A 129,550-nucleotide genomic window follows, 5' to 3' on the forward strand; every position below is an offset into this window, starting at 1 on the left:
AATATATTTTAATCTTTGACAAGGATAATTTTTTTAACATGTCACCTTAAGCGCTTCTGCCAAGTTCCAAATAGATGTCCATAATTGATTAGTATTTCAAGGCCCTGATTCAAGCGCAAAAAAGATAGAAAAAAGTGTATAAAAATATTATTACTTGGCAGTGGAAAGAAAGGAAGGTAGAAGCTTGGTTCCTACTAGAGCGGAAGCTTGTCCGCGTAGGACGCATGTCCGCGTATACTATGACGCATAACCGCGTATATTAATTGCTTTATGCTACTTTAATATTATTGCACATTATATAATGGCTTTCTCTGCTTTCCGACCAGCTCACTCCGTCATTAATTTAATATCATAACATATTATACCTATCAGCTAGGAAGAGTTACCTCTCGATTACTGTGCATTCTTTGTTCATTTGAAAAATGTTCCCCTAAAAGTTGGCCTAAAAGCAAGGTGGCAATGTTTGGTAGTCGGCGGAAAGTACGTCACGAATAGTAACAGATTTTCATCACAAAGCTGTCTGATGACGCACTATAAATTACAATATCATAAAAATCTGACAACACAATGATTGTTAGATGTTATTTACATAAAGAGACATCAACGTTCTAAAAATAAATGAAGTATTTGCCTCTTTGGTTTCAAAGAAAGTGTCAAGTTTCATAAACATAACGATCACTTATTATCTGTAAAAGACTAGACACAATAAAAAAATGGATTAAAGTTGCAATAACAATAGCACATCAGTTTAAGAATAAAACGATAACCAACTAAAATTAACAATTAAAGAAAAAACTCTGAGAATCTACAAACAATAATTCATAAGTCAAAATAGCAAACATTTAATTATCTAAATTCGTGAGGGACAAATTTAAACGGTATTTTTCTTAATAATAGCCCTTGAAATATAATTTTTCGATTGTTTGTGTGTAGAATATGCCATTTTGAGGTCACATAGGGCCTAATAATTATTCACTTTGCCAACAAATTGGACTGAACAAATATTTACCTCAAACAGTCAAACTGTCTGTCAAATAGATTTTGTTGTAATATTAACCAGTGATTTTGTAGCTTTATAAGTGAAATATTATTTTTTACGGTTTTTTTTAAAGGAAGTAGGCCTAACTTGATTAGAACTGCAAAATAGTCTATTAAAAGTGTGATTATATTAATCTTCATTCATTTTCTTAAAGAACAATACATCTTTAACATTTAATTTGTTACCTATAAGTTGTCTGTGTATACTTTCCTTTAAAAATGTAATCGCTAACAGAATTCATTTCGAAATAAATTTAAGTAGATATGATACGTAGTTGATTGCCTAAAGCAATTGTGTCTTTAACCCTTACTGAAATGTATGAACCCATGTCAACATCATTGAAAGCTAACGTGATAGGGTTTCAGGAAACTAATGTTCTTGATATCAATATTCATTTCGGAATGTCACTCAGAATGTTAAGTAAAGTTTTTTAAAGTTTCATAAATTGTTTTAATAAAATTATGCATGGCAAAACAGATTGATGGATGTGGATCACATTTGTGGAACTATATATAATATTGTATGTATGTGTCTGGATTAGTTGTTGAAGAAGAATGAGAAGAAGAATGAGGAAGATTTCGTGTTTTTTAGAAAGAAAGTTTAAGCCCAATACAATGAATAGAAAGGTACAGTACGTCATGGACATTCATTGTGCGCATGCGGGGACATTGGAAGGTGCCTCACGGATTGGTCAATACAATTGAATACGAATGAATAATTAGATAATTTAAATATTAATATTTTGTTTGTTGGTGACAGAAATCCAGAGTGGGACCAATGGCGCTAAAGAAAACAAGCCCCAAATTTGGAAAAACTTTCTTAAAAAACGTTTAGACGTCTCCAATAGTGATGAAGTTGATTTAAACATTTAGCTTTAAAAAAAAAGAACTACGGTCGATTGCGAGAACATCCATTTTAGAAGGTTTTAGTTCTTCAAATTTAATGTCAGTTGACACCATAGGCTGGTTAAATTTCTATTATTTTACAGTGTTTATACATAGAAATTATTACCTAAATATAGATACTGTAATAATACGCTTGGTCGATGGAATTCATACTTAATGAATAATGTACATAGTTTACAATTTAAATGAATATATTTGAATGAATATTTAGCAAAACAATAACAATACCTAAGCACAACGAACGCATACACAATGCGATTGATTTAATTTGGAGGGTTGGTATATAACGGCTATTAACATAATATCAGACATGTACTATTTTCAGTATGATGTCATTACACTAAAAATAAATACATTTATCGATGAGTTATATATTTAACAATTTATGGTAAATTGATAATATTCCTTATATGCCTCATTTATGATATATTATTATAATGTTTAAATAACATTACTTATATAATAACATTATAACATTATAATGTCTAAGTATCTGTAATATGTCAACACTTTATTTTATAGTTTATGCCGAAGAGTATTATTAACCAAATATGTCAGTTTCGTTTAGTTTATTTTCTATTTATTTATATTATTTATTTTATTTCTAGGTGACCTCTTCAGTCAAAACCCTGATCTCCGCGAGGGCCCAGTACACAAAACACACCTCTTCAGTCAAAACCCTGATCTCCGCGAGGGCCCCGTACACAAAACACACCTCTTCAGTCAAAACCCTGATCTTCCCGAGGGCCCCGTACACAAAACACACTAACAATAAAATTACAAAACAATTTAAAACAACCAGCGACACAAATACAAAAACTATACAAAACAGGATAATATACCACCCCATTAGAACTGAACCTGGTAGAATAATTATGAACATAATGAGCTAAATTAAACTATTTTGGATATGAATATGATATTGACATTATGATGTTTAGAACCTGTATGTTAAATGAAAATTATAATGACATTATTATGATAGCTAATCAAAAATCACAGACTATCCGATGGTAGAGATAGAAGTAAAACATCACATAACCTTTATCAGGTGTAATTGTACTTTATGTTGAAGTTAAAGCTCTATCATCAAACTAGTTTAACAAAAAAAGTGTGATATGTCCAAATATGGTAGTGATATGTCCAAATATGGTAGTGATATGACATCATGTCCATATATGAGCACATCACATGTGTTTGTCGCATAAAGTTTGATAGTGTAGACAGAGCTTAAGAATATACTAGTCTGACCGCTTTCATCATCTGTTTGCTCTACTTGTTTTTGGTGGTTTTTGGTACACTACAGTACGGACGCTGCAGAAATCATACATAGACTTAATTCTCAAGTAACAGTGCCTATTATTTACATTACTCAGTATATGAACTTGTTCTATAGCTTTTTAAAGAAAAATTTCAAAATATTTAAATCACCTAATCAATACTGGTAAAGATAATACCATTATTTGTTTTAATGAAAACAGTACAGTATACGGTATGTACATGGAGGCTCCATGGTAGGTATAAATACTACTGAAATACAGTATAACGCTAAAACTGAAAACCAGATGTTAAATCATGCTAAAGAATAATTATTCATGTATATTGTACATACATTATTACGTTTTTGTTTGGTATTTCTATAGTTCATCATTAGGTACTGTGAACAACAAACGCACCATTGAACAGGCAAACATCATCAATTCTCAATCACACCCCGCCGCACAACCCTTGATTGCAGCGCTGCTATTAGCTAAGTAAATCCCTGGCATGTTATTCTCTCACAAATTACAAACAATGATCCAAGAATAAAAAGTAACAAACATTTAAAGCCTATAATACTTTCAATAGTAGTTCATATACATTTACCCTAATCTAAAAACAAAGATGATTTTTGTCATATTGACTTTATATAGCTCTGTCTACGCTATCAAACTATTTTGAAAAAAGAAGTGTAATGTGCCCAAATATGGTAGTGATATGACATATATGGGAACATCATATTTGTTGTCACATACAGTTTGATAGCGTAAACAGAGCTTAATAATTGTATAATTTTTTGTTTGAATGTTTGAATGGCGAATATAATTCATTCATATGATATTACATATTTCATACTGTACATGCAACAATATTATGCCTATATAAATAGACTGTATGAATCTGACAATAAGGGAAGGAAGGGTTTGGTGCGCGCGTACGTGATTTGATGTTTGTACGTACGCGCGACGTTTGTTCCCAAACCTCTCACATCTAAAATTCTGCTAGTGCCTTTGTATCTGTCAAATTTAGTACTGTCTGTACATTGTAAACCAGAAAGAATTGATGGCGCTGTTTGAATCTGTACACTATGCACTTTATTGTACACGCTTTAGATTCAAAGGAAACGAACCCAGAATACTAAATTAACGCCATCAATAAAATAATGCTGTCTCAAAATTTTCTGTTAAAAGACTCATTATCTCAACCATTCTACTCGTTGTCAGAAATGTAACGTTTTGCAAACTCTTTCTAATCTAGTCTTAGGCCTACTCTTCTACTTCTCTCATATTCACAAACCAAGCAAGCGACTAAAATCGACTGAATGAACGTTACATAGAAATATAGCCAATTATGTTACATATGCTAACATGACCATATTGTAAAGAATTATAAATGTATGTTTTGAATATAATAATATAATATAATACATTAATATAACTACAGATACCATACATGCGTATAGCTAATTTCAATTCACGTTCCCGGTGCTGCCTGTAAGTCAGGTACATTCTGCAAGTACCACGTGATAAAATGAGTTCCGTGCACCTGAACAATGTAAGCGAGGAAAACGAGTTAGTTTGCAACGAGTAGCCAATCGGAATGGACGCACGAGTGAATCGCTGCTGCCGTGGTACAATTTGAATGTTATACGACATGTAATAATTTGATATCATACAGTATTAAATACATATGCATTGTTGTCGTTAATGTACCAAATTTAAACAAGATAGAATAATACGCATTCCTAAATTTCGATGTATTTGTCTGCTGTGTTTGATTTTGGATTGATATGTAATCAACTCTACAACTTTTGTTATAATGTTAACCGACGTAGAGAATTTGTTCTTCGAAGCCGTAAAAACTGGGGAAGTGGATGGTATAAATTATGTACTCACAAGCTTCGGTGATTTTAACAAGAATTGTGTCGATGAAGATGAGAGAACAGCCATTGATGTTGCAATTGACTCTGGAAATAAAAGTAAGTATCGTCTGCTCACTTTTATAAAGGAAATGGATTGATAAGTGTCCACCATTTTCCCTGTCAAATAATACGAAAAACTATAATTCTATCCTACAGTATTTCATCACAGAGAACTATTCTACACCAGCAACAATTTAAACTGTTTTCCATTCCACCACAAAGAACTATTTATACCGCCCTATTAGGCAACCACTTAAACACTTTCCCATTCCACACCAGAAAACTATTCATCAACTCTTTTCCATTGCATTATGAGAACTAATTCACTCCACTAACTGGGAATTCATTTAAAACTCTTGTGATTGTAGAATATAATAATATCCTTACAAACGACATGTACCTTCAACACAAAATAGTCTTTAAAATTAAATTCCTTAACGAGATGATTGGTGGATTCGCCGTTAATAATAAGCCAATTTATCAAGCTATTTATTGCACTTTACCGGTCAACAATTACTCAATTATAATATTATTTCGTCCGACCTGTTTTTTCTTTCCTATAGGCCTACTCTTATTGCCAAATTAAGTGCAAACAAATTAGGTTTTAAGTAGTGCTGGTCACGTCTATTATTAATTATCGTAGTATATTGAATAAACAAGAAGTTAAGTGCACTATTTGAGCCTTGGAAAATGATCCATGGTGTTATATAACAAATATGAAATATTGTGTTATCTTCTCCTCCTTTTAATATTTTTTTGAAGGTTGTGTGATCGAAGTGCATAATAATTGTTATTTTATTATATCAATCATTAGGTATGTCATCCACATATGAATATAAACATATACCCCATCTTCTCTAAAGCTGTGTCTACACTTATCAAACAAGTTTGACAAAAAAAGTGTGATGTTCCCAAATATGGTAATGATATGCTCAAATATGGTAGTGATATGACATCATCATGTACATCTATGGGTACACCCAATTTTGTAGTCACATAAAGTTTGATAATGTAGACAAGGCTTTAAGCTTGGTTCCCACTATGACGCGACGCAAGAACGTACGCGCAACGCAGGCGAGTTGTCCAATCACAACGCGATGGATCATCGAACTGCCGCTTGCCATTGGTCATCATCATCAACTTTATTCTGGTATTCTATTATTCAAGATATTGTTTGACGTTCTCTCATAATTTTTACGTCGACTCTCCACCTTTAAGCTTGGTTCCCACTAGAACGTAACGCAAGGACGTAAACGCAAAGCAAGCATTTTAACCAATGACAAGCGAAGTTATAGACAGTTAGCAATCACAAGTGAATAAGCCATCGCTTGTGATTGGTCAATTCACTTGCGTTGCGTTACGTCCTTGCGTTGCGTCGCTAGTGAGAACCACGCTTTAGTTTCGTCGTTGTGCCCAAATATGGTAGTGATATGACATCATCATGTCCATATATGGGCACATCACATTTTCTTTGTGACATAAAGTTTGATAGTGTAGACAGAGCTTTAGTTAGTTCCAAACTTGTTTGTCAATCGACAACTACGAGTACAATCTTTAAGTTCTTCTACTTTTTATGTTATATTTCTATACGTGAGCATTAATTCGAAAATTCAATTATCAATTCTAATAATCGGAAAGGTGTCGGTTCTTTCCAACGTTACTAGTTACAACATCTAATCTGCAATTAACGACTGTTGTTATATGAAATTTAATTGGTATAAGGAAAAACGTGAAACAATACGAGTAAACTACACTATAAGGTTAATGGGTATTAGTATGCATGTACAGGTACTATTAATAGACGTTAATATTTAAAAATATCATATGAAGACATGATTATATTCAGACTTTTAACGTTTAATATCCTATTACCTATCATTGCCACACCGAATATCGTAAATGATCGAACGAAACGTAGGCCTACCGCATACCGATCATTGCACTCGATACGCAGTAGGTTCATGTCTCAGCCACAATAAACATGCATGCATCATTGTTTCTTTTTACAGCAATACTCATTCCATATGGGATACCATATACTATATTTTATATACAACACTCGGAGACCAGCATTAATTAGCAGGTCGAGACCCATCCGTTTTCATCAAAGCTAGCTAATTCCTCTGACAGGTTGTAGCATAAAACATAACTTGTGTGCAAACTTAAATTATTTAAATTTATATTTGCCCGTTCTTTAAAAACTTTATGATATCTAAACTTTTCTGCTAGCCAATTGCTCGGCGTATTTGTTAGTGTTTCAGCTTTCCAATCGGCAGTCCTTGGTTCGAATCCCAGCTATAAACCTGTTGCCTTAAGCAGATACAATGCTGCAGGAATGTTACTGTCGCTAGACGATAATCGGCAGATTATTTACGGTATGAGAATTGACAATTATAATGGAGTGAAATATATGAGCCTGATTTGTACATACTGTAAATTAAGTTAAAAGAAATGGACCGCAATTACGACATAAATATAAAGAATTTGTAAATGTTTTCAAATTATTTAATTGTAGATGTAAGTGCATTTCATGTTATACCTTATAATAACAATATACCTTCAAAATCAAGAATGACACATCCAGATTGTTTTCAAAAATCTAGCTCAGGTATCGTCAATATTGTCTTTGAAAATACAGATAACATACCGTATACAGTATATATATCATATAATATATATTAAATATGTTTTTCATAATTATCCAGTTATTACCCGTATCTAAATCTGTTTTATGAATAGTATGTTTTGATATTCATATAAATTATTGTAATTATTCGGCAATGAAATGATACCATTACCACCATATGCGGAAATACACACAGCTTAGTATTTACTAACAGCAGTTTTATTATCTCTTAACATTCAGGCCAACACGCTTAAGTGCATATGAACTAAGTATACTGTATATAAAATATGTAAATTTGCCTTGAAAGCTCAATCTATAGCATAATTATTGCGAAATAATGCATTTAAAACTATGAGTTCCTCACCATTCAACAAAATTACTTTTATTATTACAGTTTGTATATATGACAACATAATCATAAACATTTAAAATCCGCAGTATTTCCAATGTATATTTTCTCTTGTTACCTTTTTATTATTTTTATTAAAAAAAGTTTGGAGATAAGTCTCTCGAAAAAAGACCAGATAGCCACATAGGTCGTTAAAGCAAGGGGATAATTAAGCGACCTCCCTCTTAACTAATCTAATTAATGACAAAAAATCCACCAAATTTACTTAAGTTGCTTGAATATTGAAAAAAAATTTTTTAAATGTTAAAATAGTTTGTGAGTCAACAAAACATTGTGGTAAAGTGTTAGTAATAATACAGTTAACACAAAATATCAATAACAATATATGTTTTTCTACTTGGTATATTTTATTATGTTACATTTAAACAAAAACATACTTTTACGTATGTTAACTTGTATCAGTATAGCCATTATAATGTTATTTCATTCCAGATGAAAACCGACGGTTTTATTATATTTGTTACTTATTTACATTTATTTATTAGAATATCGTTATGTGTTTGATATGGACTTTGTTCTGAAATAAATAGGAATTGAATTGAATTGAATGATATTAAAAGCACTGCGGTACCGGTAGAGTAAATCAATAAAATAATAATAAAGAGATTGCGAAGACATTCTCCATCACTCGTCAATACTATACGTCTAGTTTTATCGATTTTTCTTTCATTTTCTAATTATTTCCAATTGTATTTCAATCCGATTTAAACCGATATATACAAACACGTACTTGACTTTGACTTCGTTTCTCTTATATCGCCATATTGGATACAATAATGCATGGTTTTAAAACAACTTTGTGCCCAAAAGATGTTAAAACCGCGTTATACCATGGAACTATAATATAAGATCCAATGGTTATACCCTGTCTACACTATCAAACTAGTTGATCAAAAAAGTGTGATGGGCCCAAATATGGTAATGATAATATGACCAAATATGGTACAGTGGTGATATGACAAAACCATGTCCATATAATGAGCACATCATCTTTTTTTGTCACAAATTGTTATAATGTAGACAAGGCTTTATGTATTAATATTGAAGAACATTTTCGCTTATATACTTTCTATATTAATCATCAATACCGTTTTATTACTGTGTGTTCACATACTGTTTTTATACGGTGTCTATCACTGAGAAAACGATAATCGATTTAAGAATCTCCTACACAAATAGCGCAACAAAGATTAATTGTTTCAATATATTGAATTCGACTGTTCATTTTATTAAACTCTGCAGTAAAGGGATGGCGGTGAATTTTGTCAAAATAATTTAAAAACAATTTTTACTGCTAATAGTATGCAAATAAGCGCCGTACCGCTACCAGTATTTTGGTCAATCTATGAATTATTTATCAGATAAATATTTTATAAAAGAACTTATTTTTATAATATAATTTGTTAAAATTTAAAAAATAATTAAGTCACGTGCTCGGTTACGGCACCCAATAACTAAAGTTTGTATTGTAAAAATAGTAAGTATGCCTAGTTACCGATTACCGGCTTTCTTTTGGCATCTGTAGTTCCACGCATTCAAAACAACGAAATATTTTGTCACTCACAATTTTACGCTGGAATCAGTTCACACTAACAATTCGAAGAGCATTTCCCCTTTTAGCTGGCCAAAGTAGGGAAGGGGGATCTCTAGCGATATTTTTCCGGCGGCACAATTCATTGAGGAAAGCTATAGATGCCTCGACGAATATGCAATCAAATACCTTATTAGATTAGTTCAAGTGGCGTACTCCATGTAGAATTAAAACAAATTATGATATCAAGTGACTTGAGATTAAGTACCATGTTGATACATTACCTAGGATCTAACTAATGTTTCTGGGGAAGTCATCCTTCTCGGCACAATTAGAATGCTACAGTAGTGCTATTGAAAATGATGTCACAGTTATTAAACGTCTATTTTCATTACGATCAGGGATATTTTATTTCTCCCAAATCTAGTGGTCCACTGACTAGTTTAAAATTAGAAGTATAAATAGATTTTAACTCGTCACCCCGGGACGAGTAATTCTCGTAAACGAAACGTGCATGATGATGAAAATTAGATCGGAAATTGGATGTATGCTTGGTCCAGGAAAGAGTAAAATGTAACTCTTTCCTGCTTGGTCTATTCTCTTTTGATGATAATGCATATATCGAAAAGAGGACGACATGAATATGGTTCATAGCCACATCATGCTGGTATACTATTATTCGTGTAATCAATTAGGCAAATCATTACCAATTAAAAACACCAGTAAAAATGGAAACACAGAATCAACTGGCATGGACAGATGGAAATCGCTTTGTATTACCGGAGATGATGATAAATACCATGCATTTAATTCGACAGAAGTGCAACTCAATGAGTGAAATTATACGTACACTTTTAAGGAGGATTTCGGGTAAATATGGCCATCAATAAGGGGCTATGTACATAGAAATTATGACATGCAATACTAATATAATAAACTATATTTCACAGCAAATAACGTATGAGTATAATCAGTCGAAGCACGCTAAACTACATGATTATGCAAATGTTATAACATGTTCTGCCTCTGGCTAAGAAGTTGCGTATAAAGATATATATCTAACCGTTCACAATTTTCATCTCTCTCGTCATAGCCTCGGGACCACAATCAATTCAATACAAATTGCCGACTCTTTTCATGGTAACCATTTTATTGCTATTATTGCTCTATTATACAGCAAACTAGAGATTGGCACTTAACACGTGGGTTATGTTAGCGAGTTCTTTGAATATATATGCATATATTTATTACATCATACATATAAATCAGCAATTGATTGGATTGTGCGGTTGAGAGGTTGCAGAAACAGATTCAGGACCTTTGTGTGGGTTTTCTCACACTCAATACTATACAAAAGAAGTCAAAGTTTGTGTGTACACCCTAAAGTAATATATAGATTTATAGATTTTCTTTATTTTGCACTTTTATGGTTAATGATCTGCAAACGGCTTACCCGGACATGAAAAAGCCTGTTATTTTTCTTAAACCACTGAAAGCAACAATAGAGTGGGCTAACAAATAAAAACTACTTTCGGATAACAGCAATAACCTTAATTGAAATATATTCAAATAATTGAGAAGTAATAAGCAAAACGTTGCTAAATCCCCAACAATAACTCAAAAGACAAATCAATCAATCAACTCATAGAAAAATACCGATTGAGGAACGAACCAACCAACTAACTAACGTAACAACCAGAACTAACCAACGTACCAACCTGAACCAACACTAACCTACCAACCAGAACCAACACTGACGTACCAACCAGAACTAACTAACTAACTAACGTACCAACCAGGACCAATTAAATAACGTACCAATCAACTAATGTACCAACTAACGTACCAACCAATAATCAACTACCAACGGATGGACCAAGGAAAGAAACTAATCAACCAATCTATAAAAAAAAATCAACACATTTACTGATAACCATCCAATCAACCAACAACCACAAACCAACACCAACCGACCCAATCACAAACCAACACCAACCGACCCAATCACAAACCAACACCAACCAACCCAACCACAAACCAACACCAACCAACCCAACCAACACCAACCAACCCAACCACAAACCAACACCAACCGACCCAACCACAAACCAATACACCAACCGACCCAACCACAAACCAACACCAACCGACCCAATCACAAACCAACACCAACCAACCCAACCACAAACCAACACCAACCAACCCAACCATAAACCAACACCAACCTGTAATTCCCATACGTTTTCTATGAAATGAAAATCTTTATATTTATATGACATGGTAAATCACTCACATGAATATAATGGACATTGACAAGATAATTTTCATTAGTAGAATGAATGCATGGAATGTAATGATATTTTACGAACACTTGTCAGGTGGCAATCATTGATACGGCTAAGAGACATCAATTTCAATACGCTCAATTATTACTAAAATATATCATGTTTCGTCGACAAATACTTATAAAAAGATAACATTTAATGGATGTGCGCCAAGTATAGTTTGGTTTAAAAAAAAGTTACAATTCGTATGAAATCAAAATGAAATAGATTACGCGCAATTAAAAAGAAAAAAAAAGATTAAATAGAAAGAGAAAATATTTACCTACTAACAAAACACTGAATACATTTTTTTGTGTCTATTTTACGAGTTCAAACATTCATATTTAATGATTTCGTTGCCTTTTTTTATTTGGCATTTTAAATGCAATGTTAAAATCAATTGGAATGTTCAATTCAGTTCAGAGTTCAAATTCCTCGATATTAAAAACAGCTTTTGTGGCTACGCAGATGTCGAGTCGAAAAGACATTCTGCACTGCACACATCAGCAAACACAGATGATGCAAATTTAAAAGAACACACTCGCTCCCACATGGATATCTATATATAAATGTATCTTACCAATTATCAAAATATTGAATTCTAATCTCTACGGATTAAAACAATTTTCCAGTTCTCATTAATATTAATTTTACATAGAACGTGAATGATGATTATGTAGAACGAAGTAGTATTCTATTCTACAGCAAACTCTATAAAAACACTGAAAGAAGGTAATTAGATATTAATGGCATATCGATTGTTGGAAGTTCCTGCAACAAATATCAGTGTCGTCGTCTTCTAAAATTCTAAAACTAACACTGTACACAAGTTAGTACTTTTAAACTTCTTCAAATGTCTCGCTTGGTTGACTACAGTTTAATGTTCTGCTCTTGTGCTTTACGAGTACATCTATTTTCCGCTTGAATTGTCAGTTGTTTATTTTGATAATTCTTCTATATCATATCATCTTATAAATCAATATTGTACTTTCAGTCCTGTTAATGAACTTGATTTCAACCAGATTGTATAATAAAACAGTGTAATTACGAGGAGATTATGGTAATTAAGTATGTATACGTTGTTGATTCAAGCATTTTACAAAAGTGATGCGGTTCGGGAGAAAAACAGTTTCGTAGTAGTTATTATTCATAACATTCAAAATGATGAATACTATACAGAGACCTAGAAGAACCTTTATACTAATAATAGTTATTGTATCAATAATAAATATTTGATTTATATTGCGATGTATACGTATATTTATTTTATATTACTGCCATGCGAACAGGAGGTATCCAAAACGGTTAATAGGCTACCACAAAGTGTTTTAATTGTCGTCTTATCTCAGATTTAAGCAAAATCTTAGAGCAAGATATTAACTTATTTCTTTTACTAATAATATTACTATTCTTTTCTCCTTACAACAATAGCAAATCCTACCATCGTTTACATTTTGCATTTTAACATATACCTAGTAAATTTAAAAGTAGAGGAACTAGTTGAGTCATAATACCAGACATCTTTGATTCAAAAACCAAACACTGAACGAACCTCTGATTGAAAAGACGAGTTTCTAAAAGGAATCATAAGCACAAGAGAAACGTGGAAATAAAGTATTCGATTTTATTCGATTGACAAGGCAAACATGAATGTATTATTTTATTATTTATTTGAACTACAAACAGCTAAAACATAACTTGATTGTAGATTGATTTGTCGTGGCAACTTGAAAAAATAAACATAATGTTCAATCGAATGGCCTTGAAGAGTAGCTTCAACATGACTCAAATGTGATTGTGAACAACATGATTGTAAAACCTATCTACCTATTACAGTTATAAACATGAGTGTTTTCCTGAGTCAGTAATTGAGCCTTTACCTAAAATTTTCTATCGAGAAATACAGTACAGCATTATAGCTTGTTATGGTTGTAAAGCTTGGTTCCCATAAAGCGTGGTTCCCACTAGCGACGCAACGCAAGTGAATTGACCAATCACAAGCGATGGCTTATTCGCTTGTGATTGCTAACTGTCTATAACTCCGCTTGTCATTGGTTAAAACGCTTGCGTGCGTTGCGTTGACGTCCTTGCGTTACGTTCTAGTGGGAACCAAGCTTTAGCACGCAACGCAGGTACTTAAGAAGGTCAATCACAAACGATGGAATATCCGAACTGCTGTCGAGGCTTGTCATTAGTCAATTCGGTTGAGTCGCCCCAACGTCCTTGCGTTGCGTTCTAGTGGGAACCAAGCTTAACTATGGATAGAACCAAAACAAACTACATCATGTTTCCCAGACCATTTTCAAGATTCCATGTAACTCATTCTTCAAAATTTACAAACCTCAATTCAATGAAACTATTAGAACTCACCACAAGTTATTATTTCTATTTTTACAGCGGGCCCTTGACCAGCTCAAGTGTTTGACACTCCATTTAGGCCAAATTGCTTTTCTTTTTATCAATATATTAAGCCAAATCGCCGCTAGACTAAAGTGGAACATGTATTTATTTGTTTTAATCTGTTGTAATTTTTCCTCACCATTTATTATCATATGATCATCACCATTATATCCTTTAATCAGAATGGTCTGATCCAAAAATATAATTTAAATCATTCACATAAATATCAACATTTTAATCAAATAAATGGTATAAAAATAATTATTACAGACCATGTTTATGAATATTCAAACAAAAATCCCGCTCTCAAATCCGACAACATTGTTTCTGAAATGACGTATTAGTCAAATTGATTGCCTATTTTTGCATTGTACTCATCGACCGTAATAACTGCTCGCTCGCCATCAAAGAGGCCATGCAATATACAACATGTGACAAAACCCTGTATCATTCTTCATGAAGCTATATTGTCGTTTAAACAGGTGACACGTGACAAATTGTTACGCTCAAATATTCTCATACTCATTTTTTTACTCTCTCTCATCACTTATCTAGCAAATGTCAGAAAAAAAACCAACTGATTTGAAGAACAGGTTATTCTAAAACGGTACCGATAAAGCATCAATTAAATGTGAACGCGCCGTCTATTAATAATGGTAAAAGTTATATGATTTGAATTGCATTTAAACGGGCATATGTGGGCTTGATCTTGCAACCTCTGAAGAAAATGATATACGTGCAGAATTAAACATGAACTTCAACGATCTGATGTGTTACAATTTGACTTAATGTTGCAACTAATAGAGCGGTTCCAAAACTAATTTATTTGCATAAAGTAACAAAAATATCTGATTCAGAGAAAATGTATTTTTATTTTTTACGAATGTGTAAATGTGTCAGAAACTATACACTGGTTTGTATTTTTGTATATTTTTGGAAATAAAGAGAATAAATTGAATATGTACATTTTCCTACTATTTTAACTTATTAACTAAACCTGTAATTCATCTTTAACTCCAACGAACAGATTGTAATTTTTCTTTCTGTTTGTAAAACCATTATAATATTTTCAGTATTAATAATTAAAGTATGCATAATATGTACAGGCATATTTTACAAGCCTTTACATCATGATGCATGATGTTTACGACAAGTTTTTTCTTCCATAATGGAGACTATTTTTAGGTCATTACACTGCTGGAATAATACGTATATTTGACACCGTTATGTTTCCGATGAGATAAGTTGTCGATGAATATTACATACTATATTTCAAGTCCCAGAAGGTTTCCCAACTAGATTAAAATTCAAAAGTTAAATGTATGTAGAGATGGAATGATCGATTTCCTAAGGACAAATATTGATACATCAACATATAACGGCGGCCTATCAATGTTCAATTTGATGTCTACCGCCGACACGTTAATTAACAATGCGTTTGCGTCAACCGACGTGATATTATAATAATGCCATGTGCGTCATTTTGATTAGTAAAACGCGTTTATCAGTTTGGTAACGCATTTCCATAAGGATCAAACGCATATCGAGTGTCACTTTGCTTATCTATAATATTGTATGTGAGTGAAGTTACACTCATCCCTGATTGTATTATAGTAAAAGTGAAAAAAAATTATCTTATTAATTATGATTGAATCTTAATCTGTAAACAAGTAGTAATACAGTTAAATTGTATAACACACGATTCTGATATTCACGGCTGCGATGAGTCTATTAAATATGAACTGACGTATGGGTATCTTAACACATCAATTATTCTATTACACTTTAATGATTGTGCTTTAGGCCGCATGCTGATAAAAATATCAGTTTGGTTTGTTTAAATAATGGCTTAATCTCATATACCGTGTATGTTGATTTTAAAAGATAAGGTACATTCGTGTATGTTATTTAAGTGGTAGAGTGTCACCCCCCTACTTCGACATTTAGACGTTAATTATGTCAGTGTGCTGAGTGGTATGTTGCACAATAATAATTTAATATCATTTTATTTTTGGTTAAATAATTTTACGAAATACCATACTCTGAGGACACCAAATGAATAAAAACTATTACAATGTAACCAATGTATTGTATTGAAATGCCTCATTAATTTTCATTTTATTTTTGTCAGTCCGTCAAAATGTTAATTTAATAATCAATTCATTTTTTGTTTGTTTCACTGTCAATATCAGTATAATAAAAACAAAAGAGCCCTTTTGTGGAGCAACATTTTAGCGGCCATGCGATCATTTTTTTGAAACAATCAAACCGGTTTTATCTTTTTTTAACATTATCAAACGTATATAAACATTACTTAGTGTTGCATATCAAGTATTTACACACATTGTTATTAACGTTCACATTTAGGATCTAAAGCAATTTATCCACTTTATTGAATTTTGAATTACAGGTTCCTTAGAACTATTGTTAGAAAATGGATTTGAAATAGGCGATGCTCTACTGCGATCAGTCGATGCAGAATTCCAATCTGGTATTAAACTTATCTGCGAATTTATAACGAAAACTGAACAGCTGGTGAGTAAATGGCATTTTAGTGTGTTTTTTTAGTAATGATACATTTTTTTTGGCGGGACGTGCGAGGATTATGCGCGTGATCTAAACATGAAAACATTACCAACATGTTCGTTGGTGCAGAACCATTTTAGGAAATTATCTGTCACGTTAGTATTTATTACCGAAACAGGTCCCTAGCATTTCTAAATGCATACGACTATTGTGTGTTTAATTACAATTGATGGTAGTAGGAGCATACGCATTTTAATTAACCACGTGATCATTGAGTTAATTGGATATTGGTTTTTATGCTACATTAAATATTATTATATGCAACTCAGAGATAAAACCAACAGCCCACATATAATGTTGTTGATATAATGAAATATTTAACATAAAAAACGAGAATTTATGACAAAACCAACAGTCGAACTCTGATCAATAATTTTAACCAATTTAACCTATTTATATTAAATGTGCCATTTGATTGGCTGATTACACATCATTAATGGTTCTAACACACGTTCAGCTTTTTGTAATAAGCCAGTGTCATATAATATAAAAATAATATACAAGTGTGTTATAAAATAAATAATAAATATGTTGTATTTGTCGAACAGAGATTATATTTCATTCGTTGAAAAATAGTTTTATTTAACTCGGCTTGATAGAACAATCAATCTGTCAACCCATGAAATATTTTCACCATCCAATAAACATTTATTATTGTATAATAATCTACCGTATAGGCCCAATGCACTAAAGGTCAATACTTTGGTAGCAGTGCACTTTGTTTAATTGTAAGTTGTTTAAATTTGCAATTTAGAATAATTGTTAGTGGATGATTTAATTAGTGGCTATCAAGCCTAGAAATATTTGAACACACACGCAATACCTGCCGATGTAGCGGTACATTGCTATGTTTTAGATGATCTATATTATAGTTCATTAAGAAATTAAACGCATATTAATTTTAATGGTCTTATCTACTTTATTGTGTTTTTTCAGGACTGTTTGAACTGTCACTCAAAGGACGGTAAATACCATCCAATAATAACACCGCTTGTTCTTGCTGCGCAGAGAGATCGCTATCACACCATCAAACTTTTACTAAAGTATGGAGCTACGATAAAAAATCCTACATCTATACTGGAAACGGAGGCCTACAATCTTGACAGTTCATTAGCAGTATTACATCTATATCGCGCCCGGGCCAACCCCGCGTACATATCACTGACATGCTCAGAGGGTGACCCTTTCTCAGTCGCTTTTCGCATGAGCAAGAGGCTGAGAAAGCTAAGCGTAGAAAGGGCGGAATTTGGTGACGCCTTTGAAAGTCTAGCAGAACAATGCGCAGACTATGCAGCTAGTATTTTGGATCACATACGAAGTGAAGAAGAACAAGTTATTATATTTAGCTACAATAAAAACGCTAAGGGTTCTGTTCCACAACAAGGATTATTACAATATCCACATCGAGTTCAAATGGCAATAAAATATGAACAAAAACAGGTACCAATTTTAATTACTACTGAATAAACGTTTGGTTCATAAACCTCAATAAAAAGAAAATCATTTGTAGAATAGAGTTAAGCTCTGTCTACACTATCCAACTTTATGTGATAAAAAAAGGTGCGATGTGCCCAAATATGGTAGTGATATGACATCATGTCCATATGGGCACATCATTTTTTGTCACATAAAGTTTGATAGTGTAGACAGAGCTTTATGTTATTAATTTATTTATGAAATACAGTCTAAAAAACATCTTATTAAGGCGATAAAATATACTTTCTTTCCAAAAATAATATTTATGAATACAGAGAAACATTGTTCATGGTGATAATAAGTTCTCATAAGTAAGGTACAGGTTTGGTAGATAAAGAAAAACACTCCTCATGATGCCGATTGAAGCATTCAGACGCGGGTGGTGTACGGAAACATATTATTAGATTTATGTTCGCTATACCAACTTTCAAACAAAACATAAAACATAATTATTTCATGTAATTTCATATCATACAATTTCCCCTTTTAATTTTGGAAAAAAAGAATACAGAGCACAACATTCTCCATAGCTCAACAACAAATTACAAGTGTCTACATTATTATAAATATAAAGAAAATACACTATTTATTTTGTTTTTCAGTTTGTTTCCCATCCACATTGTCAACAGTACCTTCAGCAGATGTGGTATCGAGGGTTAAATAAACAGACTTCTCAACTCAACTATTACCTATTCCTTGCTGGCATATTCTTTTTCTATCCTATAGTCTGCATTGCTTACAATTTTGCGCCAACCTCTAAAGTTGCTCAGATGTTACACATCCCGTACGTAAAATACCTCTGTACAATCGCTTCAGAACTAACGTTTCTAAGTATTTTGGTCCTCGATTCAATTTTCTGTCGACTGACTTTAACTAGAAATGCAGCTCTACTACTACTATCTAATGTCACTGTTGAGGAGGAAGATGAGGAAGAGGGTATTCCGAAGGTAGCAGACGATACTTTAATGAGACCTCTAGGATTAACAATGTTTCTTGTATTTTTATGGGTCTTAGGTGAGTATCCTCTTTTTTTTCTCACTATTCAAAATATAATTTTAGTTCATTTAAGATTCAAGAAATTGTATTGGTCCACTTTAAAGTAGAAATTCGTTTTTCTTGGCATAATTAAGAAAATAAAACAAGAAAAATAACTTAAAGCAAATTTCAATGTTAAAATACTATTTATTTTAAATACATTTTCGTCTATATTGAAATCAAATGGGCCAGCTTCTTTCATTTCCAAATGATATACTTCTTTACGAGTTCTTGTCATCTAGTTTTAATTGCTTATCCAAGTTCTACAACAAAACTATTTTTGTTCTTATATTGGTAATTTCATGAAAATAAAATAGGAATAAAACCTTATATAGTTTGCTTTTAAATATGTTTATAACAAACAAACAAACAAACAAACAAACAAAGTTATCTTGATGCAAAAGTCAAAGGTAAAGTAACCTACAATATTTATATTTATAAAATATTTTTCCTTATGAAATTACTTTATATATAATATATTTTTATTAAAAAATAATATTTGCTATATTTGTTAATATCAAACTATTTGTATGACGAATTTCACGTATTTTCTTTCTTATATCAGTAGTGTTCATGTCAAAATACATGATATACTAAGTTTCTAATTAGAAATACGATACAAATAGCATCTTTAAAAGAGACACATTGCTCAAAATTGAAATATATCATATCAACACATTTCTTTTTGCTATTTATTCAGATTTCACTTTATCGACATAGATATATGGACTCAATTTCATAAAAAATATATTAGAAACTTAGATATTATTATTTTTTTTAAACTTAACTTTAACAACTTTTTTTTTATGGTGGTTCGTCATATCACGCGTAACTTTTATATTATGCTCTGTCTACACTGTCAAACTAGTTTGATGTCCCCAAATATGGTATTGATATACCTAAATATGGTAGTGATATGACATCATCGTGTCCATATATAGGCACATAACATATTTTTTAAACTTTAGATTCTTTACTCATACGGTAGTACCAAAAACGGGTAAATAATTGGTACAAATTTGTATCCACTTAATGGAGTTAGAACATTATTGACAATTAAATAATGGGTTGAGGATAAATCATTTGCTTCAAAATGGTGCTTTCCATAAACTCTAAAGTATTTTGTCTATCCGACCGGCAGACAAAAGTTATAATTAAAGTCGCCCGTGTAACATCAAGTGGAGTTTCACCAGAGCATGCAGTAGGCCTATCCAACTCTGGATGGTGATCTCGACGTTGACACGTCAGTAGATAGGCCTAATAGGTAACATTTACTCAAGTTTGGTCAACTGTTTTAAAACTAGTTAATACTGATTTCCGTATCTACATTTAAGATGCATAAGAGAGTTTAAAATAGCATTAATTTTGAAAGCAGAAATATTCCATTCTTATTTATATTAGCACTATTCTAAACTACTAGATACACTTATTTTCAGGTTTTATGATACGATACGTCTACACCATTTGAATGAAGTTTAGCAATTTAAATAAAGAAAATCCGTAGCATATTTAAAAATATATATATAATCCATCTGCAGCTGTAAAAATGCAGTGAATTTAAATTGACCCGATTTTAAAAATTCATTTAAATATTTTACATAAAATTCCAATAGTGTGATTAAACAAGTATTTATATATGATTAACGTTGCAGCACAGTTAGGCATTTTTAATACAAACGTTTACCATCGCTTCATAATGTTCTTGATGTTCGGCTTTAAAAGATTGTCTGAATCACATTTGCTATTCATACGTATGAATCACTTTTGCTATTTATACGTATGAATCAATCTTTACGCCATGTCCTCATTAAAAAAAAAAAACTAGTTTAAAATGGAAGGTAAAGATACGCACTTTAAAAATGAAAATAATATTATCCGCAAGGGCAGAAATGAAACCTTCACGCACACGCTCGTGTACCAACGTTGAAGTTTCACCCGATTCTCAGTGCTGTCTCGCAACATACAACCTTTTTTCCCAAAGTATCAAAGGAATATTTGATAATACAGCATCTCATTTATATCACTACATGTGAAACACATGTGATGTTGTATTACCAAATATTCATATGATACTTCAGAAATAGATACAGTACGATCGACGATCGTGAATTGGCTGGAAGATTTGTGACGTTTTGTAATGACTTTTTATTTCATAGTTAAATATTCTAGATTCTTTATTGGTCCATAAACTGGAAATTCAACTTTCGTTTGCCAGTTATACCATAGAGAATTTAGTTACTTACATTATTTATCTATGGTTATACATACAAAATAATTTAAAACATCCAAAGACAAACAAATGATGTGATTAAAATAGATAACAGTTATTACATGCGTAAGTGGAGAAAATTTATATTTTTCATACATTTTAGTTGATTGATATTTTTATTAAATATATAAAATGTTTTTAATATTTGAGAATGAACTAACGGAATGAAATTGCTATTTCTTATTATTTTTAGGTCCATAATGAGATAAATTTTGTTGACCTTGTTAACACCTTCGGACGATAATATTTTGTGTTTTTTTTTTAATTAGGCCTATAGTGTTGATGTAATAGCGCGATCCGAGATTGACTTCCCACAAGGTAGCTCCGTGTGGTGTTTCTGTGCCTGGAATATAATAATATATATCTTTTGATATCATAGATGACACCGATAAAGGCGACGGAGATGATACCATATTGCACAATATTCACAGACATTTGAATTATTATCATACGTTCGTTACGTTACGCCTTTGAAGCTATTCTCAAGTCAAACAGGTTTACTTTATGATTAAATTCCAATTATAAATACTATCAGGTAATCAATTCAAACTAAAAAGAATTTTTTCTGCCCTTAGACCTAGATTTTTTTTTCTAAATCTATTGATATATAATAAACTGTCTAAGTGAATAATGGTTTGATTATGAAGTTTCCCTATGTTCAGTTTGAGTCGTAAATTACTACCGTCCTAGCTGGCTTGATACACGAGAGAGAAAAATGTTTTCTGCTAAATGTAAAGGATTTTCTTGGTAAATGTGAAAGCAATAAATTATTAACTGTCGATAAATTTAATAGAAAAATGATATTGAATATAATTATTCAACGCAAGTATTATTTTGAACTTAAATGTATAGGTTTTTCTATTTACTTTATTCTATTGAATCGCTTTTAGAACATTATATATTGCTTAGTTTATAATAGACTTGCTCCAAGTCTGTATTTATTGTCTTTTTAAGTTAGTAACTAAGTAAGTTAGTTTTTGTCTGGAAATACAGCTCTTGTAGTATACGAAAGAAACGACATATGTGCAAAAATATTTATCTTTTAACTAATATTAAGTCAAAACTCCCGTCTGGAACCCAGACAAAGCTTGTTATAGTACTGTACATGTTGCTTCATATTATTAATATACTTACTTTTGCAAAGTATTTTTATTTCTAAATTTATTACATTTACTTTACTATAATATTACTTATTATTTTATCATTATTATTATTTTTTGTTTATATTTTGCAATACTGTGAAGTTGGCATGCTGGATAGCTTACTGTATAATACAACTATTAACGGCAAGTAGGCCTACTAAGATTTGAAAGACAACAAAATAAATTGGTAAATCTGTGAAGACAATAAAAGCTAATCGGCTTAACAAATTGAGACTATAATTGAGTTTATAATCGTATTTTTCTGATAATTAGGCCTACTGTAAAACGAACATATTATTATTAGCTTCAACTTTATCAAAGTAACTCTATTTCATATTGCCATACTATAATACACTGCTATGTTGAACATTGTGCCATAAAGACATTTATTAGCGAATGGATTCAGTTCACACGTATTAGATATTGGATTGTGACGAAACCAAGTGTATATTTTTAAATTAATAACAATATTTTCCCGTTCAAGTATAGTTAAACGGGCCCTATATTATTTATTAGTTTTGTTGATTATATATGTTTACATTATAAATTAGGTCTAAACACTTTGTCATGCAGGCGTACAAACATTAATTTTCTTTTAAATGTGAAATGTCTTTTCCGTTTGATGACGTTTTTGGACGAGTTTAGTCTTCCCTATTGCAACAGCTCTACCGTAAATGTATTGCGTAATGATCGATACTCTCATAACTTTCAAGTGTCTGGGGTTCAATCTCGTTATATGTATTATTACTATATAAAATTTTTGTGAGCCATTGCGTCATTGTATGTTATGAATGTGGTTTTGATGGTGTATTAATTCAAGAATGTTTACTTCCGTAGCGTTGACGTGGCAAGAGATTACGTTGATGTCAAAACAAGGCGTACGTAAATACTTCAAAACGTCAATTTATAGCGTTATTGCAATTTCTCTTTATTGGTTGTTTCTTGGAATTCAAACAGACGCGTGGCTTAAGGTAAGAAAACAACTTTCTACCAATAACGATAGGTGATTAGTTTATTCTAATCACCTAATTATCAACTTTGTTGGGGCAGCAGAAAAGGTGCATGCATATAGGCCTATAATACGACCAATTTTCGTCCGTGAGAGGCGGGTGGGCGGCCTTCTACGCGCATACCGCGTCATTTCTTTTCGAGCTGTTGACGTTTTCCGACAAGCTTGACACAGAAAGCGTTTACATTAGGGAATTGTAGCTCGCTCAATTCATACGTCACACCTTATGGATATGACTAATGAATATTCATGTTTATTTTGTGCCGTTCCATGAGGGTCCCCAACTTATGTACGAAAAGAAATATCGCGCGCCCCGCCTCCTCCTATGCATACCTCGTCATTTCTTTTCGTTTTCGACAAGCTCAAGTTATCGAAGCTGTAAAATTATAAGACGATTTGAATATTGTATGTTTTTTTTGTCTTTTAATACTTTTAATATGTTATAGTAGGCCTATAAGGCTTTGTTTTGGACTTTTAATATGTTATAGTAGGCCTATTAAGGCTTTGTTTTGGACTTTTAATATGTTATAGTAGGCCTATAAGGCTTTGTTTTGGACTTTTAATATGTTATAGTAGGCCTATAAGGCTTTGTTTTGGACTTTTAATATGTTATAGTAGGCCTATAAGGCTTTGATTTGGACTTTTAATATGTTATAGTAGGCCTATAAGGCTTTGTTTTGGACTTTTAATATGTTATAGTAGGCCTATAAGGCTTTGTTTTGGAAATAAAATATTGGATTAAATTAATAAATATAAAAGTCAGTAGGAGTGTATGTAGTTGCGACGTTCGTATGCCATCAAAGATCTAGAAACGCTTTTGTTTTTTTACGTACCGTTAGCGCATCTGACACTGCAAAATAAGCGAGCACGTTTATCGAATAGTTTTTGTACCTATTTAAATAAAGTCTATACTACATGTTTTGCTCCCGAAATACCGACTATTTTATCATTAAATGATGGAGGGGTGATGGAGGGGTGATGGAGGGGTGATGGAGGGGTGATGGAGGGGTGATGGATATATATTTCAACAAGAAATAAGTTATCAACTATTAGTAATGTCAGTAGAGACATTTTTTAACGTAAGGTTATGGAATGTTTTTGACATCCATTAAATCAATACTAGTTAGTACTTGCGTTCCATTGACATGGTAACATAAATTGATCACTTAAACTTATCTTTATTAGTAAGAACATCGTATAAAGACACACAAATATCGGCCGAAAGAGTGGACCGGTTTATTAACACTATGAACATCGTATAAAGACATGAGACTAAACACACACACAAATATCGGCCGATATAGTGGACCGGTTTGTTAATAAACATCGTGTAAAGACAAGAGAGACTAAACACACACGCAAATATCGGCCGATATAGTGGACCGGTTTATTATTATGAACATCGTGTAAAGACATGAGACTAAACACACACGCAAATATCGGCCGAAAGAGTGGACCGGTTTATTACTATGAACATCGTATAAAGACATGAGACTAAACACACACGCAAATATCGGCCGATATAATGGACCGGTTTATTACCATGAACATCGTATAAAGACAAGAGAGACTAAACACACACGCAAAAGTATCGGCCGATATAATGGACAGACGGCGATTTATCCGATTATTTTTTGGGGTGTAATATAATGGTAACATGTATAATCACAGCACAGCAAAATATAGCACAATTGATATCGAGAAGTGATAAAATACAGTAAAAAATGTATCAGAACTATTTGAAAATTGTAGATCATGTCAATGAAAACTACAACATATTTAAATGTGTTGTAATACAATAATTGTGTATTATAATGCACGTGGCAGATAGTCTATTCGACAAGATAAAGAAAGGAGCCGGGGCGCTTATTTGAGGGGGACGTTTATTCAAAATGATGTTTTATGAGGGCCGGTTTAGGCCTATTCAAGGTAGGGAGGCGTTTATTCAAAGCGGGGCGTTTATTTTAATAAATACGGTATTACAGTAAGCTGGGGGTATTTTTCAAGGTAGGTAGACTTAAGGTTTATTCAAATAAATACGGTATTACAGTAAGCTGGGGGTATTTTTCAAGGTAGGTAGACTTAAGGTTTATTCAAATAAATACGGTATTACAGTAAGCTAATTGTATGAATGAATGAGTGATTAAATTAGGTTATGCTTAGAACATTATAAATCTTTTTTTCAGAACTGAAAGAGTTGTTCATTATTGAAATGAATAAAAATTGATTGATAGATTAATTTTGTATTTTGTAGTAGACACACTCACGCGCTAATTCAACTGCCTGCGCAGTATAATTACATTGCCTCATAAAATATCAGTAACAAATACGATAGTAACACAGTAGACAAAATGTGTACAGTGATTCATGATGCAGCAAAATTGCACCAATATGATATACTACCATTAATACGTACATTTTAAGGGCGGATTCAAGGGGGCTCAGCCGGCCCGGGGGCGATAAATTTCAAAATTGTAATAAATGCAAAAGATAGGAATTTATGTTTACTACTTCATTTCACTACGTTTAGGCCATGTCTCCTTCCCAATGTGTGTCACCCACTCCCTTTATTCCAAAATCATGGATCCGACACTGTATTGAAAACCATGTTACATAAAGATATGTTATAATAGAAGTGGAAACTCTACAAGGAGAATAGAGAGTTATCACGTGACTTATAACAGACACTAGTTAATACTAAAACAATCTTTTGAATTCATAAACTAATTACTGTAAAGAACAACAGTTTTGCGATTTTACATTTACAACTATTTCGCGACCTTTTATTTTCGCGATTTAATTTTTACAGTACATTTAATGAGGTTTTAATAGAAGTGCGTTTGATATATGATAATATAGGCCTAAGAGCAATATATAAAAATACAACAAAAAACCTACTAAAAACTACTTTTATTTCACTAGTGACTATTTAATTGTGAAAGTATAGGCCTATTGTATAGAGTGAATAGCCATTCGGTTAAAATATTAAAGCGTGTTTAATACACAGTATAACTAGCCAGGTAATGTATGTGCAAAATATCACACATCGAGTCGTTAATTCGCAGCGCAATCGATCGAAAGCATTACTTTTTACCGAGTGTAATATTTACGAACGCGAACGAACAAAGTGGTATTCACTTGAAGTTCGGTAGTGCATAACGGAACAAGTGGCTTCGTTGAATCAACTTTTAAATGGTATAAATTGTTGTTGGCTTATTCTTTATTGGCGGCCTATTCAAATCAGGTGATGCTCGTACAGTAGACCTATGATGTCTAGCGAAAATAAACATCCCACAATATCGTGTCTGCTGGCGGCAACTGGCCCATACCATCCTATAACTAAGTAGCTATTGATTGATCGGAAATCGATAATCATTTATCAGTCATTATCATATACCATACCATTTATTGTGTTTCATTAACCATAATAAAGCTCTGTCCACACTATCAAACTAGTTTGACCAAAAAAAAGTGTGATGTCCCCAAATATGGTAGTGATATACCTAAATATGGTAGTGATATGACATCATCATTTCCATGAGCAAATTACGTTTGTTTGTCACATAAAGTTTGATAGTGTAGACAGAGCTTAACATTGCTTTTGTTTTCACTATGTCAATGCATTATAAGTGTACTTATTATAATATATTGTCAATTTGTTGTTCTTGTCGTCAGGCTAACTCCGGTCCGCCTTTTACGTTTGGTCCCGTCAACAGTTCTGCAAATGAAACCGAAATAAGCAATAAAGCTTATTTTTTCGAACATGAATACGGAAACTGGTCTTTCCTTAAGAACCTAGAAAACATGATGGTGGAATTAAACAAGGAATGCTTCGCTGCCAGTGACACAGAAGAGGTCAGTACCAGCGATGCTGGCGGCGGTGGCGGGGTCACCAGTAGGAAAAGGAAGCCGGTTGGAGATACAAACGACAATGAGCTGGCTCAAGAGTGGTCCGAGGCTCTTCTTTTCGCCGAGTCTTGCTTTGCGTTTGCCAAACTCATGACGTTTATAAGAATGGTATATACAACAGTGACGTCACGTGATATCGGACCGAAGAAGATTTCAATTGGAAACATGGTTTACGATATTATGTATTTTTTGATCATATTTGCGTTTATTTGGTTCGCCTTTTCCATCGGAATGAATCAGCTGTATTGGTTCTACGATGGATATAACAAATCAGGGTTTATAACGTAAGTCATGTTAAGCTCAGCTCGTACTTAGCACTTAAACACAAGGACTTTAACACCAATAATGATTGGTTCCAACTTGAGGCGCAACACAAGGACGCAAACGCAACGCAAGCAACAGTTTAAAAAACATCACTTGTGATTGGTCAACTAACTAAAGATTTGTTCCCACTGGAGACAAAACACAAGGACGTAACGCAATGCAAGCGTGTTGACCAATGACAAGCGAAGTTCAAATAATCCTAAGCTTGTGATTGGCCAACTCACTTAAGTACATACTTGCGTTGCGTCCTAGTGGAAACCAAGCTTTATCAACAAAATGTCTGTTACGTTACGTCACATAACATTTATAATTCTACGTTATCTTTTTTAGACTTCATGGTAGTATTCGTTCTCTCTTCTGGGTTCTATTTGGGATAGTTGATGACGTCACATTAACCGGTAACGGCATTGATAGTTCCGTTATATCCATTGCTGGTTTTATCATGTATTCAGCGTATCACGTGATATCCATTATAGTTTTGCTGAATTTGTTAATCGCGATGATGAGTGACACGTATGCTAAAATAGAAGTGAGTAATTTTCAGTACACTTTAGTATTGTCATTACAGACAATATTAACCTAATTTAATAGAGAACAAGGCCGGCCATATACATGGCTATATATATATATACATATACATGGCTGTAGTGCTCAAGTTAGTGTTTACCGACCAACCGACCAACCAACCGACCGACATAGTGAGCTGTGGAGAGACTAAAAATGGCCAACATTCGTCTAAAATATATGATATAAAATCATTACAAACCGTTTGGGGCGCTAATTTCTCATGAATGTATATAGCACAAAGGTATATTATTTTGTTTGGCCTTTTTTACTCTTTCTAAATTCTAAATTTATAACCTCTTACATATTCAATAGTGACTTTATTATATTATGAAGAAGAAGAATGTAAATTGTGACATAAAAGTAAAGCTCTGTCTACAATATGAAATGTTATATGACAAAAAGTGTGATGTGCACATATATGGACATGTCATATCACTACCATATTTGGGCATATCACTACCATATTTGGGCATATTGCTAGCATATTCGAGCAGATCACTTTTTTTTCAAACTAGTGTAGACAGAGCTTAACTGATGGTGAATATCTTTCATAATATGCATTTTAACAGGCATATACAGTGACTAAACTCTAATAATGCAATGGATTATGTAAACACAACAAAATAAAAGAAAATAATAATAGAGTTTATGTTATGCTAAGATATTAGAATATTTGATAAAAAATGCTGGTAGACTCAATCATAAATGTTATTAATAATTAATCAAATTAAGTCTAGACTTTAAATTGATCTTGTATTCGTTGCTATAAGGAGTCATTAAACCATGTTTGCGATCAAATAAGTGGTGGTGGTGATTCATTACGTAAAGCCTTGTCTACACTATCAAACTAGTTTGACTAAAAAGTGTGATGTGCCCAAATATGGTAGTGATGTACACAGATACGGTAGTGGTATGACATCATCATGTCCATATTTGGGCACATCACATGTTTTGTCACATAAATTTTGATAGTGTAGACAAGACTTTACGTAATGAAGGCTTTTACAAATCGTCTGCTCATAGATTTTATTTTTATTTTTTTATCACCGGCCTTATTTTAACTGTAATTATCTATAGAATGATGCAGACATTGAATGGAAGTTTGCTCGCTCAAAGCTCTGGTTAGAATATTTTGATATGGATAAGGTTGTGCCGCCGCCATTTAACCTTCTTCCTCGTCCGCATAAAATTGCTCAGTTTTTGAAATCACGATTGTCATCGGAAGGTGAAAAGGTTAGTAAAATTAAATGCAACAAAATAATTCACATATTCACACACATTAGGCCTACTAACATTTTTTGAATTATACATATTTATTCTAATAAATATAATATACAATAAATTATTTATGTTAAGAGAAGAGTAAATTACATGTAATATTACTCTTTGTGTTCTCTGTCCATTAATTGTTTACAAGAAATGATGTTAATATACATTATATAAATTATATCACTGTGAATGTGACACGACATTAATAAAGAACAATATTTCCCTAATTATCCCACACCGTTTAAGTTTTCAACGCGTCCGAACGAAAAAAAAACTAAAATTAATGTCGATAGAAACCCCTTATTATTTTATTATAATGTTGTCGTGCTGAGAGACAAGATTATAGAACAATAATGGAATAGTGGCAATATAAACGTTCAAAATATACCTTTATTGCGGAACGTCTGTACTTATTTCGAGGTTTTTCGATGTATGCCTGGAGTTTACAAGCTGCGCTCAAGTACAATAGTATACGTATGAAACTCCATATGTGCCAAGATATCTATTTTTTTTACTAATATTAAGTCAAAACTCTGTCTGGAACCTAGTAAGTAAGTCGCAAATAATTATAAATGTTATCAAATCTACCTAATTGCAGAACGTCCGAACAGCTAGGATAAGTAACTAAACTTGCCCCAAGTCTGTAGTTATTTCGAGGCTTTTCAATGTTTGTCTGGAATTTGCAAGCTCAAAGTATACGTATGAAACGTCATATGTGTTAAAATATTTATCTTTTTACTAATATTAAGTCAAAATTTTTGCTTTGTGTCCGTCTATATCAGAATGAAGCATAATTTATAGATACTTTCAAATCAATATAAAATGCCACTAACAATCTGATTGCTGACGAATTACAGTTTGTTATTCTGTCTTTTGAAAAGATTTGAAATAAAAGAAGTTCAAAGATGAATTTTCTCCAATCAGTTACTTGTAACGTAACCTTTGAAGTAATTTTTAAAACTATTTTGATATAATGAGTTCTACATTTTTAAATCTTAAAATCATCTCGCTTTCAATCTAAAACTTTGCCGATATATAACATAATCTAAGGCTATTATGTTTATTTTCAACTATTATAATATAAGTGCTTATCTATTTTCTCAATTAGTAATATAATCTTTTCTTGTATTTTAATTTGTATCTCTTAGGATATGAATTTTGAAAAGAATCAGAAGCACAGTTTGCACTACGAGGTAGGTATCTTGTTCATAATAAACTAGGCCTATGACAGTAAAAGTCAATAATATAATACAGGTCACATTCGTTGACATGGAAAGACAAAACTATATGACTTTTATTAAAAGTTTAAAAATAGATTTTAGTTTAGTGATGATCAAATAAAAGGAAATGGAAATTATATATATATATAAATCCAAAGGCAAATTACTGAAAATAATGACAATTCTGTGGGTATCAGTGGCTGGATCTCAATGGAGATACAAAATGAAATAAAAAAAAAGCTAAATTAAAACGATGACGTAAAACAGCCAGACAAAGTAGCAGAGCTTTCGGGTAACACTAACCCTTCATCAGTGCAAGTGAGAGTACTTGGACAAAGTAGATAGTATATTAAGCAGACAAGCGGTGCCTGAGTGAACTGGGTGGAATAAATATAAATAAAGGAGGCACAGGCTGGTGAATAGAGGGTGGAGAAAGTAAGAGTAGAAATATATATAGGCCTATATATAGATTCTATTAAAGATTATATTATAAACGAAGACCCGATTTCGACTCTGTGTTCGGACACAGATGGTAACTTTGTCTGCAGTCGCTGGGACACAGACTGTAAACTCTAAACATTGATTAACAAAAATTGTGAATGTTAAAATGCAGCAAGCAACTTCCATCAGTGGTAAAGTCAACTTTACTAGTTCATCAGTATTAAATCCTATTGTATCACAATTCAACGGTCCTAGTTTTCTGTCTCGTAAATAAAACTCATGTCTACCAATTTTCTACTACAGTACTACACAACATTCAACAAACTATAGAATAGAGATAATCGAATAAATAGGCCTACTTATCAGGTTTCCTTTTCAGATTGTTAATCAATAAATTTATTAAATTTCAAAACCACAACAACTAAATATATATATATTCATCTAAGCTGGAGATTTTAGCTTTATGTTTTCAACTCGCTAAAATAATTTAGTGTTGAAAGTAGGCCTAGGATGACGACACATGATAGGCTGAATAAAAGCCTTTTAAAACGCTTTTTTCCCAGGATGGTTTTACGAGCAGATAACTGAGAGATGATTTATAACTTTTGTACAGTGAAGTCATTAATACATTGTGCGTATCTCCTCGACGTCTCCAACATTTGTATTTTATTCATATATCTTCATAACGTGTTTCTTTTAAAATAGTAATGATGAAACAATAATGTTGATATAAAGTTTGCGGTATATTAGTTCTGAATGCTTTGATCGTCCTCAGGAGTGAGAACAACAATAATGGTGAGGACAATTTGATGGTAAAGTTACTGATGTAAATAGTTATTTTTAATTGAAATATATTTGTTGTAAATTTCAGACAACTATTGCCGAACTTGTCAAGAGATATCACAGCGACCAGGAAGATGAGAAAGAAGACCCAGCTCAAGTTATAGCGAATACTGTCGCAGCTCTTAAAAAAGACATGTTTGGTGCGCTAAACCAAATCAATACAAGCGTTCACCAAGCTAAAAACAATGAAACAGACGCGGACAATAGCCTTCTTTCAAGTGAGATTGTAAAGAAAATGAAGACAGCCGTTGTGCTCAGAAACAGTGTAGATTCGTTACGCTCGGGATGTAGCCTGCCCTCTCCCACAATTGACAAAGAAATAAACAATTACGAAGTCACAAAGAGTGAACTGGATTTCGCAGTTGCTAACAGGAAGGTCATGAATTGCAACCATGTCGCTCCTCCCCCTATCCCAGAATACTTCGACATTACAGATTCTGAACGCATTCGTTATGTTGATGAAGTCGACAGTGACGTTGACAGTGAGCCCGGAGAAGCCGACAAAATAAAGTTATGATCGTGAATTGTCTTGAGAACAAAGTCTACCAACTTCGTGTGTGCTATTGTTTTCATCGAATGATTTTGTTTGAATACAGCAGTAATGATCATCAATACAGAATACATTTTTTTTATATTAAGAAAGATGGACACAAAACTTCTATGGAACGCCGCTGATTGATTTCAAATTGCTGTGCATCATTTTGTTTTTAGATAATAATATACGGTTTTTTTTACTTTACAACTTTTTAAAAACACACATCTAACAAAAACAGACGGTATTGCCATGCGATGAACCATTTGAAACCGTTAAAGCCTGACCAAAATCAATAACATGCAACGTCAATTCATTATTTATCAATATATGTGGTTAATGGAAACTTGTGACACAGCGATTTGATAGAATGTTGTTCAGCGTCTAGTCTAAAGTGGCCCATTATACTATTATTTATTCAAATGTTTATCATATACAATAACCTACAAATAACCCATAACGCCCAGTAGTTTACGGTGTATTTTAAACGACATCTGACTATAATTTAACAACATGGCGGTAAAATAGAGAGCTCGCTCTACTTTTGTAAACATTTGCTTACTTCAAAATATCTGCTTACTTCAAAATATCGTATAATTTAAGGACATGCGTACATATTGCTATTTTATTATCATGTGGTTTATTATTATTATATATCTTACTTCTAACATACATATTCTATTTTTCCATGGTATAAGAATCATTAATAGTTCTATTGTTCTATAGTCCCACTGTCCCATAGTCTCACTGTTCTACAGTCCCACTGTTAATCCTACTGTTAGTCCCACTGTACCATAGTCCCACTGTACCAATAGTCCTACTGTTATTCCCACTGCTCCATAGTCCTACTGTTATTCCCACTGTTCCATAGTCCCAACTGTTAATTCATTTGTTCCGTAGTCCCTCTGTTAGTCCCACTGTTACATAGCCCGGGTCATTTTTTAACACATAAATTTAAGAATTAAACTTCTTACCTTTATTGCTTTATTGATGTGGATAATATATTTCTGGTAATCCTATATATTCTAAATTTTCCATTTTACAGCCCTTGTTATTTGCAATCAGTTCAGTAAAATCCGTTCAAATTCAACATTGTTCCGAGCATTTCACCACGGTGCAGTAGATTTTCGGGAGTATATAGCTTTTAACATCCTACACGAGTTTAAAAAAGTAGCTAGATTTTCCCTGAGAAAGGATTACTTCTTAGTTATAATAGCTAATATTTCTGGTCGTTTGATGTATTTCTGGTGTTACTCTTTCTCTACCATATCTTATAATTCTCTATCTATCTGTAAAAGCATATAATGTTCATTTTAGTTAAATAATCCGTAACGGTCAGCGTTGTAATTCACGTCCATTGTCTTTCACCTTGCTCATTAAGCATACACATACCTAAGCTTGCAGACTATTGTTTAAATTGTGACGTTCTAAAACCTTCCTTCTGGTTGTGTAAGATGTATAAACTCCTTTAAAAACATATTTTTACTATTACGGCTTAAGCTCTGTCTACACTATCAAAGTAGTTTGACAAAAAAGTGTGATGTTCCCAAATAAGGTAGTGATGCCCAAATAATATGGAAGTGATATGAAATCTTCATGTCCATATATGGGTACATCACATATGTTGTCATATGTAGACAGAGCTTTTGCTTTGATCTACCAATTTACAAAACTAAAACCTCCAAACAATATTTTATTTGTTTGCGCGGACGTTGTCATTAATTATCAATAATACTGTTAATCGCAAAAAATGTCAACGTAGGCTACTCCACTTATATAAATGGTTTATATATTGCATGGGGTTAAGTAATTATTCTGTTCTCTACGTTCAAAGCTTCATATGCCTAAGGCTAGCCGGCTGCGGGTTCGAATTTTAATGACATTATAATGTGGGTGCACAAACTCATTTACATAACAACGCACGGCATACCAAACCGTTGTAGAACTACGACGCGATAAAAATTCTCTTCTAAACATGTTAATTATTTCCTTTTTTTTCCTGAAATTAAAATTGAGGGCGCCAAACATAAAATTTACGAGATCGAATAGAGGTTGAAAAAAAAATTAAGTAAAAAAAAAGATGTTAAATGTGCTCTCCCTGACTCAGCACTAAGGCCCTGCCACAGCCTTTTTGGGTCGTTTCCAGCACATCACCAGATGCATTGATGTTATAGCCTCATGATGTGTGGTGGAAAGGGGGACGTATGATCTGTGAACCTCAAACACAGTGGCCCGCATAGCCTTAACTCTATTCCACCTACCAGCGTGGGAATCGAACCTACGACAAACGTGTGTTAACACGACGCTCAATCGATTGAGCTACCGGTCATATTGGTTGAAAACAGGTTAATACAAGCTTTGTTCCTCTTGATGACTGTCATGAAAAAAGAAAGGAAGACAAAACGTTTCGCTGCGAGCAGGTTTCGAACCTGCGCGGGAAGATCCCATTGGATTTCAAGTCCAACGCCTTAACCACTCGGCCATCACAGCTTATGTGAAATAAATATCTTTTACAAAATTCACAGCAATAAAAAGGAAATATATTTTCTAAAATAAGAAAGGAAGACAAAACGTTTCGCTGCGAGCAGGATTCGAACCTGCGCGGGAAGATCCCATTGGATTTCAAGTCCAACGCCTTAACCACTCGGCCATCACAGCTTATATGAAATAAATATCTTTTACAAAATTCACAATAATAAAAAGAAAATATATTTTCTAAAATAAGAAAGGAAGACAAAACTATTCGCTGCGAGCAGGGTTCGAACCTGCGCGGGAAGATCCCATTGGATTTCGAGTCCAACGCCTTAACCACTCGGCCATCACAGCTTATGTGAAATAAATATCTTTTACAAAATTCGCAACAATAAAAAGAAAATATATTTTCTAAAATAAGAAAGGAAGACAAAACATTCCGCTGTGAGCAGGGTTCGAACCTGCGTGGGAAGATCCCATTGGATTTCAAGTCCAACGCCTTAACCACTCGGCCATCACAGCTTATGTGAAATAAATATCTTTTAAAAAATTCATAGCAATAAAAAGTAAATATATTTTCTAAAATAAGAAAGGAAGACAAAACTATTCGCTGCGAGCAGGATTCGAACCTGCGCGGGAAGATCCCATTGGATTTCAAGTCTAACGCCTTAACCACTCGGCCATCACAGCTTATGTGAAATAAATATCTTTTACAAAATTCACAACAATAAAAAGAAAATATATTTTCTAAAATAAGAACGGAAGACAAAACTATTCGCTGCGAGCAGGATTCGAACCTGCGCGGGAAGATCCCATTGGATTTCAAGTCCAACGCCTTAACCACTCGGCCATCACAGCTTATATGAAATAAATATCTTTTACAAAATTCACAACAATAAAAAGTAAATATATTTTCTAAAATAAGAAAGGAAGACAAAACTATTCGCTGTGAGCAGGGTTCGAACCTGCGCGGGAAGATCCCATTGGATTTCAAGTCCAACGCCTTAACCACTCGGCCATCACAGCTTATGTGAAATAAATATCTTTTACAAAATTCACAACAATAAAAAGGAAATATATTTTCTAAAATATGAAAGGAAGACAAAACGTTCCGCTGTGAGCAGGGTTCGAACCTGCGTGGGAAGATCCAATTGGATTTCAAGTCCAACGCCTTAACCACTCGGCCATCACAGCTTATGTGAAATAAATATCTTTTACAAAATTCACAGCAATAAAAAGGAAATATATTTTCTAAAATAAGAAAGGAAGACAAAACGTTTCGCTGCGAGCAGGATTCGAACCTGCGCGGGAAGCTCCCATTGGATTTCAAGTCTAACGCCTTAACCACTCGGCCATCACAGCTTATGTGAAATAAATATCTTTTACAAAATTCACAACAATAAAAAGAAAATATATTTTCTAAAATAAGAACGGAAGACAAAACTATTCGCTGCGAGCAGGATTCGAACCTGCGCGGAAAGATCCCATTGGATTTCAAGTCCAACGCCTTAACCACTCGGCCATCACAGCTTATATGAAATAAATATTTTTTACAAAATTCACAACAATAAAAAGAAAATATATTTTCTAAAATAAGAAAGGAAGACAAAACTATTCGCTGCGAGCAGGATTCGAACCTGCGCGGGAAGATCCCATTGGATTTCAAGTCCAACGCCTTAACCACTCGGCCATCACAGCTTATGTGAAATAAATATCTTTTACAAAATTCACAACAATAAAAAGAAAATATATTTTCTAAAATAAGACAAAACGTTCCGCTGTGAGCAGGGTTCGAACCTGCGTGGGAAGATCCCATTGGATTTCAAGTCCAACGCCTTAACCACTCGGCCATTACAGCTTATGTGAAATAAATATCTTTTACAAAATTCATAGCAATAAAAAGGAAATCTTTTTTCTAAAATAAGAAAGGAAGACAAAACGTTTCGCTGCGAGCAGGATTCGAACCTGCGCGGGAAGATCCCATTGGATTTCAAGTCTAACGCCTTAACCACTCGGCCATCACAGCTTATATGAAATAAATATCTTTTACAAAATTCACAACAATAAAAAGAAAATATATTTTCTAAAATAAGAAAGGAAGACAAAACTATTCGCTGCGAGCAGGGTTCGAACCTGCGCGGGAAGATCCCATTGGATTTCGAGTCCAACGCCTTAACCACTCGGCCATCACAGCTTATGTGAAATAAATATCTTTTACAAAATTCACAACAATAAAAAGGAAATATATTTTCTAAAATAAGAAAGGAAGACAAAACTATTCGCTGCGAGCAGGGTTCGAACCTGCGCGGGAATATCCCATTGGATTTCGAGTCCAACGCCTTAAACACTCGGCCATCACAGCTTATGTGAAATACATAAATTATACAAAAATTTCAACAATAAAAAGAAAATATATTTTCTAAAATAAGAAAGGAGGGTTTGAACCTGCACGGAAAGATCCCATTGGATTTCGAGAGAGCAGCAACCTTTCTTTGAAATGGACTTATTGATGGACTGACTGACCAACCGACAGACATAGTGACTGACGACGGACCTACAAAAGAACTTAACAACGACGACTTGCTGACGCATTAAGTTTACATTTATGTCTATACTATAATCCGATAATTTAGTAATCACTATAGGCTTCTACCCCCCCCCCCCTCGACCGTACCCATATATAGGCTTCTATCCCCCCCCTTCGACCGTACCCATATATAGGCTTCTATCCCTCCCCCTCGACCGTACCCATATATAGGCTTCTATCCCTCCCCCTCGACCGTACCCATATATAGGCTTCTACCCCCACCCCCACTCGACCGTACCCATATATAGGCTTCTATCCCTCCCCCTCGACCGTACCCATATATAGGCTTCTACCCCCCCCCCCCCCTCGACCGTACCCATATATAGGCCTATACCCCCCCCCCCACTCGACCGTACCCATATATAGGCTTCTATCCCTCCCCCTCGACCGTACCCATATCTAGGCTTCTATCCCTCCCCCTCGACCGTACTCATATATAGGCTTCTACCCCCCGCCCCCCCCCCCCTCGACCGTACCCATATATAGGCTTCTATCCCTCCCCCTTGACCGTACCCATATATAGGCTTCTATCCCTTCCCCTAGACCGTACCCATATATAGGCTTCTATCCCCCCCCCCCCTAGACCGTACCCATATATATCAAATGTATACTGTACGCATTTTACAAATAAATAAAATTCAGTGGGTATGAGAAGTAGACATAGGCATAATGTATTAATAACTACCATAACATTGAACCAATATGACACATAGAGTCCCAAACATTGTGTATATCGTACGGTAAATTAAATCCGGTACATGGTCATAACGTATGCGTATATAACGCACAGTGTAATAGCTTATATGTTCCTAACTCTATTTATACGACTTAATTATTTATAAAATATTCAAATTTTATTGTTATTCTTATACTTAATTCACTGCACTTATTCATGAAGAGGCTACAATCAGGTTTTAATAATCAAGCGGTATGATTTAAATATTAAAAAGTAATGTAGGCCTATGCTGTTTGATATGTTAAATGCCATTAGGCTACTTGTGTTGTGGATTGTAAAAATGTACATTGTGATGTAAAAGACATGCTCCCTTGACCTATGGTATTTTAGTATTTATACTAAACTTTGGCAAATATTAAACAATTATAGGCATATGTTGTATCTATAGTTCCGGTATATTAGGCAAAATAGTATTTTTATATCTCTTGATAACTACTTATGCAATCGTAGTTATAGACAAATAAATAAACCATTGACACTATAAAAACACTTTCAACAACTGTAGAGAAAAGCGTAGTACAGTATTATACAGTAGACATATGCATAGTCAATAAATTTAGTATATTTTGAATTTAATGTATCTCTCACACATCCACTATGGTTGGGCATATTTTACCATCTGCAGACACGTATCAATTAAGCGTACAGAATAATATTTTGCGCATATGCGTAACATTTTCAAATGCGAAGCATTACGACACATGAGCGTAGGCCTGTAATAACGAAAGAGTCAGTTAATGATATGTTTAATTTACCTGCATTTTGGAAAGTAGTAGACGAATTAATTTGAAAACTGTGAAAGCAAGTTATACAGATTAGGCTATTTACGTCGTAAATGCATCAGAAACAGTCAGTGATGTGTTTAACCAATTTTGTAAGCATCATTACACCCAACCTGATGTGAAATACCCAACTAAGCTCATATTAATTCATATACGTGTTTCTACGTTTGTGATGTTTTAACACAAACGTTATGGTATACGTTTGCGAATATTTACGGAAAGTGCTCCGTTATCGGACGAAATTGTGTATAAAAATAACGATCACATAATATTTATAATTGTTGTAACAATTTGTACATATCTGTATACATATAATGTGTGTGCGTTGTAATATTTAAGCTGTCATTTTCCATGGTCTAGTGTAGAACTATGGTTAATACAATTATTATATATCTTGTCTACTGGTTAAATTCATATACACTAGCAGTATCAATCGTATACTTCCTGTAGAGAAATAGTTTTAATGTGTTCAGGAAAAGCTCACACTGTGTGAAGTTACGCGCGCACGATGAGGCGTGATGTCACTGATCCATCACGACGTGATTTGTTGAATTGCTTGTGGTGCGCACGTCCTCGCGTTGTAACTGATTACTTCCTTGCCTGATTGAACGCGGGATGTTTAAAAATTGGGGAAATGGTGCGTGCTCACCACATAATTCCAACTAGTAAAGCTTGGTTCCCACTAGCACGCAACGTAAAGACGCGAATAATCCATCGCGTTGTGATTGGTCAAATTCCTTACGTTCTTTACGTCCTAGAATGGGAACCAAGCTTAAGCAGCGCAAGGATGTCAGCGCAAGGACGTAAGTGCAAGTGAATCCCGACTCTGGGATTTGCAAATTTAAAAAGTAGCGTGTTTGTGTAAACTAGGGCGGTGACTTTTTATGTTCCCAGAGTGAAAACATATGGTGTAATAGTACACAGCTGTGACGCCCATCAACATAGGTGTTTAAATTGTTAGGGCATATTAAACATAGAAAGTGTGAATCGAATGTTGAACAATAATGTCGTGCAGAAGCTTCCATTATTCTCGGGGAAGATAAACAATATGTTAATATATTTTATTAAGAGATAAAGTTGCTAATTTTGTTTTTCCGATATTTTAAGTTTATTTCAGTGATGTGTTTTTAATTTGCAATGTGTTGACGGTTTAAAAGACGCGATATCCATAGCAACCAGCGTCAATGAACGTGAATAGTTTCATTTGCAGTGTATGAAATAATGAATAATAATAATAATAATGAATAAACTTGTTTATATAGTAAATGTATTTGTCTATCCTTTAATCACAATCAATATAAGCAGTGGCAAGATTCGAGGCCCCTGGTATAGGAACCCTTAAGTGGCCCTCCAACGCTGGAGGCCTCGGGCGTTTTTAACTTTTTTGACATATTTTAAAGCATGTTGTTTCCCTGGGCACTGCTCATGACCCCCATAAGCTCCTGTGCCCCTGGGTTTAGCCAGTGAACGCTCCTAGCCGCTACGCCACTCAATATAAGCCAATACGCACATATTTAGTGTCTATGTATAATATGCTACATTCGGCAGGATTGAATTTAGTACGGGACTTCGACTTTTGAAATCGGAGAACAAGGGTCCTGATTAGTTATATCATGGAGCTATCTATGTTCTGTTCTGATTAATAAATTGTGTTTCACCTCCCAAAGATGAGCAACCGCAACCCTCCCCCCCCCCCACCCCACACCCTCTATGCCACTTGCTATACCTTATTAAAACGAAACTTAAACTACAGAAAATACGGTAACTTATTTCTCTCATTCAATCAATTTTGATTATAATGTTATACTTAATTCTGTCTATAAATAGGTTTATACAAATCGGATTGATGGCTAACAAAAAAAGCAAAATACATTATGTATGTACATTATTTATTTATTCAATCAGTAATAATATATACACATTTGATTATAACATTAAGTATGGCTGATTTGGAATTAACAACAATTTCATTTTTATGATGATTCATTGCAAAATGAGTCCAATATTTATATATATAAATAAGTCTTGGCACAAATAAGTTTACATGTTTACTGTCTTAAGCTCTGTCTACACTATCAAACTAGTGTGATGTACTTAGATATGGTAGTGATATGACATCATGTCCATATATGGGCATAACACCTAAAGTTTGATAGTGTAGACAGAGCTTAAGACAATAATCAAGTAAAATATAATTGACCTGCTTTTAAGCATACTAATAAAAAGTAAAATATAAATCAACAATTCGAAGTGTGTCCAATATTATAAGGCATAGCATAAATGAAAAGATGGCATAGTTTAAAAATAAATTGTACAAAATGTGAAATGTCCGCATCATGGAATAGTTCCATTGAATAGTGCCATTGAATAGTTCCATTGAATAGTTCCATTGAATAGTTCCATTGAATAGTTCCATTGAATAGTTCCATTGAATAGTTCCATTGAATAGTTCCATTGAATAGTTCCATTGAATAGTTCCATTGAATAGTTCCATTGAATAGTTCCATTGAATAGTTCCATTGAATAGTTCCATTGAATAGTTCCATTGAATAGTTCCATTGAATAGTTCCATTGAATAGTTCCATTGAATAGTTCCATTGAATAGTTCCATTGAATAGTTCCATTGAATAGTTCCATTGAATAGTTCCATTGAATAGTTCCATTGAATAGTTCCATTCATGTTATTGTTTATTACTGCATTTAAAATTAAAGCTTCTTTTAATCAAAATTTTTAAAAAACATCAGAAACTTGCATAAATAAATTAATGTTATATCTGCCTCAATAAACACAAATGCATTTCAGTTAAATTCTCATAAAATAATGTTATATCTCTGCTTCGATAAGCACACTCGTACATAAATTGTCCTAACTCAATTTAAATAAGTTCAAACTATGTTGTGACTTAATCAACAAACGCCACATAAATAGTCAATCAATCAATATATTCGATGTCTAAAAAATCATATATACACTATAAGATATTTAAAATAATATATGCATTAACAATTAAATATTTAAAATAAATTTCATTTCTGTACAACATACTAGATTTACTCATTTCCATAAAATAAAAATTTCCAATAAATTTATATAAATGTGAAAAAAAACAACTTTAAGTAGAATCAAATTCAAGAGAGTAATAATTACAGTATATATACATGTCTTCACCAGCCTAGATTTATCTGATTTATACTGTATTGACACATATTGCATTTTATGTCCAGTATCATAGGCAAATGCTGTAATACAGTGTCATATATTATCACATGTGGTGCCTGAATGTTATGGTTAGACATTTGCCTATTGTATGATACAGGTGTCACATGTGAAAAACATGTTGTTCTGTATCACAGAAATTGCCAATGATACTGTACAAATTATAGATACAGTACAGAGAATCAACTACTGGATTTCCCTGTTTTTTTTCAAAATCTGACTTATTAGAAATATTACAGTGTTTCATAAGCTCTGATCAAGTCCAGCTTAAGCTTTGTTCCTACTTGGACACAAAGATAACGATGTAGGTGTAACAATGAGTTCACCATCCGCACTGTGATTGGTCAATTTACTTATGGTGAACATACATCATTGTGTTACATCAGTCCTTGCTACAATATGTACTCAATAGGATTGACTGTCTATGTATAATTTCTTCTATTTCTAATTTTTTTTTTCATTTTTTTTAAAATTCATGTTTGTTGGCTTAAGATTGTTCACTCACGACTCTTAATTGTTGATTACACTTTTTGTGAATAAATAAAGATTTACTACTTCAACTCACAAGGAATGGATTATCCAATGCTTAACATTAATTGTGTTGTGTCCCACTTTTGAAACAAATCTTATTTAGATTGCCCTGTTTAAACAGCCAATGGCATAGCTACACGCTAAATTGTGCTGTTTAAACAGCCAATGACATACCTTTAAATTGTGACACGCTGAAAGAAATTGAGTTTAAACTTGAAGGAGCTCATCATCATCACTATCATCAGTATCATCCGAGTCAACCTCACCCTCAATGGATGACCTCCTGCTCTTAAAGATAGACACCACTAAACCAATAAGAACCATCTGCCAATAGTAATGGGAGAATAAAAAGAGTATTAATGATATCATAAAGATGTTGATAATGATATGTTGGTATTCTTATGTTCATATACTGACTACCAGGGGCAGATTCTGGACTTGAGCTGGGTTCATGACTTTAAAATTGTGAAAAAAAGTGCTGAAATCAACCTAATTTATTGATTTTTTTTAATAAGGGAGGGTATGCCACTAAGTAAGTACTAAGTACTAGGCACCATACCTGTGAACACCAATATCCAGCTACACTGTTTGTCTACAGTGTTCTTTTTTTACATAAAGTTAGAGAGAGGTGCTTTTATTTGTATGCAGTGATGAAGTACAAACCAAACCAAATGTATTTGATATCTGTATTTAGTCACTACTGGTGGTTAAAATACTTACAGCTAGAAAAGCCCAGTTAGCCCAGTAATAGAAGACGCCAAAGAACCACAATTTAAAAACAAAGGTGGTTAGAAGAGAAGCTGCTATGCTCATTATGCACTCTGAAAATATAAAGCAAATCAATTCCCAACATGTTTATTTTCTAGTCTCACAATAACATTGAAAACAAATTTTTAATATTGTATAATGCTTATTTCCAGCAACAATTTATATAACATAACATAATACTAATACAGTAAAGTATATATATTCTTTTTTTGAAGGAAAAGGAAGAAACAAGAAGTAACAACTTATTTCTCTACTAGACTCAAATCTTGTGCTAAATACATGAACATAGTTAGTTTAGTGAATCTGGTATTACATTCTTGTAATTAAATCCATGTGGGCAGTGGGGAATAAAGCTTTGTCTACACTATAAAAAAAAAAGTGCCCAAATATAGTAGTGATATGACATCATCATGTCCATATATGGGCACACCACACTTTGTTGTCACATAAAGTTTGGTAGTGTAGACAGAGCTTAATTAAAAACTGTGTAGAATAAGACAACATACCTTCTGGTTCATTTGTAGTACACTGTTCCGTACTGTTATTTTCAGTCTGTTGGTTAAAAAAAATAATTGTAAGTACACTTCTAAAAAACTATAATACTTTTATTTCATCTCTCTGCTAATCAATCCACCAATGAAACAACCCATTATTAGTGCTAAATACAAATTGTTCATAATACTGAACATTTAAAAATAATTAAATAATTAAAATTTTAATCAATATATCTATCTTTTTATGGTATACGATCTTTACTTACGACATATTTTTGATTTCCATACGTCATATACTCTGGAGCTAGTGTATACATCATGGTGTTAATGGCCAGAACTGTGAATATTAGAATCATACAGAGGAAGAGCAATGCTTGCGGCTTGGTACGGGTTGCACGTAACTTGTACATCTAAAGTTCAAAGTTCAAGTTCAAAGTCCAAGTTCAACAATGGCATATATATATACAGTATAATATATATTGTGTACATTATTTAAATGAAAACATGGTAATAAGCCATCATTTGGGGTCTTCTCTAGAAGAAATCAAGTTTCTTGTCTCGAGAAAGACCCCAGAAATAATACACATACATTTAAACTAATACAATTTACTACTTAAAATAATAAATAAAAACAAAAACGATGAAATAAAAATAGATACTTTCAGTGTACTACAATCATAATAATATTAAAATTAGCATAAAGAAATAAGATATTTTTAAAAATTTTTACGAAAAGTATAAACAGATTTAAAATGCTTTAGTTTGTCATCAAGATCATAAAATAACAATACACAGTCAATAAATGATTATGTATGTATATTGAGCATTATATGTAATGTGTATGGAGTTACTAAATAACGTTTTTAATTTTAGGTGAATATATCCACTTGAATGAAACATTCATAGAGATATAACTCTCTTCCACATACATAATGTATTAAAAATTGACGATATTCATAATTACCAAATTGGCATTTTTATGTTCCAAATATTGAATAATCCTGATTTACGATTTTTAAACCTTAAAAATTTTACTGATGGTAATGGTCATAAGTACAATACTAGAGGAAAATGTAAACTTCGACCTCCTCTTCGAAGACTAGTTTCTACAAGTCATAGTATTGCTGTTTCGGGTCCTCATGTCTGGAACAACTTAGATATGACTTTTAAAAATGCAAAATCCATCAATGTTTTTAAAAAATTGTATAAGTTGAATCTAATTAATAAGTACAAATCTTAATTTCTGCCGATGTCATTGTTTTTTTTATTTTTATATGTTAATATATTGTATATATCTTTTTATAGTTTTAGCTGTTAGTTTTTTTAGGTCTTCAACCTTGTACAAGCTTTTAGCTTTTGTTGTTGATCCTTTTCATCTTTTATGCATTTTATCTTTGACATGTTTTATGATTTTTATGTTTTTTTGATGAATAAAATGAATGAAATGAAATGAAAACAGAAAACCAGACATATTAGGCCAGCCCAAAGGTGTCTGGTATTGGGAGAGTTGACTGTAAATAATATAATTGGACTTACCTTAACACAACAGAACCAAATACCAATTCTTTCAATTCCAGTAATAGTGGTAAGAAATAGGAAGATGATAATAGAAGCAAATATGATGTAGTCAAGTGGAAAAATCTGAAAATCAATGAGAAATTACAATCAAGAAATAAAATACAACTTTGAAACTCAACTATTATTTATGCTTTGTTCCCCATTGAACAGGACGCAGTGATAGGCGCAACAGGAGTGAGTTGACCAATCACAAACGGCAGTTTGGATGTTCCATCGCATCATGATTTGTCAAATTACAGTGGGTTTACATCCATCAGGAACCTCAATGTTTTTTAAATTGACTGATCACAATAAAAATATTGAACCTCAAATGAGAATGTTTAAGTGTGGTTCATGCACAACAATATTATGGATGCTGATAAAAAGATAAAATATCGTACCTGTTGACTTAGGAGCAAGACCATATCAATAGGGTTAGGGTAGTGTCTCTCTGGTAGGATGTACCCTGTTTTAACACCAAGGGAGTGCATAGCACGGTCCAAGCTGTAAATGAAAACAATTAAAGGATTGTTAATTGTGGAAAAAAAAATAATTTACCTGAAAAAATGTAATATAAAGCAAAAAAAACTTAAATTGTCTGTCAGATAATGGTTTTTGGTTAAAATTAAACGTTTCTTTTGTCTTTTTAAAAGTGAAATATTAATATTTTCTTTTTACAGAAGTGAATAACTTTATAAAAACTGCAAAATGGCCTATTTAAAGTCTGATTTTATTAATCTTCATTTTTCATGTTTTTTGGGGACAATACATATTTAAACTTGTCAATAGAGAAATGTTAATATATGCATGTCAACAAACCTTGTAATAAACAGAGATACAAAGATGAGTAACGCGGCCAAACAACATAAAACACCAAATGTAATCTCAAAAGGTCGCCAGAGAAATGTGCATTTACTACAGCATCTTGCCTGCAGGGCCTCAAGGTGGCGCTCTTTACGTTTTAGTAGTTCTTCTTGGTCGTTGAGATTGTCTATCTTGCCTCGATCACGTGAGCTTATTCGCCGATTTGTATCCTTGTACTATCAACAACAATAAACGTATTAATACTTAAGGGTACAATTTGTATTTATACAATGTGTATCAGAGGTTGACAACTCTATTGCAGTTAAATAACACATTGGACACACCAAGAATTCTGCAGTTAAATAACACATTGGACACACCAAGAATTCTGCAGTTAAATAACATATTGACACAACAAGAACTCTGCAGTTAAATAACACATTGACACACCAGGAATTTTGTAGTTAAATAACACATTAGACACATCAAGAATTCTGCAGTTAAATAACACATTGGAGACATCAAGAATTCTGCAGTTAAATAACACATTGGACACACCAAGAATTCTGCAGTTAAATAACACATTGGACACACCAAGAATTCTGCAGTTAAATAACATATTGACACAACAAGAATTCTGCAGTTAAATAACACATTGACACACCAGGAATTTTGTAGTTAAATAACACATTGGACACATCAAGAATTCTGCAGTTAAATAACACATTGGACACATCAAGAATTCTGCAGTTAAATAACACATTGGACACACCAAGAATTCTGCAGTTAAATAACTAACACATTGGACACACCAAGAATTCTGCAGTTAAATAACACATTGGACACAACAAGAATTCTGCAGTTAAATAACACATTGGACACACCAAGAATTCTGCAGTTAAATAACACATTGACACAACAAGAATTCTGCAGTTAAATAACACATTGACACACCAGGAATTTTGTAGTTAAATAACACATTGGACACACCAAGAATTCTGCAGTTAAATAACACATTGACACAACAAGAATTCTGCAGTTAAATAACACATTGGACACACCAGGAATTTTGTAGTTAAATTACACATTGGACACACCAAGAATTCTGCAGTTAAATAACACATTGACACACCAGGAATTTTGTAGTTAAATAACACATTGGACACACCAAGAATTCTGCAGTTAAATAACACATTGACACACCAGGAATTTTGTAGTTAAATAACACATTGGACACAACAAGAATTCTGCAGTTAAATAACACATTAACACACCAGGAATTTTGTAGTTAAATAACACATTGGACACACCAAGAATTTTGTAGTTAAATTACACGATTTTCATGAAAATATACACAAACAAATATCATAGTAATTATTTGGAAAAAAATACAGTAGAAACCTGTATAACGAAGACAGCCTACAAATCCTTAAACAGAGGTTTGCTGCAATGTTAAAACATATAATGCCCTTTGTTTGTTTCACAGGTAAGTATCTCCTTAAACAGGGGTTTGCTGCAATGTTAAAACATATAATGCCCTTTGTTTGTTTCACAGGTAAGTATCTCCTTAAACAGGGGTTTGCTGCAATGTTAAAACATATAATGCCCTTTGTTTGTTTCACAGGTAAGTATCTCCTTAAACAGAGGTTTGCTGCAATGTTAAAACATATAATGCCCTTTGTTTGTTTCACAGGTAAGTATCTCCTTAAACAGAGGTTTGCTGCAATGTTAAAACATATAATGCCCTTTGTTTGTTTCACAGGTAAGTATCTCCTTAAACAGGGGTTTGCTGCAATGTTAAAACATATAATGCCCTTTGTTTGTTTCACAGGTATCTCCTTAAACAGGGGTTTGCTGCAATGTTAAAACATATAATGCATTTTGTTCGTTTCACAGGTAAGTATCTCCTTAATAAAAGGGTGTCCTCTTAATAGAAGGGTGTCTCCTTAATAAATGGGCCCGTGTCCCAAAACAGGTGTTGTATTGTAGTACCTTTCTCCTGATAGTTTTACGCCTTTGTCGACTGTCGTTTGCCTCATTCCTAACGCTGTCCAACTCAGTTGACACACTCTTTCTTCCTTTGATCATGTCAGCAGGAAGAGTCACTAATCCAAACCCCTATGAAAATAAAACGGTCATAAAAATACTCTTTTTTTGAAGATTTTTCTAATTTGTTTGTTTATCGAATTGTTCAGTTTATTTCATACAATATTATGCAAGTTAATTATAAATTAGTTGCTGAACAGCACAAAATAACAACACTTACTGTGTAGAACACAAGACAGACAAATCCAATGACTGTTAAAAATCCAATAGTAAAGTAAAGAGCTGTTTCACCCTCTAAAAATAGCAAATAAGATAACAAAATAAAACAATATAGGCTCATCATGAGAAGGAAAAACGAACAATATCATTCCTTATTATCATTTTTTTTTTATTTTAGGGTACCCATATGCAAATAAAATGATTGTATGAAATATTACTTACTAGTGTTACGTAACTCATTGGCGAGAAATGCCAGATCATTAGCTATTGTTGCATTGTTTGTGACTGGTGGTTTTTTGAGAGGAACAAAAGCTCTGTATAAAGATAAGATATATTTATTTATTTCACCTTATTTATAGAGGGTAACCCTAAACAGCGTATGCTGACAATCAAGGAGCCTCTTGATGAGTTATCTGTTTGTGATACTGGCTGTGTGTATATTAATATTAAGATGTAGTATATTGAGGTGCCATTATGCAAGATGATCACTATCCAAACAATTATTGAGAAGTATGTTTGGATCGCCAAGGCCCATATATCATACAATTTGTTATTAGTTTCTTATGCTATTTCAGATTCAAGGTTCTTTGAGATTATAGAAGGCGTCTCACATAATACACCATATAAATTTTTTACCCAATCATTAATAGTACAACAGCAGCAAATAAAAAGCAGGCCGAGTACTTCATAGCGCCACACATTCTCTGAATAAATAGAAGAAGAAATGAATCCTAAAAGTTATTACAAGAATTTACGTAGGAAACTTCTTGACAAAAACATGTAAAGCTTTGTCTACACTATCAAACTTTATATGACAAAAAAGTGTGATGTACCCAAATATGGTAGTGATATGCCCAAATATGGCAATGATATGACATCATCATATCTATATATGGGCACATAACATTTTACATCACTGTTAACAAAATATGAGCCATTTTACTCACACTTTTAATATTCGTGTTTTCATCTTCTTCTTCATAGTAGAAATAAACAAATGGAATGATGAGGAACACAAACAGTGTAAGGCAGCCATACATAGCTAAAGAGACATAAATCATTTAATCACTTAGAACTAAGAAGAACTTATTTAACGCCCATTTCTTGTTTTGTTTTTCTACTTGTTTATTTCAGTCATCATCATATTCATTGTTTTATCTGCAGGTTCAAAGCCATGATGGTAATAAATTTGATAAATGTATGTAGTGTAATAATTATGTTGTGTGAAATAAAACTGAAATAAAATAAGATAAATCATAGGTCATACTTTCACAGCATAATGATCCTCATGAACCGACCAATGTGTTCTCATTATAGGGGTGTTCCCTGAATAAAGGTGTTCTCTGAATAAAGGTGTTCCCTGAATAAAGGTGTTCTCTGAATAAAGGTGTTCTCTGAATAAGGGGTGTTCCCTGAATAAGGGTGTTTGTGAATAAAGGTGTTCTCTGAATAAAGGTGTTCTCTGAATAAGGGGTGTTCCCTGAATAAATGTGTTTGTGAATAAAGGTGTTCTCTGAATAAAGGTGTTCTCTGAATAAGGGGTGTTCCCTGAATAAATGTGTTTGTGAATAAAGGTGTTCTCTGAATAAGGGGTGTTCCCTGAATAAATGTGTTTGTGAATAAAGGTGTTCTCTGAATAAAAGTGTTCTCTGAATAAGGGTGTTCCCTGAATAAATGTGTTTGTGAATAAAGGATGTCCCTGAATAAAGGTGTTTGTGAATAAGGGGTGTCCCTGAATAAAGGTGTTCGCTGAATAAGGGGTGTCCCTGAATAAATGTGTTTGTGAATAAAGGATGTCCCTGAATAAAGGTGTTTGTGAATAAGGGGTGTCCCTGAATAAAGGTGTTTGCTGAATAAGGGGTATCCCTGAATAAAGGTGTTCTCTGAATAAGGGGTGTTCCCTGAATAAGGGTGTTCTCTGAATAAGGGGTGTCCCTGAATAAAGGTGTTCTCTGAATAAGGTGTTCTCTGAATAAGGGATGTTCCCTGAATAAAGGTGTTCGCTGAATAAGGGGTGTTCCCTGAATAAAGGTGTTCTCTGAATAAGGGGTGTCCCTGAATAGGGGGTGTCCCTGAATAAAGGTGTTCTCTGAATAAGGGGTGTCCCTGAATAAGGGGTGTCCCTGAATAAAGGTGTTCGCTGAATAAGGGGTGTTCCCTGAATAAAGGTGTTTGTGAATAAGGGGTGTTCCCTGAATAAAGGTGTTCGCTGAATAAGGGGTGTCCCTGAATAAAGGTGTTTGCTGAATAAGGGGTGTTCCCTGAATAAAGGTGTTTGTGAATAAGGGGTGTTCCCTGAATAAAGGTGTTCGCTGAATAAGGGGTGTCCCTGAATAAAGGTGTTTGCTGAATAAGGGGTGTCCCTGAATAAGGGGTGTTCCCTGAATAAAGGGTGTTCCCTGAATAAAGGTGTTCGCTGAATAAGGGGTGTCCTCTGAATAAAGGTGTTTGTGAATAAGGGGTGTCCCCTGAATAAAGGTGTTCGCTGAATAAGGGGTGTCCCCTGAATAAAGGTTTTCGCTGAATAAGGGGTGTCCCCTGAATAGAGGTGTCCCTGAATAAGGGGTGTCCCCTGAATAGAGGTTTCCCTGAATAAGGGGTGTCCCCTGAATAGAGGTTTCCTGAATAAGGGGTGTCCCCTGAATAGAGGTTTCCCTGAATAAGGGGTGTCCCCTGAAGAGAGGTGTCCCTGAATAAGGGGTGTCCCCTGAATAGAGGTTTCCCTGAATAAGGGGTGTCCCCTGAATAGAGGTTTCCCTGAATAGAGGTTTCCTGAATAAGGGGTGTCCCCTGAATAGAGGTTTCCCTGAATAGAGGTTTCCCTGAATAAGGGGTGTCAACTGAATAGAGGTTTCCCTGAATAGAGGTTTCCTGAATAAGGGGTGTCCCTGAATAGAGGTTTCCCTGAATAGAGGTTTCCCTGAATAAGGGGTGTCCCCTTAATAGAGGTTTCCCTGAATAAGGGGTGTCTCCTGAATAGAGATTTCCCTGAATAAGGGGTGTCTCCTGAATAGAGATTTCCCTGAATAAGGGGTGTCTCCTGAATAGAGATTTCCCTGAATAGGGCTTCGCTATATGTTAAACATACTGTATTGATTCTTTCATTCCACAGGAAAGTGCTCCTGAATAGGGTCATCCTAAAGTGATCTTGTAAATAATATATTTTATATACAATTACCATAGTAACAGTAAAGAACAGTCTCTTGTACTTGATGTCTTGTTACATTAGATTCAGCCCAATCCTAAAATGAATACAGTAGCTTAGTATATGATGAAAGAAGTGTATTATTATTGAACTTTAATTTAAAACACACCTAATTGTTTACTTGGCACCTAATTCTACACTTGGTTTCTCTTCAATTTTTTCCTTTTTATTTGTAGACTAACCAAGAAATATTGATTAAATCACAACTAGAACCTCTATGAAAACAAATTTACTGAAATTTCTGGCTTTTTTTAGGGGTGAAAACTAGAAATGTTCAAGTTTACAATACCAACATTCATTCATTCATTCATAATAACATTTATTTCTTATCATTTCAAAGTAAACAAATTAACAATTTAAATATAAATAATTAAGAGGCAACACCCAGAAAGTAATAACATTTGGAGGTTTCCCTCCAAAAAAACTTGTGACGGGTAGCCAGTTAAGAAATTGTAATCATATTGGAGTTTAAACAAACAGAAACAAAACAAGACAAACAAACATGTAAAGCAATACAACGACAAATTAATAATAATAAAATACTATGGAAGCACAGAAAACCCAGAATAAACATGTTGTTTTATTATTATTAGTTATTTATGGAGTAGAATTTGTTTAAGTTTAAAAGAAAATGTATTTTTTGAAGGTGACAATTTAATTTCGTCGGGGAGATCATTAAATAATTTGGTGCCACTATAATGGATATTATGTTGCATTAATGTTAATTTGGTAAGGGGAGGGTGGAGATTACAGGAGGATCTAGTTTTATGGGTATGAATGCTATTATTTTTTATAAAGTTGCAAGAAAGTTTGGTTGGAAGTACTGTAGACAGTTGACATGTTCATAGACAACACTGAGAATTGAAAAATAATTAATAAGAATCTGAAGGATGTGTTAGTAATAACAAAACACTTTGGAAGTCCAGGTAGGAGTTCATACCTTAAATTCACCATTATCATCCTTCATGAAAGACACTAGAAACACATCTACAGGCCCCATAATGACGGTAAGTAAACTCACAGACAGGCCTAGAATAGCTGTCAAGAATAAATGTATCATATTATTTGCATACATGACGCATACACAGAACAGGTTTGCAGAACACCATGAAATACCATATACAGCTAGATTTTGTTGGTACAGTAGGTCTCCCTTTTTTGGTTGGCAGGGGGGAGGGGGGGGGGGGAGTTGTGTGGAGGAGAAGTTTGTGTTTAGATGATATTATTTTTGTTTATTTACCAGTAAGTGTTGAGCTGCATTCACTGTGACGTTTGTATCTGTAGTATAGAACATACCATGTTGAAAACAGAAATGTTAACTATAAAAGAAAAACAAAATAATACAGTCAAAATTAAGCTAACTTGAACGGGCATGGTCCAACCACCCTCTTAAATTTGCGCCATATTCAAGAGTTGATGTAATTATCAAGAGGGGCTTATAGGCATAGCCTAGCCTCCACTCCGGACACAGCATTGCTGAGCTCCGGATACAAGTAAACAAGAAAGTAAACAAGTAAACTACAAAAAAAAATACAATTTTAATAATTCTTTGATTTTGAGCCTACCTGCCGCTTTTAAAGGAGGCCCCTAGAGCTAGGCATATACTAATATAGGAGTAGTAGTAGCTGGCTAGCTAGGCCTACCCTAAATCAGCTGGACTCGATAAATTGGATTAATTAATAAAATGGGGTTATTGATTAGTCTGCCCTACTATACTAACTTAAACTAGGCCTAGTCTAAGCCTACATTATTATTATGCTAGGCCTAGCTAGTTAGGCCTACTAATACGAGGCCTAGCTAGGCTAGGCTAGGCTGAGGCCTACTAGGCCTAGGCTAGGCTACTACTACGGGGGTCTAGCTAGGCCTACCTAGCCTAGTAGGGCATAGGCTAGGCCTATATACTATATAGGCCTCCTAGGCTAGAGTATATAGGCTAGACTACTACTAGCCTAGACCTACTAGCTAGCCCTATCTAGGGCCAGGCTTAGGCCTACTATTAGGCTAGGCTAGGCCTAGTTACTAATACTAGGTAGGCCTAAACTAAATAGGCCCTATACGCTAGCATGTTTAGCCATGTTTCGTCCTAGTAAAGATATATCGGTTCAAATAATAAGAAGAAATTAGTTTTTTATAATAATTTACCACAAATGCAACAGCAAAGGCAATCCAACTTCCAACTTGCATCGACACTGGGAAAGTAGCCATTTTATTTTTGTTTTGGTCACATGCGCCCTCAACAAATCACGAGACTTCATTAGATAAAAAGTCCCAGCAGACGTGACTTGGTCAGCTAAAGGTCGTGTTTCCGAAAGTTAGCAACAATAAAAAAAAACTATATTTTTCAATTTGCAAGAATAATAAGAAACTATATTTTCTTTAAAAAAGACAAATTCGCTGCGAGCAGGGTTCGAACCTGCGCTGTAAGATCGCATGGATCTCAGGTCAAACGCCTTAACCACTCGCCCATCACAGCTTATGTGAAATAGAAAAAGTTTACAAAATTCGCAACAATAAAAAGAAAATATATTTTCTAAAATAAGAAAGGAAGACAAAACGTTTCGCTGCGAGCAGGGTTCGAACCTGCGCGGGAAGATCCCATTGGATTTCGAGTCCAACGCCTTAACCACTCGGCCATCACAGCTTATGTGAAATAAATATCTTTTACAAAATTCACAAGAAAAAGAAATATATTTTCTAAAATAAGAAAGGAAGACAAAATAATTCGCTGCGAGGGTTCGAACCGGCGCGGGAAGATCCCATTGGATTTCAAGTCCAACGCCTTAACCACTCGGCCATCACAGCTTATATGAAATAAATATCTTTTACAAAATTCGCAACAATAAAAAGAAAATATATTTTCTAAAATAAGAAAGGAAGACAAAACGTTTCGCTGCGAGCAGGGTTCGAACCTGCGCGGGAAGATCCCATTGGATTTCAAGTCCAACGCCTTAACCACTCGGCCATCACAACTTATGTGAAATAAATATCTTTTACAAAATTCACAACAATAAAAAGAAAATATATTTTCTAAAATAAGAAAGGAAGACAAAATAACTCGCTGTGAGCAGGGTTCGAACCTGCGCGGGAAGTTCCCATTGGATTTCAAGTCCAACGCCTTAACCACTCGGCCATCACAGTTTATGTGAAATAAATACCTTTTACAAAATTCACAACAATAAAAAGAAAATATATTTTCTAAAATAAGAAAGGAAGACAAAATAATTCGCTGCGAGCAGGGTTCGAACCTGCGCGGGAAGATCCCATTGGATTTCAAGTCCAACGCCTTAACCACTCGGCCATCACAGCTTATGTGAAATAAATATCTTTTACAAAATTCACAACAATAAAAAGAAAATATATTTTCTAAAATAAGAAAGGAAGACAAAATAATTCACTCCGAGCAGGGTTCGAACCTGCGCGGGAAGATCCCATTGGATTTCAAGTCCAACGCCTTAACCACTCGGCCATCACAGCTTATGTGAAATAGAAAAAATTTACAAAATTCGTAACAATAAAAAGAAAATATATTGTCTAAAATAAGAAAGGAAGACAAAACGTTTCGCTGTGAGCAGGGTTCGAACCTGCGCGGGAAGACCCCATTGGATTTCAAGTCCAACGCCTTAACCACTCAGCTATCATAGCTTATGAGAAATACACACATTTTAAAAAATTCGGTACAATAAAAAGACACAATATTTCTAAAATAAGAAAGGGACAAAATAATTCGCTGCGAGCAGGGTTCGAACCTGCGCGGGAAGATCCCATTGGATTTCAAGTCCAACGCCTTAACCACTCGGCCATCACAGCTTATATCAAATAAATATCTTTTACAAAATTCGCAACAATAAAAAGAAAATATATTTTCTAAAATAAGAAAGGAAGACAAAACGTTTCGCTGCGAGCAGGGTTCGAATCTGCGCGGGAAGATCCCATTGGATTTCAAGTCCAACGCCTTAACCACTCGGCCATCACAGCGTATGTGAAATAGAAAAAGTTTACAAAATTCGCAACAATAAAAGGAAAATATACTTTCTAAAATAAGAAAGAAAGACGAAACGTTTCGCTGCGAGCAGGGTTCGAACCTGCGCGGGAAGATCCCATTGGATTTCAAGTCCAACGCCTTAACCACTCGGCCATCACAGCGTATGTGAAATAGAAAAAGTTTACAAAATTCGCAACAATAAAAGGAAAATATACTTTCTAAAATAAGAAAGGAAGACGAAACGTTTCGCTGCGAGCAGGGTTCGAACCTGCGCGGGAAGATCCCATTGGATTTCAAGTCCAACGCCTTAACCACTCGGCCATCACAGCTTATGTGAAATAAATATCTTTTACAAAATTCGAAACAATAAAAAGAATATATATTTTCTAAAATAAGAAAGGAAGACACAATAATTCGCTGTAAACAGGGTTCGAACCTGCGAGGGAAGATCCCATTGGATTTCAAGTCCAACGCCTTAACCACTCGGCCATCACAGCTTATGTGAAATAGAAAAAGTTGACAAAATTCGCAACAATAAAAAGAAAATATATTTTCTAAAATAAGAAAGGAAGACAAAACATTTCGCTGCGAGCAGGGTTCGAACCTGCGCGGGAAGATCCCATTGGATTTCGAGTCCAACGCCTTAACCACTCGGCCATCACAGCTTATGTGAAATAAATATCTTTTACAAAATTCACAACAATAAAAAGAAAATATATTTTCTAAAATAAGAAAGGAAGACAAAATAATTCGCTGCGAGCAGGGTTCGAACCTGCGCGGGAAGATCCCATTGGATTTCAAGTCCAACGCCTTAACCACTCGGCCATCACAGCTTATATGAAATAAATATCTTTTACAAAATTCGCAACAATAAAAAGAAAATATATTTTCTAAAATAAGAAAGGAAGACAAAACGTTTCGCTGTGAGCAGGGTTCGAACCTGCGCGGGAAGATCCCATTGGATTTCAAGTCCAACGCCTTAACCACTCGGCCATCACAGCTTATGAGAAATACACACATTTAAAAAAATTCGGTACAATAAAAAGACACAATATTTCTAAAATAAGAAAGGGACAAAATAATTCGCTGCGAGCAGGGTTCGAACCTGCGCGGGAAGATCCCATTGGATTTCAAGTCCAACGCCTTAACCACTCGGCCATCACAGCGTATGTGAAATAGAAAAAGTTTACAAAATTCGCAACAATAAAAGGAAAATATACTTTCTAAAATAAAAAAAGAAGACGAAACGTTTCGCTGCGAGCAGGGTTCGAACCTGCGCGGGAAGATCCCATTGAATTTCAAGTCCGACGCCTTAACCACTCGGCCATCACAGCTTATGTGAAATAGATATCTATTACAAAATTCACAATAAAAAGAAAATATATTTTCTAAAATAAGAAAGGTAGACAAAATAATTCGCTGCAAGCAGGGTTCGAACCTGCGCGGGAAGATCCAATTGGATTTCAAGTCCAACGCCTTAACCACTCGGCCATCACAGCGTATGTGAAATAGAAAACATTAAAAAAATTCGGTACAATAAAAAGACACAATATTTCTAAAATAAGAAAGGGACAAAACAATTCGCTGCGAGCAGGGTTCGAACCTGCGCGGGAAGATCCCATTGGATTTCAAGTCCAACGCCTTAACCACTCGGCCATCCCAGCTTATGTGAAATAGAAAAAATTTACAAAATTCGGTACAATAAAAAGACACAATATTTCTAAAATAAGAAAGGGACAAAACAATTCGCTGCGAGCAAGGTTCGAACCTGCGCGGGAAGATCCCATTGGATTTCAAGTCCAACGCCTTAACCACTCGGCCATCACAGGTTATGTGAAATACATAAATTATACAAAATTTTAAAAAATAAAAAGAAAATATATTTTCTTTAAAAAAGGAATGACAAAAGAGTCCGCTCCGAGCAAGGTGCGAACCTGCGCGGGAAGATCCCATTGGATTTCGAGTCCAACGACTTAACCACTCGGCCATCAAAGCTTATCTGAAATAGATACATTTTACAAAGTTCGCAAGAATAAATAGAAATAAATTTTCTAAAATAAGAAAGGAAGACAAAATAATTCGCTGCGAGCAGGGTTCGAACCTGCGCGGGAAGATCCCATTGGATTTCGAGTCCAACGACTTAACCACTCGGCCATCAAAGCTTATCTGAAATAGATACATTTTACAAAATTCGCAAGAATAAATAGAAATAAATTTTCTAAAATAAGAAAGGAAGACAAAACGTCTCGCTGCGAGCAGGGTTCGAACCTGCGCGGGAAGATCCCATTGGATTTCGAGTCCAACGCCTTAACCACTCGGCCATCACAGCTTATGTGAAATACATAAATTATACAAAATTGTCAAAAACAAAAAAAAAATATATTGTCTGAAATAAGAAAGGGACAAAACAAGTCGCTGCGAGCAGGGACCTGCGCGGGAAGATCCCATTGGATTTCAAGTCCAACGCCTTAACCACTCGGCCATCACAGCTTATGTGAAACACATAGATTATACAAAGTTCACAATATAAAAATCCATTTTATGTGCGATAACGGTTCGGACCTGAGCGGGGTCACAATAAAACTGCATTTTGAATCATAACGCATACCTGCGCGGAAATACTGTACTTTTAATGTTTTATACAAAATTAAAAATTGTTTTTGTTATTTGAATATTGCGTATGTTGCTGTGTATTTCATGTCCCCGGAGGTTTATACAGCCAAAGTGTGTCTGCTATCGCAATCATAGAACATTAATATTAACACAATACATTGTCTCTCTATGTACAAACTTTACTTACAGAATTTCAAGCTTCGACGATCTAAACTCCTAAGAATCACAAGATGTGCCTTGAGGGAGCTTTTGAATTTGCGAGGGTGCTATACCAAGGCAACCTAACAACAGGATGCTGAGCTCCGAAGATCAAATGATTTATCTGTGGCTGCGACACCGCGCGCGTACATAGTACAGTACTGTTGGTATTTGTTGCAGCCAAGATCAAATGATTTATCTGTGGCTGCGACACCGCGCGCGTACATAGTACAGTACTGTTGGTATTTGTCGCAGCCAAGATCAAATGATTTATCTGTGGCTGCGACACCGCGCGCGTACATAGTACAGTACTGTTGATATTTGTCGCAGCCAAGATCAAAGCAATGTTACGAGTTCCTATCTTTGTAAGGTGAGCTCTGTGTCCTGTTGTTAGACTCCCTTGCTTAATGTAGGTAAAATACACATTTATTGTATCATCAATAATTGAATTTTTCACCATTACTTTAATAACTTTGATGTTTTTTTACAGTTTAAATTACTGTATATACAAATAATGGATAAGAGGTCTAATGTATATTGTACAACAATAAATAATTATAAATTCATTTAAAATAACATCAAATTTAAATAAACTAAAACCTATTTTTTTTCTCTTAAGCTCTGTCTACACTATCAAAATAGTTCGAAAAAAATGTGTGTGATGTGTCCAAATATTGTAGTCATATGCCCAAATAAAGTAGTGATATAACATCATCATGTCCATACAGGGGGTATATGGAAATGAAGGTATTCCTTTAATTTAACAGAGGAATTTTTGTGGTTTGAATGTCGTGAATATGTGTTAAAAAACAATAACATTGTTATACACTAGGCAAATTATTTATAGTCCTTAATATTGAAAACCATTTTTTAAAAATACTGCATATAAAATACAAAGTATACTAAAAAAAGCCTATCAATTTTTTCCCCAAAATTTATTCAAAAAGCAGGTAAGATCTTTTCACAAAAAAGTCTAACAGAAAAGGTAATTTAGAGCTTATTATTATTATATTGAAATCTATTATATTAAAAAACACAACTACATTTTAAAGATATGGAAATGTTTTCTTTAAATCATGGTTCCAATTCTTTCATTTAATACGCCCTCTTCAATGCTAAATATAACGATTCCATTGTGGGTTATTTTGTGATAAACACAAGAAATGTACTGTATGTATGTACATTCCATTGTATGGAAATTGTCATTTTTATACCTCCAACTTGACTTCAGGGTTTCATTTGTAGTGTATGGTACTTATCACTCATCTCACTGGTGGGATAGAGTAGTTTAGTACTGTAGGTTATCAGCATCATCCTAAAAATAAAGAAAATGTAAATTTAAGAAATTAATAATTAATATTATTGGTAGATCAAGTTGAAAAGTATTATATATGTATGTTAAATCACTTTGAACAGTAATTATTAAAAATTATCATCCTATTCTCATCCTGTAAGTGGCTATTAAAATGTCATATATGACTTAACTTACCTGGTTTAATCTCATCCTGTAAGTGGCTATTAAAATTTCATATATGACTTAACTTACCTGGTTTAATCTCATCCTGTAAGTGGCTATTAAAATGTCATATATGACTTAACTTACCGGTTTAATCTCATCCTGTAAGTGGCTATTAAAATGTCATATATGACTTAACTTAATGTACCTGGTTTAATTTCCGAAACTCAACAACTTGAGCGAATATGTGCTCCAGAATATGTTTTGCATCTCTTGCGTCTGACGGCAACTTGCTAGAAACTCCCAAGATTTCACCGCATTCACGCACATAGTACTCAAGATCATCGTCGTTACCTAGATATTAACAGATTGTCATTTCAATGATACTGGTTTAGCTTTCAATTACGCTCTATTTACACTAGAAAACTTAATGTGAAAAAGTGATGTGCCCAAATATGGACATGATGATGTCATATCACTACCATATTTGGGTATATCACTATCACACTTTTTTTTGTCAAACTTGTTTGATAGTGTAGACAGAGTTTTAAAGTATTCCCATGTTCACTAAGATGCTAGCATAATATCTACTACTTCCTAGCCATCAGCGCAATGTCTGTGCTCTACAGGTATAAACACCAGGCTAGTGATCTGGAGGTCGTGGGTCTGAGTACCCCATCCCATGAGAATTGCTTGTAAATTATTTTCTAAATTGTTATGTAATTAGTTAGGCAAACACCTGATCAATTAAAAGAAGTTATTATATTACTCATCTATTTCTTGTTACTTACATTTATTTGTTATCTGCGCAAGTCTTGATTTCTCAGACGAGAACGCTTCATCAAGATCAAATAGATCAAGTGAAGGTTTCTGTAAACCTTTAAATTCTGGTGGAAAAACCTACAAACAAAATATTTAAATAATTACAGGTGGTGGACCATCTAATTACAGGTGGAGGACCATCTAATCACAGGTAGTGGACCATCTTATCACAGGTAGTGGACTATCTAATCACAGGTGGTGGACCATCTAATCACAGGTGGTGGACCATCTAATTACAGGTGGTGAACCATCTAATCACAGGTGGTGGATTATCTAATCACAGGTGGTGGACTATCTAATCACAGGTGGTGGACCATCTAATTACAGGTGGTGGACCATCTAATTACAGGTGGTGGACTATTTAAATACACTTTACAATTTAGAAAGTTGGAAACAGAAAACCAGTCAATCGGTTACACAAAATACAATCATTTGGGATGATTCACTATTTATATGGGAAAAAGAATGGTTTAAAGTATTTACCGCTGGTTGCATTGCTGGTAGTGGTACCTCAAAGTTAGGTTGTATCAAGGATAACTGACTATGCTTTACATGTAACTGGTCATATGCCCTAAAAAACATTAAGCATGGTATAAATAAAAGGAGTGTATTTCCTTCACTGCAAGAAACAATGTTCAAATCAAAATACGATAAAACATTATTGTCATGACCACAACAAGGCGAACATGAAATTTGTTTTCCTTGATGCTGATATTACACACAAAATACAGACAAATATAACACTTAATAGTAATAATAAACATCAGTGCAATATTTTAATATGTATAAAGACTAATATTAGAAAACGTACATGGTTACAAGAGGGATAAAAAACTTAACTACCTTTGAAATGTTATACAATTGTAATTACCGTTGTGATAAGAATTAAATCTAACTACATGAATAATAAATATCAAATAAATAATACTAATAATGATAGTACTTACTTGAGTACTTTAGGAACGACTGTTGTGTCTAGTTTAAAGAGGGTGTCATCAAAAAGAGCGTTCAGATCTCTAGGCGTTTCATCGTTTTCTTGTAGGCATGACCGTAGACGATCAGCTAACTTTGCCGTGTCAGGTAGCATGTTGTAATCGTTGATCTGAAATAATAAATTATAAGTACAATACAATTACTAATAATACTCATATAGAGAGGCCTATTAATAAAAATACAGTTAAATTTATAACAGTCTTGTGAGCTTGAAATTAAGTGGTGACTTTATAACGAATACGACATTTTGATACATGCAACCAATGCACTAGCCGGTCGGTGCACTTCAAATTGGAATGCAGTCAATGTGGGTTTTGTTTCTTTATTATTTCCGATTTAAAACTCATCTTAAACATACCTCCGGGTCCTCTGCATCTATAGCATTCAGCGTGATTTCATCGGTGGTGAGCCAGCGGAATATTACATCCATAATCTTGCTGTTTTCCTCTTTATCCAGATACTGATCTTGAAAAATATGAACCGAACCAATCACTGCAACTTTGCCTTTAGAAAACTGCAAGATTAAAGAAGTGTACATTGTTGTTATTAGATTGCATTTATTTAACACAGTGCAAGGCACAGTGCTACAAAGCTTATTCATATTATCAGCATAGGGGTGGGTGAGGGGGTGGGGGTACATCTCAGTCTTTTCGAAAGAATGGTTGAATTATCATTTTATCAGGCAAAAGATACATTTACAAAATATAACACAAATCAACAAATTAAACAAACACAAGGAGAAAATATAAAATCATAGTCACTAGCTGCCAGGAAAGCCCAAAAGCAGCCTAAGCCACTGTCACCAATTAGGTGTGTACCTCCTCAATAACATTATTTGTATGGCGGCAATAATAATTACCTTTGACGAGTGGAATGCACATGTTGGTCTGTTTAGAGGGAAGCAAACACTACCAGTAGAAAGAACAGCTGTTGCTGATTTGTCCACGTTAAGAGTTGCACCATAAGGATACAAATACGTCAGTGCTCTGAAAAAGACAAAAAGTTACATACGTTGAATCATTAAGGAAAGATACTGTTGTGGAAATCAAGTCTGGGTTTCGGAGAGTTTCCAGTTTTCAGAGAGTCAGGTATTGGGAGAGTCGGCGATATAACACATCACTCTCTTTATTATATTATTTGTCTTATTTTAAATTGCACAGTGATATAATGTACTGAATATTAATTGATTAATTTGAAATGATCGTCGTGAGGTGGTTTCCCGAATGATCGTAAAATCAAAACGGTACTGGGTATGACCAACTAGCGTTATTGTCACCGGCTAGTCATCCATTCATAGAAGTACTAATGTAGTATGTATGAGGAAATCGGTGAGAATGAGAAAAAGCCGTCTCCATCAATCATTACCATAAACACCAAGCGCTCAATTCCCACAATGCAATAATTTGTCCTGATTAAAGGGTAAAAATGATCAGATATTTGATTTGAATGAGATTATTATTGGAAAGTTTTGAATCAGTTTATCAAATAATTATCGGTTAATTTGCGGAAAGATTTCCTTCGTGCCTGAAACTTACTGGGCATGTGCAGAAGAATCTTCTTCGGACATATTTGGTAGTGTCTTTCCTGCCGCTACACTAAATGCACGATTTAACACTCCATTGGATATCAACGCTTCCTTAGGGTGAAAGTATTTGAAGTAAGATGTGCGAACTGTTGAGTCTAAAAGAAAACAATTCAAAATTGAAAAAATTAACAATAAAATGTGTATAAATTAAAATTGTGACACATTAATACACTGTGCAATTCTGTAGTGGTTTTGCAAACATACTTTGCAATCAATACATTCACAGGTTACAACTTCTGAATTAAGCCTTGTCTGCACTATCAAACTTTATGTGACAACAAAATGTGATGTGCCTATATACATGAGTGATGTCATATCACCTACCATTATTTGGGCATATCACTATCATATTTGGGCACATCACACTAGCTTGATAGTGTGGACAGTGTGGTGTGGAAATTACAATTCATACAATATCTATAATTTTATTCACAGTTTAATAATTAAATTAAATATTCTAATACTTTATAATCTTACATAGTGCCTCATGTAATTTATAAGAAAATTAGGAGTGAGGTTGGATTGGTATTATTATTCAATATTCATGGATTAATAAAAATATATTTTAATTTTGTACATTTACTAGTAGTAGTAGTAGTTTATTGTTATTTGTCTGTTATTTCTTATTTATTCCATTATTGTTTAAATCTTAAAAGGAAGTAAATAAATGTTACTTTGAATTTGAACTCACCATTATTGACCATAATTCCAAAGTATTCCAGTAAAAAGTTGATATTGGTGTCAAACTTGCTTTCTCCTCCTTCTCCCATCAATACTAGTAGGCTTCCTCCTTCTTCTACATACTTCTTTATTGCCTCAAACTAAAAAAAAAAATGGGAGAGGATAATGTTATGTGGAATCTACAAAATAATATTGAAATAATATACCGTATATCCTCGAGTATAAGCCCACTTTGGGTCTAATCCCACCCCCTACAGTACTTTTTGTCTGATTTTAACAAACATATCCCCAGATATAGTCCCTTATAATATAAATACAGAATTTATTAATAAGGAAGTTGCTTATCATTTTTTAGCAGACAACTTTTTTATTGAAATTATAATTTTTTAAATTATATGATTACTGTATTTATTTATTTATTTATTTTATTCAATTGAAACCAACAGCGATAATTACCGCCACTAACAGGTTTGATACAAACAAAGCCAGGACTGTTTCAAATAATAGCATGCATTAAATAACAATTCATTTAATTTGAGTCATTCCGCAGGACTAAGATGTTGAATAGATGTCTTGTTTGTTTTCATCTGTAGCTTTTTTCATCTTTTTAACGTTTACAAATTAATTTTTGTAGGGTGGTTTGGATTTTCTCCCTTCATTTTTTTAAATGTTAAGTGTATTGTACCTCTGGTCCAGTGAACTTTTCCCTCGGACCAGCAATTATAAAAACCTTTGAGTTGGCAAGTCTTTCTTCAGTTATTTCATCTTTTTGCCTGAAAATAAAATGAAAAAAAAAATGTTATTCTTATATTTTAAACATAAAATATTAACAATTGACTGACTAATGAACAATAATTGTTAATGTGCACATTCATGTGTCGGTAAATGTAATCACACAGTATAATGATTCTTTCTATATTTAACAAGAATATAGGTGATTTTATTGACAGTCATGTTTTTAATAGGGATCTTTTGATTTAAGAACACTGACAACCAAATTACGTCATGTTAGTTCATCGTGCGCATGCGTGAATATTTACTCCTCACATCTTTTCTAGCTCCAGACCTACTGTATCACATCGATTGATCTGACCCAGGTTGGTCCTCGGTTGTCGCAAATCAAAAGCTTCCCTTGCGACATCAGACAAGATTTTACTTTTAAATACTTACACAATTATCTTCCAATTTGATCGTAGCTTCTTGTTGAGACTTTTAAAGCCATTGTTGGGTGTGAATATCTCTTTCTTTGAAACGTTAAATACAACAGCTGTCCTTTGACTTTTATCATCCATGTTGTCCTGAATAAACAATCAAAATGTAATTTAATTTAAGAAATATTATTAAAGTTTTTATATGTATTTTTAACTTAAAATTACATGCATGGATATATAAACTGATAGCATACCTTACCATCCACAGTATGGTCTGCATTTAGATAAAAAAACTGTGGACATAATATGCCTAGGCTAATAATAATATGGCATAATTTAGCACACACAAGTTAACATTATTTGTATTAATATTAGAAAACAATTATTAATTTTATACAAATACAATGAAAAACAATCATTTAATTTAATTAAATTTAAATCCAATATTTTAATGCAAGTTTAATAAATGTATTATTTTAATATTGTCCTGTTGTTAATGTAGGCTCCTGCTACAGTAGCTTTACATACAAACTGAAAACGTAGTTTATACGACCCTAGCAAGGCTAGGCCATCACATAAAAGGCAAAGGTGTTCCAGCAGGGCACCTCATACCCTCTCTCTCCCCCCACACCACAGACAGTTGTTGCTGTCAGTGTCATTAAAATCCGTTGCTAGCGACGCCTGAACAGTACTTAGAATTTGTAGTGTAGCAGTTACCAAATTATACGTTTAGCCTACGTTAGAACATTTTAGTACACTCAATGTTCACCTTATTAATTATGAAACAAAGTGTTAAATACAATACATATATAGTCTAGACAAACAAACTCTTTACCTGTGAAATCGGAGCCATCGTTAATTTTGTAATCACAAATTATTTCTGCTGCTGGAATCTCTTGTGTAGACTTCACTTCCAGTCGCATTATATAGAAAACACACCACTACTACTGAAACGACTAATAGGTTTACGCGACTGGAAGTGGAGGCTAAGCACCACATTGCCTTTTTTTATTTTTAACTAGGCTATTCAGTTTTCACACATCGCTTGTTTTATAAACTACAAGTTACTCTCTATACAATTATACATTTCGCTTTTAATTATGCCAGTGAGTTGTAATAAATATTTATCAATTTCATTACAAAACCTTTAAGTAGACAGTCTACTACGGGCTATGAATTTTGTCATTAATCCTAGGCCTACCGAAACCATCATGGACGCATTTGACTTGTGTGATCACAGTGAACCACGGCCGAGCAGTAGAGGAATGAAAGAAAAGGCTAGGCCTAGAATTTCATCTATAAAAATTAACAGTATACACGTACTTAACTTAAGTTAGCGCTAAGAGATTATCTACTATTATAATTTTTGTTTTATTAAATGTAAAAGTATAATATTAATAAAATATTTTAAAAAAACAATCATTTCAATCAATGAATGAATGTTTGATATGACCAGCAGGGAGTTGTAAAATAATTATTTAACAACTCCCTGATATGACAAACAATTTAAAAATAAAATTGTATTTGGATATTTTTGACCATTTAGGCCTAAAGCTTTGTTCCCACTAGCTAGGACAGCAGTGTAAGGACGTAAGCCGCACTACTGACCAATAAAAAGTGATTGATTATTCAACTGTCACTTGTGATTGGTCAATTCGCTTGTGCGCACCTCCTTCTTGCATTGCATCCTAGTAAATGATTAATCTTTTTACTCCATTCTATATGGTTACTTGTTTTCATCCAGGGAAAGAAAAAGAAGAAGTTTATTGACAAAAACAAAGCAGTCAGTTTTCATTTGGTGCATCGTAGTCAGAAAGATCCACTGCAAGCTGATGAAGACATCAATAAATTTGTACTGCTTCAAACAGAAAATCCTAATGACAAAGTGAGTAAAAGCTGTCTACACTATTAAACTTTAAGTGACAAAAAAATGTGATGTGCCCATATATGGACATGATGGTGTCATATCACACTACCATATTTGAGCATATCACTACCATATTTAGGCACATCACTACCATATTTAGGCACATCACACTTTTTTGTCAAACTTTTTCGATAGTATAGACAGAGCTTAAAGCAATTGCAGTACGGAACAGACAAAAGGAAACAATATATATATATATATGATTGTTGTGCAAGATGTGTATATTCTTCCATTAACATTAATAACTACAGTTTTCATTATAATCAATCTTGTATAGTCAAAAGAAGATTTTAAGAATCGAAAAGAAGAGGAACGTAAATTTGGTGTGTTCTATGATGATGAATACAACTATTTGCAACATCTGAGAAAAACCAAACCTCAAGTGGAGTGGGCAGAGTTTCCCAAGTCAAATGAACAGGTTGAGGTAGTAAAACTTGTGACTTTATTGAGTTTTATCGAACCAAGGCAATCTAACAACACTGCGGAGAATATATATATAGTACAGTACTGTTGGAATTTATCGCAGATCAAAGGACCGTTACGGGTTCCTATCTTGACAAGGAGAGCTCAGTGTCCTGTTGTTAGATTGCCTTGCTCGAACTGATCCCTCTTTACTTAATACTCAAATCACGCTATTAAATCAGCCAGGATTCTTAACCCAACTTAAATCTATTAATTTAATTTCAGTCCATCCACTCCATTGTTATTTAAAATTTGCCATTCAATCTTTAATTACTTGTGAGGTTTTTCACAGTATTATTATTATTAGTATTATTGTTATTTTAAAGTTTGTTCCAAAACTACAATTACCACAATCAGTGTTCCCATCAAAAACTGAGGAAGATGTAGGATTATTAAATAAAGCAGCACCTATATATGGTAAGTTTAAAATGTATTTAGTAAGCAAAAAGAAAAAACATATAATGTGAGCATAACAGGCAAATGCAATAAAATAAAAATACATTTTGACAAAGGTTTTACAGTACTTATATTTGAACCAAAACAAAAATGTTATGTAAAGACAGAAATCCTAAACAGATTGAATTTTGTTCTGGATATGACTACAGGAAAAAAAAAAAAAGAAAAATAAAGAAGACATTGGTAAAGATTATGTTAATTTTTAATGCATCCTTTATTTGGTAATGATTGTTCAAATGATAAATTACCAACCAGTAACATAAGTGACATTTATATCATAGGTCCTCGTGTAGACTGGGATCCAGACATTGTGGCTGCTTTGGATGGTGACGCAGATTTTGAAAATCCTGACACCCAGCTTGACGATGACTTTATGCTTCAAGCCATGGCTGATGGGTAATTATTATAGTTACAATTAATAATGTATTATTTTACTAATATGGGTTTAACAAGTATTTCACTCTGGTTTCTAAATTCATGTTTTATTTTATCTTATTTCATATTCATACATCATCTAGTCAAATCATTCAATGTATTTTGTATATTTATTTTATTCAATCAAACCCAACAGCAATAATTACTGCCACTAACAGGTTTGATACAAATAATTTGTGTTTTAGAGCACCAGAAGAAGATGATGGTAGTGAAGAAGGCTACGACTCGGATGAATGCTATATGGATGATGAAGAGGGCGACAGATTTGATCCAGACGATATGTTGACATTTAGATCAGAAGAAACAAAATCACATTTTACAAATTACTCGATGACTTCATCAGTGATTCGACGAAATGAGGGTCTTACGTTTCTAGATGATAAATTTGAGCAGGTATTATTGATTAAGACAAGCGTTGTAGTAATGTTGCAAAGTACAAGTTTACACTATGACTGATTAAAATGTATTTTCTCGATAAATTGCTACTGATTTCTACCTTTGAATAAATTTAATAAACTAAAAGTTTTAATTATATTTTAATAGCACTCTTCTGTGTTTGCTTTAAGAAGATGATAATTATCTTTACTAATTATTCATGCTTGCTGTTGTAGATTTTTGAACAGTATAATGATATGGAGATTGGTGCGCTGGACCATGACGAGATGGAGGGCCATATCACAACAGATAGTGCAATTTTAAACCAAGTTTTAAGTGAATTTGAAAAATCTCGGAAAAAACAGTAAGCTACTTTTTGTATGTCTTGTCTTGAAACTGTCAGGAAAACTGATATTCAATTCAATTCACCTTCAAGAAATACCAAGTATAAAAAAAATGCTAAAGCATTGTAAAATACATGCCACCAAGCTCATTGCAACTTATTTATCTTGTAGCACAGCAACAGATCTAGATGATTCAAAAGATAAAGCAGATGCTAATATTGACTGTGATTCAGATTCTAATGATGAAGAACTTGAAAATGTTGTGGTTGAGCCACCAAAGGAAAAATGGGACTGTGAATCAATATTGAGTACATACTCAAACTTGTACAACCATCCAAAAACTATAAAAGAACCATCAAAAGTGAGTGATATTGTCTTAGTATCACAACTGTACCGATTGCTAGAACTTTACTAAGTACTTGTTTTGTATGTGTGTTTGTATTAAGCTCTGTCTACATTATCAAACTTTATGTGAAAAAAAATGTGATGTGTCCATATTTGAGCACATCACACTTTTGTTGCAAACTTGTTTGATTGTGTAGATAGACCTTTAGTTGGTTTACATAACAATAGTAGCAGGATTCTATATAGACTATATATTTTCTATTATCTATTGGTAGAAATCAAACAGGATAAAGCTATCACAGAAGACTGGTATGCCATTAGATGTTCTAGATAAGAAAGGAGCAACAAAGCAGCAAATGGAGCAGGACACTACAGAAGATGACGACCAGTTAGAACCTTCGGCAGAAATGCTGCAGGCGAGAAAAAAAGGACAAAAAGAATTAGCTGAGGATAAAAGGCAAAGAAAAGATGTGGTAAAAGCAGAAAGAAGAGTAAGTTTGCAATAGATATAAATACATTATTATCATTCATATTTTCTGTTTAAAATATGAGAGAATTGTTGAAGGCACAAGTCAAAGAACTGTTTGTACTTTAGGCAAGATGCTTTACATTCACTACCTCATCTTTTGGATGAAATGTTAAGTTGTTGTTCAGTTATCTAATGATTTTATCTTCTTTTTACAATTTTAGGAAAGAAGACTGGCGAAGAAAGCCAATAAAATAGCGTTTAAAGAGGAAGAAAAACGGCAAGAAAAAGTTATTATAAATCTACAACAAAATATGAAAGGCATAAAAATGACATGAAAACAAACAAAACATTTTTATATGATGTATTTTATCAATATAAGAAATGCCATGGTTGATTGCATCTCATGTGTTCCTGTATGATTAGCCTCGCGCATTTCAGTCGCTATCATTGCCCATCTAATCAAGATATCTTTGATTTGACTGTAGGCAGATTCAAAGCCAAATATGAATAGAATGAGAGAGCATCACAGAATGAAGTTGTTCACTAAACACTAACTGCAAAGTAGCAACTTAATTCAATATAATCACTATTTGTAGTTTTAAGGCTTTGGGAGAGGTTATTTACAGTGGCATATCCAAGGTTTAAAGTGATGAATCTTGACTGACCATGCCTACCTCGGCCATACCATGTTGACTGACCATGCTTACCTCGGCCATACCATGTTGACTGACCATGCTTACCTCGGCCATACCATGTTGACTGACCATGCTTACCTCGGCCATACCATGTTTGGGGCTAACAGTTTAACAGTTTTACTGCTGTCAAATGCCTGGGAAATGACACCCAAGCATCCTGTGAATATGCCATTGAATTACATTTAAATACCAATGTTGTTTGTCTGCATTACTTTTAAATGGAATACTTATGCCTCAATAGGGCTACAATTGTAGCTGCATTATTTTTAAATGGAATACTTATGCCTCGATGGGGCTACAATTGTAGCTTTTAAAAACAAAACTTTGCAATAATGTGTAGGATAAAATTTATTTAAGATTTTGTAAAATTACAAATTTTATCTGTGGCTTAACACATTTTGCAACCAAGATATAATTAAAATATATACTGGATATTTCAGATTTTCATAAATAAAACAATTACACTGATGTATTGATTTTTGCCATAATACAGTATATTTATTCAGCCACTGAATAAATATACTGTATTATTGTAAGAGTCATTCGTTTTGTGTAGAGGCCTGAAAGTCTGTCCTTTACCTTTCAATCAATGTATTTGCTTTTTCTTGAATTTATAAGACAATAAACAATAATATCCTATGCGACTCCAAATTTACCGTGCAGAATGCACTTATCTTTTCGCAAGATACTTTACTTACATTTGCCTCTCTCCACCCAGGTGTATAAATGGGTATCACAAACACACAACTTTGTGCTGATTACTAGCTGCATTATGGGAGTATACATACATGTTTGATCCAAAAACTGGCCAGGGTCATAATGTGCAGTGCATTGAGAGCTTGCTTATATGCACTATATGAAACAAACAAATACAACTAAACATTAGAATTTACAATTTTATTTTTATAATATGCTGTTTGCTTTTGTTTGATCAGTGACACAGGTCAACTTACATAGTTTACAATACAAGTAAATGGACATATAATTATACACATAAGCATTCATATTTCACAGAATATCTAAAACAAAAAAATTAAATTCAATATACTATATAATACAGCAAAAGTTGTAAGATTCAATGAACAAGAAAAATTCTCTGGTTAGGGACCCATAATGAAATGTCACAAAATAAATGCTAACGCAAACCCTTTTCCGTCAAGCCATCTGTGTACTCGTATGGATTAGGCTATGTCGATGTATGGGGTTCGAATCCCATGAGCAGCTTCTTTTTGTACTGAACTTATGTACGAAAAAAAAAATTGGCAGCCAGGCATTTTCACCTAGTAGTTTATATGTTAACAACAGACAATTAATTTCAATTTCATCATTAGTACCACCCAAATTCTCCGGAAATACAGACAGCCTGGTTCTCATCACCAAAATGTACTTGTTTAATTGTATGTGGTTCTTTCAAATGAATACATTGGTAAATTAACATTGCTTTATTACATTAATAATATTTTTTCTTTGTTTCGGTTTTTCATGACTACAAAATGTTCAAATTCAAAGGTATACTGCCAAGATCCCTTAATAAATTCTTGTGTAAATATTTACTAAACAATTGACTACCCTTACAAACAAAACCAAAAACCATTTCTATTTCGAGGCAGAATGTCTTTAAACATTTAATATTCACAAATATACTTGGTTTTACATCAAAAAGCCACTATTTAGTTGTAGAAAAAAAACACGAGGATGCAACCATAGCACAGTGAAAACCTATTTGTAGAAAATGTTTAAGACCGTACACGCTTGAATAGGCGACTGAGCCTGTAATATTGTGTAGGGCTCGATGGGCGATTATGGATCATAAGCATATACATTTGATAAATGGATATTATTTTTTTAATCCATTTTAAATTATTATTTAAGTGTAGGAATGAACGGTCTAAGCATTCGCCAGAGACACACTTATTCAAGCGAGTACAGTAACAATAAAATGAACATTTCAGAAGGTGAGAGTGGCTATATAGAGGGCCACGACCGGCCCACCAGCCTCTTACACCACTCATTTAGAGTGGTGTACAGTGAGCTACTTATTCAAAAGAAATGGAATTTGACAAGTCATAATCTTATACACTGACAAATAAAATCTACTTGGAATGCATCATCCAAAATAAGAATTACTTTTGTACAAGAATTATTAATTATATTTACAAATATTGTAATCACAGTTCATATTTCACATTTAGATAGGTAGAAGCCCTAAGACACCTTCAGGACCCAACAAATACTATATTGGCACTCAACAAGAAAGTATCCCCTAAATAGAGGTGTCCCAAAGAAGGCTTTTCTATTATCGTTCAACCTTTTAAAAAAATGCTTTTGTATTTTGATTAACTTTATTCAACACTATACCCCTTTCACATTGACTAGCAACATTCTTGAGTTTATACACACCATGATGCATGCCATAAAAACACAGGGTGCAGTGTGAAAGGGTGTTAATAAACACAAATCATTTAAACAGTGCTGTGTCCCTTTAACATGTATAAGTAATAACACCACCATTATTCACAGTTAAATGTCTGGCCCCAAAGCTGAATAACCAATGGTTAAATATAGTGATCATTATCATTTAAGTCACCTTCTTATATACTATATTTGACAATTCTATTTAACTATAGTGAGCTGCTAAAACTCATAAGTACTATTAAAGTTATAATTACAGGTTTTGGGAAACATTCAATTTTTCCCGAAAACCTGCAATTTCCAGCAAAAACACTGATAATTCAACACATAAAAAACCCAATAATTTGCGTGACTGGACAGAACAACTTGTACTCAAAGTACGAATAAAATGGCAAACAAAACTAAAACTGCTAATTAAAATTATACTTTTGGTAATTAATACACATATATCTCTTATTATCAAGAACAATACAATTACATAATTTAAATTACTTTTTTACATAAATTATGTATTTCTTATGATTTCTCATTTCATAGTTTAATTAAATTAAACTTGTATTATACCTATTCAAATTTTACCTAAATTTTGTAAGAAAAATTATATTCATAAAACTATCAATATTATATTTTTTAGCAAATTAAATGTTTTTTTTTGTTAACAAAATATATAATTTCAGGAATTTGTATTAAATATTTCGAGTTATTTGGGGCATCGAAGAAAAATAGAAACACAAGTGTACAAGTACAGTATAAGAATACCCATCTAATACACAGTTATATATACAGTGACGGTTCATGCTAGAAAATCTATTTTAAATCTTAGAGTGGATATTTTTGGAAATGGTGTACATAAAAACTCTACATATAGCAATATCAAGATGAGATTGTAGGCATAGCAAATAAAAATAGTATTAAAGACAACAGTAAGGTTACATGCATTAGGAAAGTGACAGCCACCTTTGGAAAACCTGTCATTTATGTTGTACAGTATAAAGCTCTGTCTACACTGTCAAACTTTATGTGACAAATATCCATATATGAACATGATGATGTCATATCACTACCCTATTTGGGAAAATCACACTAGTTTGATTGTCTAGACAGAGTTTAAGGTTAGTTGTAGTTGATAGACTTCCAAAATTTAACATACATAAAGTGGTTAATATATTAATCTGTAAATTGTATAAACAATAGGTCATATTTTGTGACATCATCATATGTGCATGTGTGATAGGAATACACACAAGTAATATATTGTATAAATCTTTATCATCTGGTATAATTTAAATGTTTGATGTGGTGATCAAGCACTCTCGCATTTCACGCCAATGTGTATAGGCCAAATCTGTTTAATATTATTTCCATAGATTTGTACTAAGTGTCTGGCCTTGTGTGTTCTGTGCCCACGTCTGACCCGAAGCAGCTGCAATGCCTGGCTGCTGTCCCCAACTGGCCTGTGCCTGGTTGTTTGTATTCAAACCCATATTCTGTATTTGTTGCTGTACCTGAAAAAAAACATGTTGACAATTTATAGTTAGATTGTACACTCTCTCATGACTGGTATATACACCAAGTAAAGTATACTGAATATAAATGTAACACACAGCATAAAATACACATAAAGTACTGTAATATATTTCATTTTAGCACACATCAGCAAATGCGCAACATTTTTTGCAGTTTGTTATGAGGTTCTCTAATGGAACTCCAAAAATGCATTCACACTTAGGCTAAAGATAAATTTAACATTAACAAATCTCCTAAACGTTTGCGAAACCATTTTTAGAACTCTCGATCTATTGGATCATCATCGATTCTCTTCTATAATATTAGGATCCAAATGAAATTATTTAAAGAAATAATTATTGAAATTGATTTAAGGGTTGCTACTGCAGAAAATGCCGGTATGTCGTTTGTCAGTCAGGAAACTGACATTCAAAAAATTAGAATAATTGTAAAATTATTGCCAATTTTGAATAAAATAAGACAAACCTGTTGCAGCTGTTGAAGTTGCTGAGCCTGCCTCATTTGCTGTGCTTGATAATTCTATAAAAAAAATGAAAAATTATAAATTTTATATTTTTATATTATTTGATATTTCTATTTATTATTGTATAGCTGAAGATAAATACTTTTTTGTGGAAACAAATATAATTAAATAATTGTGACAATTTTAACAAATTCATTTGAAAAGAAATAAATTATGTGAGCTGGCTGAATAATCCCATGAAAGTGTTTAAAATGATAATTTGTCATACTGCATAAAACAATATTATCTTGTTAGAATTTAACACAATACTATTATGAATGAAATATGACCTTGAGCAAAAATAATGAAAAAGTAAAAACACATTCATTACTAAATTCTACATCATGACATGCTTTGTGTTGCTTATTATGAGCATACCTATACACCATATACATGCATTATTATGAGCATACAACGTAACAATTATGATTTCATAGTGGTTATCTCTATGGCGTAACTCTATTTTATACTGCAACCCTGTTTTATTGTGCAACTCTCCTTATGAGGCTCCTCCCCTTTAATACTATAATATATGCTGTTAATTCATGAAACTGAAAACTACATCATCAATTATTACAGGTTACTGTAGTTGTTTTTTTTTATGGTCATATTCAAATGCCTCTGTTGTATTTCTGCATTGATATGACATAGTGCCTGTATTTTTCTTACGCTGTCTCCCTGCCATGCCTATACCTATGGGCTGCAATTGCTGCCATATGACATAGTGCCTGTATCTTTCTTACGCTGTCTCCCTGCCATGCCTATACCTATGGGCTGCAATTGCTGCCATATGACATAGTGCCTGTATCTTTCTTACGCTGTCTCCCTGCCATGCCTATACCTATGGGCTGCAATTGCTGCCATATGACATAGTGCCTGTATCTTTCTTACGCTGTCTCCCTGCCGGCGCCATGCCTATACCTATGGGTCGCAATTGCTGCCATATGTAAATAAGGTGAATGACATTCACCAATCAGACGTGTTTGTTGCTAGTATAAAAAAATTGTTTTACAAAAATATGATTGTAAGAATAGAAACATGAATGGTTACAATGTCCATTAAAGAAAAAGAAAGTATTTGGAATAAAAACAAAATAAACCCAAAATAAAACACCCAAAATTGTTTTGCTGCCCAAGCCTGAGTGATTTTCTATAATCCTCTGTATTTAAAGTTTATTTTGGTCCAGTAGTAGTTTTTGCTTAATACGATTACATAAAATCAGAAACAAAAATATCTGATGTGATGAACCTATTTTTCATGTGATGATTGATGTGTTTGGGAAGCATACACATTGTTTAAGGCCTAAAGATTGTCCAAAACCAAACAAAAGTAAAGCTAATTACTTAGTACTACTGTACTGTAGTAACGAAGACAAAAAATGGTTGAAAGAAGATATGAAAAGGCAGATTGCCTGAAGAAAAACACAAATTGCAAAAAAAACAAACATGCATTAGATAAGTACAGTAAGATTAATTTGAGATTTCATGTGGTGTTTTCATGTTCCAATAATGTGCTGATAACCCAGAATAAGATGGAGATGCATTGAATAATGATAATAGCTCCAAACTCAATTTCTACCTGAAGATATTCAAAGGACGATGGTACTATTGATGAAAATGGTATGTTTTTCTTTATGATGACGAGAAAGAAAAATATTTAAAAAAATAAATAAAACAAAATATAAATCATGCAAAAATGGGTAAAATAAATTAAAAATAGCAGTTTCTAAAAACAAACAATTGTAATTGTGGCTATTAGAATATTATAAAACATAAAATTTACTTTAATATTTTTGATCAATGCAAATCTAAATGTACCAATATAAGTATAATTTTCATAATTGCAAATGGAGGCTTAATTGGATTCTATGCGTATTGATTTTTAGATATTTATGAATTTAATAACGATAATGTATCATCCTATTTATATATTCATTTCTTAAATGAATCCATTTTTAGGGTTAAAATAAAATTTTTAAAATATTTAAAAGAATTGTGTTAAAAGAAAGATACCATTGTGCCGGCAGAGGTCTGCTTCTGTTGTTGCTGACTCAAATCTAAAAACTGTTGATGGAAATGTTGTGACATTTGTTGTTTTGTCATTTGTTGTTGTGACATTTGTTGTTGTGACATTTGTTGTTTTGTCATTTGTTGTTGTGACATTTGTGGATGTGTCATTTGTGGTTGTGTCATTTGTTGTTGTGACATTTGTTGTTGTGTCATTTGTGGATGTGTCATTTGTGGTTGTGTCATTTGTTGTTGTTGTGTGTTATGTGTTTGTTGTTGTTGTTGGAAATGCTGTAACTGCTGACTTGGTGTGTACTGCATGTTGAACTGTTGACCTGTCTGCATGTTAAACTGCTGCCCTGCATTTGTAGGATGTTGATGTTGTTGTTGATGATATTGTTTGTTTTGTTGTTGCTGAAACTGCTGGTCTGTTGGTTGCACCTGGTATTGCTGCAGTTGATAATAAAAGCAACATTTTGTACTTAGTAATTACTTTACATTAAAACAAGTAATACAATTACACAGTTAAAACAAATCAACACAGCAATGTCTATAAATATAGACACATGTAAAGTAAATCTGTAGATCAACTCCTTTCTCTAAAGCTCTGTCCACACTATCAAACTAGTGTGATGTGGCCAAATATGGTAGAGATATGGTAGTGATATGACATCATCATGTCCATATACTGTATGGGAACATTTGTGTGTCACATAACGTTTGATGGTGTAGACAGAGCTTTGTATAAGGATTACATTTTTAGTGCGATATATACAAAATATATGTGTAGTATGTTCTATCAATGCTTATGGCTTGGTTCTCCTTTATAGCACATATAATAACATCTAAAATCATTGTTAATGTACTTATAGATATTAATAGAAAAGTGCATAATATTAACAAGCAATAGATACAAAGGGATTATTACTCAGGTTATATTAGGTGACTATATGAATATTTCAGACACAATACATTACATTAACAGTATAAAAAAAAGAAAGATTTGACACAAAATTCATAGTATTGTAATTGTTGTTCTGTAATTTTTATTGCAAGCAATGGAATTTCCAAAAATGGATAAGAATAAAGTTTGAATCTTGGAAAACATTCAAGTATATTACATAGAGAATTTCCGAATGTCTGATATAACAACAATAATTTACTAAAGTCATTCTTGTGGATATACAGTAGTATACAAGTTTTCTCACTGGCCATTGATAGTTTTAACACAAATCTTGTTTTAAAGATTGATGTTATACAAACATCCTTCCTTCACTAAATGGGTATATATCTTTTAAATTAGGCCTATTTTGTATTTATATATGTTATAAATGTTATTTACTTTTAAACGATAACTGGACCATTTTGGAAAGCAGTACCGCGTTACTGAAAATGCAATCCAGTCAAAAGAAAGAATAAATAAAACTACCTCACCAAAATTTTTCTTATTGGGAGGTTTTACAGGCCTGTCACAGATTTTAATACACATTGGACCTTTACAAAGTCAAACTCTGAATGAATTTCTTTTGTTCCAGAATTGATGAAGTCTGTCGGCAAAAAGAGCGTTATCTAATATCTAATGTTTAACCAAGGCGGTATAAAAATATTTTTTATACCTCCATGGTTTAACATACATCTAATTTGTAATACATTGTCAGCAAGACTTCACTTCACTTCACTAATGCTGGGCTTATGATATTTTGAAATCTGATCCTCTTAAGATCACACCATTTGCCAGTATAATGTTATAATGTCTTACATAATTTATTGTGCCTGAAAAGATGATTAAATGTAAAATAACACTGCAGCACTATTCTTATGGAACACAAGTTTGAAAATAGAGTATAACACCTATGATGTCATAATACTACAGCATATTACAATACTGACTCTAACTAACGAGAGGCAAGCCATGATTCAACATTTCGATCTTTATTTGACAGTCATCAGGTCAATAATGATGAATTCTATAACTTGTATTCATTTCTATTGTTATTATTTGGGTGGCTGCATTTACTAATTTTTGAACCTAATAATGTCATAATTCATTTCTTACTAAAGCTTATTTTACTATCTTACCTGTTGTTGTAAATACATCTGTGGATTTTGTGGCTGCCCATACATTTGGTTCATCATTTGGTTTGGCATCATCATGTTCTGGTTGGGAACCATACCTGGCTTACCCATCATCTGCATGTTGTTCATCATTGGCTGCTGGGCATTCATCTGTTGTTGTCCAAACCCTGGCATCACTCCATTACCCATCATACCTTGCTGTGGCTGTTGTGTACCGTTAACCATAAACTGCTGAGGCTGCTGTTGTTGCTGTTGCTGTATGTATAATCCACCTATATGGAAACAAATAGTGATTTTCTGTACTGTAATAATATAGCATTATATATCCAATCCAGTACAGTGTCACATATTATCATATGACATTATTATGTTATGGTTAGGCCTATCACCTATGACACAGAAGTAATGGTATAGGAGTGGAGCTGTGGCTTGGTGGTTATGATGCTTGGCTACCAATCTAAGGGTCCTGGGTTCAAGTCCTGTCATATGTCAGGGTTTTTTTCTCATGACAATTTACAACTCCACTCCCAAAAACTTAATAATAAGTCTTTGTTTATGTAGAGCATCTTGTGTATATGTTTGTCTTGTGAAATTATTAAATAGTTTATCCATCCTGTAATTGGCAGGTTACTCGCTGTTGGATGAGTATGAAATAAAATAAAATAAAAAATATCATTTCCTATGATACGGTAACCATTATAGAAACAGCACCAAGAATTGGTTAATTGGAAGCACATACAGATCATGACAATTTATCAAACATGTATTGAGTCAAACACCTCTATGAAAATTGACGAAACATAATACCTGGAACATTGTAGAATGGCTGCTGAGCAGAGCCAGAGTCAAACAGAGCCATAATGGAGTCTTTAGTCTTTTGGTTAGATTTTCCAGAACTGACATCATCTCCAAACAGGTTCTCTTCATTGCTTGGTCCATTGGTGGTCTCCTGAGGAACAGGTTTTGGCTGTGGGTTGTCTGTTGACATGAAAACAGAATCTGTGAATTAATACTCTAGTTGTAATGATTACAGAGTGTAAACAAGTGCTATAATGGTTTAAATACTGTATCATAAAGTTAGTTTAAACATTATGAACAGTACACTGACTTAACTGGACAAATCACACATTTCTTGTCAAGCTAGTTTGATAGTGCTTAGACAGAGTTTAAGACAGATGACATGTCTATTCCTACATTAACCGCTGTAGTGCAATGCAAATCCAAAACCTGTCAATTGCACTGAATGAAAATAATGACTGAAAAAACTGAATAACCTTTTAAATTTATACAAACCTGAAATACCATTATCAAAATTCATTCAAAAGATAAAAAAAGAAGAAGCATATAGCCCTATATAATCCCATTATATGCAAAATATGTGAAAAAGATGATTTTAAAGTTTGTAAATTATGAAATTATAAGCCTGCAAATCCATCATGCATAGGTTCTATGTACCAAAGTTTTGTTTGAAAGTGTAACATTTTCACAATTTTAGTGTGTACACATAATATACTGATTTGATTAAACAAGTAAATAATGTTCTTAAGACTGTCTTTCTAAATTGCAGTCAATGAGGAGTGTTTTTTTAAAAATCAATAACATTCATAATGAATTGTTAAAGTGTAATGTCATTGAATAAAAAAGTGCGCCTTCCCAACATGCCATGGTGCAGAATTAATATGGAATATAAAATAATAATGTGTTACTGTTACATTAATTGTTATATATAAGTTGTACATTATTTAAACGATTGTACATTAAGATATTCATATACCATTTTGTAAAGATTAAACCTATAAAATGTTACGTGTGCGCCAATGATATCACAATACCATGCGATTCCCTCGCAGTTGTTTTTCTAATGGTTTAATAATCTGTGATGTATAATTATATATATAATTTTGTTGGGATAGCTATAAAAATAAATATCTTAAAATATATATATTTAGATGAGCCTTATAATAATATTTCAAAAATCAGATTAAAGGATTTCACATAGTATTTTAAGGTCACATTCTCAAATGTCAAAAGAAAATTGTCATCAGCAAAGGCTGCATGCAAACCCTAACAAAAGTTGATTAAAACATGCAGTTAGTAAGTTTGTTATTATTTGGAAGTAAACCGTGTGTTGATGTTTTTTTAACTCACCAGGAATGATGAGGGCGGTTGGTGGACTCGTTGAGGATTGAGGTTGTAGAGGTAATAATAAGGGGTCATCAGGGATGGGAGTAGCTATGAATACAAGGTGTCATTCATACAGTGTTATTTATTAAATAGCAGTAAAGAATATTTCACACATAATTAATAAGGTCCTATGTATAGTATGCCATTGGTCACTTAAGGCCAATTTACACAAACAAACAGTAACGGTATATAAATATAGAATCTATGTTATTCTATATTCATAAAGTTCAAATTCAAATTCAAAAAGACATTTATTTTCCTCCATAGCAATACAATACAAAATAATAAACAGAAATGGTAAGGTATATTAAAAATGAAATAGATGATTGTTGGATATACAAAAGAAAAGTGAATTTAAGAAAATTGGCTATGGAGGAAGGCATAATCCCGAGAAGATGAGGAAATCTTGTGCTGGGTATGCCTATGCAAATATACTATTTACACACAACGCGGAGCGGACGGGCGGTTTCTGCTGGATAGATAGATACGAATTCTACGTGGGACAAGCTACGTTATGTTACTGCTTGTCTATGTAAATTGGCCTTTAGAATTCGCCATAATTCAAGGTGCTTTAGCTTACACAGATAAGTTGCCTACATTTTATAAACTAGAGCCCAGTTTATACACAATTGCCTTATATTACAAGGTGCAATCTATTATCTGTGTGTGATTACCATTATCAGATACAATATATTTATTTAGATTTGCATGAGTAAATAAATGTGCCTTTCTCAAGAACAACTAGTGCTTTCAAATAAAAATTAATATAAATATTTTTACTAACTGCTTAGTGTATAATAAATCTAATATTAGTTAATAGGGAGCTATCAAGTCAATTGATGTGACATCAGCCATTGGCTGGAGCAAGGAAGCATGTTCAAACTTTCCTGCATGTTCACAATAAATTAACATGACGTTGGTCGCCGTATAGCGAAAGTTACCTAAAAGTTAGTATTTCGTATCGTTTTGTGAGTACTTTGTATAGCCTTAGATATATAACTAGTACTGCCAATTATTAATGTTAGTGTACCAGTATGCATTAAAAACTTACCCATGCCAAATAAATCAACGGCTTTAGAATTTTGGTCTTGAGCAGTGGGAGTTAGATCAGGTCCATTGGCTAGCAGAGATTACAAAGTTACACATTGTTTATTTTATTGTGTTTAAATTTAAACATAATGTTTTGATACTATTGTAAAATGTGACACAGATTGAATTGAAATTCAACCATTCATGATCACATTGAAACCCAATTTTAAATCAAAAATAAATGTGTACAGAAAAAAGAAATAAAATGTGTATAAGAGTTTTCCCAAGAGAATATTTAAAACAACCAACTAAATAACCAAGATCCTTGCTAATTGTATCTACAACCCACTGTCAGATCAAAGTAAACATTTTAATTAACTGTAGGCCTATTTTTTAATTATTTAATTTGGCTATACATGGAGGTATTATAATTTTATACTTCCATGGGCTATACAAAACTCTTGAAAAAATTTAATTGAAAAATAAAATCAAATGAAATGTTCAAACGAAAAAAGTAAAAATATAGAAATAGATCTGTAATAATTATTTCACATAACAATGAAAAGATATGATTATCGTAAACACATTTCGGCTTTAATTTAAATAATTATGGATTTATATCATGTTGTTAGCTCCTCCAAGTGTCACATCATGTCCTTGGCAGACGCCTATGTTTCATTGAACAGATTAAATTACTTAAAATTTAAATTCTCAAGGAAATCTAGTAGAATCCATTAATAGTTGCATTCGAAAACTATAAGCATAAAAAGAGAACTTTCTAGAACGTATAGAAATATAAAATTTGTAGACATTTTAAGATTTGACCAAAAACTTACCAACAAGATCTACTGCTAATGTGTTAGTAAGGTTAATGCTAGGAGGACATGAGGTATCAGGGTCAAAGGTTAAAGTGGAAGAATGAGCTGGAAATGGAGGAAGATCAAAAGGAAAATCTAATGATTAACAACATTGTTGTTAACATGGACAACAGACAAAGCATTAAAGTATCAAATACAGTTTAAAGAGAAAAAAAAAAATTAAATTTCTATTAAAATATAAATCACAAATATTTATTTCCTGCTTTGAATAAAAATTCACTAATATTTAACAATCGAAACAGGAAATTAACAAGTTCATAAAGAGAATGAAACACAGTTAAGCTCTGTCTACACTATTAAACTTTATATGACAAAAAAATATATGTGGACACATGACCTCATAACACTACCATATTTAGGGCATATCACTACCATATTTGGGCACATCAAATTGTTTTGTCACACTAGTTTGATAGTGTAGACAGAGCTTTAGATATCATGTCAAATTTTATTCTACTGCAGTTAATGCAGTAACTTTTTTACTTCAATAATGTATGATTTGTTTTGCAGTAGAAGTGTATGAGGCAGTTACTGCAATAAATAGTGTGTACTGTATGATAAAAAAAAAACATGCTAAATTCAATATGTTTAAACAGTTTAAAGAGTAAACCGGATTTAGTTACTGCAGTAAGAGAGGGAAGGTTTTTTAATTTTGATTATTTAATTAAGGGCTTCATCTACAGGTACAGTAGCACCCGTGTAAAGCACTAGGCTGCGCAAAATCTAAATATACTGCTTACCAAGGCCTAGAAGGTCCACAGCAGCACTGCTTGGCACAGCTGCTTGAACTGGTTTGGGTGCAGCAGGTTGAGCCACTGGTACAGAAGCTACAACTGGAGCAGGCTTAGCTGGTTGCTATCAAGACAAAATATTAAACAACTTTACAATACAGGGAAAAATTTCATTTTAAAATTTTGTTTAGCAATTATTGCTAATCAAACTAATTTTTAGGCGAGAAACATAGTTTTGTATTGTCTTTTTTGCTACACAATTTTAGAAATGTGTAGCAATAAGGTTGTTTTGTATAGCTTTTTGCTATGCTACACTGGCGAAATTAATATATAACACTATGTATGTATACCCTATATTTGATTGCAGGTTGAGTTTAGATCTCAATAAATATATTCCGTACATTTTACATTATACAATATTAATACAAATTGACATTAAAAATTCTTTTTTTTAACTAAGGATCAGAGACTGTAGAATAATCACATACAGCTTTTATAGCACCTAATCAATCATATAAATATTATTCAGATAATAAATGATACATATTCAAGCAGAAGAAGAAAAAAAAAACACATTAAACAAATTAAAAAATAAATACTTCAGGGGAAGATTCAGCCGGTTCGGCCCCTCTAAATTTCACAAATTGTAATTCAAAAGATAGGACATGGAATTAAGTTCAGCACTTCACAATTCAAAATCTTGGATCCATCAATGTAATATATACATTGTACATACGTGTCTAGGTTTGGCGACAGAATTGAGTTGCACCTGCGACTTGGCTTCTGTCTTCTTAGCAGCTCGTCTTCTTTCCTTTTCAGCATCTCGATCTTCTTTTTTCTAAAGGAAACAAAATTCAATGCAAAGCAATTAATTTAATTTAATTATCAATTTGAAATTTATTATCTAAGCTATGAATATAATAAATATAATTATATAATAGTTGTCCATCGCTTATTTTGTTTCCATATGCAATGGCTCAAAACATATTTCACTCTTTGCGTACCATACCTCACATTTACATTCGCCTAGCAAACTCAGGAGTTTCCATACTGTGGCAAACTCTATAAAAAACAATGTATTTGAGGAGGTGTTACTGTACGTAGCGGAAGATGTTACCGGTATATCATCTCTCGTACAAGGTTTAGCGGAAGATGTTACCGGTATACCATCTCTCGTACAAGGTTTAGCGGAAGATGTTACCGGTATATCATCTCTCGTACAAGGTTTAGCGGAAGATGTTACCGGTATATCATCTCTCGTACAAGGTTTAGCGGAAGATGTTACCGGTATATCATCTCTCGTACAAGGTTTAGCGGAAGATGTTACCGGTATATCATCTCTCGTACAAGGTTTAGCGGAAGATGTTACCGGTATATCATCTCTCGTACAAGGTTTAGCGGAAGATGTTACCGGTATACCATCTCTCGTACAAGGTTTAGCGGAAGATGTTACCGGTATATCATCTCTCGTACAAGGTTTAGCGGAAGATGTTACCGGTATATCATCTCTCGTACAAGGTTTAGCGGAAGATGTTACCGGTATATCATCTCTCGTACAAGGTTTAGCGGAAGATGTTACCGGTATATCATCTCTCGTACAAGGTTTTGTAACAGCTTTTGTCCAGCTTCCATTCGGGCATTGAATGCTTGTCAGTATACCGTACAACAGTGATGTGACACTTAGCAATTGTTTTCCATTTCTGTTTTTTATATCTCAGAGCAAACATAATTTCTATGTATATTTTATACGCAAGGAAGAAATTTTCCACTGATGAAAAAATGAAAATGCTGGTGCTTCAGAGTTTTGCTAGGAGATGTAAAAAGAGTCATTTATACATATCAAAGGGGTAGATATATTGATATATTGCTTAATTGCTGCTTAATAGTAATACCAAAGATAATAAAAGGAGAAGATACAACAGTTCCGTTGGCGGCGTAAACCACATCCGGGTTACTATTTGCCTACGCCTGAAGGTGGCGCACTTCTTTTTTGCTAGAAGAAGTGCGCCACCTTCAGGCGTGGGTAAGGTAAAACTATCTATAAAAATGCAAACGATGATTATTTATCAAAATGATTATCAAAATATTAATAATATCAAAATTAGTAGAGCACAGACGCGAGAACACATCAGATCATCACGATCCATCCAAACGTGGAATTAGACGGGAACCATATCTAGAGCCCGCCGTCGTTCGGCTGCTGGATTCTTACGCGTCCATAAGAGCACGTCCGCGTTTCCTATCCTTCTATATATAACAGCGCGTACTGTTGATTCTTTACCTATTTATATTCTTTGGTAATACCCACTAAAAATGTATGACATCACGTCACATGGTCAGATGTATGCAGTTTTATTATCCTACAAATGTAATTATAATTAGCAAGGCTTCAGTAATGGGATTCCTTTTTAAAACAATACCATATGGACTTTAAATACTGTACAAATGGAATTTGTTCCAAAACACAACAAATAATGAATACAGTGTATATACACCTCGTGCTCAAGAACACATTTCAACCGTACAGTAGTATTTAACTAATCCTTCATTGATCATTATTCATAATCAAAATAAATTAGTGTAAATTTCATGTAGGGCTCTATAACTATAATTACATTTAAATTTTAAAAAATAAATCTAGTTTGTAAGTTGAGAAATCAAAATGTCTACAGTAATGATTAAAAACAAAAATAATGTATTATTACTTCTAGGTACTGTAGTGTAGTTGATCAGCCATTTTAAAATGTGTCCAGGTGTAGTAATAAATTAATACAAATTATTTTAAATACATAATATATCACATGCAGTAATCTACTGTATATTCCTTTTCATTTCAAAGTAGTAGTAGTACAGTATTATTTATGGGGTATTGCAATAAAAAAACAAAAATTGCATGAAAGGGTAGATGCAGTATAATAATTTTAACATGGTGACTATAGGTGACATTTCTGGTAATATTTTGTTTCAAATTAACGTGCAATGAAATACAATAGAAACAACGATTAAACCAGATTACAGCACCACTACCACTACCACTACCAGTAACTATACACAACCACCACATGCACCTTTTTTTATTAACTACATCAAACTGTACTATTGGCATTATAGGAGATGATTTTAATCTGAATCAAAGAGGGGAAACAATTGACATAACATTTTCTGATAGAACACTTTCTAATGTAACATTCTATCTGGGATTGGGAAAGATTAACCCACACTTCCCCAACTTCACTCCTCCCCATGGCCCTCCACGTGTCCCACTCCTCCCATGTCCAACCCCCACCCTTTAAATCCCCCAGATGATTTTCAAATAAATTTGGATACTTTAACTAAAACTACATCTATAGTTGATAATTATTTTTACATTACAAACAATACTTACAACCAGATCAACAGTTCTCAAATCCTATGCAAGGCAATTGATTTTACAGGAAAAAACAAACATTTTCTTTTACATAAAAATTAAACTTAAATTATTACATTCTGTTCTCTACATTCCAAAACAACATTAGTTAGTAATGTCAATTCTTATATTTAAAATAATGCTGAAGATAACATACCTTGGTTTTAGTTACTGGAACCGATTTATCCATGTAGCGTTTTCGATCATATTTATCACGAATAAAATTCTCTAAAGCGCTGAGATACAATATTAAAGAAAGCCAACATTTTAAGTACATAATTCACAAACTTGTTAAACTAAATAGGCCTTTACTGGAAAGAAATTAATAACATGTAAACAAATTACGACAATCTTGTTGGCAGAAGAAATGGGATCAATGTGAAATAACCAGCTAAATACCGGAAATTAGCATTTTATAAATAGTTTAAAAAATTGAATATTGAACTGAAATTTGAATTTTTTTTTTAGTTGCAAGATACTAAATGTAGGTAGGTGTATCATTGCTTAATTTGTTCTGGTTTAAACCCATAACTAATGTGATAGAATAATATCAATCAACCTTAATTCATTCTACATAATGCACTTTTGATACACTGTATTTTACTTAAGGTCAGATAGTATAAATCTGTTAAAGCTGCAAACATTTTAAATAAAAATTAATGGTGATACCATATGACAAGTTGCATATCAATAAATCTGAGATTGTTCAACCCTACTATAAAGGCCCATCTATTGTACATTAATTGATAAGCACAAACAAAATACCATAAAGGATAAAGCTCTGTCTACACTATCAAACTTTTTATGTGATGTGCCCATAATAATGAACGTCATATCACTACCATATTTAGGCATATCACTACCATATTTAGGCATATCACTACCATATTTAGGCATATCACTACCATATTTAGGCATATCACTACCATATTTAGGCATATCACTACCATATTTAGGCACATCAAACTAGTTTAATAGTGTAGTTCTGTTAATACTGGTGGTATACAGTGATATTACAAATCAAATACCAGATTCAATCATTTTTAATTCAAAATAGTAAATCAATTCATAGTAAATCAAAGTCCTTAATAAAGGTACTCGATGGTGCATCAACATGCTAGAATACTTAAATATTAAACCTATTAAAGGGAAATTGTTGGGTTATAACTGACTTCCCAAGTTCATATTGACATTTTAAAATGGCATTCACAGCAGGAAGGTGTCAATTGGTTAGCAGCCTTCCTGTGATCCTATTCTTTAGGGCCCAATTGCAACATGTTTATATTAAATAATAAAAGCATAAGCAGGATAACACTATAGTACAGTATGTTATATTTTAGTGCTTTACCTCCTCAATATTGAACCTTTAGGAAGTCATGAAAGTCATAAAACTAATTTCAAAATATAAACAAATGGGACTATTTCCAGAAACACAATCGAATTTGAATCTTAATTCATCATATCAGTAATTATATAATAATTAAATACAACCCGAGTTTGTAATTGGTAACGCATAAAGATAATGAAACATACAGTCACTGTTAGACTAGGCCTAGAGTTTGTTACATAATAGCCACACTGTCGGAAGGGTAAAATATTTTAGTTACAATACAAATGCCTTTATCATTGTTAAGACAAGTTCACCACTTCTTCATTAGAATTTCATGTAACTGTCTAAACCCAACAGTTATTTACAGTAAAAAGCTGAGCATATCTCTTATACAGTGAATTATATCTAATAATATTTATTTAAAACTAGACCTTTAAATTATTGACAATGTCATGAAAAAAGGATACGAATCCGTCTGTGGTCTTCTAAATGTTGCCGGAAGATTGGCCTCATAAATCTGACGTCCAAGTGTGTTGCCAACATTTTCTACACTCTGAAAGAAACAATGTTATAATTTCAAAATTATATCGAACAGAACAAACCTTGGCTCTTTTTTTTTTAATTATTATTTTAATTTATAGGGACTGACGTGTTTCTATCCAATCGGGTAACTAAAAATGTAACTAACCGACTTTCAGTCAATGTCATTTGATGGGTAACTGATGAACTTAAAATGTTCATTTTTAGATAATTACATAATTTTGTGACAAAATAAATAAGATTCTTTAAGCTCTGTCCAACATTATCACATCAAGTTTGATAGTGTAGACAGAGCTTTAGAGATGGAAGTACAGTAATTGATTGCCACCAACGGATTTATTTAGCGGTTTAAACAAGTATATGAAAGATTATAATGACGACAGCACATACATCAATTTGCTCTTCTGTCCAAGTATCCAAGTTGATGGATTTAACCCTAGATATATGGACACCTAGGTTTCTATGTATGCCAGCACATCGGATACAAAGAAAAATGCCTAGATTCCATGATGCCCATCTTGGAGCTGCAAGACAAAAATAACGTCAGCCGTTTAATAAATAATTAAAATACTCAAAAGCTACAGTAATGATGAATTTTGCTTATATCATGGAGTAAAGAATTCTTTACTCCATGCTTATATCAAGAATGTTGACTGCTATCCTTGAATTTTGTCACGTGTTGAAACACAACATACACAGTTGATAATATATTTTTAAAATATCAATTGACAATGTCACTCATTATTTACGTTTAATTTTGTTTACTTTTTAAATTTTAGACCTATAGACCTAGCCTAGGCTAGGCCCTAGCTAGGCCTACTAGGCCTATATTCATTTATAATATTTAAAAAACTAAACTCTGTGCCTGCTATCCTTTTCAGTTGGCTAGGCCCTAGGCTAGCTAAAAACAGCCGTGACTGCGCAGTAGAGGCGACTGTCATGTTGTTTCTTCCGTCTCTATGGTGTAGCCTAGGCCTAGGTAGTAGAGAGGTTTTTATACACTAGTTTGGATGGTTGGTCTGGATGGTCTGTGACATACCTTTTGCATCACAGTCAACACAGTATTTATTATTTTCTTCTCGTAATAACGATGATAAAACCGCCTGAAATTTCTCTTGAGATTTTAAATCTTTGTCTTTCTTTAACCTTCCAGACATTATAGATATTTCTTAATTCAAAAACGATTAAATTCGCATGAAGTTACGTGTCCTGTTTCCGAAAAAAGATCGATTTTACAAAAATTACAATAACCTCTCAGTCGGCGTTCTATGACCCGGAAGTTCACAGGTCAAAGTGTATACAGGCCTACAGTGTTGTTCAATTCGTGGTTCAATTATTTAACATTTTCACTTCTTGGCAGTCAAAAACAATAATATTACTTGTATACTACCTTTCTTCTTGTTTAAATAACATACAGCAATACATTTCAACATCACACTATTTAATAGCTATGATGAAAACATACATATTATTTACTTTTTACCTGTTTGTATAATGGAGTATTTTCTAGTCACATGACTAAAGTGGGCGTATTACACACGTTACGTACGGCCGGACGGTACACCCACAATTAAAAACTTTCGGATATTATTCACTTAAAAAAGTGAACACTATCTAAATTACAGAAGAGTAGGCTGCTGTCTATGGAACGCCATCACTGCGATGGCGTTCCATAGCTGCTAGGATGGTGGAAACATTGTTAATGCGAACTATAAAATTGAAATATAATGAAATAATAATTAGTTTCCAGGAGGACCATCCCTACCAAGTGCTAGCGAGAGTGAGGCATGCAATAATTCAACAGAATATTATAATAATACCAAAACAAAATTACAATATAATCCCCTACGATAATTATGGTAATAAAATTTAACTGCTGTTGCGACTTCAAAGTTTTAGGTGGGGTTTTCTACTTAAAAAAAACTCGACTTCATTATGCCTATACGGCCGCACATTTGGTCCAATTTCGAAGTTGGTCTGGCATCGGCATCTTTACAAATGCTATTTGATCTCATCAGTCCCCAATAACCACATTCAAGAACGGAGACCAACTATGCATATTTATTCCGAGACGGACGTGCGCCAACTTATACCATAAACGTTTATTCATGACTATTACAATACAATATCTTTGCATGAAACGGATTTCAAAATACAGTATATAATGTGGTACGGTAAAATATGATCTTCTATTGTAAAAGATTAACAAAATCAAATTTTAACATCTTCGCTACACTACCTGCACAAACTCATTTGCATAAAAACACACGGTATACCAAACTGTTTAAAATAGAGCTGCAAGGTCCCCGGAAATGACATCTATATTTGAAACAAAATATATGAGGGTCTTCAGTACCCCACCCCCATTAAAGAACGGAGAAAAACTATATATTTTGAAACATAATATTTATTCTGGGATCGGGACGGTCATATACAACCATAAACTTTTATTCATAACACAATACAATATCTTTACATGAAACGGATATTTCAAAATCCAGTAGGAGGCCTACCGTATGTGGTACGGTAAAATGATAATCTTCTATCAAAAATCAAAATTTAGCGGTGGGTGGCGTGTTGACTGCAAATGACTAACAATACCATCTTTCCCACTACAACTGCACTACCATTTGTATCAAACGGCATACCCAACCGTATCGTACACCACCTGCGATGCAATATAAAATTCAATTTCTTTTAAAATTGAGGGCGCCAAACATAGAATTTACGAGATCGAATACAGGTTGAACAAAATTTAAATAAAAAAAAAAGATATTAAATGTGCTCTCCCTGCCTCAGCACTAAGGCCCTACCACAGCCTTTTGGGGTCGTTTCCAGCACATCACCAGATGCATTGATGTTGTCGTCTCATGATGTGTAGTGGAGGAAAGGGGGACGTATGATCTGTGAACCCCAAACACAGTGACTCGCATAGCCTTAACTCTATTCCACCGACCAGCGTGGGAATCGAACCCACGACATACGTGTGTTAACACGACGCAGGCGACTGAGCTAACTGATCATTTTGGTTGAAGCAAGGTTAATTTGATATTTATGACGTAATGATTTTCGTAATACACGTATAAATAGACTAGAGATTATCAGCTGTTAAGACATGTACGTCGTGGCGACGGTTGATGCTCAGGTTTGAGTGCTCTCAGCTCTGGATTGGGCCCTGTTCAAACCTCTACGGATACATTTTTTTTTAATGAAAAATTAATATTTTTTCTTTTATTTTGAAAAAGATATTTTGAGGGTTGTAAGGCCTTAACCAGTGGACCTTTTTTTAAAATCAGAAACAAAGTTGTATGGCATTCATTCAGTCTCCTGAGGTAACCGGCCATCTTGCTAACAAGGTTAATATGCATATTTATGACGTAATGTGAAGCACGTACTACTGTCAGCTGTTCATCAGTCATACGTGACGTAACGGCCGCCATTGCCTTGTTTCGCCTCTGAATTAATAATTTATTTTATTTCAAAATCACTTCTAAAACTTAACACACATATACATAACTCCGATACACAAAATGGTGTTAAATATATAAATAATCTTGTCACGGTAAATCCATGCGTCTAATTTTTATTTCCTCAAAGGAAATAAAACTATTCGATAATAAAATTTATATACAGCATTACATTATTGTTTTACTGACTTGTCTAGACCTGTGCAAATAATTTATTAATTGTTCGATTGTAATTTATTTGTAAATTGTAGGCTTATTACCTTTATGATAAAAATATTTTACTAATTTTGTGGTTGATTGGATTTTCCTGGATAGGTGTAAAAAATAATTAACATATTAATTAGAATATTAATATTATTTCTTTCTATTTTATTTGAAATATCGAAATTTCAAATACGTAGTGATAGTTTATTAATTTTAAGTTTTGGTATTCATGTTTTGGTGTGTGCCGCCATCATCGGTAAAAGTATCACGTGATATGTTTCATCACATGACAGCACAGAAACGCAAAAAGTGTACAACGAACAACAACATGATGGAGTTGCAAAAGGGAATTCTGTTTTTGTGTCTGTTTTACGTGTCCATTTGTGGATCTGTAAAGGTTTTTAAGACAACAGATAATGCAACATTACCTCTAGTAATGTGGCATGGGATGGGTTAGTGTCTCACGAGTGATATTATATTATTATTCCCAGCTAGGCCTATAGGGCCTAGCCAGGCTATAGTAGATAGCTGCTGCAGTCGGTCGTTGCTGCGCTGCTACATGATGCAGTCCAATGTTGAATGTAGTGAGTGGCGTTAACGTCTAGGTCCGCCCTATTTATTTTATAATTACGAGGCCCAGAGGCGCGCATAGCCTAGCCATAATATAATACTTGGTCAGGTGTTTACATATTAGTTTGAAGTATTTTTTTTAATATTTAATAATTATAATGCCGTGCATAAATAAGCAAACACATGTAGACCTAGCTGGTGTAATTTTTGTTTGGAAAAAATGATTTTTTTTAATATTTAGGTGATAGTTGCTGCAACCCGCTAAGTCTTGGTAATATTCAAAAGATGATAGAGAAAGAAGTTCCTGGTATTTATGTTCATTCATTGAGAATAGGAAACAACATTGAAGAGGTTTGTGTCAATTTCAGCAACAAAAAAAAGTCAATTGACATGAATTTTTCATTTTATTCTAAAGCTCTGTCTACACAAACTAGTTTGACAAAAAAAGTGTGGGTAATGATGACATCATCATGTCCATATGGGCACAACACATTTGTTGTCACATAATGTAGGATCGTGTAGACAGAGCTTTAGTCTACAAACTTTTTTTATTAATTAATATTCAAAAAAAGTTTGTTGTCTTTGAGTAGCACATTGATATACTATAGTTCAATGTGCTTCACTTGCACATTCACACCAGTCTTAAGTCTGTATTTAAACAAATGTGTTTTCTACTTTAGGATACTCTAAACGGCTTTTTGATGAACAGCAATGATCAGATTGATATGGCTTGTAATTTGATTGCTAAGGACCCAAAATTGGCAAATGGTTACAATTCCATTGGATTTTCCCAAGGTGGTCAGTTCTTGTAAGTCAGGGGTGAACCCATGATGTTGTGAATGGTCATTGAGGTGGACTGGTCATCTCTCAGTGAGAGATCCGGATTTAAAATAGGGGTCCCAATGCTTAAGAATGATAAAATAGTACTGTCTTTTCCATTATAAAGTTACCTCAATTATCCGCCTATGCGTTTTGTTCTTTCTTTCAAAATGCTGCATTTTAAGGTTACCGTAATCATGAATCAGAAAGTGATCAAAGTTCAAAATATTTTGCTGTAGAGAACCTAATCCAAGTTTCCAGTTAAGCTTATTAAAGATGATAATAAATAGCATACTTTTAATGTATGAAATATTACAATTTTGACAGACGTGCTGTAGCACAGAAGTGTCCCAAGCCACCAATGAAGAACCTTATATCAGTTGGAGGCCAACACCAAGGTAAATAAACACTTCATCAAATAATATACAGTTTTAGAATAAAGATTTGAAGAATTTCAGGATTTTGTACAATAAACTATTTCTCCTAAAACAAGTAATATACATAATAAATATAAACTTGAGAGGCATAGAGAAAATTTAAACTGCTAAGTTATATCCTGGTAATTAATTAAACAAAAGCCTTTAGTGCATGAAGCTTTGAGAACTGTTTAATATAGATACTATTATTTAGTGTGTTCTTTTGTACAGGTGTTTATGGCTTCCCGAGATGCCCAGGTGATAATGTCACAATCTGTAATTATGTCCGTGAACTACTTAATTTTGGAGCATATATTGAGTAAGTGGTATAGCCTTGATGATTTTTACATTACTACTGAATAGTATCTGGTTTTAATATCAAGTCAAGTAGTGATACCTAAATAAATAAAATACACAAAAAAACTATTTCCACACAAACACAGCTCATGTTAATTGCTGGGTAATGACAATTGTTGAGATATGCATAATTTTCATTAGCATTAAACACTTTTTAATTTGTTTAAGTGTATAGTATTTTAGTGTTTAGTTGTTTAGGTCAATTTATACTCACGTATCATGTTTTTATTTTCAGATTTGTACAAGATCAGTAAGTTTCATATTTGTTTTTGTAGGAGTCTAAACTCTATACACTTTTGAAAATTATTAATAGTGTTGGAAAACAACGACCCATCACTTGACATCACCTAGCTTGGTCGTAAATCTAAAGCTCCCTCTATCATACCTAAATTAACGGCTATTTCCAAAACTATATGATAATAATAGTTTATTCTTATATAGCGCATATAAGCAAGCTCTCAATGCGCTGTACATAAAATAAAATAGACGAGAATTGGCAATAATTTAAATTAATGAAAACTTGTTTGAAAAGGAAAGGCTTCAACTGGGTCTTGAAAGAGTTTAGAGTAGCACACTGTCTGATTGAAATTGGTAGGGAATTCCACAGAGTGGGAGCTGCCACATCTTTTATAATTGTGTATTTTTGCTTTCAAATATTAATACTATGATTCATTTTGTATAGCATTGTTCAGGCACAATACTGGCATGATCCTCTCGAAGAGGCTGAGTACAAGAAAAAGAGTGTATTCCTTGCAGACCTTAACCAGGAGAATGTAAGTTAGTTGTTTTTATATAACACCTAAATATTATTTAAATTCCTATCATTCTTATCATCATGGCGTGCAATAGTACATACTATTTAATGGTCGTTAGTTGTTTTCATCATACAACAGCCTTTTTCTCACTTACATTCCAACAATGAATTATATTCATACTGGAATTGTTTTCAGCATATATCCATTAAACTGTCTGCTGGTGAAATGTAACTGAATACCATATACCGACAAAACACTGCCTTAGGCCAGTCAAATGTTGTTTATGGTATTGTTATTTGCCGTTTAACTTGATTGGTTTTTGTAATTTTTACTGTGGTAGGTTGTTAATGAAACATACAAGACTAACTTTATGCGTCTCAGTAAGTTTGTTATGGTTATGTTTTCTGATGATCATATGGTTGAACCAAAGGAGAGTGAGGTATGTATATCAAATATAATATTTATTACATATCATAAAGGCTTTTCCACATTCAGATTTCTCCTCATCTTAACTGCTTGATCCAGTATATCACTGGGCTTAGAGTTTCTCTATCTATTTACCTATCTATCAAAAAAATATATGTTATACAGTATTATAATTATTATATACATTTTTGTAGTGGTTTGGATTCTACAAGCCTGGTACAACTGAAGAACTGTACAAGCTTCAAGAAAGTCCATTGTACACTATGGTAAAGCATGTTTTCTAAGCTCTGTCTACACTATCAAAGTTATGTGACAAAATTATTTGGGCACATCACACTTTTTTGTCAAATTAATTTAATTTAATTGTGTAGACAGCTTATAAGAAAATTATTGTGTTTTTTACTTCTTTTTTTTTTACTAAAAATTGTTTTTTGTTCAAACGATTTATATATCATTAGTATAAATATAATTATTTGGGTGTTTTTTTTCAGTTTAAATATCTTTTCGAACCATTTATTTAAATCATAAATTGAAAATGTATTCACAATTTTAGACTTAAAAATATGACATAATAACGTAATTCTATTCCAATTCAATGTTTTTTGGCAATGTAGGACAAACTAGGCTTGAAGGCAATGGATGCTGCTAACAAACTGGTGTTCCTGACATCACCAACTGATCACCTGCAGTTCACTGAACAATGGTTTATTGAAAACCTTATTCCATACATTAAATAGGCGCCACATGACATAATGTACCAAAATTATGTAAGTCAAAATATCATTTTTGTTTTTTTATTACAATTTGCAGTTGAAAATACATACATGGTTATTATTTTTCTTTTTAAATTGTGTTGTCAATAGTTTTTACTTCATTTTTATCAAACAAACAAACAATAAAATAATAAACAAAATCATTTTCTTTTTCAGAATTGATTATGAGGCGAACAGAATTTGAAAAACAAGCTACTTGTGTTATAATTTAGTTATAATTTGTATTTAAAATAAATATTTGATCTTTTGAAGATTTGGGAAATAAATTGTAAATTATATTTTTGTTAATGAGTTGTGTACACAGAATAAGAATTTAGAAAACTATCGGGTTGACACCCCAGAAATTCAGTTACAGTATTAACATTGTTATAATGTGTTTAGAAATGCATTAGAATAGCTAAATGAATGAACAAGCTAAATAGCAATAAACAATAGAGAAAAATGCATGTAAACATAGCTTACGTAGTATAAAAATCAGGGTACTGTAATAGTTGAAGGGTAGATTATCTGTATAGGATATCGCACTGACATTTTATACAGTTAAAAAATAATCATAAAACTAAATTATGGGTATTGTTTTAACAGCATAAAAATAGTTTGTTAAAATAACAATTGAAATAATTAATTTTTAAAAATACAAAAAAAAAATAAATGAATCATGGGTTTAATAAGAATTTTTTTTAAATGGTGTAAATGATTTTTGGATGTAAATAATAGACCTATTAGATATAGGCTATTCAATGTGAAATATTGTTTTGATAGAAATTTTGAAAAATAAACACAATGAGTATCAAATTTACTGTATGTTTTTTCATGGGAGTAATTCTTTACTCCATGGTTTTTCACGCTGCTGCTCTAGCCCGCTACGTCCCATTAGGACTACTCAATCAGAAGCTAAAGCAAGCAGCAGTTATAGTTCTAAGGACAGACAGTTTTGTGAAAATGGAAACTCCACTATGATTAATTATTGATTCCAGCTGCTACAGTAGACCCAAAAAACGGCTGGGAAAGAGTCTATTAGGACATGTCACGCTAAAATTACAAATCCCTATATTCACTGTCAGTGTCAGATATTCATTGAATTATTATCGAAACAGTCCATTAAAGTTGGTGTTTGTAATAGGATACTTCACAATTGAAATATCTAGGGTGATGAAGTGACCCCCAGATTTGACCTTAGCAATAAAATTAACTAAAGTGACAGAAATTGAGTATTCACTTCTGTAACAAAAAATTAATATTTATTCACATATAAAAAATGAAAAGAAACCCAAAAACCATTGTCTGACAGACAATTTAAGTATTTGTTGCTTTAAATTACATTTTTTCCGGTAAAATAACTATCTATTATGTGACAATAAAATGACACATTCAAAAACATTTGAAATAAAAAATATTTTTCAATAAGCGAGCAGCGTTTTTTGTAAGAAATATTTCTTGTTTAATATTTATTTTTGCAGTCTTTGGAAGATATAGTAAACAAAATATAAATTTAACATGTATAACATTCTCAAAATTAATACATGTTAGATTTACTCCATGGTTAGATCATAGAGATATTATAGTGAACTATAATATCTCTATGGTTAGATATATACGTATTTTAAGCGGATATTGAATATTTGAAGAGATAGGAACGTCCTTCAAAACAGCTTATGAATATTCATATCCCGTAATTGACTACGTAGTGTATACCGTATTGGTAAGTGGAACATGGCAATCTTATCTACAATACCACGTCTGTAAGAGAGTCTACTGGGATATAAGAACTCCTTCTCAATGTGTGATAAAATAATTATTCCCTTTTACTGAGTTCGTATAAATAGAACAATTCTGTTATTCCACCTACGATTTATTGTAAATTAAAGTTAACGAATCTTATCTCAGTAGAATTTCATACAGACAGACAGAGTGACAGACGTATTGTGTTTGAAAAGTCGAACGTACTCGACTTACCAATATGGTAGATTTAATATGCCCGATAGACCATTAATACGCTTAAGCTGATATGCGATCTTAAGTGGTTTGAGTTGAGCGAGAATGAGTGAGTTGGCTTCGCTCGTTGATTTCATTCTGTGCGTAGCTGTACGACGACTCCTGGGCCTAGAGTTTGGTAAACTGGGTATAGCAAACCCAGAGTAGGCACCCACAAAATGTACAGGAGGCACAGGAGAAGTCAAAATTTCTCTCGAAATGAAATTACAGCACTTATTGACGGAGTCAACAAAAGAATATCAGTAATAAATGCCAGACAAAAGAACGGATGTAGGCCAACTACACTTACAGGAACAACAGCAACATACCCGATGAGACTTATCAAGAGACGAGCCTGGGAGGAGATTGCGGCAGATGTGTCTGCTGCCGGTGGTATGGACAGAAGTGTCGATGAAATCAAGAAAAAATGGGCCAACATTAGATTGATTAGTCAAAAAAGAGGTGAAGGAAATATAAAGTCAACTGCACGTTTTAGGCCTGGGTCTGAGCCTGCCTTAGATAATGAATGTCAACAAATGATATTGAACACGCTATGTCGTGCTGCCGATGAGGACACAACAGGTGACAATCTTGGTTGCGACACTAGACAACAAGGTGACCAAGACGAAGCTGGTCCAGAAGAAGCTAATGCCACTCACACAAACACTACACATATTAAAGCAGAACTTTCTGACGAAACTGTACCTCCTTCTAATGAAATTGAAGGTAAGAATTAGGATAATTTTATAACAAATTGAGGTTTGAGAAACTGTCAATTAAATGATAATAATTTATTGATAATCAAGCTCTTTTCATTTTAATTTAGACCTAGGCCCTAATCAGTCATGAATCAATCAATTTCTTTTATTTCAAAAATAGTTCATCCATCAACAAACAGAAAAAGAAAATTTGCAGACTCCAAGCTTAAATATAGGATACTTCTCCATCTACAATACATTTTTCTAACATGATTTCTTTTTTATTCAATACATTTTGACAGAAAGAACCAGTGAACCACCAGTAGGCCTATATTGCACAAGTGTTGGTGAGCTACAATGGGAACCAGAACCACACGGAAGTGAAGCGGATACCTTTGAACAAGAGACTCCGAAGACATTCAAAGTAGAATTGATCAGCATTTTAAAAAAGCTTGTTTATGTTGAAGAGGAAAGATGCAATATTGAAAAACAGAGATTGGAAATAGAAAGGCAACGATTAGACATGGAGAGAAGTCGACAGAATGAAGTGTAATGAAAACAATTGATTCTTTATAAAGCTCTGTCTACAATATCAAACTAGTTTGACCAAAAAAGTGTGATGTGCCCAAATGTGGTAGTGATATGCCCAAACATGGTAGTGATATGACATCATCATGTCCATATATGAGCACATCACATTTTTATGTCGCATAAAGGTTGATAGTGTAGACAAGGCTTTAGATAGAATGTCATATAACATTATTCCCTGTTTGTGTTATAAACACCAAAATAAAATGAACACTAATATTTAAGACCTTTCTTTGTAGTTTAAAACATACCAATTAGGCCTACACTACATACAAAACATAAGGAGTAGCCATGACTTAAAAGTGAACCTAATTACTATATAGTATTTTATGAACCATCTTGATACTGTTAGTTAATTTATTACTTAATTCTTTGTTTTTACTTTTACACCTTACAGAAAGAAATGACAGTGTATATAAGCCTTGATTTGCTTGAATGTAAAGAACATACTGGGATCATTGAACAAATACAATGCCTGTTTCTGATGGAACATGAGTGTCACATCTGGCTAATTTGAGTGAAAGTTGTTACATTTTATGCGTTGTAGAAATAATTGTCTCTATATTATATATATTATTATATTATTTGTAAGATTGTGTTAGTAGGTCTACAGTACTGTATATTGTTTTAATAATAGATAGGTCTACCATATTCACATTAAAATAAAATATAAAATAAAATAAAGATCCTAGTATTATGATGCACTGTAAAATTGTATTCTGATGTTCCTGAACCGTACACAATTTTATATGCAGAACGTATGTTGAGTCTGATTATATTGCGTGCATTATCTAAAAATATACAGCGCATGTGCATTTTCGATTTGAAAGTTTACCGATGATGATGCAAACTTATGAATTTGAAAAAAAAAATGAAGAAATATTCCAACTATCGCAAAGCGCTGTTAAGAATGAGAAAATGAGAGGGAAAAAGTCGACCGGAATTTGTCGGACTTTGACCTCCGGTATCCTACAAACATTCATTCTTTTATTGACTTTTCATTCATCGTACAATACATCCCACCGATTTTAACACTATCCGTTGTATGTTCTGATTACCAGATGTCGTAAGTTAGTGGGTAGCTCCCAACATGGATGGAGCAATGGACCATAGACTGTTTCATTCTTACAAATAGTTTTATTTAATACAGTATTATAAAAGTCGTATCAAATCATCATTTTTAGCAACTTAATTAAGATACATATAGATGATTTTATATGATCCTTATTGCGCAATCTGTTTATGATTGCCTATTTTTTATAATAAAACCTGTATGAAATAAAATGTAAAGTGTTTTATTATAATGTAAATATGTGCGTTTTGTACCGGTAAAAAGGAACAACAATAAAAGTAGTGATGGTTGCGGGTTTGTTAATTTCACAAAGAAATTATGCTACTGGAGTAAAACTAATATTGAATCGCAAATTAATACCAGCAAAAGTGGAATTAACGACATAATTTCTCTCTGTACAGTCATCTGTTATACATCAAGCCCACGAAGTAGACGCCTTTATACCAGAGACTGAAAATATTAACAATTTTGTCGTAAACTGTACTAAGATTTGGTAAGATGTCGGATACTGGAAAATTAGCATACTGCGGCACCTGGAGGTTTGAACGTAGCGTAAACTATGATGAATTTGTAAACGAAATGTACATCGGTGTGGACGGAAGCTGTCCGAAAAAAATGACCACACCCTCTGCTTGGTTACGAGTGAGTAAAGAAGAAAATAGCGATACTTTCACTATCGTATCGGAACATTCAACTCGGACGTTTACGTTAGGAGAAGCACAATATGACGACATCCACTGGGTTCCAACGGACAGGACGGTTAGATGGGAAAACGGGAAGATGATCGGAAGCGGGAAATGGACAACTGTAGCTGTGATTGAAAACGGTGGCAAAATCTGGCATTCCAACTACACTACAGCTAGTGGGATTTCAACCGATGTGTATTATACCTTAGAAGAATAATGTACGTAGAACAAGTTCAACAACATGCCTAGCACTTCATGAGATAGTAATAGTTGCCTAGCACTTCATGAGATAGTAATAGTCGTCGAAAAGAACATTACCATTAGCAAAAAAACATGATATGCAGATGGATTCTTAGTCTTATTAAAATAACAACGCAGACCAATTTCTGTGGTCGGTCATATTGCAAACATGATTGAGAGAGTTGTTCAGGAACAAATAATTACCTTTCTTGAGTCTTATGATTTAATTAATGTGGACCAATTTGCGTTTTTAAAAAACCATTCCACTGTACGTGCTTACACAGAGTGGTTGATGATTGGTTGGAAAGTTTTAATGATTCTGAATTGATCGGTGCTTGTTTCTTAGATATATCTAAATGTTTTGATACGATCGATCACTCAATTCTTTTATATAAACTTGAAAAATACTGTTTCAGTGAAAATGTTTTAAATTGGTTTGTAAATTATCTGAAAAACAGAAAACAGTTTGTATACTGCAACAATAGAAAATCTAAACTGAGAGATATTAACATTGGTGTTCCGCAAGGAAGTGTCCTTGGGCCCATCCTTTTTCTTCTATTTATTAATGATATTTCGCCGTCTGTTATAAATGGAACTTGCAGCATTTTTGATGATGATGTTGTTGTGTATACTACTGGTAATTCAACTAAGTCTTTAAACGATTCTCTACAAATAATCATGAATAATGTTAGTGAATGGTATAATAGAAACCACCTCTCAATCAATACAGACAAAACTAAGGTCATGTTACTCAGTAACAGTCGTTCAGTAGATAATATCCAACTGGATATTAAAATTGGGCCCACCAAAATTGAACAAGTTGATAGCATACATAAGATATCTGGGAGTTATTATAGATGAAATGTTAACGTGGAAACAGAATACCCAGTCTATCAGTAAAAATATTGGGTATAAAATTTCAATGTTGAGTAAAATGGCGGGATGTCTAAATAAATCATTATTAGAAACGTTGTTTTTGAGTACCATACAACCTTGTAGTGACATGCGATAACTGTTTGGGGAAATACCTCTGAGCAAAACAAGAATATCTTGAAGCGTCTTCATAGAAGAGCGGCTCGCATTGTTACCCAAAATTTTGACTTTGTTGACGTGAGGGATGATGACATAATTCAGGATCTTTCCTGGAAAATATTTTGAAGAGAGAAGAGATTTTTATCTAGCTAGTCTAATGTATAAATGTATCCACGGCCTTGCTGCAACCAGATTGACAAATGAAATTGAACTAATTGGGAATGTACACACCCATTCAACGCGTGGAGTAGACAACTTAAATGTTGTTATACCCCATTATACCCGTAGCAAAATGGATTCGTCTTTTAAAGTTGCAGGCGGAAAAATATGGAATGACTTGCCAGCAGATATAAAACATTCACCCACGATTATGTTCTTTAAAGCTACGATACAGATCTCATTTCTTTTCATAACATTTAACTTCCAGTTTATATTTTTTGTTGCTTTTATTATTAATTGTAATTGTATAAGACTTAAATTAGTATCCGTTTTTGTCGACAGGACCACAATGCAAAACAAGTTTATTTCTACTTGATTGTGTATTATCCTGTATAAATATGTTGTTAAATAAATAAATAAAAATCAATAAATAAAACGCAAACATTTTTTTCTACGATTTGAGACTAATTGGCGCATATTTATGTCTTTGGGCTTCCTTCAAGAAAATATATTAGTAGTATCCAAGAGCTTTGAGGAGAACAAAGGAAATCTATTGTATGAGAATTATAGGAAAACAAAGGGTTTGCTAATTAAAGTCCTAGGCTAACAAAAGGGTAGGAGGAGGATAATTACAGGGAAACAATAAGAAATCTTCTTGATTAAATTTAGGAAAACAAATGGGTATTAATTGGATTATACAGGTGTGTATGATGGCGGTCATGACTTTAGTAATCTAATTTTAATTAATTAACAATAGAATGTATAGTTTTAAAAAGGTGGAGGCTTTGTATAGAGTGTATCACACGTGCTTTACAATTACTGACAATACTCACAACGAGTGCTTTGTTTTTTGACAATAGGATTTGATCATAATATAAAAGAGAGGGTTATAATTAAGGAGCGATTGTTTGCTAGCATTTGAGGCTAACAAAGGAAATCTATTGTATAAGAATTATAGGAAAACAAAGGGTTTGCTACTTAAAGTCCTGGGCTAACAAAAGGGTATCTATAGGAGGAGGATAAGTACAGGGAAACAATAAGAAATCTACTTGATTAAAGTTAGGAAAACAAATGGGTATTAATTGGATGATACAGGTGTTTTCGTAGAATGATGGTGGTCATGACTTTAGTAATCTAATTTTAATTAATTAACAATAGAATGTATAGTTTTAAAAAGGTGGAGGCTTTGTATAGAGTGTATCACAGGTGCTTTACAATTACTGACAATACTCACAACGAGTGCTTTGTTTTTTTTTGACAATAGGATTTAATCATAATATAAAAGAGGGGGTTATAATTAAGTTCAACAACATGCCTAGCGAAAAGAACATTACCATTAGCAAAAAAATATGATATGCAGATGGATTCTTAGTCTTATTAAAATAACAACGCAAACATTTTTTTTTCTACGATTTGAGACTAATTGGCGCATATTTATGTCTTTGGGCTTCCTTCAAGAAAATATGTTATAAAGTAAACATTAATTTTTGTCAAATTGCTAACCAGGGCTGAATGAACCCAAACCCGATTTGGGACTAAGTTCATGCATTTTAACAGACAGAAGGCGGCTTGCGGGTGGCAAAATTGTCAATGTTACTACATTGCTAGCAAAATATCCGATTAATGCAAGATATTGTATTGTTATGTTATGAATAATCGTTTATGGTAGTTGGTGTGTATGATCGCACCGTCCCAGAATAGTGACATGTTTTAAACAGATAGTTTGTCTTCGATGGTTTTTGTATGGGGTTAATGGAGAGTGAATAAGATAAAACAGAACATTTGCAAAGATGCCGATTTCTTGATCAACTTTGAAACTTAGACTAATTCCGCCGCCGGGCTTGGCCTAATAGGCATATACGAAGTCGAGTTTTTAAAGTAGAAAATCCCACCTAACATGTTGAAGTCGATCTGGATAGTTGACATACATTATCATAATTATCATAGGTGATTATGTATAATAATAAGTATAAGTGCAATTCTAGGGACTTAGCTCTATGTTCATTCTTAGCTCTGCCCCAACCGCTGCAGTGGTCTAGTACTGGAGACTTAATATTTAATTTCATGTTTCAATGAATAGGTGCACTTTCCGGGGACAAGCTCTTTTGTCCTGGTGGATTTAGTTTGTTTCATATAATTTCAAATTATGTAAAGTTTTTTAAAATAATAGATGTAATTTCTGGGAACCGTGCAACTCCATTTTAAACAGTTTGGTATGCCGTGCGTTGTTATGAAAATGAGTTTGTGCAGGTGTATAGTAAGTTGATTGTTAGTGATTCGCGGTGAACACGACACACTGTTACATTTTATTTTGTAATATTTACATTAGAATATTCAAATCATGTAAAGAAACAATTTTCCAGGCGAGCACCTAGCAGCTCCCCTCTTTTAGTTTGCAAAAGTAATCTTGAATAGAAGTCCATCTGGAAAAGTAGCCCACCCAAGAGTACTAACAAATGCAGGAGCACATGGGATTCTTTTCGAGGTTTTATAGTAGTAGTTTATTTAATTTTCTAACAATTTAATGCCATACAACATTGTTCCTGATTTTTTTTTTAAAAAGGTCCACTTGTGTTTTAGGCCTAGGCCTGACATTTAGTCAAACCTTTAAATATCGCTCTTTCAAAAAAAAAAAAAAAATTAATTAAAAAAAAGTTGTATCCGTAGAGGTTCGAAACCACCCAATACAGAGTTGAGAGCACTCAAAGCTGAGCATTACACGTTACGCCACAACGTACATTGCTGTACAGCTGATAATTGTCTATGTATACGTGTATTACGCAATATATCTTTACGTCATAAATATCGTATTAACCTTGCTAAAACCAAAATGATCAGTTAGCTCATTCGCCTGAGCGTCGTGTTAACACACGTGTGTCGTGGGTTCGATTCCCACGCTGGTCGGTGGAATAGAGTTAAGGCTATGCGAGCCACTGTGTTTGGGGTTCCCCCTTTCCACCACACATCATGAGGCGACAACATCAATGCATCTGGTGATGTGCTGGAAACGACCCCAAAAGGCTGTGGCAGGGCCTTAGTGCTGAGGCAGGGAGAGCACATTTAACATCTTTTTTTTATTTAATTTTTTTTCAACCTGTATTTGATCTCGTAAATTTTATGTTTGGTGCCCTCAATTTTAAAAGAAATTAATATTTTTCTTCGTTACGTATTTAGAATGGAATTTATATTCATCGCAGGAGTACGAAGCGGTTGCAAATGAGTTTATACAGGTGTAGTGGGATAGATGGTATTGTTAGTAATTCGCGATCAACATGCCACACAAAGTTTGATTTTATTAATCAATGTGAAATATCCGATTAATACAAGATATTGTATTATTATGTTATGAATAATTGTTTATGGTAGTTGGTGTGTGGTCGCACCGTCCCAGAATAAACATGTTTTAAACAGATAGTTTGTCTCCGTTCTTGAATGGGGTTAATGGGGACCGATGAGATCAAATATAGAACATTTCTAAAGATGCTGATGCCTAGACCAACTTCGAAATTGGACTAATTCTCCGGCTGTGCTATGCCTTATAGGTGTAATGTATAGTTGACATTAATTTAACATTATCATAATTATCATAGGTGATTATTGTAATTGTTTTATAAATTGTACAATTACAATTGGTAGGCTACTTCTACTAGAACGGCACTCTGAGTGCATATCTCTGCCTCTGAAACATTTCCTACATAAGATTTCATCGGGAAAAGAATGTAAATTTGTCTTTCTTAAAATACTGTGTGTGATTAGACTAATTTCACTATAACCATGTGTATGCGAATTTGATGTAATGGAATGGTTATGTAACCAGCTTTCAACTAACAATAGTTTAATTTGAATAACAAAAGAACAACAACGCCAACAACAAACGGGTGAATGTATATGTATGTTGTTAAAACTACTCGTAGAAAAAAACCTGTACATTAAATCAAATTATGTTTTAAAATCACAAATCAAAATATAGCCCTAGCCTCTTGTAGAAAACTGAAGTTTTTTGGACAAGTAGTTCTCGAGAAAATGCAATTTCAGTTTTAATGGAAGCCTAATTTATGTAGGTACCGGTAGAATACTCATACTCAATCTAATTCATCGCTCATGGAAATATTTAAAAAAGGCTTTTTAAAATCGCAGTTTTAGACCAGGATATCATCTTTTTTGTAGGCATACTATTATTGTATTTGTGAAATAATAATGAAACAGAAATAAACTAAGAGCTCAGTAATAAACGGTCAATGTTGAAATGTAATTCTCTGATCCTCAAATCCAGTGACATTTGGTTATAGATCATCCCATGATGCAAAGCCTGAGTTTCCTTTGGACCTTTCGTGTTAACAGCTATTGTCTTCTTATCAATGAGTAACTTCATTGATCTCTCCTCTACAACCTGTTCACTGAATTGTTTGTGTTAAAGAAGTTTAAAGCTCTCTACACTATCAAACGTCATATGACAAAACAATGTGATGTGCACTTATATGGACATGATGACACCAAATATTTTTGGGTCGTCATTAAAAAAACTTGTTTTTGAAATCAAGTGCAGTTTCTGTTTCTATATAGGGCCTATAGGCAATATGCCAAGTATAACCATAAGCGAATTGATTCATATATCCTTAACATTGCTAACCTGCAGTGTCTTTGATTATATAAAAAGCTGCTATAAAACCACCGTTATGACAAAGTCATCAATGTTGGGTGCTCAACCCATAATTTAGGCAAACCATCTGATCATGCCTTGTGAGAGTACAAGTACTACTTTAGTTTATTTTAAGTTCCAATTCAATAGAAATAAAACGGTATTTTTAATACATTAGATTTCATTAACATTTATTTATATAGTAGTATGAATTAATAATAGTATGAAGTTTTCATCGACTTCAATTTCATTTTTGACTAAATTATTTTCATGGATCAAACTTCTAAATGAATTCATGTGAAACATCAATAGACCGCGTAAGGTCAGACCATGACCCATAATAAAGTTGTAAGAATAATTTTGAACAACTTCCTGTCTAAAATGATCGAGCGGAAGAAGTGTTTCCCATGCACTCATTATCCTGCCACGATGACAATTACAACTAAAAAGCTTTGCAAATAATGTTCTTTGGATTTCATCTTGTTCCCAGTGTTGTTTTACGCAGTTTTTGATACAAATTTGTCAAAAAACAATTCTATTTTTATGTAGGATATATACATATAGATGTTTGTTGAGTCTTAATGTATTTAATGACAATATGTTTTTGTTATACGGCAGGATATATTGAAACGATCGAGAATAATATTTAATGCAGAAAGTAACATCAGCAGAAACACAATTGTAATTCGGTAGGTACGAACAACTTTAAATAAGTATTCATTGCGCTAAATATGACATGTCATGAGGATGACGTCATGTCATGAGGATGACGTACCGTACGTAGTCTGTGTTACTATAGCCCTTTAAAAAAGGACCTACGGTCTCGGAGCAAGGGCTATTAGTGCTTAATAAGTCTTTGCTTAGAAATGCAAAACGTGCGCTACGCTCCAAAAATCTAGATAGGTCTACAAGTTACTATACCATATTATAGTATACCTATACTAGTCAATATTGGTCCAACATGTTACCAGGTTTGAAACAAACAAGAAAGGCGTTTATAATATCTATGTTTAAATCTTGTTAGAAACGTATCTAAAAACGCTATTTCTATTATTTCATATTCTTTAATATTATAAGCCTCTTTCTGTGACATGCTATAGGCCTATATTGTCATACACTAGGCCTACTATCTTAACCCAACGGTTTAAAATACCTTGTTATGCAAAGAAGAAACATTTTACGGAGATTCGGCGGTGAAAATTAGATAATTAAAACAAACAAGGTAATGTTGTCTAGTCGGGAAGAGCTGTAACTTATTGTAAACTTTTTTGTAATAAACTATTATTTGCTACGGTAATTATTTTGATCTTTTTTAAAATCAACAGAATCCGTCCATTTGTATCTAATACTATGAGTTCGCAACCTTGGAGCTGGTTTATTCCTCTTGTGTTAATCATGATCATTCTTCTCGTATTCGTCTACCTATGCTATTGTAAATGGCCAGTGAAACGCTACCACTCGTACGATGACCCACGAGTGCTACTCCACAATCCGGACGCGGTCGAGGTCATCGCTAACCCCGCTGCCATTGAGGACGATGACATGCACTTCTCGATTCCTGCCGATGCTGACAATACTGATAGATGCAGTACCACCACCGATGCTAGTGTTGATGACTTCGATATAGGTATGGGTACGGACATAACAACATTGCATTCAACAAGAGTTGCTAAGGATTATAACCCGTTTGACGAAATTGATGAGCAGCCTATAAGTAGTAATGGACGCGTCCTGTCAGAGATGGACCAATCTAAAGAACCACTATTACTATAAAGGTCGACAAATATCGTCAACACAAAACTATTAAAGCCTACTGTATTCAAAATATATATACGGAACAAATCGGAATGCTTAAGCTAGGTTCCCACTAGGACGTAAACGCAACGCAAGCGAGTTGACCATGACAAGTGACAGCAGTTCGAATAATCCATCGCTTGTGATTGGTCAAATCCCTTACGTCGTTGTGTTGCGTCTCTAGACTCTAGTTGGAACAAGCAATAATTTCAGATTTTACCAAAGAATCGTCGGTGAAATATCGAAATCAATCATATCTCAATGGGGTTCGCAATACTAATGTTATTTGACAACATTTGGGAACTGTTTAATGAACACTGGTGCATGTTGTTGTTATGTTAAATTCACCTTGTTCAGATTAAATCCTCCTTTGGTTTAATGTGGCCCAAAATGGAATGGATGGATTAATTAGTTTGAATGAGCAACCATTGTATTATTTATTTGAATGCTAGACGTGGATTAGAAACATTAGGCCTACAACCGAATATGCTGTAATTCCATTATTGTAAATACCAATATATCTCTACTCTCTACTATTTCTCTCTCCAATTCATTGAAAATGACATGGGTTTGGCGTGGAGGAAAACAATTCCATTAGATGGAAAAACAATTATTCATTGCAACAAACACTTGCCTATGTTTTGATTATTATATAATTTATAACAAAATAACGCAATCTTTTATTTTCTTTGTAATCCATTTTAAAATCACAGTAGTCGATATTAAAGAGTTCGTGATGGAATCGAAAAAAGTTTTAAGTTTATTAATACACAGAGGGCGCTCCATAAAAAAACATAATACAAAAACATACGGTGCTGTTGACTGTGTGGGAAGGAAGGCCTAGCCGCACATTACATACAGTTTCCAGTGATGAAAACTGTTTTTATTTAGAATAAAGTGAATGTATATGCACCATGTATATTGCAAAATGTTTATGTGGTAGTTTATTTACAGTAAGCATGTACCGCGGTGCAAATATAACACTAGTAAAGCATAGCATTGCACGCGGTAGGCTAGGCCTACGATTTTCTCGTCAGCACCAGCAGTTTGACGGGCGGTGGCAGCGGTCTATGACTATCACTGCGTATAAAAAGCGAAGGCGGATGCTGTTCAGTGGGGGAATTCCTAGAGACCAATTCGACAATGAAGAGAAGTCACGAGAATTTGCAATGGAGCTGCTTCCAAACGAACAAGACTTTCTTTTAACTGAACTTCATAAGTTGAAATCAAAAAGAGAAAATGAAGGTAGGTAGTAATTAATAATATAACATATTAATTGATACTGATAGCATCTAGGCTAGCTTGGACTATAAAATAAATAGTACATACTCTAGGACAGGACTAGGTAGGTCTGCATTATAAATTATGTATCCCTCACTTACTCACCCCCCCCCCCCCCCTAAAAAAAAAAATCAATTCCAAAATTTCTCAAGGCAATGGTTTGTAACACCTTTGTTTAAAATTAAAAGGTTAAAAAGAATTGAGTTTGAATATTAAAGAGTTCTATTTGGGTTTCATAAATCCCCATGGCATTAATTTCATTATGTAATATATATTGTTGGATTATTATATTTCAGATGTAAATGTATCAGATAGGCTTACCGCTGACCCCACCTATTTAAATGGTAATTGGATGAATAATAGAGTGATTTAACATTAAACATGGATTGGTAGTATTGGTAAAGTAGATTTTGATGTGCAAAATAACCCAAATGACAATATGAGACAGGCTGCAAATTAACCTACCAAACAAAACTCTGAAACTATGTTATGATTCAAATCTAAACTAAAATTAAAAACTGAGAAATCAGTATTGCTTATCAAGCATGATTATTATCATCTTTTCAAGACAAACCAGAAATACTAAATAAATAGCAAAATTATTAGTATTTTTTACTTCCTTGATTATCTTTCTGCTCTTTTTCTTTTACTCCAAAGAGAAACAAAAGACATAATACAAGTAACCTTTAAGGCCAATTTACACAGATGAGCAGTAATTGTATTGCGGAAAAATGCGTAGCTTGTTCCACATAGAATATCTATTCTGAGCAGAAACCACCCGTCCCCACTGCGTTATGTAAATGGTCACAAAGAATAACATAACATTCTATCCTGAGCAGAAACCACCCGTCCCCACTGCGTTATGTAAATGGTCACAAGGAATAACATAACATTCTATCCTGAGCAGAAACCACCCGTCCCCACTGCGTTATGTAAATGGTCACAAGGAATAACATAACATTCTATATTTCTTTTACCGTTACCGCTTGTCTGTGTAAATTGGCCTTTATAGTCAGTCTATAAGTTCCCTCTACTAAATAATGGTCACATCAACAGTTATTGGATTTATTTAATTACTTGGAAACAAAATGTATTGTCAGTCACAGTATTATTATAGTATTTTTTACTTCCTTGAGTTCTATTCCTGCTCCTTTCCTTTTACTCCAAAAAGAAAAAAAAGTAACGAGAAATATACATACAAGTAACCTTATATAGTCATCCATAAGTCGACTAAATAATGGCCACATATTAAGAGGCTACAGTTATTGGGATTATTTAATTACTTGGAAACAAAATCTATTTTGTCCGTTTATCATCTAAAAGTCTCATTACTCAGTAACATTATTCTATCATTTTACTAATTGTTTTGCTATGTCTCATATTTTAATGTCCTGTTTCAGCTTTACACGTTTCAATACTGTACTGTGATTCCTTTCATGTTACTTACTAGTTTGTACTTGATACAAGCTGTACAATACAACAAAACACACCATTCATACAACATACAAAACACACAATTCATACAACATTCAAAACACACCATTCATACAACATTCAAAACACACCATTCATACAACATACAAAACACACCATTCATACAACATACAAAACACACCATTCATACAACATACAAAACACACCATTCATACAACATACAAAACACACCATTCATACAACATACAAAACACACCATTCATACAACATACAAAACACACCATTCATACAACATACAAAACACACCATTCATACAACATACAAAACACACCATTCATACAACATACAAAACACACAATTCATACAACATACAAAACACACCATTCATACAACATACAAAACACACCATTCATACAACATACAAAACACACAATTCATACAACATTCAAAACACACCATTCATACAACATACAAAACACACCATTCATACAACATACAAAACACACCATTCATACAACATACAAAACACACCATTCATACAACATACAAAACACACCATTCATACAACATACAAAACACACCATTCATACAACATACAAAACACACAATTCATACAACATACAAAACACACCATTCATACAACATACAAAACACACCATTCATACAACATACAAAACACACCATTTATACTTTAAAGCAGTCATTGTATGTCAGCTGTCATTGCAATCTAAATATTTTTTAATATTAAGAAAAATTAAATATGTATTGTCCCCAAAAACATGACAAATAAAGATTAATAAAATCAGACTTTGAATAGATTATTTTGTAGTTTTAATCAATTTAATCACTTTCATAGAAAAAAGAAAACACGAACAAATTAATGTTCACTTATAAAATGACAATGGCAGCCAATTTGACTATTTTTTTGCTTTAAATTACAGTTTTTCAGATAAATACATTTTGTTTTCGATCCAATTTTTGGTCAAAGTGGATAACTATTAGCAGGGAACATTTTCGCCAGTGTAGCGTAGCAAAAAGCTATTCAGGGAACATTTTCGCCAGTGTAGCATAGCAAAAAGCTATACAAAACAACCTTATTGCTACACATTTCTAAAATTGTGTAGCAAAAAATACAATACAAAACTATGTTTCTCGACTTAAAAATCAGTTTGATTAGCAATATTGCTAAACAAAATTTTTAAATAAAATTTTTCCTAATGGCATATTCAACAACATACATTTAAAAATTATTTTTTCGGGGGGAGACAATACATTTTTAAGAACTAGAAATTTCATACATTATTTCATTTGAATTACAATATGGTGAAGGTTGACATAACAAAATAATTAGTTAGTCCTTTAATCTTTAGGATGCTTTTGGGGTTTTGTGAAGTAGTTCAATAATAATACTTATATTTATTGGTATGCACTGAATCTTTTAGTAAACGCACTCACTAATGTTATGTCCAGAATGTCCTCAACATAAAATATGCACAGTAATAAAACTACTATTTTAATTCCTCAGATACCGTTCCAGGTAAACCAACCAAAGTTCAACTACGATTAGGTAAGTATAGTAGCTTCTAATAGATAGCTCTTGTGTCATCTTCTGAAAGCAACATTATCAATTATTGTATTTAAATTGTCATTGCAATATTAGATGGAATTAATCTGAATAGCATTATTATTTTTTTAAAAAAGAATTCTTATACTACAGTTTCTTGTGATGAAAAATTACAAATCAGTTTTGAAAATGTAATTTTTCTCTAATAATATTCTGTGCCTTCAATAGTTGTAAGGAACTTACTTACTTGGGGTTAGTTAGAGCCCCTATTTATAATCTATTACAATACATACATCAGGTGCACTAATAGTTATGTGGTAAACACCGTTAATCTCTATCTATACTATTATTATTATTATTTATTATTTTATTTTATTAATTTTAGCAACATTAAAACAATACATAAACTTTAAGTGTGCCAAGGAGTGGCAAAAGAGGTTGAAGGACCACTGTCGCCATACTGCGTGCCACACCAGCACTCAAAGCATACATTAAAACATAAAAAAATGTAAATATGTAATATTAATACCATAATTATATACATTAAAGAGGCATAGTATTTTAAAAGTGGTCCATCAAATCAAATTAGTTTGGCAAAAAAGGTGTGATGTGCCCAAATATGGTAGTGATATGACATCATCATGACCATATATGGGCACATCAAATTTTTTTGTCACATAGGGTTTGATAGTGTAGACAGAGCTGTACTCTAGCATTCCTAAAATAAATACCCAGTAAACTTTTTAAATAAATAAATTATATTTATGGACAAATTGCAACGTACATTTCAAACCTTTTACATTTTTAAACATGTCATTCTGTAGTAAATTGTTGAATAAAATGTTCTAATGTGTATATATTATTTGTCTTGTTTACAGTAACCTTAAGTCACGCCATACCATTTATTGGATTTGGTTTCCTAGATAATGCAATTATGATTATGGCTGTGAGTATCAAATTTATATTTATTTAAAAATACTAAATAAGCTAATTTTAAGGGTTTTTTTTTAAAGAAAAGATTGTAGTTTTTGGTATCTATAAATTATGCTTAATTCTGAGGTGACACACTGCAAAAATATTAACTGTCTCTCAGGGTCTGTTTCTGCTGAAAAAATGAAAATAATCGATTTTTTCCAGTCACCGCAAACCACAAAAATAATCGCGTTGCAATTGAAAATTGCTACGACTGTAATCGGTTATTCAGGTAATCGGTTTTTAAAATTACGTCATCATTCTCCCACAGCGCAGTTCAAGTTATGAAAGGCCGATGAGAGTTGGTTTGTTTATACCCTATCGCTGCCTAAAACTCTCACATGTAGGATTAAAAATTACTCTTACGTAAAGCTATATTATTTTTAAAATAAACATCTAGGCCTACTACCGTACCACATACAACAGAATAATGATGTTATATTAATAAGGACACGTCGGCAAAAAAAGTTCGTTTCGCCGTTCGTTGGTTCTACCTTCGGTTGGTTCTACCGAAACAAGTCAACAAACAGGCCTAAAAAATGACATGTAAAACATCGTTAGCCTGGACTGGTGGTATGTAACGGGTGTATTGTAACACAGAATCCTGGAGTCTCTCGGTATAATTCTTCCACACAAAATAATAAAAATCAAATGTTTAACATTTGATTGTTATTCGGTCTACATCGCGATCGTGGTTTTGCTGATCGTCGTCGTCGATATCGCGCAAATAAACAGCATGCTTTGTGACGTGAATAAGTTTGTCATACTCTAGAGGTCAAAGTGAGGTCAATAATCGCTATTTGTGTTGCAGCTCAAAACTGCTCCGCAATAATCGGTTAAAACAAGAAATAATCGATTAAAACACGCAATGGATTGAGTGTTTTTAATCGGTTATTTTTAATCGGTTATTTTATTTTGCGCCGTTTCTGCTGCCCAAAAATAATCGATTAAAAAAATAAACGGTTAATAATCGATTATTTCTGCTCAGCAGAAACAGGCCCTCACAGATAGAATTGTAGATTTAATGACAGTATTGAATGGTAGTGTTCCATATTTTTGTCTATCATGATAAAATGGTTTTTGATTGCAATTTTTAAATTTTGTTGCTATGCTAGCTTTTCCCACACCTTCGTTGCTATGCTAGCTTTTCCCACACCTTCGTTGCTATGCTAGCTTTTCCCACACCTTTGTTGCTATGCTAGCTTTTCCCACACCGTTGTTGCTATGCTAGCTTTTCCCACACCTTCGTTGCTATGCTAGCTTTTCCCACACGTGACCTTTGTTGCTATGCTAGCTTTTCCCACACCTTCGTTGCTATGCTAGCTTTTCCCACACCTTCGTTGCTATGCTAGCTTTTCCCACACCTTTGTTGCTATGCTAGCTTTTCCCACACCGTTGTTGCTATGCTAGCTTTTCCCACACCTTCGTTGCTATGCTAGCTTTTCCCACACTTTTGTTGCTAGCTATGCTAGCTTTTCCCACACCCATTGATATTGTAATTACATAGTATTTTGTTGTGATCTATGTTTATGAGGATAAAAGACTGAATTATCAACCCTTTAAAAAAATTATAAATAGTTACTCTATAGTATTCACTCATTTCCTTTATTTCGGATCAGAGTACATCCATACAAATCATACAAAACAAAAAGAGAAACAAATTTCACCAGGAAATTAACTATTAGTATTAGCAAATTCCACAAATCCAACTTAAATCTTAAAATAAAATATAAGTATAAGCAAAATGTTCCCTATTTGATGACTGACTACTTTTAATATTTTTATATTTTAGGGGGATTACATTGATTTAAAAATAGGTACTGCTCTTGGGATCTCTACAATGGCAGGTAATATTTTATTTACTAAATTCTCTTTTCAATTTTGTTAAAATTTAAAATCATTTGAAAATAAGGTGACATAAAATAGCCAAGCCATCGATCCGTTAGCTTGGTTCCCACTATGACACAGTGCAATGCTTGTCATGTGACCAATCACAAGCGATGGAGTATCTAAACTGATCAACTTGCTTACGTTGCATTTTTGTCTTTGCGTTGTATTCAAGTGTGAACTAAGCCTTAATCAGAACATCTCTCAAATGCTAAAGTATACATAAACTTAATTAGTGGACTGGCTTGTTACATTTGTTGTTGAGACAGTAATACAAATTAAGAATCAATTGATTTAAAGAAGTGTTTAAAAGTGTGCGCCTTATTTAACATGTCAATGTGGAGTCATTAAGATTACATATTTCTCCATGGTCTTAAGCTCTGTCTACACTATCACACTTTATGCGACAAAAAATGTTATGTGCCCATATATGGACACGATGATGTAATATTACTACCATATTTGGGCATATCACTACCATATTTGAGTACATCACATTTTTTTGTTCAAAATAATTTGATAGTGTGGACAGAGCTTTAAAGAGTAAATGTAATATTTATTGAATATTACTGTACATACATAATCATTGGATTTATTGACACATTCAAACCAGTATCTTTATTATATTAAAACGCATTAAAAAAATTATGTTTTTTCCCTTTAAAGCGGCTGGATTTGGCAATCTAATATCAGATATTGCAGGATTAGGGTAAGTATATAATACTGCCCTCTATAGGCATTTCAATTTGAAGATTCAAAGTATAATTGACATAATCAGTGGTGGATTTAGAGTGAGTCTCTTCTCGGCACAAACTGCTTTATAGTTTTGGCTTTTTAAAAAACGTTAAAAGTTCAATGAAAAAAGAATAACTGTAAACTTTTGCAGAAGTCTATAGACAAAGTTTAATAATATAGCATATATTTTGAATAACATTTTTATCTATTATGAAATTTTATGATTGATAATCTTAGTATATCACTTATAAATCCAACTTTGATAATCCTTTTAGGAAATAATAATTGTTATATAATAATTATTATGACAGGTGCATATATTGGATGATAATGGTTATAAGGGGCTTTGAAGGAAACTATTGATAATACATAGATACAAAAACATTTTGTGACCTTTGTTTAGATGGTTTTAACAAAACATAAAACTCGCTTAGGATTTCATTTAATTTTAATGGGCATAGATTTCAGGGTCGTTAAATTGGGTATTTGTATTTATTTTGTGTATTTAGGCACATGTGGCCAAGGATTATCATTAATGAATAAATCACTGTCCTATCAAATAGGCAGGTAATTATTTTGTTTTGTGTACCAGTTTACTGGAGCAACCCCCTACTTGTCTAATGATGAACTGGGTTATTTATAGTACACACAGGCAAATTGTGTACACTGGACCTATGGCTTATAATCCTTTTCCAAGAAGATCAACTAGGAGCATGTCGACCTCGAACCCATGCCGATATTGTTGGCTGTTTAGGTACGGTAAACAGTGTCCATGTCTTAATCTCTCGCCGATATTGTTGGCTGTTTAGGTACGGTAAACAGTGTCCATGTCTTAATCTCTCGCCGATATTGTTGGCTGTTTAGGTACGGTAAACGGTGTCCATGTCTTAATCTCTCACCGATATTGTTGGCTGTTTAGGTACGGTAAACAGTGTCCATGTCTTAATCTCTCGCCGATATTGTTGGCTGTTTAGGTACGGTAAACAGTGTCCATGTCTTAATCTCTCGCCGATATTGTTGGCTGTTTAGGTACGGTAAACAGTGTCCATGTCTTAATCTCTCGCCGATATTGTTGGCTGTTTAGGTACGGTAAACAGTGTCCATGTCTTAATCTCTCGCCGATATTGTTGGCTGTTTAGGTACGGTAAACAGTGTCCATGTCTTAATCTCTCGCCGATATTGTTGGCTGTTTAGGTACGGTAAACAGTGTCCATGTCTTAATCTCTCGCCGATATTGTTGGCTGTTTAGGTACGGTAAACAGTGTCCATGTCTTAATCTCTCGCCGATATTGTTGGCTGTTTAGGTACGGTAAACAGTGTCCATGTCTTACTCTCTCGCCGATATTGTTGGCTGTTTAGGTACGGTAAACAGTGTCCATGTCTTAATCTCTCGCCGATATTGTTGGCTGTTTAGGTACGGTAAACAGTGTCCATGTCTTAATCTCTCGCCGATATTGTTGGCTGTTTAGGTACGGTAAACAGTGTCCATGTCTTAATCACTCGCCGATATTGTTGGCTGTTTAGGTACGGTAAACAGTGTCCATGTCTTACTCTCTCGCCGATATTGTTGGCTGTTTAGGTACGGTAAACAGTGTCCATGTCTTAATCTCTCGCCGATATTGTTGGCTGTTTAGGTACGGTAAACAGTGTCCATGTCTTAATCTCTCGCCGATATTGTTGGCTGTTTAGGTACGGTAAACAGTGTCCATGTCTTAATCTCTCGCCGATATTGTTGGCTGTTTAGGTACGGTAAACAGTGTCCATGTCTTAATCTCTCGCCGATATTGTTGGATGTTTAGGTACGGTAAATAGTGTCCATATCTTAATCTCTCGGAGTATAATTACAGAGACATGAAATCAATGTGTTTGTGTTTTAAGACATTGAACTATTATGTGACATTAAAATGGCACATTCAACAAAAAATAAAAAATTAATTTTAAGGGGACAATATATCTTTAACTTTTCATATCCAAAAGATTAGATTAGATTTTTTTATTACTGCCCTCTATAGTTTCATTATGTTCCTGAAGTCGTAATTGCACACCAAGATGTACAACTTAATTGTGTTTTTTAGTAAAGTTTGATTGTGAATATATTTAAGAGTGAATTGTTTATGTGAATATTAGGTAATTTTAAAACAAAATTATTCGCCTCTTGCATAAATTGTATAGTGAGCAATTTGTAGTGATTGATGGCTGATGGAAAATGTTTGGTTTTGTTCAAATACTGCCACTGGGTATTGTTGTTTGCCCTATCGAAAATCAATAGGGCTTTTACGGTATAATATTGTTAAAATAGGATTGGATAGCGAAGTACGCCAACTACAGGTGCCACTTCTGAGTATGTTTGCCCTATTGCTTTCTTAACGAATATCAATAGGGCTTTTACGGTATATTGTTAAAATATGATTGGATATCGACTCTTTAACACCTTTGGCTATGTACGCCAGAACAGCTAATAATGTAATAACAATTTATATAGCGCACATATCCACTAAAAGTGCTCAAGGCGCTAAAAGGCGCTAAAGGTGTTTTCCCCGATGCCACTACTAAGTAAATTTGTGCACACTTTCTACTAACAGAGCATTTTTTTTTTCCACTGTGACTACTAAAGCTTTGTCTACACTATCAAATTTTATGTGATGTGCCCATATATGGACATGATGATGATATCACTACCATATTTAAGCATATCACTACCATATTTGGGCACATCACACTTTTTTTGTCAAACTGGTTTGATAGTGTAGACAGAGCTTTAGTTTTCTTTTCTTTAATGCCAAACAGCCTGCATCTACTACAGGCCACTACTGCTGCCCCGGATTGTTCTTCCTTTGTCTTAAGACTACAACAGAGCATTTCTATTCTATTTCAGTTTATCCTAAATATATGTGACACCTGGATTGTAATAATAGTTAAAGAATCTGCCCTTGGCACTTGTTGCAGACAAAAAGAAGTTTATATCACAAATGTTCCAGTCACTCTTATCCTGTAACTTATTACAATTCCTGGAAAGTTTATTTAACTATATTTATCCTGGGTGTTGGTGCGGACTTACAGTATTTATCCTGGGTGTTGGTGCGGACTTACACTATTTTTTTATTACCTCCCAAGGTCGTTTTTCTTTATTTTTATTTTCAATACTTTTACTAGGATAATCCTTCCAACATGTGTCTTGTAAATCCTTCCATCCATTGTCATCCAATTACTGTCTATATCCTCTATTGACTAATTTGTTGTAGTAGTATGTCTATCATCACTTGACATTTGAACTTCTCTTTAATTATGTATTAAAATAACTCCCTAAAAAGATTAAACCCTAAATTATTTTGCGTATAATAATCTGAAACAAGCATCTGCTCTTTGTAACATAGCGCCCTCTAAAACTTACTACATATATTTTTCTGTGTACCAATAATGTAATCCATTAGAGGCGCACAGTGAGTGCCCTTTATTTTGTGTCATTCCTAATCATCCAATGTCATAACAAAATGATAAAAGAAACACATTTTCCGCACTGCTAAAGCCCACTGCTAATCCCAGATTGTTAAAGAAGAGAGTTTGTGTTTGACCGGTGAAGAGTCAAATTAATTGTTTCATATATAATAATTTTACTCTACTCTGGTTTGACAGTCAATATACTATATCCACTGTTACAAATTACATATTTACTTCACTAGTCTATTGTAGTAACGTATTCTAAAATACAAGGCCATTAGGATTTTAAAATTTTGATGCAATAAATACCAAAACAAAAGAACAATTTACTATGCTGTGCAGGTATTGTATTGTATGCAGGTATTGTATTGTATGCAGGTATTGTATTGTATGCAGGTATTGTATTGTATGCAGGTATTGTATTGTATGCAGGTATTGTATTGTATGCAGGTATTGAAGACTTTTCCAAGTAAAAGCATTCGTTAAACATATTAAAACCGATGTACAATTAACAACACAATCCTACTAGTCACACCCCATGCTGGACAGCTTTCTTTCAAGGCTGAAATTGCAGAAAAAAATTAAAAACAAAATTTGAACAAGGTGAGGCTGGAATCAGATCAGAAGAACAACAATTACGCTATTTTTATAAATGTTTGCAATACAACTTGCAATTTACCCGTCCAAAAATGATCATGATTATGACCTCATTACGACATGATTGCCAATGATTACCGAAAACAGCATTTTGTTTGAGTAAAAAGAAATTTGCCAAAAAAAAAATTTATTAAAAAAAATATATATTCCGTTCTAGCAGAACAGATAAAAGGATTTAAAAGGTGTCCCATCTTAAATAGCGTTGAACGGTCATTCAGGTGTGTATGAGCTTGGCATTAGGAAGTATTAGTAATTGGTTTGGTAATTTGTTTTGGCCTAACCCAACATAACTGTACTTTGTAACTCAAAATGTACTCATTGTAAAATGATGTCGAACCTAATGAGCTTTTTGTAACATTTTGAGATTTTGTGGAAGACAGAGGAAAAGTTTTCCATCACCTAAATTCAAACCGAGCCTTTAACATGGCCTAGCCCTTAATTTTGAACATTACATGTGTTTAAAGTTTGATCCTTTGAATGTGATTCTTGCAGGAAAATTGTGAATGCGGTATTGTTATTAATATCCCATAATATAAAATAAACTTTACTGAATTATATAATTTTATCTTATTTTATCATCTACTCACAAAACAACTGAAACTGTACAATGTTGATTATGTTTTTTTGTGAATAACTAAAGATCAAATCAACTTTTATTTATTCCATATAAAAAAAAAATATCCTCATGATTAAAAATAATGAGTAGCAAAAGCGATTTCAGAGATGATAAGGCATACAAATAAGAAAAAGAAGAAAGAGGGCAATACTCAGATTTGACATGACTTGTAGTACCTACTCTAATATAAGAATAATAATGTAACGAGTGTTTAGAATATACAAAGAATGAACATGTGATATGGAGAGAAAAATGAAATTTTTGAAATAGATAAGTTTCTTTGTGTCTAGTCAATGTATTTGCAGCTTTTGTTCCGATAATATGCAGGCAGAAGAAGTTGGAAGAAAAACAAGTGCTAGCTGCCAGCATCTTTGCCCCAGCTATTACACTATGTGTATCATAAAATGTTATAGCACTATTTTATTGACTCTTGTCACAAAAAAACCAACAAAAAATTACACCAAGGTTCATCTTTTGCTGTTTTTAAACAATGATGACGAACGATTGATTAGTTTCAAGTCCTCTTTGTCTTTAGTATGTTGTTGTGAGGCATGCTGGGATAATAACCACAACTACTTGTTGCAAGTTTATATTTGTCTGGAAAAATCCTTAATTTTTAAAATTTTTGAAAACTCATTTATAGTTGAAAGTTATCCATGACAATATCATATTGTTTGCATGTTATGCTCTGTCTACACTATCGAACTAGTTTGATAAAAAAAGTGTTATGTGCCCAAATATGGTGGTGATATTCCCAAATAAGGTAGTGATATGACATCAACATGTCTGCATGTTAAGCTCTGTCTACACTATCAAACTAGTTTGATAAAAAAGGTGTTATGTGCCCAAATATGGTGGTGATATTCCCAAATAAGGTGATGATATGACATCATCATGTCCATTTTCTTGTTTTATCACTTGCCATTTTGTTTTTGTTACTTTTGTCTTTTGGACGTGAATAAATGTTCCTTGAATTGAATTGAAATTGAATTGAATTGAATTGAATTGAATATATGGGCACATCACATGTTTATTAGGTTTTCTGTACACCATGTGTTTCCCAAAAGAAATAACATTGTTAAGAATATCTCATAGAAACACATAGGGTACCACAAACCTAACTTTACTATGTAAATTGTTAATGTTTATTAAAGCAGTTTTGTTTAAATGTATCATTTTATAGACTAGCTGGGTATGTTGAAGCGTTAGCAATCAAACTAGGCATTCCAATGCCGCAACTAACACCAGACCAATTTGATATGGTGTCTACAAGATGGGCTGCATATTCTGTAAGCAAATAAATACATTTGTAATTGGATAATGTGCATGTTACTAACCCAAACCCCAACCAACGGCTTAATGTTCCATCTAAAGAGCTGTGTAAATCATTCATCCGATTCTTAGTACTATACTGTATCTCTACCTGTGACAGTATTTGTTCAGTATTAATTTCTTGGATAAGGCGTCACAAGTGCATCACATTGCAGGTGCGGATTTAGGTTGGGGCTAAACATGCTTTAGCCCCTCCAAAAAAAATGTCTTTTTACCTCTTTTTTAATCAAATCATTACGCATTGAACACAAGTCAAAACAAAACACCGTCGATCAAACAATTGACGGTTCCAAACAAAACAAAACACCGTCGATCAAACAATTGACGGTTCCAACACAGAACATGTGTATCTCTAACATTATCATTTTGCTAATTGCTGCGCGGGGGTTGCCCTTTATCATGAATGATTTAAGAGTACCATTTCCGACCATGTAGAGTATCATTTACCTAAATTCGCTTCGCCACAGGCCCCACCATGGCTCAAATATTTAGATCCAGTATCTCCAAATTTGTTTGATACTGGACAAATTCAGATGCAGTACCGAGAATCGGCTCATTGTTTTCTTTAAAGACAAAGTAATACAGGCAAGTTTCTGTTTTTAAATTCAAAAGTCATCACTATGTTATCCAATAATTCGTTGGCATTAATAATTTTAATTTACCTAGATGATAAAATGTATGAATACGTGCTTATGTTTAATGTTTATTTTTTCAGGGTAAAGCTATAGGTATCATCATCGGCTGCCTTCTTGGTATGTTCCCGTTACTTTTCCTCGAAACAAGGAATAACGAAAAAGCAGATCCATCGCATGGTAGTTGATAAGGGTAATAATACTCCAAGGAAAAGACAACTTGTTTTAGTGAATGTGATGAAATAGAGTAGAAGGTTCTGAATGGGTTTTTGGGTTGTTGACATTTGTCCACTCACTTTGTAGCAAGGTGCACAAAACCATTGCTGTGTTTTTAGATTGTTAATGAATCAAGTAATTGGTGATGTTTGTATGTGATAAACCTTTGATGTTGTCATATTATAGATGTTGGTTTTGGACTCATCTTTACAGGTGCATTTGTTATTATAATTTCAAAGATTTTTTTTAATCAAGTAAGGGCTAACATATAATATTAATAGTCTGTCAAAACTAGCTATCAAAAGGTATTTCATAAAGTCATTTTAGCTTTAAAAAAAAATGGATCTTCCCTTGCTTGGTTATGAACAAAGTTGTATGCTCTTTAGCTGAAATATATACTTATTCTCAATCAAACCATACTATGTGGTTTAACTGTCTGTTAACTGCAGTAGATTCTCACTATTTACTCACTCAGGTTTAACATTTCGGTCTCTGTTTAATTTAAGTGAAGTTAAGTGTCTAAAATAATTTCTCAATGGCTGAAGCAGGTTTCATATTTTCAATCTCATTCCATATTTTCAATGGATGTTCTACAGTTTGTAGGTTTGCACATTGTCTATCTTTACTTGGAATGAATTGGTATAGTTTGGCTAAATGGATGCATGTCTGAATTCCTAAGTGGTTCTAGTGACAATTGCCGCTTGTTGGACTGTTATTGATTTCTCATCACTTTTTATAGGCATTCAGCATGATTTTGCTCTAGTTTTGCTTCTTTTTGTAAAATATTTTACTAATCCTAAACATAATATTCAATATTTGAAGAAGACTTTTATTATACAGTATTTCCTTTTGAAATTGAATTGTAAAAAAACGTCTTTAAATATGTCACGAAAGTTGAAAAGCTGCTGCTGTACTTTTACAGACTTGATTACAAAGAGGTTGATTGGATGTGATTGGTCATGTGTCCTGTTGTCAGACATTAAAAAAAGAATGTCATTTTACAGCTGTCTTTTTTTTATAACAGGCTTACTTATATTAGAACAATGACCATAACCAATGTTAGATCCCATTTATTCCATAAAACTGAACCATGTTCAAACACATCAATAGATGTTGACTTACTTTATACAAACAAAGTTAGCGTTAGAAGACGGTCAATTTCTGAACTTTCTGAAAATAATGTTTATACTTCTTAGGCCATTTATTTACACAGCACATAGGCCTATTCCCTATATACAGGAATTGAATAACTACTTGTAGTAGCTTTGCATCAGGGAACTAAGTTAATTTTCTTAAGTTCATACAATAACAGTGATATTTTCACCATCCAGTCACCACAATCTTGAACTGCACAGTTCCAGTGTTGTGTAGATCTTTGTTATATATTTGTGATAGATACAAACTGTAGTTCTGTTTTATTTTTACATACACAAATTCGGCACCTTTATTTAAAAACTTAAAACTTTTCTTTTTAATTAATTACTAAATATTGTTAGGCTCTTTGTTCTGTAGAGTGCCATATAAAACCTTGTAGAGAATAGAATACACATCTGAATGTGCTAGTCTCCATATTCAAGATGTAGTCTTTCAAATAAATTTCGTTCCTGCTAATTCATTCCTGAGTAGTTTTTCTGGACCTTGCGTTGCTGCTTATCAGACTGTTAAACGATTTGCATTTGGTGTGTAAAATTAAAATATATTTGGGATACACAATATAGACTGAATGATTAAGGTAATAGAACCCCACTGCCAAAGACTTTGTTTATATAGAACATTTTGTGTATATGGTTTTTCCTGTGAACATGTCAACAGAGAGAGATATTATATGAATTTATTTATTGTTATCCTTTGAAATTTGCCTAAATATATAAAATCAAAACTTAAACATACATTATTGTATCTTGTGACTTAACTAAGTAACGGCTTAAGTTAAGTATGGAAATGTTGTTATATTAAAAGTGTTTGTTTCTGTCTTGTTAGCAACTCAGGGAATGTAATGCTGTATTAACTGAGTACTTAAGACAATTTAATTCTTAGTTCTTGTTTTTTATTTTTTTAGATTAAAATAATTTATCACTAAACTAGTTAGCACGAGTAAATGAATCGGGCAAGTAAGCTTAAGAGGTGACAAAAGCTGCCAAAAACATACCTGTTGAAATAGACATGCCACTCCCAACAATAAATAGACATGCCACTCCCAACAATAAATAGACATGCCACTCCCAACAATAAATAGACATGCCACTCCCAACAATAAATAGACATGCCACTCCCAACAATAAATAGACATGCCACTCCCAACAATAAATAGACATGCCACTCCCAACAATAAATCAAACAAAAAATATAATTTATATAGTTCTTATCAATTTCAAATTTTGTTCTATGATAGTTAAGAGTTATTGACACGCACATCACAGTCCATTATTATTTTCATTTATTTTCATTTATTTATTCCACATTTATTTATTCAATTACATCATAATTGCAATACAACTGATAACAAGGATCCAGCATAAAAAAGCTGTAGCTTCGTTTTTTGTAGGACCCTTTATTACATTATACATAATGTAATAAAAAGCTGTAGCTTCGTTTTTTGTAGGACCCATTATTACATTATACATAATGTAATAAAAAGCTGTAGCTTCGTTTTTTGTAGGACCCTTTATTACATTATACATAATGTAATAAAAAGCTGTAGCTTCGTTTTTTGTAGGACCCATTATTACATTATACATAATGTAATAAAAAGCTGTAGCTTCGTTTTTTGTAGGACCCATTATTACATTATACATAATGTAATAAAAAGCTGTAGCTTCGTTTTTTGTAGGACCCATTATTACATTATACATAATGTAATAAAAAGCTGTAGCTTCGTTTTTTGTAGGACCCTTTATTACATTATACATAAATAAATAATAATAATAAACAATTTTTACATATGCTAGTGATAACTATAATAAAAATAGTATACTTAGAAGTGAAATGAACTCGTAAGATGAAAAGAGTTTAAAGGTGTACAACGAAAATGTGTATTGCACAGCTCAATAGGAGAAGAACCTATTAGTGAATGTATTATGGCAGAGAACAATAGAACAGCAATAGACTAGCAATAGATTAACCATTAACTACCGTTAGATACGGTAGAGTAGTTTAAGTATACGAATTGTATTGTGCAATATGAATGTTGTCTGTTGTATGAAAACAATTATGTCTTCCTTTAAAAAAACATTTGTGCTTAACGGCAAACTGTTTTTCAAGAAAAAATTATTACATTGTATTACCATCACGATTATCGCGCACTGATTATACAGAGCAGAGATGATGACACGTTAATTATATATCAATAGGCCTATACTATTTTATCTCTATCTTATATCATGGACGTAATTTATAGGTCCATTCTTATATCTTAAATGTGTCATTTTAACCTGTGTGAAATTTTAGATGATGTTAAATAATGTTTCGTTATACAACCACCGCCGCTAATCTTTGATAACCTATGTCATGTGTAACTTGTGTATTACTAGTGTGTTGCTGAAACGTTGAGGCGAATAAATTGATTAATACTTATGAATTATATTGTTGGAAATTGTTATTGTTTCACGACATGTTTTGTATTATAAGCACCCCAACCACTACACCCCTCTCTGGAATGTTAATGTTCTTCATATTAATGTATTAGTATATAATTTATATTTTTGCACAGTTGTGTTACTATTATCATATACCTACACTATGCGGTCTCTACGCAAAAATTATCCACAATAGCTAAACCATTATCAACATTCATTTTTGTTAGAAGGGGGGGCCTAAAGGAACGAGAAGTAAAAAAAATGGGGGCGACAGACATTAGGATAGCGAAGATTAGTGGAAGCCAAAACATGTTCTAAGTACAGTAGTTCAGAATCAGTGAGGGCGCTAGTGGAAAATGTAGTAAACATATCGCAAAAGTTATAAATCATTTTAAAGTTATTTTTAATTTGTTCCGAACATTTTAATTACAAAAAACCAAAGCAAGTGTATAATGTTAATGGTTATCATGAAATGTT

At 33.2% G+C, this 129,550-nt stretch overlaps 9 protein-coding genes and 39 non-coding genes across 53 annotated transcripts; 6 read left to right on the forward strand and 42 right to left on the reverse strand.

Moving 5' to 3' along the window:
- Positions 1-4,887: 4,887 nt before the first annotated feature.
- Positions 4,888-33,561, forward strand: LOC140062242 (short transient receptor potential channel 3-like). The gene is made up of 10 exons (XM_072108371.1): positions 4,888-5,182; positions 16,826-16,950; positions 17,938-18,441; positions 19,080-19,491; positions 23,761-23,894; positions 27,608-28,125; positions 28,496-28,694; positions 29,810-29,965; positions 31,150-31,194; positions 32,534-33,561. The coding sequence occupies exons 1-10, from the start codon at positions 5,023-5,025 to the stop codon at positions 33,020-33,022; spliced, it is 2,742 nt and encodes a 913-aa protein (XP_071964472.1). The 5' UTR covers positions 4,888-5,022; the 3' UTR covers positions 33,023-33,561.
- Positions 33,562-35,445: 1,884 nt separating this feature from the next.
- On the reverse strand, positions 35,446-35,527 carry Trnas-uga (transfer RNA serine (anticodon UGA)). The gene has a single exon. It is a non-coding gene; the product is annotated as a tRNA-Ser (tRNA).
- An 86-nt stretch (positions 35,528-35,613) lies between these two features.
- On the reverse strand, positions 35,614-35,695 carry Trnas-uga (transfer RNA serine (anticodon UGA)). The gene has a single exon. It is a non-coding gene; the product is annotated as a tRNA-Ser (tRNA).
- Positions 35,696-35,781: 86 nt separating this feature from the next.
- Trnas-cga (transfer RNA serine (anticodon CGA)) lies at positions 35,782-35,863 on the reverse strand. Its single transcript has one exon. It is a non-coding gene; the product is annotated as a tRNA-Ser (tRNA).
- An 86-nt stretch (positions 35,864-35,949) lies between these two features.
- Trnas-uga (transfer RNA serine (anticodon UGA)) lies at positions 35,950-36,031 on the reverse strand. Its single transcript has one exon. It is a non-coding gene; the product is annotated as a tRNA-Ser (tRNA).
- Positions 36,032-36,117: 86 nt separating this feature from the next.
- Positions 36,118-36,199, reverse strand: Trnas-uga (transfer RNA serine (anticodon UGA)). Its single transcript has one exon. It is a non-coding gene; the product is annotated as a tRNA-Ser (tRNA).
- Positions 36,200-36,285: 86 nt separating this feature from the next.
- Positions 36,286-36,367, reverse strand: Trnas-uga (transfer RNA serine (anticodon UGA)). Its single transcript has one exon. It is a non-coding gene; the product is annotated as a tRNA-Ser (tRNA).
- Positions 36,368-36,453: 86 nt separating this feature from the next.
- Positions 36,454-36,535, reverse strand: Trnas-uga (transfer RNA serine (anticodon UGA)). The gene has a single exon. It is a non-coding gene; the product is annotated as a tRNA-Ser (tRNA).
- Positions 36,536-36,621: 86 nt separating this feature from the next.
- Positions 36,622-36,703, reverse strand: Trnas-uga (transfer RNA serine (anticodon UGA)). Its single transcript has one exon. It is a non-coding gene; the product is annotated as a tRNA-Ser (tRNA).
- An 86-nt stretch (positions 36,704-36,789) lies between these two features.
- Positions 36,790-36,871, reverse strand: Trnas-uga (transfer RNA serine (anticodon UGA)). Its single transcript has one exon. It is a non-coding gene; the product is annotated as a tRNA-Ser (tRNA).
- An 86-nt stretch (positions 36,872-36,957) lies between these two features.
- On the reverse strand, positions 36,958-37,039 carry Trnas-uga (transfer RNA serine (anticodon UGA)). The gene has a single exon. It is a non-coding gene; the product is annotated as a tRNA-Ser (tRNA).
- An 86-nt stretch (positions 37,040-37,125) lies between these two features.
- Trnas-uga (transfer RNA serine (anticodon UGA)) lies at positions 37,126-37,207 on the reverse strand. The gene has a single exon. It is a non-coding gene; the product is annotated as a tRNA-Ser (tRNA).
- Positions 37,208-37,285: 78 nt separating this feature from the next.
- On the reverse strand, positions 37,286-37,367 carry Trnas-uga (transfer RNA serine (anticodon UGA)). Its single transcript has one exon. It is a non-coding gene; the product is annotated as a tRNA-Ser (tRNA).
- Positions 37,368-37,453: 86 nt separating this feature from the next.
- Positions 37,454-37,535, reverse strand: Trnas-uga (transfer RNA serine (anticodon UGA)). Its single transcript has one exon. It is a non-coding gene; the product is annotated as a tRNA-Ser (tRNA).
- An 86-nt stretch (positions 37,536-37,621) lies between these two features.
- Positions 37,622-37,703, reverse strand: Trnas-cga (transfer RNA serine (anticodon CGA)). Its single transcript has one exon. It is a non-coding gene; the product is annotated as a tRNA-Ser (tRNA).
- Positions 37,704-37,789: 86 nt separating this feature from the next.
- Trnas-cga (transfer RNA serine (anticodon CGA)) lies at positions 37,790-37,871 on the reverse strand. Its single transcript has one exon. It is a non-coding gene; the product is annotated as a tRNA-Ser (tRNA).
- Positions 37,872-41,507: 3,636 nt separating this feature from the next.
- On the reverse strand, positions 41,508-54,659 carry LOC140062846 (probable lysosomal cobalamin transporter). Of its 2 annotated transcripts, XM_072109217.1 has the most exons (17): positions 54,598-54,659; positions 53,696-53,774; positions 53,396-53,493; positions 52,429-52,492; positions 50,198-50,292; positions 49,887-49,954; positions 49,473-49,564; positions 49,252-49,325; positions 48,978-49,103; positions 47,001-47,221; positions 46,583-46,685; positions 46,161-46,265; positions 44,891-45,034; positions 44,637-44,682; positions 44,083-44,183; positions 43,537-43,686; positions 41,508-42,308 (listed from the first exon to the last, which is right to left on the reverse strand). In XM_072109217.1, the coding sequence occupies exons 1-16, from the start codon at positions 54,637-54,639 to the stop codon at positions 43,570-43,572; spliced, it is 1,575 nt and encodes a 524-aa protein (XP_071965318.1). In that variant the 5' UTR covers positions 54,640-54,659; the 3' UTR covers positions 41,508-42,308; positions 43,537-43,569. The 2 variants fall into 2 exon arrangements, with proteins under 2 accessions (XP_071965318.1, XP_071965317.1); XM_072109216.1 differs by having other exon boundaries at positions 41,509-43,686.
- Positions 54,660-55,014: 355 nt separating this feature from the next.
- Trnas-cga (transfer RNA serine (anticodon CGA)) lies at positions 55,015-55,096 on the reverse strand. Its single transcript has one exon. It is a non-coding gene; the product is annotated as a tRNA-Ser (tRNA).
- An 82-nt stretch (positions 55,097-55,178) lies between these two features.
- Positions 55,179-55,257, reverse strand: Trnas-uga (transfer RNA serine (anticodon UGA)). Its single transcript has one exon. It is a non-coding gene; the product is annotated as a tRNA-Ser (tRNA).
- Positions 55,258-55,343: 86 nt separating this feature from the next.
- Trnas-uga (transfer RNA serine (anticodon UGA)) lies at positions 55,344-55,425 on the reverse strand. The gene has a single exon. It is a non-coding gene; the product is annotated as a tRNA-Ser (tRNA).
- Positions 55,426-55,511: 86 nt separating this feature from the next.
- On the reverse strand, positions 55,512-55,593 carry Trnas-uga (transfer RNA serine (anticodon UGA)). The gene has a single exon. It is a non-coding gene; the product is annotated as a tRNA-Ser (tRNA).
- Positions 55,594-55,679: 86 nt separating this feature from the next.
- Trnas-uga (transfer RNA serine (anticodon UGA)) lies at positions 55,680-55,761 on the reverse strand. The gene has a single exon. It is a non-coding gene; the product is annotated as a tRNA-Ser (tRNA).
- An 86-nt stretch (positions 55,762-55,847) lies between these two features.
- Trnas-uga (transfer RNA serine (anticodon UGA)) lies at positions 55,848-55,929 on the reverse strand. Its single transcript has one exon. It is a non-coding gene; the product is annotated as a tRNA-Ser (tRNA).
- An 86-nt stretch (positions 55,930-56,015) lies between these two features.
- Positions 56,016-56,097, reverse strand: Trnas-uga (transfer RNA serine (anticodon UGA)). The gene has a single exon. It is a non-coding gene; the product is annotated as a tRNA-Ser (tRNA).
- An 83-nt stretch (positions 56,098-56,180) lies between these two features.
- On the reverse strand, positions 56,181-56,262 carry Trnas-uga (transfer RNA serine (anticodon UGA)). The gene has a single exon. It is a non-coding gene; the product is annotated as a tRNA-Ser (tRNA).
- An 86-nt stretch (positions 56,263-56,348) lies between these two features.
- On the reverse strand, positions 56,349-56,430 carry Trnas-uga (transfer RNA serine (anticodon UGA)). The gene has a single exon. It is a non-coding gene; the product is annotated as a tRNA-Ser (tRNA).
- Positions 56,431-56,516: 86 nt separating this feature from the next.
- Positions 56,517-56,598, reverse strand: Trnas-uga (transfer RNA serine (anticodon UGA)). The gene has a single exon. It is a non-coding gene; the product is annotated as a tRNA-Ser (tRNA).
- An 86-nt stretch (positions 56,599-56,684) lies between these two features.
- Positions 56,685-56,766, reverse strand: Trnas-uga (transfer RNA serine (anticodon UGA)). The gene has a single exon. It is a non-coding gene; the product is annotated as a tRNA-Ser (tRNA).
- Positions 56,767-56,852: 86 nt separating this feature from the next.
- Positions 56,853-56,934, reverse strand: Trnas-uga (transfer RNA serine (anticodon UGA)). The gene has a single exon. It is a non-coding gene; the product is annotated as a tRNA-Ser (tRNA).
- Positions 56,935-57,020: 86 nt separating this feature from the next.
- On the reverse strand, positions 57,021-57,102 carry Trnas-cga (transfer RNA serine (anticodon CGA)). Its single transcript has one exon. It is a non-coding gene; the product is annotated as a tRNA-Ser (tRNA).
- Positions 57,103-57,188: 86 nt separating this feature from the next.
- Trnas-uga (transfer RNA serine (anticodon UGA)) lies at positions 57,189-57,270 on the reverse strand. The gene has a single exon. It is a non-coding gene; the product is annotated as a tRNA-Ser (tRNA).
- An 86-nt stretch (positions 57,271-57,356) lies between these two features.
- On the reverse strand, positions 57,357-57,438 carry Trnas-uga (transfer RNA serine (anticodon UGA)). The gene has a single exon. It is a non-coding gene; the product is annotated as a tRNA-Ser (tRNA).
- An 83-nt stretch (positions 57,439-57,521) lies between these two features.
- On the reverse strand, positions 57,522-57,603 carry Trnas-uga (transfer RNA serine (anticodon UGA)). Its single transcript has one exon. It is a non-coding gene; the product is annotated as a tRNA-Ser (tRNA).
- An 86-nt stretch (positions 57,604-57,689) lies between these two features.
- On the reverse strand, positions 57,690-57,771 carry Trnas-uga (transfer RNA serine (anticodon UGA)). The gene has a single exon. It is a non-coding gene; the product is annotated as a tRNA-Ser (tRNA).
- Positions 57,772-57,854: 83 nt separating this feature from the next.
- Trnas-uga (transfer RNA serine (anticodon UGA)) lies at positions 57,855-57,936 on the reverse strand. Its single transcript has one exon. It is a non-coding gene; the product is annotated as a tRNA-Ser (tRNA).
- Positions 57,937-58,019: 83 nt separating this feature from the next.
- Positions 58,020-58,101, reverse strand: Trnas-uga (transfer RNA serine (anticodon UGA)). Its single transcript has one exon. It is a non-coding gene; the product is annotated as a tRNA-Ser (tRNA).
- Positions 58,102-58,184: 83 nt separating this feature from the next.
- On the reverse strand, positions 58,185-58,266 carry Trnas-uga (transfer RNA serine (anticodon UGA)). The gene has a single exon. It is a non-coding gene; the product is annotated as a tRNA-Ser (tRNA).
- Positions 58,267-58,350: 84 nt separating this feature from the next.
- Positions 58,351-58,432, reverse strand: Trnas-cga (transfer RNA serine (anticodon CGA)). Its single transcript has one exon. It is a non-coding gene; the product is annotated as a tRNA-Ser (tRNA).
- Positions 58,433-58,517: 85 nt separating this feature from the next.
- Trnas-cga (transfer RNA serine (anticodon CGA)) lies at positions 58,518-58,599 on the reverse strand. Its single transcript has one exon. It is a non-coding gene; the product is annotated as a tRNA-Ser (tRNA).
- Positions 58,600-58,684: 85 nt separating this feature from the next.
- Positions 58,685-58,766, reverse strand: Trnas-cga (transfer RNA serine (anticodon CGA)). The gene has a single exon. It is a non-coding gene; the product is annotated as a tRNA-Ser (tRNA).
- An 84-nt stretch (positions 58,767-58,850) lies between these two features.
- Positions 58,851-58,927, reverse strand: Trnas-uga (transfer RNA serine (anticodon UGA)). Its single transcript has one exon. It is a non-coding gene; the product is annotated as a tRNA-Ser (tRNA).
- Positions 58,928-60,197: 1,270 nt separating this feature from the next.
- Positions 60,198-66,821, reverse strand: LOC140062176 (intraflagellar transport protein 52 homolog). The gene is made up of 12 exons (XM_072108257.1): positions 66,772-66,821; positions 65,956-66,083; positions 65,471-65,558; positions 64,796-64,925; positions 64,055-64,199; positions 63,379-63,505; positions 62,878-63,033; positions 62,474-62,628; positions 62,010-62,097; positions 61,496-61,604; positions 60,913-61,058; positions 60,198-60,563 (listed from the first exon to the last, which is right to left on the reverse strand). The coding sequence occupies exons 1-12, from the start codon at positions 66,787-66,789 to the stop codon at positions 60,537-60,539; spliced, it is 1,317 nt and encodes a 438-aa protein (XP_071964358.1). The 5' UTR covers positions 66,790-66,821; the 3' UTR covers positions 60,198-60,536.
- A 139-nt stretch (positions 66,822-66,960) lies between these two features.
- On the forward strand, positions 66,961-72,372 carry LOC140062821 (protein LTV1 homolog). The gene is made up of 10 exons (XM_072109170.1): positions 66,961-67,042; positions 67,681-67,821; positions 68,141-68,287; positions 68,652-68,742; positions 69,063-69,177; positions 69,402-69,609; positions 69,828-69,955; positions 70,107-70,296; positions 70,556-70,771; positions 70,971-72,372. The coding sequence occupies exons 1-10, from the start codon at positions 67,037-67,039 to the stop codon at positions 71,082-71,084; spliced, it is 1,356 nt and encodes a 451-aa protein (XP_071965271.1). The 5' UTR covers positions 66,961-67,036; the 3' UTR covers positions 71,085-72,372.
- On the reverse strand, positions 72,305-91,295 carry LOC140062817 (stromal membrane-associated protein 1-like). Of its 4 annotated transcripts, XM_072109159.1 has the most exons (13): positions 91,105-91,295; positions 90,456-90,589; positions 89,993-90,078; positions 88,353-88,431; positions 88,175-88,198; positions 85,526-85,627; positions 84,799-84,913; positions 83,203-83,271; positions 82,116-82,199; positions 80,775-80,945; positions 79,971-80,239; positions 75,849-75,902; positions 72,305-75,361 (listed from the first exon to the last, which is right to left on the reverse strand). In XM_072109159.1, exons 1-13 carry the CDS (start codon positions 91,220-91,222, stop codon positions 75,212-75,214), a joined length of 1,455 nt encoding a protein of 484 aa, XP_071965260.1. In that variant the 5' UTR covers positions 91,223-91,295; the 3' UTR covers positions 72,305-75,211. The 4 variants fall into 4 exon arrangements, with proteins under 4 accessions (XP_071965260.1, XP_071965261.1, XP_071965262.1 ...); XM_072109160.1 differs by lacking the exon at positions 88,175-88,198; XM_072109161.1 differs by lacking the exon at positions 82,116-82,199.
- Positions 91,296-94,039: 2,744 nt separating this feature from the next.
- On the forward strand, positions 94,040-98,620 carry LOC140062181 (palmitoyl-protein thioesterase 1-like). Its single transcript, XM_072108267.1, has 11 exons — positions 94,040-94,188; positions 94,548-94,657; positions 94,987-95,114; positions 95,453-95,523; positions 95,773-95,860; positions 96,134-96,148; positions 96,581-96,671; positions 96,994-97,092; positions 97,274-97,345; positions 97,694-97,846; positions 98,009-98,620. The coding sequence occupies exons 1-10, from the start codon at positions 94,065-94,067 to the stop codon at positions 97,814-97,816; spliced, it is 921 nt and encodes a 306-aa protein (XP_071964368.1). The 5' UTR covers positions 94,040-94,064; the 3' UTR covers positions 97,817-97,846; positions 98,009-98,620.
- Positions 98,621-99,868: 1,248 nt separating this feature from the next.
- Positions 99,869-102,299, forward strand: LOC140062685 (uncharacterized). The gene is made up of 3 exons (XM_072108989.1): positions 99,869-100,552; positions 100,827-101,073; positions 101,510-102,299. The coding sequence occupies exons 1-3, from the start codon at positions 100,006-100,008 to the stop codon at positions 101,517-101,519; spliced, it is 804 nt and encodes a 267-aa protein (XP_071965090.1). The 5' UTR covers positions 99,869-100,005; the 3' UTR covers positions 101,520-102,299.
- Positions 102,300-102,682: 383 nt separating this feature from the next.
- On the forward strand, positions 102,683-103,087 carry LOC140063006 (fatty acid-binding protein, heart-like). The gene has a single exon (XM_072109435.1). The coding sequence runs from the start codon at positions 102,683-102,685 to the stop codon at positions 103,085-103,087; it is 405 nt and encodes a 134-aa protein (XP_071965536.1).
- A 7,636-nt stretch (positions 103,088-110,723) lies between these two features.
- On the forward strand, positions 110,724-129,116 carry LOC140062599 (transmembrane protein 65-like). 2 transcript variants are annotated; one of them, XM_072108885.1, is made up of 8 exons: positions 110,724-111,979; positions 112,312-112,359; positions 114,975-115,016; positions 115,892-115,959; positions 117,778-117,832; positions 118,539-118,581; positions 124,502-124,607; positions 125,366-129,116. In XM_072108885.1, exons 1-8 carry the CDS (start codon positions 111,649-111,651, stop codon positions 125,468-125,470), a joined length of 798 nt encoding a protein of 265 aa, XP_071964986.1. In that variant the 5' UTR covers positions 110,724-111,648; the 3' UTR covers positions 125,471-129,116. The 2 variants fall into 2 exon arrangements, with proteins under 2 accessions (XP_071964986.1, XP_071964987.1); XM_072108886.1 differs by lacking the exon at positions 112,312-112,359.
- Positions 129,117-129,550: the final 434 nt, after the last annotated feature.

This window comes from Antedon mediterranea, chromosome 11, assembly GCF_964355755.1.
Source record: "Antedon mediterranea chromosome 11, ecAntMedi1.1, whole genome shotgun sequence".
Classification (NCBI taxonomy): Eukaryota; Metazoa; Echinodermata; class Crinoidea; order Comatulida; family Antedonidae; genus Antedon; species Antedon mediterranea.

Coding starts and splice junctions, on each gene's coding strand:
- LOC140062176 (XM_072108257.1), bottom strand. Junction 65,559..65,955: donor TCAAATTGGAAGATAATTGT/GTAAGTATTTAA, acceptor TTTTATTTTCAG/GCAAAAAGATGAAATAACTG. Junction 63,506..64,054: donor GATTCTTCTGCACATGCCCA/GTAAGTTTCAGG, acceptor TGTCTTTTTCAG/AGCACTGACGTATTTGTATC.
- LOC140062817 (XM_072109159.1), bottom strand. CDS start 91,222: ATGTCTGGAAGGTTAAAGAAAGACAAAGATTTAAAATCTCAAGAGAAA. Junction 82,200..83,202: donor CGTTGATTTATTTGGCATGG/GTAAGTTTTTAA, acceptor TTGTATTCATAG/CTACTCCCATCCCTGATGAC. Junction 80,240..80,774: donor GCCATTCTACAATGTTCCAG/GTATTATGTTTC, acceptor GTTTCCATATAG/GTGGATTATACATACAGCAA.
- LOC140063006 (XM_072109435.1), top strand. CDS start 102,683: ATGTCGGATACTGGAAAATTAGCATACTGCGGCACCTGGAGGTTTGAA.
- LOC140062599 (XM_072108885.1), top strand. CDS start 111,649: ATGTATATTGCAAAATGTTTATGTGGTAGTTTATTTACAGTAAGCATG. Junction 111,980..112,311: donor ATCAAAAAGAGAAAATGAAG/GTAGGTAGTAAT, acceptor ATTATATTTCAG/ATGTAAATGTATCAGATAGG. Junction 115,960..117,777: donor ATGCAATTATGATTATGGCT/GTGAGTATCAAA, acceptor TTTATATTTTAG/GGGGATTACATTGATTTAAA.
- LOC140062685 (XM_072108989.1), top strand. CDS start 100,006: ATGTACAGGAGGCACAGGAGAAGTCAAAATTTCTCTCGAAATGAAATT. Junction 100,553..100,826: donor TCCTTCTAATGAAATTGAAG/GTAAGAATTAGG, acceptor ACATTTTGACAG/AAAGAACCAGTGAACCACCA.
- LOC140062242 (XM_072108371.1), top strand. CDS start 5,023: ATGTTAACCGACGTAGAGAATTTGTTCTTCGAAGCCGTAAAAACTGGG. Junction 18,442..19,079: donor TAAAATATGAACAAAAACAG/GTACCAATTTTA, acceptor TTTGTTTTTCAG/TTTGTTTCCCATCCACATTG. Junction 31,195..32,533: donor AGCACAGTTTGCACTACGAG/GTAGGTATCTTG, acceptor TGTAAATTTCAG/ACAACTATTGCCGAACTTGT.
- LOC140062821 (XM_072109170.1), top strand. Junction 69,956..70,106: donor GAAAAATCTCGGAAAAAACA/GTAAGCTACTTT, acceptor TTTATCTTGTAG/CACAGCAACAGATCTAGATG. Junction 70,772..70,970: donor TGGTAAAAGCAGAAAGAAGA/GTAAGTTTGCAA, acceptor TTACAATTTTAG/GAAAGAAGACTGGCGAAGAA.
- LOC140062846 (XM_072109217.1), bottom strand. CDS start 54,639: ATGCAAGTTGGAAGTTGGATTGCCTTTGCTGTTGCATTTGTG. Junction 49,104..49,251: donor TCTGTCTTGTGTTCTACACA/GTAAGTGTTGTT, acceptor TTATTTTCATAG/GGGTTTGGATTAGTGACTCT. Junction 45,035..46,160: donor TTTGGTTCTGTTGTGTTAAG/GTAAGTCCAATT, acceptor TTTGAACTTTAG/ATGTACAAGTTACGTGCAAC.
- LOC140062181 (XM_072108267.1), top strand. CDS start 94,065: ATGATGGAGTTGCAAAAGGGAATTCTGTTTTTGTGTCTGTTTTACGTG. Junction 94,189..94,547: donor AGTAATGTGGCATGGGATGG/GTTAGTGTCTCA, acceptor TTTAATATTTAG/GTGATAGTTGCTGCAACCCG. Junction 97,093..97,273: donor TTGAACCAAAGGAGAGTGAG/GTATGTATATCA, acceptor ACATTTTTGTAG/TGGTTTGGATTCTACAAGCC.